This window comes from Leptodactylus fuscus, chromosome 2, assembly GCF_031893055.1.
Source record: "Leptodactylus fuscus isolate aLepFus1 chromosome 2, aLepFus1.hap2, whole genome shotgun sequence".
NCBI lineage: Eukaryota > Metazoa > Chordata > Amphibia > Anura > Leptodactylidae > Leptodactylus > Leptodactylus fuscus.
The window spans coordinates 127,506,159-127,626,352 of NC_134266.1; the positions used below are offsets into that span (position 1 = coordinate 127,506,159).

The 120,194-nt window shown below is 41.0% G+C and overlaps 2 protein-coding genes across 6 annotated transcripts; both read left to right on the forward strand.

Moving 5' to 3' along the window:
* The first annotated feature begins 4,548 nt into the window (after positions 1-4,548).
* INPP5B (inositol polyphosphate-5-phosphatase B) lies at positions 4,549-78,027 on the forward strand. 4 transcript variants are annotated; one of them, XM_075264519.1, is made up of 24 exons: positions 4,549-4,662; positions 6,153-6,216; positions 8,938-9,018; positions 10,841-10,938; positions 15,990-16,019; positions 22,870-22,980; positions 31,622-31,780; positions 47,555-47,645; positions 51,079-51,246; positions 51,600-51,701; positions 53,565-53,679; positions 54,361-54,477; positions 56,009-56,196; positions 57,441-57,552; positions 58,125-58,234; positions 62,142-62,277; positions 62,725-62,835; positions 63,974-64,139; positions 64,712-64,947; positions 65,042-65,155; positions 66,786-66,870; positions 69,824-69,951; positions 73,199-73,310; positions 75,788-78,027. In XM_075264519.1, exons 2-24 carry the CDS (start codon positions 6,161-6,163, stop codon positions 75,907-75,909), a joined length of 2,748 nt encoding a protein of 915 aa, XP_075120620.1. In that variant the 5' UTR covers positions 4,549-4,662; positions 6,153-6,160; the 3' UTR covers positions 75,910-78,027. The 4 variants fall into 4 exon arrangements, with proteins under 4 accessions (XP_075120620.1, XP_075120617.1, XP_075120619.1 ...); XM_075264516.1 differs by lacking the exons at positions 6,153-6,216; positions 8,938-9,018; positions 10,841-10,938; positions 15,990-16,019 and having other exon boundaries at positions 4,573-4,662; positions 75,788-78,026; XM_075264518.1 differs by lacking the exons at positions 4,549-4,662; positions 6,153-6,216; positions 8,938-9,018; ... (2 more) ...; positions 22,870-22,980; positions 31,622-31,780 and adding an exon at positions 35,858-36,046 and having other exon boundaries at positions 75,788-78,026.
* A 12,949-nt stretch (positions 78,028-90,976) lies between these two features.
* On the forward strand, positions 90,977-114,008 carry MTF1 (metal regulatory transcription factor 1). Of its 2 annotated transcripts, none has more exons than XM_075264459.1 (10): positions 90,977-92,041; positions 98,732-98,970; positions 101,021-101,152; positions 101,834-101,907; positions 101,996-102,123; positions 102,633-102,710; positions 103,568-103,670; positions 108,480-109,039; positions 110,732-110,795; positions 111,796-114,008. In XM_075264459.1, the coding sequence occupies exons 1-10, from the start codon at positions 91,610-91,612 to the stop codon at positions 112,173-112,175; spliced, it is 2,190 nt and encodes a 729-aa protein (XP_075120560.1). In that variant the 5' UTR covers positions 90,977-91,609; the 3' UTR covers positions 112,176-114,008. The 2 variants fall into 2 exon arrangements, with proteins under 2 accessions (XP_075120560.1, XP_075120561.1); XM_075264460.1 differs by having other exon boundaries at positions 110,735-110,795.
* The last annotated feature ends 6,186 nt before the right edge of the window (positions 114,009-120,194 follow it).

Consider the following 120,194-nt stretch of genomic DNA (forward strand, 5'->3'; position numbering starts at 1 on the left):
CTTTGAAATAACCCTCTGCAGACAATAGTTATCTGCTGAGAAATGTTCTTTCTGCAGTTTTCTCATCTCACCCACCTGACCAGCCATCGGCTTACAAAAGATTGTCACCATTCACATCAGTCCCTATCCTTGTCTGTCTCACAGCCTCATGCACAATTTGTAAGGTACATTTAAGGAGTTATCCACTTTCTAATATTAATGGCCCAGAGTTCAGTGGAGCAGATCTACAGTACATACAGCTGTCACTACAGTTTGTATGACAAGTGAGCAGCGGGGCTTCTTGCATGTAAACCTTAGTGTAAGCCACACTGTCCCCAAACAATTCACATTGTCTCTCAGTTCTTAAATATTAATATTTTATGCATTACCAACATTACAAACTTTAAGCAGATTTACATTACAGATTTTTTTAAGTAAAAATTTTAGGCTAAGGCCATATGCTGTGGATTCGTTTTAGCAGAATTGCAGTGCTTAACCTTCTGCAAAGTACATTTCAAGTGTAGTGGAAGGAATTTAAACAAATCCCATCTATAGACTGTAGAAAAAAAAGTAATTGAGAGTTCAACCTTTGTAATGCAGAGGCTGAAATTCAGGCTAACTGCACGGGAAACTGCTTGTGAATCCCACAGCACAAATCAGATAGTTTCAGCTGGTTCTTACTATGAGCAGGTCCGCTACAGGTGCGGTTTGGGCATCTCACTGCAAATTCACAATGTGTGACCTTAGCCTAAGATGGGCGTAAGATGAGTGTGTAATATCTCCTGCCAATGAGCCAAGTATTGTTTAATAGGGCCATTAGCACCTTCTAGCTTAGCTGATTTAGTAAAGTGGTCTAAGGAAAACAGGGTTCAACTGCCATTTCCTTAAAAGCGTGGTCTGTGAAAATATGTAAAACCAGGAAACTTTTCTGTGAAACAGTGGTCCATAGTGTGCTGCACCTCTGTATAGTGATCAGATTGTGAGGTGCCCTCACGTACAATGTACAGGATTTTATGAATGCTATTATAATGTTTGTCCTGTATATGCTCATAGTAAAAATTGCAATAAATATTCTGACAATAAACAAAAGAAATGAGTTAGACTGATGTATGTTATCGTTGTCCTGGTGCCCTCATATTCACACATGTATGATTTCTGTGCTTTTAACTACACAAACTGTAAATGTCTCTAATGTGCCCAGTGCCAGTTTCACAAATGTGCCATAGCTCAGTCAGACAGCCCTGATCCTCTGGTACACAGGCAATGAAGCCTGACAGAGTGCCCACCACATATGCAAGACACAAGCCCTGCCATAGCTGTCCATTATATTGCCTTAGCCACAGATATGCCTACATTCCAGGCACCAATGTCTTTTTTTTTTTTTTTTTTTTTTTTTTTACTAAAGGCTTCGCTGCTGAGATAATGTGAGGCCTGACTGCAGATTTGCAGATTATTATATTACAAACTTTCTAAAGTTATAATTCCAGGCCTTAGTTTTACATATAATTGCAGTCTGCATTGGGTAAGGAATAGAGATGAGCGAACACTATTCGGAATGGCTGTTCCGAATAGTGTTCGCTCATCTCTAGTAAGGAAGATGACTGCAGATTTGCAGGTTCTACATCCTGACCAGCCTTCTAGAGTACTACTAACTGGCCAAGGCGCTGCCACATTACTGAGCAAAAGACAGCACCATTTTTACGCTAGCGGTGGTCTCTCGGCTGTTCAGGTCCACATAGGGTTACATGACTGCATCTTTAAAGACAAAAGTGAAGGTGACACCAGTTAAAGAAAGGTTGAAGAGATGAGCTAGGGTTAGGTTGGAGGTCAGGTATTTTGGAACGGGAGGAAACTGTTAATGTAAAAGCAGCCTTATTGGAGACTGCCAGAATACAGTGTCCAATGATCTCTGATGGTCCCTACTGAAATAAATCGAGTGGTGTTACGAATTTCTAAATCAGTTGCTCCATTCAAACTGGGATGTGCCAGCAGTGGGACACTCATGATCAGCAAGTTACCCTTAGCCACAGGATATGGGGAACTTGTTTTTAAATTCTACTGATGGACAACCCCTTTAACTACGAAACAACCTTGGGCCTGTAGCAAAGACATGGCCCCCTAGAAAACTTTTGACTTGGGGCCCCCTCACAATATAGCACCCCCTTTTCTGTCCCCACAAAGTATAACATTCCATTTACTCACACTTTAACACAATTGTCCTCCAGACAGTATAATGTCCCGTGGCAGCCTCTCCTCACAGTATAATGTCCCATATCGGCCTCTGCACACAGCATAATGTTCCATAGTGTCCCCTCCACACAATACTATGTCCCATACATTGGCAGAACTAGGAATGCCCCCCCTTGTCCCTGAGCAACTTCAAAAAAGACTCAAACCGACAACCCCACCGCATACCCCATAGTGGTCCCTACACACACTATTATGCCCCATAGTGGCCCCTGCACAAAGTATTATGTCCCATAGTGGCCCCTGCACAAAGTATTATACCCCATAGTGGCCCCTGCAGACAATATGATTTCCCATAGTGGCCCCTGCACACAGTATTATACCCCATAGTGGCCCCTGCACAATGTATTATGCCCCATACTGGCCCCTTCACACAGCATTATGTCCCATTGTAGACCACCCATGAACAATTACTCTAGGGTCTTTTCAGACCCCAAAGTATAATAATCGGAGATCCAAAGGAGGATACAAACATAAAACCATCAGAGATCATTGGACACTGTATTTTGGCTGTCTCTGGTGGTCTCCAATAAGGTTGCTTTTACATTATCAGTTTCTTCCCATCTCAAAATACCTGATCGTCAACCTAGCCCTAGCTCATTTCTTCAACCTATCTTTAACTGGTCCTGAGTCGCGGCGCATAAGGACACAAGCCCAGCCCACGTGACGTCTGGGACGTCACCAAAAGGCCTGATGCCTTCTAGAGCCCAAGAGGTGTAAGTAACAGTGTTTTTTATGTTCCCTCACCTCTCCTAGGCCTCCGATCATTATACTCAGACCCCCGAGTATAATGATAGTGGTGTTTGTGGGGTTCGTGGACCTGTGACCTTACTTACCGATCCCTTCTCCTGATCACAGCCGCCTCCACAGAAAGGGAAGCCATGAGCAGGAGCAAGGATCAGTATGTAAATAGGGCCTGTTACCTGCTGGAGTCACCTGTCGTAAATAGGGCCCGTTACCTGTCAACTCTGAGTACTCCATTTTTCCACAGCAAAGCAAGGAGTTTTATTACTTCCCGCCAATCCCTTCCAGCCAAAGAGATATGAAAAGACAAAGAATTGCACCAGTTGACTCAAGTTGATTTGGATGATTGACAGCATCCAAAAACAATGTCTAAAAGTTCAAGAAGAAGTCAGAGGATTGTAGGACTGCGCTGATGCTAATGAAGCATTTTGCGGCCGCAAAATCACGGGCGCAAAATAACGCGGCGTGTACGCTCCTAACTCCCATTGAAATGAATGGGAGCATTTTCAGTGCGTCATCTGCCGGCACGTGTATACGTGACAGATCACGTTCAACGTTACATCATGTGAACTTACCCTTATAATCTGGTCATAAGTCAAGTGATGTATCTGCTGCTCTGAGGGGGGAGGGAGGAGGAGCTAAGTGCACAGGAGCGAGCCTGGAGGGGGGTAGTTTACCCTTTGGGGGGAAGGGGCCGCCAATACAGACCCGGCATCCGCTGTAATAGAGAGGCGGATGCCGGGGACGGTTAGACGCCAGCACAGATGCCTGCAACATCGCTATGCTCCTGCCCTGCATGAAGCCAGCAGGAGCATAGCGATGTTGCAGGCACCTGTGCCGGCGTCTACACTCCCCGGCATCCGCCTCTCTATTACAGCGGATGCCGGGTCTGTATTCGCATTGTGAAGCCTAGACTGGTCTCACCATCTATGAGCGTGCACACAGGGCCAGCGGCATCTCGCCGCTGGCTTTGCATATGTAACCCCACCCACCAATGACTCAACAAAGCAGGAAGATAGAAGATTTTACGGCAACGAAGACTGGTGAGTATGCGACGTGGGAATACCCCTTTAAGGACAAGCACGGACAGCAAAGGACACTGCATGCTGTCCCATTTAAAATCATGCAAAATGTCACGGACACAGCTAGTGTCCGATGCTAATGTCCTTGCAAGATTTTGCACAGACATTAGCATCGGACACTAGCTGTCGGACACCGACGGTAGTGTGAACGCTCCCTGAGTTATTACAAAAGACACATATCATCATACCACAAAGGGATGCATGTATGTGCTGTTATTGTGTGATGTATTGTGTGAAATGTGAACATGTACAAAGAACTCCATCTACCATAAGGAAATCCATTATGAATCTGTCTTTCAGAAACTTTCTGGGTTATTAGTAGATTGTCAGTGGAGATCCATCCACCTGTCATCCACATCAGCACAACAGCCTGTAGCTAAATTAATCCTGCCTGTACTTTATCTCCATCTAGTGGCAGAGACGGGAAGCACAGGCGATTACAAAAGAAACCACTGGTGACAGGAGGGGAAAGGAAATGCTGACGTAGCCCAGCAGATTGTAGGCCAGTGAGGGAGTAACTGTCTTGTATTCTTGTATTCTCCCAGCCTCCTCTGTGAAGAGGAAAACATCATCCAGTGGCTTCCATTTCACAGCCTAGCAGAGCTGATCGGTAAATGACTTGTTCCTGATAAATGTATTTGCTGTACATGGGTGTTGTCACATACCCACTTGCATGCAGATAATATGCTTGGGGTTGAGCTACTGTCAAAGGCTTTTGTGGCTTTGCAGCAAGACAAACTTGCTGACAGCTTTGGAGTTTGTTTTTGTATCCTTTCAGCTATAAACTTTGAGGGCGGCATGCATTTCCATGTATAGGGGCTGTATACCAAATGCTAATAGTGCCCCAGAAACATCTGTCAGGTCATGGCGTAACAGCAGGCTTCTGTGCAGAGATCACAGCGAGATCAAATGTGCTCCATTATACCCTCTGCGGGTATTATTACCAAAGATGGCGCATAGCATACAGCACTTAGGGTAACATCACATGGAGCAGATTTTCAGAATTTCTGTGACTGCAAATCTGTTCCATTATCTTCAACAGGACTGCCATTAAGATAACTCCTTTCAGTGATTTTTGGCAGTGTTTTCTCTCTTTAAAATCCCTTCAGCAAAATCCATCCAAACTGGATGCATCTTGTGTATAACCTGCATAGTTCAATATTTTTCTACAGTCACCCCCTCACACACAGCTTTTAACTTTGACATTGCACTACAGCTTTTTTATGTCACATATGGATAAGATTTGTTTGAAGAGGTTGTCTTGGATTTTTTTTATTTATGGCCTATCCTTAGGATATATATATAGCTGATCGGATTGGGTGCCAACAACTGGCCCCTGTTATTATTTTTTATTATTATTATTGTTTACTTATATAGCACCATTAATTCCATGGTGCTTTACATTTGGGGTCTATGTCTTCTTCAGTGCACAGAGCCTAAAGTGACAGGATCTGTGTCCTTTACAATGCAAAAGCATTGGTACTGCAGGTCAGCCTCCCACTGATCACATATTTATGGCCTACTATATGAATAATCATGAACAACACCTTTAACTCCTAAACACTATCCTGCAACTGTAAATGGCTACAAATTTGCAGTAACTTACACAGTTCTCCATTTCCTTTCTCCCAGAGACAGAATTGAGACTGAAGCATAGTAGAAAGCTTATTCTTAGCTTTTTTTCTTGTAAAAAGACCGTGCGTTTTCAAAAACATTGTTGCATATTTTAACTATAATATTTCTACCTGTATTTTTTGTGCAACTGCCCAGAAACCTAACTGTCTGACTTGGGATCCATAATGCATTATATGTTTGACTGTAATGATCCTTTTACAGGCACTGAACGACAATACATAACAGGGTCGTCACATGGCTCCTTTTACATTTACTTTACATTTTATTGCCAGCGCATTACCTGTTTACAGGGAAGATGACAAACAATGCATAAAAGATCCAAAAAGAAGAGTTTGCAGACTTCTTCCTTTCAGTATAGGACTCCCATCACTTGATACATTCAAATTAGTATTGAGTCAGTGCTAGGAATGCCGGAAAACAAATAAGATCTTTAGTTTTTAAGATTATTCAATTTTGTGTTTGCAGATGCAGTTATGGACCAGTCTATAGCAATCCAGGATACCCTGGACAAAGGAGAGAATTGCACCATAGTATCCTTTATACTACTATATCCACAATGTTTCCAAGTAGGTTGGTTTACCTTAATCACCTCAAGCCAACATCAGTATCGCAGGCACACGGTGGACATATTCGTATTACAGGGGCTGCCATGGGCCCATACTGTACCTCTGTGTGCCTCCAGTTTAATATGACATAACATTTCCTTAAAAGGAGGCTTTAAAGAGAAGTTGTCAGGGACTGTGGCGCTTTTGCAAGTGCCCTCACCCCTTTGCTATTTACTGTACATAACACAGATTTGTTTTATAGTGACTGTGCAATGTAATTACAGCCTGTCATAATATCACATGTCTGCTATAAAATAAATGTTGTGTAGTGTAAATAATAAAGTGGCCACACGCAGTGTTAAATGCGGCACAATCCCCCCCCCACAGTACAATATGCTCCACAGTGTCCCCACACAGTAAAATGTACTTCACACTGGCCCCCACACATCATAATGTGCTTCACAGTGGCCTCCACACATAATAATGTGCTCCACAGTGGCTCCCACATAGTATAATGTGCTCCACAGAGGCCCCCACACAGTATAATGTGCTACTCTGTGGCCCCCACACAGAATATGCTCCAAAGTGGTTCCCAAACAGTATGATAAGCTTCATGACAACCCCCACATAGTATACTATGATCCTCAGTGGCCCCACACAGTAAAATATGCTCCACACTAGCTAAACACATCATAATATGGTCCCCACAGTGGCCCCAAACAGTATAAAATGCTCTTAAGAGTTCCCCTTAAGCTGCTTCAGGCGAATGAATGTTCATACGGTTCGACACACCGATTAGTTTTAGTGCTACTAATATAAACTGGGGTCTATGATTGGCCCCAACATTGATGTCTGGGGTGTGTGACCTCAGTCACAGACTAGAAGAACCCTGAAGAAGATTCTGGGAGCCGTCAGAGTCCCAGGAGAGGTGAGTATAAGTATTTGTGATATTTAATCTCCTTTCCTGGGCTGGCTACTATTGGAAAGGAGCCCAGCATGTACAGACATCACATAATGCCAAGCCCTTTCCATTACTAATACGTATAGCGGTCAAGGAACCAGGCTTTCCCCGATCAATATCATAGCTCTGCAGTGCTTCCTCGGCCATCTCCAGCGGGCCCCATACCACTCCACTGTAACTGCAATCGTTACGCCACCCGTTACCAGTCTTCCACTGCCACAGCAGCTGCCACAGGGCCCAGGACATTAGGGGGCTCCAATGGGCCCCTGATGGAGGTATTTTGTGTTTGTGTGTGAAGGGGGCCACTTTAGAGCATAATACTGTGTGCAGGGGGCACTATGGGGCATTATAGTGTGTGCAGGGGCCACTATGGGACATAATAGTGTGTGCAGGAATGTGGTTTGTGCCGAGTAAAAAGGGGGGTGGGTTGGGCCATGTCAAATGTTCGCCTTGGGGCCCCACCATTCCTAGTTACGCCACTGATTGGAAAACTTCTGCACATCTGGAACTTATTCCATTAAAAGGGCTCTATCAGCAAAATTATGCTGATAGAGCCCCACATATACGTGAATAGCCTTTAAACGGCTATTCAGGCACCAGTAAAGTTATATTAAACTACCCCCCCGTTTTAAAATAAAACCCTAAAAAAGAATATGTTGTACTTACCTATCGTGCACGGTGGGCGGGCATTCAGGGTTCGACGACATCTTCAGCCACGCCTCCTCTTCCAACGATCTCCTACTACTACAGCTACTGCGCATGCACCCGCGATATTATTTATCAATGGCAGTTTGCAAGCGCCGGAGGAAGACGGGACTCGAGGACATTGCTGGAAGAGGAGGCGTGGATAAAGATGCCGTCGGACCCTGAATGCCCGCCCACCGTGCACGATAGGTAAGTACAACATATTCTTTTTTAGGGTTTTATTTTAAAATGGGGGGGGGGGGTAGTTTAATATAACTTTACCGGTGCCTGAATGGCCTTTTTAAAGGCTGTTCACGCATATGTGGGGCTCTATCAGCATAATTTTGCTGATAGAGCCCCTTTAAGGCTACATTTTACATCATGATTACCTCTACACTTGAAGAGACTATAATCACACTAGAATATAAATAAATAATTAGTGTATAATAAATGAAAAGAGATAATACTTAGCTGTAGTTTCAGATATTTCAGATATACAAATTGTATACATTGACTTTATGAAATAAGGAACCATGTTGTATATTATGCACTAATGAACACCCATTCCGTTCATTGACACCCAAAGGTTGCTGGGCATCCTAATGATCCCAACTGTAGCTGACTAGCACAATGGGCTATTAGGCTGTGGCATAAACGTTCTAATAAATCCCACCCAACAAATTGCAGAAAAATATGCACATCAGAAACGCTGCGATTTCCAAAACTATCAGCTCAAAGTCAAGTATACCCTAAAATAGTAGCAAAGAAAATGTTAGCTTATTCCACACAAAAATGGAAAAGCAGGCTTTCATACACCCAAAAGAAAAAAAAAAGTTACGAGTCTCAGCATAAAGCAACAAAAAATACAGGTTTTCTAAACAAATGCTTTTATTATTGCAAAAGCAGCCTAAACAAATTACACATTGGGTATTACCATAACTGTACTGAACAAGAAAATAGATGCCTACATTACATATGACATTCCTAATACAAGACTAACAACTCTATGTAAAATTCTAACTGAACATCAAAATATATTGAGCCTTGATCTATTTTATCATGCGGTACAAGGAGTCTTAATTAACCCTGATGGCAATGAAAGCAGACTCATTGGACTGGTAGAAAGCAAGGAGAGTACAGCGTAAGTATTGGAGAACATAAACACTTAGTCTATATAAATTACTAGTAAAATCCCCGCGGCTTCGCTCGCTGAAAATATATTAGATTGTTGGTTATGCTGGCTAAAGTAAAATTTTCAGTGTCACACTGTAATTGACATTTTCAGAGTGCAACAGTAGATCTTTTTTTCCACTTAAACATACCTCCCAACTTTTGAAGTACAATAAGAGGAACAAAATGTGTGGCACACTATGCACGACGTGGCAAATTTAGTTCCTCCCACTTTTATGTTGACTCCGCCCATTCTTCCATTCATTTTTCATGTGCCCTCACACAGTATAATCCTCCTACAGTCACCCATAAATTATATGCCCCCTTCATCTCCATCACCCAGTTTCAAGTCCCCCCTTCATCTGCCCCCTAGTTTCATGACCCCCCCTCCATCTGCCCCCAGTTTCATGTCCCCTACTCCATCTGCCCCAGTTTCATATCCCCCTCCATCTCTGTCGCCAGTTCCATGTTCCCCCTCCATCTTTGCCTCCAGTTTCATGTCCCCCATATCTGCCCCCAGTTTCATGCCCCCCTTTCATCTCTTCCCACAGTTTCATGTCTCCCTCCATCTTTGCCCCAGTTTCATGTACCCCCTTCCATCCCTGCCCCCAGTTTCATGCCCCGCCATCTCTGCCCCAGTTTCATGTCCCCCCTGCATCTCTGCCCCAGTTTCATGTCCCCCTCCATCTCTGCCCCAGTTTCATGTCCCCCCTCCATCTCTGCCGCAGTTTCATTCCTCCTCCGTCTCTGCCCCAGTTTCATGTCCCCTCTATCTCTGCCCCAGTTTCATGCCCCCCTCCATCTCTGCCCCAGTTTCATGTCCCCCCTCCATCTCTGCCCCCAGTTTCATGTCCCCCCCCTCCATCTCTGCCCCATTTTCATGTCGTTCTTCCCACTCCTTCATCTGTCCCTAGTTTCATGGGCCCCTTTCATTATGTTCCCCCACAATGTTTAACACAAAACAACACTGATACTCACCTTTCCCTCGCTACCCGCAGCTCTCTCCACAGTCCCACTTACAGAGTTGTAGGCATGATGTGAGTGACGTCATCACATCGCGCCTACACATCCAGGAGCCAGATCGCAGCTTTAAAGCAGGAGCTGAGTTGTGACAGCTCCTGCTTTACTCGCCTATCTATTCAACTCCGGACGCAGATGAGTTAAAACCGGGACATACCTCCCGCTGAACGGGACTGCTGGACAGGACCCTGAATCCGGGAATATCCCGCAGAATCTGGGACTGTTGGGAGGCATGCTTAAAACTTTTACTTATTTTGGCATTTTACTAATTTTAACAACTTTTTTTTCATTTCAACATTTTTATTGATGTTACATATTCAATACATATTATGTAGTATAAACTATTACAACTATATTTTAAACTATTTTTTTTATCAAAAATTTTAATTTATGCCCCTTACACAAACATCTAAAATATTTACACCCAATTAACAATATAATGCAACCCTCTCCCCTCCCTCCAGTGTAATCAAGTAATCAAGTAATTCACGGATAAAAAGAGTAAAACTGGTTTACAGTTACACGACTATCTATTGTTAATGCACCACTTTGGGTCCATTTGATATCTACGTCCATTGGACACATACAGTAGACAGCTCATGGACCAAAATTCTGGTGGTATTGAGAAGGGCTAAATTACAGATTCCTAATACAGCTATTCAGCAATAAGTTTCATGTCTCTGAGCAATGTGGAGTGATAATGATGTTCTAAATCCATTTGGTTGGGGTCAATAGACATCTGTAAATTGTTAGTTCTTTACTCGTCTTTATAGTGTATTTATGTACAAGCACAGAAGAATGGCTATCAGTGCCGAGGATGTGTCGTTGGATTTTATCATTCCATTGGATAAAGGAATTACCATTGAAGAAGGTAAATAAAGTACATCAAATTGGAATAATTCATGAAAGCTTCCTGTATATTTTCTTACTTCAAACAGACTGTCTTAAAGTGTAACTCCCGTTTCATTGACGTTATTTTCACTATTGTATTGGGGGTGTGGTGAACAGTTTTATTTTATACTTTATTAATCTATCAAACTTCCTTTTAATAGAAAACAGACTGTAAAGTTCCCATTAGTAATGCTCTAAATAAGCATTGCCAGGAGACATGTACACGGTATACATGTACTCAATGTAGCATATAGAGCTGAAGAATTTACCAAAGGAAAATGGCCACTTCAATTGGCTGTATGGGAGCCTGCACATGGAGTTTCCGCTCGCTCATTCTGAATGTAAAACTTGTTCTGAGTGAGCGGCGTAAAAAACAGATCCCATTCACTTGAATTGGTGCTGGCATACGCGCTTATCACATAGAAAGCAATAGGTAAAAAAGCCTCCCATTGATTTCAATGGGGAGTGCGCATATGCCGACACCCATTCAAGTCAATGGGATCTGTTTTTTACGCCTCTCACTCTGATCGAGTTTTACGTTCAGAATGAGCGAGTCTAAACTCCGTGTGCAGGCTCCCTATCTTTGGTTTAATATCAACTGGAAATATAGTTCTGGTATCCCAAGAAAGTTGAGATTTAAGAACAAGCTATAACAGAATCTGAGATAGTTAAAACACATTCAGGAATTACAACTTAAAGGGGTCGTCCATGCAAAAATGGACAAACCTTTTAACTTTAAAATCAGGTAGGGGCATTGAAAAAAAAATGCATAGTCACCTGTCCCCGATGCTTCGGTGTCCTCCCGCGCGTCCCGGTTCTTCTGGTCCGGCATCTTTTCCCGGGGTCTCTTCTGGAGCTCCGCTTAAGCCACTGATTGGCCTCAGCAGTCACGTGACCACTGAGGCCAATCAGTGAACGGCCTGCAATCCTATTAATATTATAAATGTGAAAGTTTGTGAGTTTGTGGGTTTGTGTGTTTGGATGTTTGCATGTTCGGATGTTTGTTCCTCAATCACGGAAAAACCGCTCCACCGATTTGGCTGAAATTTTCCACAAACATAGTCATTACATTTGATTAAACAATAGGCTACTTTTTGTCACAATAGCGCACATACGTTTGTGCCAGGACCCCCACAAAACCCAAACTCACACCACCATCTCTGCAATCTCACACACTTTGGACCATAGCAAGCCACAAAATTCATATTGCCCTCTACAGCCTAGCCCCTAACCCCACACAATCACATATACATATACTTTACCACTTTGCCCCTCACCTTAACGATTCTCCAGGAGGCGCTCTTTAACGCTCCGGAGCAGCCATGTTTGCCGACCCCCACCACTCTGACAATCCGCGACACCGCCCACCTATGTCAATACCCCTAGGCGGTCTAATAAATGCAAAAAAAAAAAGTTTAAAAAAAGTAAAAAAAATATAAAAAAATAAATAAAAAGGATAAAAAATTCAAATCACCCCCCTTTCCCTAGAACACATATAAAAGTAGTTAAAAACTGTGAAACACATACATGTTAGGTATCCGCGCGTCCTAAATCGTCCGCTCTACAAAGTTATACAAATATTTTTCCTGTTCGTTAAACGCCGTAGCGGGAAAAATGGTCAAAAGTGCCAAACCGCCATTTTTTCACTGTTTTGATTCTGCTAAAAATTTGAATAAAAAGTGATCAAAGCAATAACATTTCCCGAAAATGGTAGAACTACAAAGTACACCCATTCCCGCAAAAAAAGACGCCCTATACATCCCCGTACACGCATGTATAAAAAAGTTACGGCTGTCGGAATATGGCGACTTTTCAAAAAATAATTTTTTAACACAGTTTTGGATTTTTTTTAAGGGGTCAAAATGTAAATAAAACCATATAAATTTGGTATCCCCGGAATCGTAACGAAGCACAGAATACAGGGGACATGTCATTTTGGTTGCACAGTGAACGCCGTAAAACCAAAGCCCGTAAGAAAGTCGCAGAAATGCATTTTTTTCTTCAAATCCACCCCATTCTCAATTTTTTCCCTGCTTCCCAGTACATTATATAGAATAAATAATGGTGGCATCATGAAGAAAAATTTGTCCCAGGAAAAATTAAGACGTCATATGGCTCTGGGAGCGGAGAAATAAAAAAGTTATGGGGTTTAGAAGGAGGGGAGTCAAAAACGAAAATCAAAAAATGCCATCGGCGGGAAAGGGTTAACTTCAAATACTTCTGTCCCAAAGTCACTATGTAAAGTTTCTCACAACACCGTATAGCAGCTCAAATACAACTGAACTTCAACACAAAAGTCTCACGTATTCTTTGAATTACAGAAAAAACAAGATACAAAGTTACATTTCATATCCCATACCATATACACACTACGAAAACCTTACCCACGCCTGTATATACCCACTTCTACAATCACCGCAGACGAAGTCGCGGGTACCAGCTAGTGTCACTATATATAAAACCAAAGATACAGCCATTTGAAGTGCTTCATCTCTGTATATTTATAATATAGGCTAAGTTCACATCAGTTTTTTCACTGTTTTACCTCTGATAAAAATTTCAATTATAAGTGACCAAAGAAATAGATATTCCCCAAAATGGTATAAATAAAAAGTACACCTGGCCTGACAAAAAAGATGAGCTATGCACGGAAATATAAAAAAACTGACTTTTAGGCTGGTCTTAAACGACCGTAATGCTTTTACGGTCCGCAAGTTGCTGATCATCAACATAGACTCCGCAGATGCCCGTAAACTGCCGCACTCGCCCATAGAGTTCTATGGGCGAGTCCATGCAGTGCCGTGAATTACGGCCATGTTCTATAAAGTGCTGACCTCGGTTGCGGCCCGGCACACCACGGATAAAATATCCGGTGGTGTAAGAGGCCGTATTGAATATAATGTATCCGCAAATGGTCCGCAATTGAAAACCCTCAATTGCGGACCATTTGCGGTCTTAAACTACGGTCGTGTAAGACCAGCCTTAGAATGAAAATTTGCTAAGTTTTAGAATTTTGTTAAGGGGTTAAAATGTAAATAAAACTATAAATTTGGCACTTCCTGAATTATACTGAAACATATAGGTGACTTGTCATTTTGGCTGTAGAGAGAATGCCAATAAGACTGAAATGCACTTTGTCTCCAATTCCACTCTCTTCTGAATTATTTTTTGCCAGCTTCCCAGTACATTGTACAGAATAATAAATGGTCATGAAGAACAATTTGTCCCGCAAACATTAAGCCCTCATATGGCTCTTTGGCTTTGTGAACGGAAAATTAAAAAAATTATGGTGTTTGGAAAGTGGGGAGTCAAAAACGAAAATAGAAAAATATCCCAGAAGGGAAGGGGTTAACTGCTTGCTTATGGCAACTGCATATTTCACATTAGTTTAACAGAAACAGATGATTATATATCAACTGACCACAGAGAGCCAAGCACAAATCGTACAAGAAATTGGCAGTGTATAAGGCACTTAAATCATGGCTGGGTAAAATGTAAAGGGGTTGCCCAGGATAAACAAAAAATTTAACCCCTTAGCGACCCTTGACGTAACTGTACGTCATGGGTCGCATGGGGATGTATGGAGCGAGCTCACACGCTGAGCTCGCTCCATACACGGCAGATGCCGGCTGTATCATACAGCCAGGACCTGCCACTAACAGCAGCGGTCGGTGCCCGAGCCGATCGCTGCTGTTAACCCTTTACACACTGCGGTCAAACGTGACCGCAGTGTGTAAACGGCGCCGGCGGCATGGGCGCCGCCATGCTTCGCCGATCGCCGCCCTCCTGAACGTCACATGAGGGCGGTGATCGGTTGCTATGACAGCCGGAAGCCTATTGAAGGCTTCCAGGCTTGTCTCTGCACTAGATCTATTAGACGATGCCAGAGGCATCGTCTAATAGAAGTGCTGGGATTCTGCTATTCACTGCAGTACTGTAGTATTGCAGTGAATAGTATGAGCGATCAGACTCCCTAGGTTTCAAGGTACCTAAGGGGTCTGATCATAAATGTATAACAAGAAAAAAAAAAGTTTTTAAAAGTATTAAAAAAATAAAAAAAATATAAAAGTTCAAATCACCCCCCTTTCCCTAGATTAGCTATAAAAGTAATTAAAGAACATTAAACATAAACATATTAGGTATCCCTGCGCTCCAAAATGCCCGAACTATTAGAATATTAAAACATTTATCCCGTACTGCGAACGGCGTAGCGGCAAAAAAAATAAAAACCGCCAAAAAAGCGTTTTTTTCAACACTTTGCCTCCTATAAAAAATTGAATAAAAAGTGATCAAACCATCAGATCTTTCCCCAAATGGTATCAATAGAAACGTCATCTTGTCCCGCATAAAAAGACACCACAACCAGCTCCATACATGGAAATATGAAAAAGTTACAGGTGTTAGAACATGATGACACAAAATTTTTTTTCTATTTTGCAAAGTTTATCATTTTTTTAAAAGTATCAAAACATTTCAAATACTATATAAATTTGGTATCACCGCGTTCGTACTGACACGTAGAACACAGGTAACATGTCATTTGTACCAAACAGTGAACGCTGTAAAAATTAAACCCATAAGAAAATGGCGCAAATGCATTTTTTCTCCAATTGCGCCTCATTCTGAATTTTTTTCCAGCTTCCCAGTACATTGCACAGCATATTGAATGATGCCATTACAAAGTACAATTTGTCCCACAAACAATAAGCCATCATGTGACTCTGTGAACTGAAAAATGAAAAAGTTATGGCTCTTGAAATGTGAGGAGGGAAAAACGAAAATGCGAAACCAAAAAATGGCCGGGTCCTTAAGGGGTTAACACTAAGCTAAACCTTCTCTCCTGCCTAACTTCTAATTTTACTCCATTTAAAAATATGTATATATTTATATTTTGTCTGGGTTTAGTGTATAATTCAAATATTATGTAGCAGTTGTCTACTCTGGTCAGTAGGTGGCAGATATGAGATGCACATGGTAGTAATATTAAAGCTAACACATTTTCTAACTTTGAGTCTTTGGTTTAATTTGTAGTGACATCCTATGAGAGATTCCATATCATTGGTAAGTTATTCTTTATACAATTGACATTTTATTTCATTTTTTTTTAAATGTAGATTGTGAGCCCCATATAGGGATCAAAATGTACATATATAAATATATATATATATATATATATATATATATATATATATATATATATATACAGTCCTATGAAAAAGTTTGGGCACCCCTATTAATCTTAATCATTTTTAGTTCTAAATATTTTGGTGTTTATAACAGTCATTTCAGTTTGATATATCTAATAACTGATGGACACAGTAATATTTCAGGATTGAAATGAGATTTATTGTACTAACAGAAAATGTGCAATATGCATTAAACCAAAATTTGACCAGTGCAAAAGTATGGGCACTTCAACAGAAAAGTGACATTAATATTTAGTAGATCCTCCTTTTGCAAAGATAACAGCCTCTAGTCGCTTCCAGTAGCTTTTAATCAGTTCCTGGATCCTGGATGAAGGTATTTTGGACCATTCCTCTTTACAAAACAATTCAAGTTCAGTTAGGTTTGATGGTCGCCGAGCATAGACAGCCCGCTTCAAATCATCCAGATGTTCAATGATATTCAGGTCTGGGGACTGGGATGGCCATTCCAGAACATTGTAATTGTTCCTCTGAATGAATGCCTGAGTCGATTTGGAGCGGTGTTTTGGATCATTGTCTTGCTGAAATATCCATCCCCGGCGTAACTTCAACTTCATCACTGATTCTTGAACATTATTCTCAAGAATCTGCTGATACTGAGTGGAATCCATGCGACCCTCAACTTTAACAAGATTCCCGGTGCCGGCATTGGCCACACAGCCACAAAGCATGATGGAACCTCCACCAAATTCTACAGTGGGTAGCAAGTGTTTTTCTTGGAATGCTGTTTTTTTTGGACGCCATGCATAATGCCTTTTTGTATGACCAAACAACTCAATCTTAGTTTCATCAGTCCACAGGACCTTCTTCCAAAATGAAGCTGGCTTGTCCAAATGTGCTTTTGCATACCTCAGGCGACTCTGTTTGTGGTGTGCTTGCAGAAACGGCTTCTTTCTTATCACTCTCCCATACAGCTTCTCCTTGTGCAAAGTGCGCTGTATTGTTGACTGATGCACAGTGACACCATCTGCAGCAAGATGATGCTGCAGCTCTTTGGAGGTGGTCTGTGGATTGTCATTGACTGTTCTCACCATTCCTCTTTTCTGCCTTTCTGATATTTTTCTTGGCCTGCCTCTTCTGGGCTTAACAAGAACTGTCCCTGTGGTCTTCCATTTCCTTACTGTGTTCCTCACAGTGGAAACTGACAGGTTAAATCTCTGAGACAACTTTTTGTATCCTTCCCCTGAACAACTATGTTGAACAATCTTTGTTTTTAGATCATTCGAGAGCGGGCTGTCCATGCTCGGCGACCATCAAACTTAACTGAACTTGAATTGTTTTGTAAAGAGGAATGGTCCAAAATACCTTCATCCAGGATCCAGGAACTGATTAAAAGCTACAGGAAGCGACTAGAGGCTGTTATCTTTGCAAAAGGAGGATCTACTAAATATTAATGTCACTTTTCTAGTGAGGTGCCCATACTTTTGCACCGGTCAAATTTTGGTTTAATGCATATTGCACATTTTCTGTTAGTACAATAAACCTCAATTCAATCCTCAAATATTACTGTGTCCATCAGTTATTAGATATATCAAACTGAAATGGCTGTTGCAAACACCAAAATATTTAGAACTAAAAATGATTAAGATTAATAGGGGTGCCCAAACTTTTTCATAGGACTGTATATACATATATGACATTTTATGAATAGAATATAAGGGGGCTTTGAACTGCTTACAGTAGTAATTGTATAGAAAGATTAAACGTTTTGTCCTGTGATTTCATTTCTTTTCATTTATGGGCCTCACCTATCTAACCACATTACATTTATCACTTCTATTCCTTTTGGGGCCTCTCAATAAATTGATATGTAACTGGGGCAGCCATACAAGTCATATGCATTTCTTTTTGGTACTAATTTCCATGCAAATCCAACCCATTGCATAGCACAGAAAGAGCATGTAGTGGAGTTCAAAAACCCATAGCATGTCTAGAATCTGCTACAGTCTGTTTTGGTAGTCTGGGCATTAGCAGATTATTTTATTCCCATAAAGAAGTAGTCTACCCAGAAGCAGAACAATACTATTTACCTTTCCTGGGTTTTAGCTAAACCTCTATATCTAAACCTCAAACTGAATGCTGTAGTGATTCAAGTCTTGTCAATTTCCTATGACCACTTGTGACAGGCAGTTGTTAACTGGTGTTGTGTCCTCCTAGATTTTTGCCTCATAGTCTTCTTGAGTCTTCATAGATCTCTGAAAACAGACAAAAATAGCTACATTAAAATCAAAGAGGAAGATCATGTCTTAAAACCTCTGCTGTGTGGTTTGTCCTTGCCCTGCTTAACTTGATTGATTGGTCTCTCCCTATTATATTATAAGAATAAAAAACAAAAGAGACACCGAGCACACTATATAGTGTAGAATGTCTGATAAATTTTGGTGGAAATAACCAGAAGATTTAAAAGGACCAAACGGCCTCTCACCTGATGAGGTTGTGACAATCGCTCACAACTACGTTTGGGGTTTACCGTCAGGTGGAGGAGGCAGCACGTCTGATGGACACCGGCCAAGGCCAGGGAAGATAGAGTTTTCAATGAAATGGAAAGACGGCGCTCTCAGGTCACAACAGGATTTTATTCAAAAAGACAATGATGCATCATTGTCTTTTTGAATAAAATCCTGTTGTGACCTGAGAGCGCCGTCTTTCCATTTCATTGAAAACTCTATTATATTATAAGGAGAGACATGGTCTGACTCTATTCTCTGGGATGTAATTAGGAGAACAGTGCCTCTGTATGCTGCCCTCTAGGGGCAGCCCCCTTAACATCATGCATGACTCAGTTAATAAGCCTACTGATACGATGCGGGGTTTATTGCCAAACCAGTATTTCTATTCCGAAAGGAACAGATTCCCAGCTATGGACAGCGCTGTTTCAGTCTTTTGGACCTCCTCAGCATATTATTATTATTGTTTATTTATATAGCACCATTAATTCCATGGTGCTTTACATTTGGGGGTTACATACAATACACAAAATATACAGGTAGATATAATACTAACAGTGACCGACTGGCACGGTGGGGTAGAGGGCCCTGCCCGTAAGGGCTTACAATCTATGGTGGAAGGACGTAGAGACAGAAGGAGAGGGGGAGACTGTGCAGATGGTGATGAGGTGATAGTGTTATTGGGGGTTGTAGGCCTTCCTGAATAGGTGATTCTTCAGGGCCTTCTTGAATCCTGTGATTGTCGGGGTCAGTCTTATGTGTTTTGGTAGGGAGTTCCAGAGTATGGGGGATGCACGGGAGAAATCTTGGAGACGCAAAAAATCATAATTTCTTTTGCAGGCTGCATAGACCAGCCTGCAAAAGTAAAAGCTTGCAGACAAGCCTGGGTGCCTTGTAAAGGCTCCCGGCTGTCATGCCAACGTGACGTCGGCCCTGGACCGTGGCGCCGGAGGGGTTAGACAACCATAGTTACACACCCGACATGCGCCGTACTATTACGGCGCATGTCGGGAAGGGGTTAAGGTGGACTGGAGGGGGCATAGCGCAGGGATACTGGTTTGGCAGAATGAGAGACTATAGACCAGGGTCAGGGGATAATCATACACATTAGGGAGAATGCATGCCTACATAGGTGTACGGAGACTTACAAGTCATTCCTGCTCCGCCAGAATACCTAGTGGAGCAGGAATGACTTGTAAGTCTCCGTACGCCTATGTAGGCACACACTCTCCCTAATGTGTATGATTATCCCCTGATCAAGGAGAGACATGTAAGTCATGCTGAGCTGAGATGGGAGATATCGCAAAGTGGATATTTCTCCCCTTCTGTGGCTTGTCGTCTCTCAAATGCTGCTTTTAATATGGAAGCCTGTTGGGCAGGATGAAAGTGATTACTGCTTCTCTGACCTCGGACTAGGTTACAGACCATGCACAAGATTTTATTCAGAACCCAGGCCAGACCCCAAAATTAATGCAGATTTTAGGAGAGCAGCACACAACCGTGTTTTACCTGTTTTTTGTGGGGACGATTGCCGGGTCCCCGATTGATCAGGAGCATTGGGGACCAAAAGTCCCCCTAAAGCCTCCTTGTGAATGGAGCGCCAATGCACTTGAAAGACCGGTGCGCTATTAGGGCCTGTGTACAAGGAGTTAACGCAAGCGCATTTTAGCATAATACACGTGTATAGAATACATGTGTGAAACTAACACTCCGGCTCCGTTCCCACGGAGTAACGCGCCACTCATTTAGACACATAAACACATGTCAGAGCGAGGCGCTTCAAAACAGATCCCATTGACTTCAATGGGTGCTGGCTTCCGCACGCTACACATTGAAATCAATGCGTTATAAAGCCTGCCATTGATTTCAATGTGTAGCACGCGTAAGCCGGCACCCATTGAAGTCAATGGGATCTGTTTTGAAGCGCCTCGCTCTGACACGTGTTTACGTGTCTAAATGAGCGGCGCGTTACTCCGTGGGAACGGGACCTCCCATTTACTTCAATGAAATTTTTTATACGTGTAACAAAAATGTCAAAATATGCGTCGCTTTTTTTTGGCGCGTATTTTTCTGCTCTTTTACATGTGTAAAAATTTTCAGTGAAGTCAATGGGAGTGTTATTTTTACACATGAATTTTATACATGTGTATTATGCTAAAATGCGCTTGTGTTAACTCCGTGTGCACAGGCTCTTAGAAGTAATGCAACTCAGGAAAAGTCTTGTATATGAGCGAGGAATATAATATGTTAGTCTTAGGTCATTGAGTGAGTGGAGAGCACGGGTTGGGCGGTAGACAGAGATGAGGGAGGAAATGTAGGGAGGTGCAGCATTGTGGCGAGCCTTGTGAATGAGGGTGATAAGTTTATATTGTTTACTATAAACTACTGCATTTACTATATTACAGAGTTTGTCAAACTTGCTAATAACAAATTAACAAATTTTTTGACAGTGTTGTTGATTTGGTGTTTGGATTTTACTCATACGACTATGTCATTATTATGGTATATATGAATGCATGGAGCATTGAGTCTAAGGGTCCATTCACACAGAGTAAACGCGCGCTCATTTTGGCAAAATACACGTGTAAAAAATACACGTGTAAAATAAGACTCCCATTGACTTCAATGACATTTTTTTACATTTGTAAACAACACGTCAAAATACACATCAAAAAAACACCTAAAAAAACACGTGTAAAATGTCATTGAAGTAAATGGGAGTCTTATTTTTACACATGTATTCTTTACACGTATATTTTGCCAAAATGAGCGCGCGTTTACTCCATGTGAATGACCCTAAGAGTTATTAGTGGAGCCACGGACAAAAATAGAACGTCCTGTTTTTTGATGAGTCATTCACATGGTTCATTAAAAAATGTGAATAGGTCTTTTCCTATTTGTGTAAATAATGCCTTAATTTTTAGAAACACTGGTTATGGCTCTTTTGTGACAATGCCAGATCTTCATATTCTTGTGGAGGTGAAGCATGAATAAATATCATATTAAATAGAAGACCACTTCAAGTCCTGGTTGACAGACACAATACTAGCTTGTATCATACATCTTACATACATGCAGGGCCGGCTCCAGGTTTTTATGGGCCCTTGGGCGACAGAGCCTCAGTGGGCCCCCTTGTAAAGGAGGCGGGGGAGTCGAGACACTGTGCGTCGCAGATGAAGCGAGTGACGTCATGCAGGAGTGTGGCGTCACCAACGCCATACCTCCCAATTTTTAAAGAGAAGAAAGAGGAGCAAAATTTGGCTCCACCCACTTTTGTTGATTCCACCCATTCTCATTCATTTATCATGTGCTCCCACACAGTACAATCCTCCTACAGTCACCCGTAAATTATATGCCCCCCCTCCATCTCTCCCCCAGTTTCATATACACCCTTCCTTTGCCCCCAGTTTTATGTCCCCCCTCCATCTCTGTCCCCAGTTTCATGACGTTCTCCCCCTTCATCTGCCCACAGTTTCATGTCCCCGTCTCTGCCCCAGTTTCATGCTGTTCTCTCCCCACCCCCTTCATCTGCCCCAGTGTCATGCCATTCCCCCCTCCGCTTCATTTGCCCCCCAGTTTCATTGGGCCCCCTCCATCTTTGTCCCCAGTTTCATGCCGTTCTCTCCCCACCACCTTCATCTTCCCCAGTGTCATACCGTTCCCCCCCTCCCCTTCATTTGCCCCCCAGTTTCATGGGCCCCCTTCATTATGTTCCACCTTTATATTTAATACAAAACAAACACTTACACTCACCTTCCATCACTCACCTTCCATCGATCCCCTGACGCTCCTCTCTCCAGTCACATACGCGATTAAAGCAGGAGCTGTGAGTTCAGCTCCTGCTTAGCTGCGGCCCGGCTTGCGTGTGTAGGCGTGATGACGTCATCGCGCCTACACACGCAAGCCGGGCCGGAGCTTTAAAGTAGGAGCTGAGCTCACAGCTCCTGCTTTAATCGCGTATGTATTCCAGCTCATCAGCGGACGGACGCCGATGAGCTGAAATCGTGACAGGCAAGTGCCGGGGGGCCCCCCAGAGGCTCTGTGGGCCCCGGCATTTGCCCGACTATGCCGTGCGCTGACGCCGGCCCTGATACATGTATCTTACATATCTTACATTGACCCTCATATTAAGTAGAAGACCACGTCAAGTTCTGACTTTGCGTTTTCATTTATTTGTTCTTTTTCTTTCTTTTACTTGTGTCAGTAATATGTGTAATAGAAAATGAAAGAATCTGCTATATTTTCACTTTCATCCTTCAGGCTCTGACATCATGGTGAGGATAAAGACTCCAGATACCGAGCTTGAGATTCAGCTTCCGTTTGGTTCCCACACCCAGGAATTTCTATATAAAGTCAGTCAGTCACTTCAGGGTAAGAATGATGCATTGTTACGATTTTTAGACTATAGCCCCACATAGAGAAACACAGCAAAAACCGCTACGTTTTTTTATGCAGCGTTTTTACAGAGTTTTCCTCTGCGAACATTCTTCGTTTATTATACCTATAAGGAAAACGCCAGTGTTTCCGCAGGTATAATTGACATGTTTCAATTTTCAAACATGCACACGTTTTTTGAAAACGCAGCTTTTCCTCTGCAGATTTTTTTCTGCAATGTGTGGATGGCGTTAGTTTTTTATTTTGCTGCATTTCTGCAACTCATACAAATCACAGAGTGCATCAGAGTCACACAGGGTTGTTTTCTGACTGGTTCTGACCTGCTGCTGTTTCAAGCCTGAGCCATGTTCTGCAATAGGGCATAGTCCTGTGAAAGTACTGATAGACTGGTGCATAGCTTGTTCAGTAAATCTTCCTCAAGGTTTATAGAAATAACTTGTACAAATATCTGCAGTGTGTTAGAGTCTAGCCTTGTGTTAAAAAAATACTTTTACCCATGTTATCTTAACATCTGCTTCTATTATTGGAGCAGGCAGTCAAAAGGTCAGAAATTTCCTTATTAGTTAAGATGGGTGGCCCATGCTTTATTCCCAAGCTCCAAGGAGGGAGGATCTCCGAAATCTCATGTGGCATATTTTGTTGTAGCTTGTGGAATTTAAAAGTGTAACTCTTTCATTGCACACTAATAATTGTACAATGTACATAAATTATTGTGTACAGGTGGAACCAGAAACTTTTCTAGTCAGGTTAGGGCTCTATTTCTTTTATATGTTACATGGTTAGTTATTGTGTAACTTAAATTAATTGTGCAACTGTGAAAAATGGAATGGCATATAAAAATATGTTTCTAATATACAAGTAGTCTTTAAAGAGGACCTTTCACAGCCTCTGCCATGTCCAGCTCTTTGTAACATTTAATAGTTGCTGCTCCACTAATTCCCGCACAGTTGGAATTTATTCTCTAGCCACCACCATTCCTGAGCAATAAGTGCTGTTAAGCAAAGTTCATTCTAGTGTTTGTCTCTCCGTTATTCGGGTCCACATTGGGATCTGAAACACAGAGAACAGTGAGAACAGTCCTCTATAAAATCGGACGCCTATGGACCCCTTTGACTATAATGGGGCCACCCGGTGTCCGTCAGGTTTCCACTGGTTCTATACTGAAACCAGTGGAGAGAAAAGTCCTCTGTGCATGGAGTAAGGTATGCTAACGAAAAACAACTTAGCCCTTGTTCACATTTGCCTTTGTATTCCGTCCGTGGAGAGTCCGCATGGAGACCCCCCCCGAACGGAATACAAACGCAATTGCAAGCGCTGTGCTGTTAAAGTGCACGGACTCCATAGACTATATTGGGGTCCGTGTGCTTGCCGCGCACTGCCCGCACGAGTCATGCGGACATTATAGATTATGGGGTCCGTATGCTTTTACAGCACAGCGCTTGCAATTGCGTTTGTATTCTGTTCGGGGGGTTTCCATGCGGACTCTCCCCGGACGGAATACAAAATCAGATGTGAAGAGGGCATAAGGCTGAAGCCCCATGCGGTGGAAACACTGCACTGTGGTGTTTTACAGACCCTGCAAAGTGGATGAGAATCTAGTAAATCCCATTAAGGGTAAGTTCAGATGGAGTTTTTTTGCCCTGGAACCTGAGGCAGAGGCCACCTCAAGTTCTGGTCCAAAAAATGGGCAGCCACGACTGAATGCCGGTGCACCGCATCGGTATCCAGTCGCACGCTCCGCTCCGGATTAGTCAGGAGGAGGGAGCGTCTTCAGGCCGAATCGCGAGGCGAAACGACCTGAAGAATGAGCACCTTGCTTCTTTTTCCAGGGAGCTGGAACAAGCCTGCTCCCGGAAAAAAACACCTGAACGGCTCCCATTGATTTCAATAGGTGAATATGGCCTCAAAATCCTGACCAAAAAACACTGTGTGAACTTACCCTTACACATTGGAGAGAAATACTCTCTAAACTGTAAATTATACCTATGGATACTGTTTCTGTATATAGTTCTAATAGAAGCCGAAAGTCTGTAGAGTAAAACTCTGCAGACTCTCTGTGAAAAGAGCTGTGGGAAAAAACGCAATGCACTTGTGTTGCGATTTTTCCTTCAGCACTTTTTGCTGCGGTCTGCTATTTAGGGCCTTAGCCTTAGGCTGAGGCCCCATGTTGCAGAGTCCCAGCTTTTTTGTTGCAAATGTTGCTGTGTTTTTTTGTAGCCAAATCCAGTAGTGGAGTGAGCAGAAGGGAGAAGTATAAGAACTTCCTATATATATTGCATCCGTTGTGTAGCCATTCTTGGCTCAAAATGCTGCAGCAAAATCTGCAAAAAAAAAAATCTGAGGCCTTTGTTACTGCAACTGGTGACCTCAACCTAAAACTGATCATACTGGAGGAGAAAAGTAGATGTGGGCATCTAAAACACGTGGCTTGGCTCTTGTAGCCAGGGGGTTTGCCAACAAGAAACTTGGGCCAGGTTATTACTGTATATTTGGGGAGAAGGAGCTGAATTGAATTATGGACTTTGGTGAAGGACAGCCTAGCTACGGCTGTGTTCAGGAATAAGGTGTTTCAGCACTGTCATCCATCTTCTGCTAGCCAACAGGCATACACTTCTAGTGCTGAGGGCAAATATAGAAAGTACCTTGTGATTAATAAATGCAATGACAAGATCCATTAGAAAAAAAAACAAACTTAAATTACAGTAGAAATCTTTATATAGTTTTGCTAGGCACTTTAACTTGAGTATTGTTGACATAGTGTTATAGAAAAGGGTATAGATACTTTAAGCAGTTGTGGAGTTCTTGAGTAGTTGAGAGGTTAATAGTGGGATGACTATCTGCAGCACTGTTTCCTTTTATTTATCTTAGCAGAGACAGGAGGATACTGAACAGTCTCTAGAAACGCTGGCTCTGTATTGTCATGTACATGCTATCTTTGCTTTTACGCTGGCCTCTAAACACTGGGGCCTGTTGGATCTTTGACTTTTTTTTACAAAGCCAGGAAAGGTGTGAATTTACCTCAGTCGTTATTTTATACATCAGCGTTGCATATTTGGGTACAGCATGGGTACAAGTTGGAAATCCTCTCAAAGTGTTAAACCCCTGCCCGGTAAGTGTGGAATGCTGTTTATAGTCAGACATTTGGTTATACAATTCTGAATATGGATTCCTGCTCAGGGTTTAGAATAAAGGGGCACATGACTGCTAATGTAATATAGTTAAGACTTTCTTGTGTTATACTATCTGAGGGATGCTGCACTAAACATTGTTTTACGTTTTCTTATAAACCAAATGAAGGAAGGAGATGTTAAAAAAAACCATAGGAATACATGCAAAGGTAGAAATGACTGTACCCTTATTGGGACCAACTTTACATTATCGGATCAGAAAGCTGCCCTTTCCTTGAATGCGCATATGATGCTTTGTTTCCCTAGTGTACAAGTGCGTTGACTGCCAGGGTTCTGACACCAGTGTCCCTATGATCTTCTCATCTTGAGGCTGGAGATACACGCAATGGATAAGCTTCTATATTTCTTATTTTAAGCTATCCTTCATCCTCTATTCCTCAAAACCTGACCCCTCCATCTAGAAGTTATCCTGCACTCCCTGCACTTAGTATCTGTATACTCACAGATACTGGCTGGTGACGGCTCATACAGCTTCAGTTATATCACCTTATTTATTAAAAGATGGCTGGACCATTGTACCAAACAAGCCCTTGTACCTCTTGTGTCTCCCTATTTCCTCATAGATTGTAAGCCCTCACTCCTATTGTTTGATATGTTAATTTATTTGTCACATTGTAATGTAAACTACTGATTGTTCATGTGGAATATGTTGGTGCCATATAAATAAAGTAATTATATTAGGACGTGAAACACCAGAAAGCAGGAGTTTCTTTGTTGAGGAATCCCCACAGCTGGTAGAACTTGCAGCAATCATGACTGACTTCAGGTTTAAGGGTAAGGGTAAGTTCACACGGAGTTTTTTGGTTTGAACGCCATTTTGTTGTAGTTCGCTTTAGAACAGCATACTGAGCAGCCACTGGCAGCCATGCATGCCCAAGCCATCACATTGCCTCCACCGTGTTTGACAGATGATGTGGCATGTTTTGGATCATGAGCTACACCACACCTTCTCCATACTTTTCTATATTTTTTTCTGTCCATCACTCTGGTAGATGTTGATCTTAGTTTCATCTGTCCAAAGTGTTATGTCAGTCCAGGTAGCTGCAACGGGGCTAAGGAATAGCAGTAGGGAATCTCGCCCTGCACTACTCCCACTAGCTATCCCGGTCCCTGCCTCACGGGTGTAGGTCGGCTGTACTCAGGCTAAGCCTGACCCCGACAGCTCCTCTCTCACTGATACCGTAGGCCTAGAGGGAAGTGGGAGAAGGAATGCCCTATAAGACCTCTAGGGACTGGAGACTAAAGGGGGTCACCCCTAACGAACAAGTGAAGCTGCTACTGACAGGGACTGACAAGGGTGTGCGCTGACTAACAACACAAGCAGCACACAGGAAAAATGTGGGAAAGGATTCCCCCAAACCAATATGGGAAGGAACCATACACTAGGAAACAAACACAGGGAAACTGAGTAGAAATCAAAGGATTAGGCAATTCACTCACACAGTCAATTATACACAGAGGGAGGATTGGTGAACACAGAAGGGAAAACACACAAACCAACTCGTTCACCCAAACCTCCCAAAAATCAACCACGGAACTTCCTCTATCCCAGAACACCACCTACTCCTCCTGCTAAGGCTTAGCTCTGTAAAAGCGACACTCAGCACAGAACCATGGGAGGCATGGGTTTAAATACAGAGTAGAGACCACTCCTCCCAAGTGCAAATGGGAGGACAGACTAATCAACCAGGAGATAAAGCTGCCTACCAACAGTGTGCGCGTGCAAGTCAGAAGGTGTGCACCAATACTCACGACAGGACAACCCCGCAGCGCCAGGATGCCACCCCAGACACTGCGCAGCCAAAAACTCCCCAGGTAAGAAAAATAGAAAGTAAAGAACCTAAATACTCCTAACACAAAGAATGTTCTTCTTTAAATGTTTTTTAGCAAAGTCCAATCTAGCCTTTTGTATTCTTGAGGCTTATGAGTAGCTTGCACCGTGCACTGATCCCTCTGTATTTACTGTACTTTCGTGTAGTCTGTAGTTTGTACAGCGCAATTTTGGCTTTCTAGCAGTAAAAAACTGCACGTTGCATTTTACAGTACCAGCAAAGAGAATTATTTTCTAGCTAGTCCGTTCTATATATTACAGAAAAAAACACTGCAGAAAACTGCATTTTCAAAATTGCATGCAAGAACGCAATGAGAAACGATTAAGATATATATACTATGTATTACTGCTGTGATTTTTTCCAGTTGTATTTTGCTATGTCGGGCCTTAGCCTAAATCTGCAGCATGTTGATTCTATCTTGGGATTTTCACTGTGGATTTTAATTTTTGCAAGGCATAGATACAAGTCTGCAACAAAATGCACACTAAGTAAAATGGCAAAATCTGCAACTGATTTTTTTCTGCCATGTTATATCTATATTTAGTTGATTTATACAAATTGTGAAAACACTTATATAGAACAAAAACCTACTGTACACATAAATTCTGTGCCTGAGGCTATATCTGACATCTGACACTAAGGCAGGGTTCACACTGTGAATTCTGTTATGAAGGTGTCCGTTAAAAAAACAAAACAAAAAAAAACAAAACTGACATTATCATAACAGACATTAACGGACACTAACTGATGTTAATGCATCCAATTTTTTAACTGATCCATTTAATAGATCAATTTAAAAAATTGACACATTAGCATCAGTTAGTGTCAGTTAGGGTGGGTTCACACCTGCGCCCGGTCTCCGCTTTGTGGGTTTCCGTCTTCTGGGCGAGAAACTGGACAGAAAACGGAAACCCGGCAGTCAGTGTCCGCCCATTCGTCTTCTGGTCTCCGCAGTGAAACCATTTTTTTTAACCGGACACAAAGTCCTGCATGTCAGACTTTGTGTCCGGTTGAAAAAACAGTTTTGCTGCGGAGAGGCAGAAGACTCTCACGGGCGGACACTTTGCAAACCCATTCAAGTGAATGGGTTTGAAAACTGACTGCTGGTGTTCGTCTCCTGTCTATTTTCTTGGGCAGAAGACGGAAACCTGCAAAGCAGAGACCAGGCGCATGTGTGAACCCGCCCTTAGTGTCCATTTTTTTTGACTGTCCTTTTTTTTTTTTTGGGTTTGTTTCTCCTTTCTCAGCATGTGCAGAAAAAACGGACACAAAATAACGGACAATAATTGATGGCTATCAGTTACTGTCCGTTATAAATCCGTTGCCCATAGACTTCAATGTTAAAAAAATAACGGACACTTGACGTTCATTTTTTCTAACGGACAGAAAAGTCCTGCATGTAGGATTTTTTGTCCACTGGAAAAAAACAGACTTCTGACAGATTGGGTGTAAACGGACACAAGATAAAATTCCATTAAATGGAATGGAGATTTTAATGGATTTCTGATGATTCAACTAGTGTCTGTTGCTAAAATCTTGTAAAGGACAATAGCTAGGGACACTGCTGACGGTCACCAATGGGAGGGTGAACGCCCCCTAAACCACTAGCATCCTTCGCTATTGCGGTTGGAGGTCTGATGCAGAGCCCCACACAATGGGGTAGATTTATTAAGATTGGTGTTTCATGTGTCGGTCTTAATAGAGGACCTGACAGATGGAAGGCAGTCCCATGACTCCAGTCTTGCCCAAGAATGGATATCTATACCAGTGTGAGTTCTAATAAATATGCTGGGTCAAGGCATTTGTAACCCCCTCTCTGTTCTGTTCTGCTCTGCCAAGTTTTGCAAAGAGATCAAGGTGTAGAACAGAGGATGTGTTGAATCATTGGCACAAGAGAGGGCCTTTAATCACAAGTGCGAACTGGCATAGTGATGTCAATGAATTTCCCCAATGAACAGTTGCCACAAACAATTGCTAATGCTGCTTGCATCTCCTGCTCTTTGACAAGGCTTGGGCTAATGTGTAAGAAGTTCATACAGTTATAAGAATAACCAACCATTTAAGGTGTCTTCATGTGTACCAGAGTCATATGCCACAGAATCTGCCAGTAAACCTGCCTGCCTTGCATGCATATTTCAATGTGGATTTGTCATGCAATAGAGTAGGGTGAACTTCACATTTCACATCAATATATACATGTAAGGCTATATTACATCTGTGTTGGAGTTTCCATTTGGAGTCTGACTTTTTCATCCTGCAGTTTCAGTTTAAAAGAACAGAGACCCAACAGATCCTGTTATAGTTAAAGCGGTTGTACAGGATAAAGAGAAACTTCTATACTATTCTAAACACCCTCCCCCCGCCTACTTTCTAAATTACATAATTTATCAAAAATGAATAGTTACCCACATTTTCTGACTATCCAGTGATGATCCATTTATTCATTTCTGGAAACGGAAGGTCACTACTACTCCCCACTCTAAACCATCATACTTACCTCTTTTCCTTTCAGATTTCCTCCTGTGGGGAATGAATTCTCCTCCTTCTGTGATGTCTGCCCGCTTGTGCGCAAAGAGCCAGAGTCCCGACTTTGCGCTGTAGCCAACACTCCATCTCTATTGTGCAACCGTGGGAGCCTGAAGTAGCTGTCCACACCTGTGCAGTAGAGATGGAGTGAAGGTGAAGGCTACAGCACAGTGCCAGGACTGCTGCACAGGTGCTGGCAGAATCAAAGAGTAGGAGCTGTTCCCTGTAGAAGGAGGTTTGGAAAGGAAGAAGACAGGTAAGTATACTTGGGTAGGGCTGGTAGTGGATGGGATAACTAGGGAGAGAGAGGGAGGGGGAGGAATGAGAGGGAGATAGTGTGAGAGCCTACAACTACCATAGTGCATTGAATTAGCTAAGGCAGCAGGAAGCTCCACTATGTAAACAAATGCAGGAGATGCCAGGCGCTCCCAAAGAAACACAGAAATCAGTAAAGACACTGCTAACGGTATTTGGGTTCACTTATTAACCCATTAATAGCACTAACAGACCTTTATTCATTTATTTATTTTATAAAAAAAGAATTTTTTCCCATAAAACCCCTTTAATGGGGTCTGTATGTGACTGCTATTGCAGCAGTCCGCCTATCTGTTGTTGTGGTCCTCCAATAAACTATAACAACGAATGAGCCAACGCTGGTGTGAACCTTGTGTAAGACTTGCAGATTTTGTGGCAGATTTTCTACAGTGTAAAATTTTTATATATGTAAAGATACCCAGTTAGTGCAATCACTTATTCATAGATGGAGTATGGGTCCACCTTTGTCATTCCACTAGTGCTGTAAAACTTATTATGGGTATATTCACATTATACATTTTGTGATAATTCTCTCACAGCTATAGCAAATATGTAATATGCAAAAAGAGACATTAATATGGATTAAATATGTCTTTTTCCACATTTTTTCTGCAGTTTTTGTAACTGACAGGACTATAAATAAATATTGTAGCGCTATCAGTGGAAGATTTGGAAAACAGTACATTTTGCTTACTATGAAACTGGCAGTATGTTTGGTCGCTGACTAATGAATGGCACATTTGTTATCTTGGCTAGGAAGACTTCCTGGACTCCCATCCCCACAATTCTTGTGGCTGCGCAAGTATTGGCAGAGAAGCCTTCCAAACCTTCACAGCTTCTTCGTAAACAGTGTGACACAGACCGACGATCCTGAACAAAACAATGGATCCATAGATGTAGGAACATCTGAGAAAGGTATATTATAGCACACACATCAAATGGTAATTCCTTTACATGAAGATAAAAATGTTAGCAGTTGTCTGTATTAAGGTATGTCTTAAGGGATATTGTCTTGCCCAGTGTGAATCTAGAACTGAACTGTACTCCATGCATTGAGTTGGTATCATGCATGCCACTCTAATGAACAGGACCCGTGTGGCTTACTTGCTTGAAGTGTTACTGTTGCCTCGGCAACTGTTCTCCCCAGCTTGCAATTGCGTTTGTGCACTAAACTCATTGAACAATTACCTTACCAATATGGTTGACCAATGTGCAGTTGCATTTCTCCATGCCCTATATCATATTTGGCAGGGTAATATGCTTACATAAGTCCTTTATTGGATCATGCATAAGGCCATAATTCAGTGTGAACACTTAGGGCCCGTTCACACGGGCACAGAGGGGGCAGATTATGGCGCTGAATCCACGTCATAATCCGCCTCCTCACAATGGTGGTCTATGGAGACCGCAAGCTGCCCTTTCTTCAGGCGGCAGCAACCTCCGGAGTCGGCCCATTCATTTGAGCCTACTCCGGAGGGAGAATCCGCAACTGCCAGAAGCCGTGACATTCGTGGCAGGCCCTTCCGCCCCCCGTGTGAACAAGGCCTAAATGTAAATCTATATATTTCTGAAAGAAAATAAGTTGTAACATGGGCACCATTGTATATGCAATGCTTTATATCTACAAGCTCCTATATGCTTTGCCATACTGACTCTGTGCACACTGGCTGTCAGGTACATGAGGCCCTAATATCATAACATTTCCTTAATTATGAATCATTCAGCTCTTCTACATGGACACCATATAATGAATGCTTCCATATGATAATGTATATCAAGATATTATCTATGTGATGGAGCATGGCACACATTTTCTGTCAAAGAAATACTATTTTGTGTGTTTTATTGTGGTTCTTCTCATACTATAAAACTAACACAATAGTTAGCTTCCATAGTGACTGATTTGCATATTTTTGATTACATTGTCTCCAAGACTTAAAATAAAAAGCAAGCAAAAAGTTGTATGTAACCTTAAATTCTACCAATAAGAACTACAGTTCACCCTGCAAAAGCAAGCCTGAAACACCTTCGTAAGTCGGTAGGCCAAACCACCAAGTCCAACTCCTCAATTTGCTATAGCCTGACTTTTGACTCCTGCTCTGACTTATTCATAAATGGCTGACAGCCATGGTCAGTCTGGAGTGGTAATAGTCCTCTAACTCATTCACTTACCCTTTAACTCATAACCCCTTGCCATCACAGACATTTTTTGATTTTTGTTTTGTTCTGTTGACTCCCTGCCTTCCAAAACCCATAACTTCTTATTTCTCCATTCACATAGTCATATGAAGGCTTCATGTTTGCGGGACAAATTGTACTTGGTAATAGTACCATTTAATATTCCGTAAAATGTACAGGGAAACTGGAAAACAAATTCAGTTTTTATCCAACGGAATTGGAGAAAAACTTCAGCTAAAATGACATATCACCTGTATTCTATGAATTGGTGCTGGAATCAACTGTGCTTTAATCATTGTAGCAGCACTTATTTGTATTCCGTTCGGTTAGCGGTTTGCCAAGAAACCTCATGGACCCCATAGACTATAATGGGGTCTGTGTGGTTTCCGCATGAGACATCCAGAGAGAAAAGTGCTGCTTGCAGCCATACATTGTATAGCTCTGGTGCCAGAGGCTACAGATAATAGTTTGGAGTGCCGGGTGTAAGACCTAAAGACAGCTTAAAAAAAAAAGCCACAGATATCTGCCATGAGCTTTTTGCTGACCAAAAATAGGCTAAAATGTGTGGTTTTGGATATCTACAGCTTCTTGTATAAAACCAACTGAAAGTTAATTTTTGGGTACAGATGTGAAAGGGCTATGATTTTTATGTAAGCACAAAGATGAAGTATTTGGTGTGTCATAAAATAGTTGTAAGGCTGTTGACCTTTATGTGAAAGTCATATAACACAGCCATTCCAACGGTGGCGAGAGGCGGGCATGCAGAGGGCCATGCATTTCCATATTGAGGGCTCTTGGCGTTCCCACCGAGATCTCCTCTCGGATCCAGACCTTCCTTCCCTAGGTCCGTGGAGAGTCGTGCAGCTCTCCCACTTCCTCTCTTCACTTCCCAGCTCCGCAGATTTTGACAGAAGTCTCACGAGCTTCGAGAAGGCCTGCTCTGGCTCCGGTTTACTCTGGCATTCTCTCTCAGAGTTTTACTTGCTTTTGGTCTCCTCTCCTCCAGGTCACAGGCCCCCTTTCTTGTCTAAGTGGGAAACGGACTTGAATCTGTCCTTCACTGACTCACAGTGTACTAGAATTCTCGAGTTTGCTCACAAGAGTTCAGTGGCCTGCAAGTTCCAGGAAGCAGGTTATAAGATCTTGACCAGGTGGTACCTTGTTCCGTCTCAGTTGCATAGATTATTCCCATCTTCTTCTCCCCTTTATTGGCGCTGTGGCTCGGAGGAGGCAACACTCCTGCACGTTTTCTGGAGCTGTCCTGTCTTGAGGGGATTTTGGGACGGTGTCCATAATCTACTCGGTCAGATTTTTCAGGCCCCTATCCCTTGCATGCCAGCCTTCTTCCTGCTCCACCTCTCGGATTCCTCCTCTCAGGCCTATCATAGATCCTCCATGCGGCATATGGTCAATGCTGCCAGGGCCTGTATCCCGGCGCTCTAGAAATCGGTCCAGCCCCCTCCCTATGCCACTGGATTCGTAAAGTGGAGGATATTCAGACCATGGAGGACCTCATGGCATCCCTGTCTCTGGTGATCGGAGCTTACCTTCTCCTAACCCCCGCCCCCCCTCCCTTTTTTTTCCTTTCTCCTCTCTCTCTCCCTTCCCTGCCCTCCCCATTCCCCTCTTCCCGGTTCTTTTCTTCTTTCAAGGCCCAGGATCTCCCGGCTTCTTCCTTTCTCAATAGATACATGGTTTACCCTGCAGTGTCTTTACCTGTTTTGGTTTGTTCTATTTTTGGGCCCCCTTTGTGTGGGCTCTGTTTTGTTATCTGTTTTGTGTGTATTTATCTGTTTTCTCTGTTTTTTGTTATAAATAAAGAATTTATGAAAAAAATAAAAAGTCATAAAACACAGCGGCGTAGCTACCGGGGTACCAGCTGCCACAGGGCATGGGACATTAGGGTCCTGGCGACAGCTGCTACCTCTGCGGGTTTTTTTTAATAGGCCGTTACCGGCTGGAGTTACTGCAGCTGGTAATGGGCCCTATTTACTTACCGATCCCCCGAGGAGGCCCAGGAGATGTAAGGGAACATAAAAAACAGTGTTACTTATCTCTCCCGGCTTCGGGCAGGCTTTGGACTTACTTGTATGACATCCCTGACGTCACATGACCAGGGCCCGCGTCCCGAGTCATGTGACATCCTGGACGTCATTGAAGATGGCCGACACCACCGAGGAGTGCAGCGGAGCCAGGGATAGGTAAGTAACAGTGTTTTTTATGTTGATATCCCCCCTCGGTCTCCGATTATTATACTCTGGGGTCTGACTGAGTTTTAGTTAGTTAGGTAAGGCTAGTAGTCCGCGAACTAGCTAGGAAAACAGGGAGGGAGTGTGAGGGAGGAACTGAGTGAACAGCAATTCATCATGGCGGTTGTAGGATAGGAGAGCAGGAAGCTACCCATGTAAAAAAAATTCAGAGGATACCGGGAACTCTCAGAGAAACCCAGAAATCACTCAAAACACTGCTGAAGGTGTCTGGGTGCACTTATTAACCCATTAATAGCACTACCAGATTTTTTTTTTAATAATGATTTTTGGGCCAGAAGTGCTAGAGGTTGCTGACCCCTACTCTACATTGTTTAGGTAGAGGTCGAGCTGAGAGGGGGGTTATGATAAGGGGGGGGCACATACTGTATAGTTTACACCACCCTCTGTGTCTGTACACGTAGTACAAGCACAGGTAGAAGGTGGTGTATTCGCCAGGACTTGTGGAATGTTCCATGGGCAGCAGGGGGAGGCTGTGTCTAGTCAGTACCTACTATGTGATCAGTACGCGGCCGTCCTGCCCATTATCTAGCGGGCCGAGCTCTGCCTTAAAGGGTCAGGTGTAATTGGCTGGGACAGGGGTGGGAGGAGTCAGGCTGTGTGTTGGCGCGGATTGGGCGGTGGTGGGGTTGCTGTGGTAGCGATGGGTGACAGGCAGGGCTCACTGACAGAAAGGCAGGAAGAGTCGGGGAAATGTACGCACCCCGGGGGGAGCTCCGCGGCAGAGGAGAGGGGGGTAAGAATGTGTCTTGTGGCGCACGGCGTATAGGCTTAGTGCTGAGACGAGTTGTCCTGGTGGGCTGTGACGTGCTGCCACACTGGTATTCCGGCTATTCTTCGGTATATTCTGGAGACTGTGGCCAGAGGCGCATATCTTGTGGCGCGTATTTCTATATGAATGGTACTTGCTAGGTTTCCTGTCAGCAATGTGGATCACACTCCACCTGCATCACTTATATGGTGGACATGTGAGCTGTGACTACACGTGAGCTTACTTGGCTCTCCTCACATCCCACTATTACCTTCTTATGGCTGGCATTGTGTACTTAGAAGGCTGCCTGCTTGGCTAGTGACATGGTAAAGAGCCTAATCCTGTGGAAATGATGAAGACAAGTACAATTCTCACTTCAGCCTGGAGTCTGTTCAGTAGATTGTTTTCCTATAATATATGGCTGTTTACCTGTCTTACTTAATACTCCCCTTTACTTTGGGGTTTGATGATGTCATAGTTAAATTGCAATTTTCATGTAGCATCTATTTAACCCCTTCCTGTCGGAGGAATTTTTTATTTTCCGCTTTTGAAGTGTGCTTTTTAGTTATACCATATTGTGGAATGTCTATTGATTTGTGAAAAACAATGGTTCAGGACTTTTTGTTGTGTGTGTGTGTGTGTGTGGTTTTTTTTTTTTTGTTTTTTTTTCTGCCTACCTTTAGAAGTCTTCTCCATGCCGCCGTTTCGGTGATATTCCTGTTTTTCTGCAGTATGTAAATTGATTTTTCTCGCAGCACTGGGGGCGTCACTAATACTGATTGAAAAATCTCCAGCAAAAAGCCTCTGACTTTTCTGGACCACCTCTCATCTTCTTCCGCCGCTGGTCTTTAAAATCCTAAGGGAGCCTGCACACGGAGTTTACGCTCGCTCATTCTGAATGTAAAACTCGCTTTCAATTTGATACGCGCGTATCACATTGAAAGCAATAGGTAAAAAAGCCTCCCATTGATTTCAATGAGGAGCGCACATATGCCGGCACCCATTCAAGTCAATGGGATCTGTTTTTTTACGCTACTCACTCTGAGGCTCCATTCCCACGGAGTAACGTGCCGCACATTCAGACACGTATACACGTGTCAGAGTGTGAGCACTCAAAGCAGATCCCATTCACTTCAATGTGTGCTGGCTTACGGGCGCTACACACTGAAATCAATGGGAGGCTTTTTAACCCATTGATTTCAATGTATAGTGCGCATAAGCTGGCACACATTGAAGTGAATGGGATCTGTTTTGAGCACTCACACTCTGACACATGTATACATGTCTGAATGTGCGGCACGTTACTCCGTGGGAACGGAGCCTCAGAGTGAGCAGCGTTACTCCACGGGAACGGAGCCCGTACGAGTTTTACATTCAGAATGGGCGAGCATAAACACCGTGTGCAAGCTCCCTTAGATTACACTCATGTAAGCAGTCACAAGAAAATGGCTGCAGACATGCGCGTTCTAGCCCTCCACTGATGGCTCATGGCTATGGATGCAAAATGGCCATAATAAACCTGACAGTTTCCTCCATATTTTATTTTTTTTTTACAGTTTTATCCACGGTTGTGTGAATATAACCTTAGCCTATGGCCATTTTCACATGGTTAGTATTTGTATGCCAAACACTGAAGTGGACCCTACACAGAGAAGAAGTATAATGAAAAGATTTGCACCTATTTTGGTTCACAAATACTGGCCAAGTATTGACTGATTGACTGTGTAAAAGTGTTGTCAATGGTTTGCTTTAGGATTTTACCAAAGGATATAACGTGAAGAGATGCAAAATAAAGGCACAATGCTGAGTGATGTATGGTATAAAACTGTTAACAAGTCCGAAGTGTAGACAAAGGGAGATACTCTCATCTTAGATGGTTGTGCTCTGAAACAACAATATAGAAGCACAATTGGATGGGCCATCCTGTGGATGTGGAAGACCCTTGGACTCATAGAATGTCACTGAAAGAACCTGGATGTCAAGTTCTCATCAAATGTTTAAAGAAAAAAAAAGAGGACTATCCCCCAAAACAAAGTACACATCCACTTTATGCAAAATACTTACGGTATTCTAATCCAAGAATACAGCGATTTTTTTGGGGTGAACCCCTTCTTCAAGTCGATAATACTCAAATGACACATGTTTATAGAAACAAATGGTATTAAAGTTGTCCCACATGGTAGGAGGGATCACATAAACCAAAGGAGGCTAGTAGTCATTCTTAAAGGGATATTCCCATAACTCTTGTTCTGCAGTCTAAAGGCTCTGTACTTTCTTCTAGAGATGAGCGAGTACTGTTCGGATCAGCCGATCCGAACAGCACACTCCATAGAAATGAATGGATGCACCTGGTACTTCCGCTTTGATGGCGGCCGGCCACTTAACCCCCCGCGTGCCGGCTACATCCATTCATTTCTATGCGTGTGTGCTCTTTGGATCGGCTGATCCGAACAGTACTCTCTCATCTCTACTCTCTTTACTTCCTGGATTTCTCGCACATTGGTGGGCGGGGTTTCACTTGTTCTGCTATCTGCTATGATCCACAGTATGAGGTTGATGTGGAAACTGATGTAGCAGAGCTGGATTTGAGTCAGCTTGCATTACATACAGAGGTAACTCCTTATCTCATCCCTTATCAGCCAAGTTCAATTAAACCGGCTGATAAGTGGAAAAACTGAAGATAGACAGCACAGTAATCCGGAGCTCTCACCTCCTCCCTCCCCCCTGAGAGCAGGCAGCTAGTCACTTGACAAATGAGCAGATAATCCCAAGGGCCAGTGTCAACAATGAAGTGAATAAATTAAGATAGCGGCCAAACAAAGCAGTTTTGCTAAAGCAATGTATTTAGGATGTATTTATGTATATCCACATAAACTAGCAGTATAGATAGGATGATTGTTATGGGACAACCTCTTTAAATTCAAATTGCAGTTTATTGCTGGTAAGAAAAAACAAACAGTAAATAAATGCCTACTGTGGTAAAGCAGTGTTGCAAATCATATGGGATTTCCATGACCAGCGTAAACAAGGTGCTGAACTAGAAGACCCTTCATCTCAGGTGGATTGCACATGCACAGCCTGACTCAATAGAGACACAGAGTGGAGCTGGATGGTGCGTGCACAAGATGAGCAGATTTGCAAGTGTAATAAAAGGGGTTGTCCAGGCAGAAATGGACAACCCTTTTAAAGTTTGAATACGCTGGAGGCAGTGAAGCAGAAAAAAAAAAAAGCATACCTGTCCCTGTTGCTACGGTGTCCTCTCGGTTCACCTGTTCACGTGACCCCTGAGACCAATAAGCGGCTTCAGCACAACGCCAGAAGAAACCCGCTGGAGAAAATGAAGCATAGTATAGGCCATAATGCCTGTAAAATCATCATTATACCTTTAAAAAAAATCTTGTGTATTAATACGAGTGAGACTTCTCTGGCCATTTCAACACCTAGCACTTTTGGTGCTGCTCAGATCCATAACAGGTGCCATAAAGGCTGGTTCACCATTATTTAACAACGAGGATACCTGGCGATAATGCAAATGATCAGTCTTCTCTGATTATGTGCATCTAATACATAAATAAACCCCCTCACCCCTTCCTTCAGACAACATTGACAGAGCCATCTGGTACTTATGAGAACAACCAACATGTAGTAATGGTAGTGTGAACAGAGCCTTACAAAGATCGAAATTGAAAACAAGAAATCAGGACACGAGACATTTCCCAAAAATGTTATAAATAAAAACTACATCTTATGCCACAGATCTGTATATGGGAACATAAAAAGAGGTTATGGATGTCATAAAAAATAAGCTAACTGGACATTTTTCAAAGTTTTAGATTTTTGTAAAAGTGCTAAAGCATGACAAAAACTAATTAATTTGCTATCCCTGAAATGGTGCCAACTCAAAGAATATAAGAAATATGTCATTTTTATTGCACAGTGATGGCTGTAAAATCTGGGCAACACGGTGGCTCAGTGGTTAGCACTGCAGCCTTCAGCGCTGGAGTCTTGGGTTTGAATCCAACCAGGAACAACATCTGCAAGGAGTTTGTATGTTCTCCCTGTATTTGCATGGATTTCCTCCCATACTACAAAGACATACTGATAGGGAAAAAATGTACACTGTGATCCCTATATGGGGTTCACAATCTACATGTAAAAACAAAACTTCTAAGGGCCCCTTCACACAGAGTTTACGCTCCTTTCATTCAGATACGTATACACGAGCGCTTCAAAACATATCCCATTCACTGGCTTTACACGCGCTCCCATTGAAGTGAATGGGATGTGTTTTGAAGCGCTTGTGTATACGTGTCTGAATGAGCGGGGCGTAAGCTCCGTGTGAAGGGGCCCTAAATTTGCTATTTTTGCATCGTAGACAGTCCTAGTAATACTTTAATAATGACCTCTTATCATTATTATACTTGCATATTCATTTCTATTACTATGAACTTTGTACTCTATTGTAGGTAAAGATACTCCTCAAAAGTAAGAGAAAAAAAATGTACAAAGGGAACTTAGATTGTGGGACAGTAACTGACAATGTCTGCCAAGCGCTGCAGAGTATCATAACAAGAATGATATTCTCAGATGCCAAGATTTAAAAACTAGCTATAATAGAACCCTAGATATCATATGTTAAAAACACAGTCGGGAATTTCAACTGACACTGGGTTCATACCCGCGCCTAGGTTTTCGTTCTTCAGGTCTGCTTGGGGACCTGAAAAATGGAAACCCAATCCGCTTAAAATTAGTTACCTGCACAAACTCCGTAGACTATAATAGAATTCGCCAGGTTTCTGCTTGAAAAATGCAGAGAAAAGTCTTGCAGTTCGTACTACATATAAAATCACATTCCTGCTTGTGATTTTAAATAATGATATCTCAGATTGTGTTATAGCTAGTTCTTCAATCTCATATTTCTTATGATACCAAAACCATTTTTCTCGGTGGTATAAAACCAGAGATAGAGCCATTTGAAGTTACCATCTCCTTTTGGTTGGTGCTTCAGTTCTGCATATTTACAATATAAGGGCTCGTTCACACAGGGGAAGAGGGGGCGGATTATGGCGCTGCATCCACATCATAATCTGCCCCCTCACAATGGAGGTTTATGTAGACCACTAGCGCTAATTTTTCCATGAGCGGTATGTTGCCGCTCACAGAAAAAAGAATAGACATGCCCTTTCTTCAGGCAGATTCCGCTGCTAATTCAGCTGCAGCGTCTATCTCATAACACCACCCCCCAGACTAGGCCCATTCATTTGGGCCTAATCTGGAGCGGAAAGCCACGATGGGATGTCGTGCACTACACCCTGTGAACTCAGCCTAACTGTGTACGGATGGACAACTCAGTATGCTTAATAATAAAAAGATAGAGTAAAAAAGTAGATTACAAAAATAGTTACACTTTAACATTTAAATCTGCAACAAAAATGTTAGTTTAAATTTTAAAGGAAATCTGTCATTATGGAAACTCCACCTCCCTTCCATATCCCTCTAAATTTAAGGCCACAAATGGCGACAATGCTGCTAAATGCTCACAAAGCCATTCAGCAGCTTTTTCCTCTGCCAAGCGATTTCTGGGCAGTTTACCTGCGACTTTTCAACCTTGTATATGTAGAAGGGACCAGCAGCAAGTCCTAGCCTGCCTGCGGCGACATGGATGTCTTTGCGGTGCTGGGACCTTGTACAATATTTCAACCTTGTCATCTTTAACAATTGACATTAAAACTTGTTGATGGGATTTCTTTAAGTTATATCATTTGTAGCAACTGGATTCTAATTACGGTACAGAAGGTTTACATTAGGAATTGATAGGCCTCTCTGAAAAGATGTCTTTAGTTTGCGCTTGAAGCTGTAGAAATTGGGAGTTAATCTGATTGTCCGGGATAGAGCATTCCAGAGAAGTGGTGCAGCTCGGGAGAAGTCTTGTATACGAGCGTGGGAGGTTCTGATAATAGAAGATGTAAGTCTTAGGTCATTGAGTGAACGGAGAACACGGGTTGGGTGATAGACAGAGATGAGGGAGGAAATGTATGGAGGTGCAGCATTATGGAGAGACTTGTGGATGAGGGTGATAACTTTATATTGTATTCTATAATGAATAGGCAGCCAATGTAGTGACTGGCACAGACCAGAGGCATCGCTATAGCGTCTAGACTGATAACTGAGCCTGAAACTAGAACATGGAAAGATTTACTGCAATTGAGATATAAAGATTTAGGCTCCGTTCACACGGAGTTAACACATGAGCATTCTGACACGTATACACGTTTCAAAGTGTGAGCGCTCAAAACAGATCACATTCATTTCAATGTGTCGGCTTACAGGCGCTACACATTGAAAGCAATAGGGAAAAAAGCCTCCCATTGATTCCAATGTGTAGCGCGCGTAAGCTGGCACACATTGAAGTCAATGGGATCTGATGATTGGTTGTGATGCGTCTTTTTTTTTTTTTTTCTCTAACTGAGGAAATGGCTAAAGGAAAAAAATCTACCTACTCCTTTTTTTATCACGGTGGATTCCGCCACAAATTCCAAGTGCAAATAACTTTGAACATTCCCTTACACTAATGAGAAGAGGAATCTGCCGGGTATGTCGGATTTCAGAGAAAAAAAAAAAGTCCTCCGACTATTATGCAGATGTGAAGCTAGCCTTGCTATAAGCATATTGCTTTTGTTGTACTGTGTTCTTTATAAATATTGTTTCTTTCATAGTACTATGCAGTCATTGTTATGCAATTTGGAAGCACAACAACTTCTGGCTCGACTGGCTGAGGTTGTGTTGCTGGCCAGGGAATTTTACACTTTATACTGTTTGTATTTAGATATCCTCCATATAACAATACCTTGCTTGATGAAGAACTTTTTTTAATACAGAAAGGGTAATATACTAAAGTGGTTATCCCAGAGTAATGAGTGCATTCCCTAAACTGCTTACGTTTTCTTACTAAGGTACACCGCGGTCTCCTGGAGCCCTGTTCATTACAGAGAGGCTTCAGGGGAGACCGAGGAACGAGAGTTCTGCCCTACCTGTACAGGATTAGAAAAAATGGCTGATCTTTCTTCTCATGATGTGACATTATGTCTGCTCATTTGCCATTCATTGTTATGTCATTGAATTGTTACATGGCCATGTAACTGACAGATATTGAGTCATTTCCTGAGAAGAAGAAGAAAGCAGACATCTTTTTTTTTTTTTCTATCCTGGAAAACCCTTAGAATTAGAGACCTCTTAGCGTTATTATGCTTACATATCGTTTATTTCCGTTACTGCAAATTTCATTCTCCTATTTGAATAAAAATACTCCACTAACATTCACAGGTCTATTTTTTTACTGTTCCAGAAGAATGTAGTCCAACCCCTGCTAGAGGCGCAGCGAAAGCCAATGAGGTCTGCTATCTATCATTTTGTCGCCACTTCTGATGTCTGTTTTAGTCAATACTTGTATGTCTAATAATATAGCCACTCAGGAGCATGTTATCTTTTAATTCTACATTGTGCTGTTTCTCTGTTATTGCTATTAGAAATGTATGACTAAATTGACAACTGGGTGTTACCAGTTCAAGAGTATGTTCCTACACAGTCGTAATACTACCAGTATGACTCATACCTCTTTGTAATGGTAACATCCAGTTGTCAGTTTATTTATACATTTGTAGGAGGAATAACTGAGGAACGGAACATTTGTGAAAGAGATAAAACAAGTCAGGAGTAGTGACTGGTGCTTTCTAAACTGTGTTTATTAGAAAATCATGCTATACCCTCCTCTATGAGCCAGAGCTAATATGCAGTAGTCTTTGGCAGACATGGCTTTCATACTGAAAGGGTATCTGTAGCAAGAACCCCTTTAAGCATTGTATTCCCCTAGAGCCTAAAGTAAGGTTCATAGGATACAGGAAACTGTTGCTGTCTGCAAGTTGTTAACGTTGCACTCCCAGACCTCCCTGTGTTGTGAACAGCGATTTGCTTTATTTAGGTTATCTGTATGTTTTGTTTTGCTTTTGGTTTTTCCTATAGTTTGTTAATAGTAATGTTTGTGTTTCCCAAGTGCTGTAGGACCTTGTACATACAGTTGTCATTGCAGTGTTGTAATTTCCATAGTGGTTGTAGTTATCTTTCCATTTCTACCGTGTACTGTACATTGCTGATTTTCCACCATTTTCCAAACATCTGCTAATATTCCATTGTACACGTGCAGCTTACATACTTTACTTGCTGCATAATATGTGATATGAGTTTACACTCCAGCAGTAGGGATTGATCTGAAGGTAAAATGCTTTATGACGTGTACTGTACCCTCTGTTCCAGCCCTGCCAGGCACAAAAGCACAAGGGCTTTCCAGATCCCAGGCCAGAGTTCTGCTACTTACAGCCACATTAGTACCAATATACAGGGCCCACCTTTTAGAAACACACCTTGCTTAGGATTTTTTAATTTTTTTTTGTCACAAAATGACTCCATTCACTTCTATTGGTGAAGTTGCAGCGACTCAATTTTTCTCTTTACATACCCCAACAAAACCCTCATGGCTTACTCTTCTTTCAATTACATATATCTCACATGTCTGTGTTCCTCCATTTCTATACCCCACCAACACTCACATGGCTTGCTGTGTGGCCATTTACATATCACCCATGTCTCACTGTTCCTCTGCTTACATACCCACACCACCCACATAACTCATTGTTTTCCATTTACATATACTCTACCATCCATGCGAGTCACTGTTCTAACATTTACAATTTCATTTCCTCCTAGGGGTCAAACGACATTATTTCTGGTAGAGAAAAAAAATCTGCCTCTTCTTATTTTTAGGCTGAGGCTCCATGTTGCGGAAACGCAGCTTTTGTTGTTACAGATTTTGTTGCGGTTTGTTGAGCCAAAGCCAGGAGTGGATTGAGAAGAAGGGAGAAGTATAAGAACTTCCTATAAATTTCCCAATTCCTTTTGTAGCCATTCTTGGCTTTGGCTCAAACAAAAAAAAAAAAATGTAGCAAAATCTGCACCAAAAAAGCTACATTTCCGCAATGTGGGGCCTCAGCCTTGAGAAGTATTTTTAGCCATGGAGGAGTATAAAGGTCATAATAATGGTAAGAAATGACAAGTAGGCGTGATAATGCTAAGAGGTCGCTACTTCAGCATTGAAACCATTGCTAGAACTGTCAAATTTGGGAATTCATTTTTACAGCGATCACCTTGCAGTAAAAATAAGATATTCTTTGGGTTGGCTCGATCACAGCGATACCACATTTATATAGTTTATATCATGTTTTAATACCTTTTATATTAATCCAAATCTTCAAAAACTGCTAAGAATTATTTTAGTTGCAATATTCCAGCAACTTTATGTTTCTGTGTATAGAGATATCTAAGGCTGTGTTCACACTACTGTTATTTAATGTCCATTGCTGTCAACCATCACAGGACATTTTTCTTTTGTTGCATAAGACAACGAACATGATGGAAGAAAGTGTCCATTGTGTTTTTTAAATTATACTAAATGCTTACTCTACTACTTATTAGGGCAGGTTTATTAATCCCTCTGCACCAGAAAACTGGCGTAAAGGATGATATTGTTGTGTACATTTGGAGCAAGGCCTTTTCCAGTTCCATTCTGCCTCTTAGGGCCAGTTCACACGGAGTGAACGCGCTCGCATTCTGGCACGTATACATGTGTCAGAATGTGAGTGCTCAAAATAGATCACATTGATTTCAATAGGTCGTTAAAACTGCCCTTATACAAAGCAGTACTTTTAGAACAGGTGAGTGCCACAATTTCTTCCACATTGAGAATACTTTTAAGAAACCATTTTAGGAAATAATAATAATAAAACCATAGCCAGTGAAATAGAAGTAATTGACTTTTATTTTAACAGTTCCTTTTTCCGGGTTCATGAGTTATTATTGGTGTTACAAGAATAGGGCCGCTGCCTGGTAAATACAGTAACTCTTTCTGGTTATGCATATGAGCGCCCTTCACATGTGCTAGTTTCTTCCCAGTATCTTCGTACTCATGAGACATTTCGCTCTCCAGTGGGACCTTATTCTTACTCTGTGATGCATAAAAATAAGCAGCGTTGTGAGGTGCTAAATGTCAGTGTGGTTCTATAGACAGTCAGGAAGTGCTATGTCTGCCGCTAGTATTATGTCTTACTAAAAATGCACTTGAGTGTGGTGTTTCCTGACAGATCCACTGGTTGTGCTTCATGCTGTAGACTAGCTGCCTCTCTATGTTATGGTATTTGTGCTATCCCTGATCACAGTAGTATTTTGGTATTAGGGTCACTCCTGCAGCTTATAAGACTACATCTGGATGGCTGAAGATACTTACTGTTACTAGAGCAATGCTACAAGATTAGATATTCACACGTCCACATCCTCAGATGTGTGGGGTCTGTTGTATTCACAGACAGCACTCCACCCTGCTTATTTGTGGATGGTGTTCTGTCCCGGGTTCATTTACTTTTCACGTCTGTTTTATTTATTGTTTTTAGTATTTTTATTATTATTATTATTATTATTATTTTATTATATTGTAGGCCCATAGACTTTCATTGATGTGAGATCTCTGAATAAACACATTAAAATGAATGGTTACATATGAAAAATGTGGACACCACACATCCATGATATGCAGGCGTGTGAATAAGGCCTACGTTGTATTCAAGCACTGGAAACCTTCAGCATTACTCCTTTCTTACACTTTGAATTTAGACAATTGCTTCAATATCTATATTTCATGCCACACTGCTCATATTTGCCAAGTATGTTCGAGAAAAACTGCAATTTTTTGTTTTTTTTTGCTATGAAGGTATCAGCTGATCAGTAAAGGTTGCCAGCAATATGCTAAGCAGAACTTCTCTTTAGGATACACTTTTTTTGTGGACCTGTATGTAGAAATATACTTTTGTGAACTTGGCTTCTTGTTATGGACTTTAGTATCTGCTTTGGGGAGAAAACTAAACTTACTTTACAGTGGATAAGCTGTATTACTAATATATTTATCAGTTCTCTTGGACCCCTAAAAAAATTACATTTGCCGAAATTAAATCACATTTACTTACCTCTATTTATATGTTTCACTCTTTGTCTTAAAACACACATTGGAAAATACTGGTCTGATATTGACCTGTAAATGAGGTCTTAGAAATGTATATATGTCACAGTACAGAGAGGGTATGTTCTATGTAGATTTTGTATTTGTATTTGTCCAGCTATTTGATATGCAGTTATGTTGTGCAGCTATTGTCCTCTTCACAATCCCATTAAGGAAACTGGATTTGCAGTACAAAATCAACATATGAAGTTACCAACTGGGGTCTTTCTGGAAATTCCCAAGCTGGAATTTACATAACATTTGTCTTTAATTGTTGGCTCCTGTAAATAAGAAGGGGGCTAGAGGCTGCACCTTTACCTCAAACCTTCAGTGCCAGTCTAGCTAGCAAGGAATCATGTTCGTCGCACATTCACATATTTTCTGGTTAACCGCAGAGGAAAGTAGTGAGCAGCTCCAACAGAATGGACCATGGCTGAAGACTTCCCCAAGACCTGACTCTTCACGTTCCCCACAGTCTATGCACAGGTAAAGAAACATTTTGGATTTTCATTTTAATCTCAAGGCTAGGGCAGCTTGTGATGCTGGACATAAGGTTGCACAGCTAAAGTTCAGATTGTAATAGAGAATGTGTATTGCAAGTTTCCATGGCCTTTAGAAATTCCGACCTGCTGAATTTGTGTGACATTTGTGTCTTAATATCATGCAGTCCTGATCTATGGCCTCATGTACATGACTTCTTTTAACAGATAACAAACTGACCCCATGCACACAACCATGATTTTCCCAGACCCATGTGAAGCATTAAGCCAGGGCTACAAAAATCACAACAGCTTACTGTTTTGTGGCTCGGGCTCATTCAGTCCTGTATATGAATCAGGGAAAAACAAAGGTGGTAAAGTGAGACCATTTGTTTGCTGCCAATTCACAGACCCATTCAAGACAATGGTTGTGTGTGCAAACATTTTTTTTTTTCTATGAAGTGTAATTGTAGACTATTCAACAGGTGACTTCATGAATCCTCTCATATACTGTAGTGACAAAACTTGCAGAGAATTCACAAACCAGTGCATTTGCCAGTGTAATAATGAGTGCCATGTTCAGTTTTAATTAAACACCATTTTGGAGTTTACAAAGAGTTGAATAAATACATGACATGTTTTATACAAATCCTGATTTACGTTCTGTATTGTTGTGCAGAGCTGTATTAATAATATTGCCCCAATATTCTTTGCTGGCTGCATGTGGTAGTGCAAACTGGGAAGTTTAGTCTTTGTATTTTTTTTTTTTATGTTTTATTCTTTTTACTTAATGCAAACTAGTTGTATACAAATGAGTGCTGCTCAGTCTTAACCCTCTTTTTGAGATGTACATATAGATATAGTGTGTGTGTGTGTGTATATATATATATATATATATATATATATATATATATATATCTATACACACTCACACAGATTTTACTCCAGTGAGGCATACAACCAGAGATTGTCCTCATAAAACCAGCTGTTGAATTTAAAATATACAGCTATTATGGAATCAGCAATATTGTAGGTTGCCACATTCCCTTCTCTAATACTTAAATAGTTATGACCTGTATTAAAGGTTAACCACATCAAAAACTTCTGCTTTAAGACTTAGTTATAAGGAACTAGAGTAGAGGATGTGGATAAAACCATGCTGGGAGGGCAGGTACGGAGTTTCAGATCAATATTCCTTACAGGAAAATCAGTTGTTTAACATTCCTGGAAAGCAAACAGTAGAGGTATGGTTGTATTCACAGGCTACTTGTGTTACAGTTTGCTGGTTTTTTGGGTAAACTCAGGTCAAACAAATGTTAAATTGGGTAAACATGCTGAGTATTTATGTAAATCCTTTCAGATCTTGTTTTATTGACATTTAAGTGACCAACAGCTCAACTACATTGTTATCTAGTCAAGCTGTGATTTGCACATGATAACAGAGAGATACTGAACATGAACAAAATTTACAAATGTAAACCGTTCATCAACAGTTAAGTAAAAGAAGGAAGAGAAAGGAGATAAAATCTTAATAGTAAAAACACAAAAAGGATTATAGATTAAAGTTTAGTCTTTGTTTTTTTTTACTTGATGCAAACTAGTCATATACAAAAGGAGTGCTGCTCAGTCTTAACCTTCTTTTTGAGATGTACATATAGATATAGTGTGTGTATGTGTGTGTGTGTGTGTGTGTATATATATATATATATATATATATATATATATATATATATATATATATATAATACACACACAGACTTCTTATGGCCACATTGACTTCTGTGAGCAGGTGACAATAACATGTGTGGTCTTTTGTGCTGAACATCCATAGCATGGGCTGCTGTATTAACTTTTAAGTATTTTGTGCAAATGTATTTGTATGTGTAGATATATATTGTATATAAAACAAACAGCTGCCTTCTTGATGTGTTCATGAGTGGCCATCTGGCCGCATTCAGTTCCCGACCACAGGTGGTTTCTCTTTTTTTAATTAAGTGAAGTGTCAATGCATTTAATATGGATATCGCTACTGACTGTGTTTTTGCTCTTACATATTACCTACATTTTAAGTGGCAGTCTTTAAACTGTGGAGTGCTGTCTTTTGTTTTGCCTTGTAGATTTACACCTTTAGGCTAAGGCCCCACTTGGCAGAAAAGCAGCATTTTTTTGTTGCAGATTTTGCTGCGGTTTATTGAGCCAAAGCAGGAAGTGGATCGAGCAGAAAGAAGAATAAGAGCTTACTATATATTTCCCCTTCCTTTGGTAGACACTCCTAGGTTTGGCTCAAAAGAACGTAGTGAAATCTGTAACAATAAAAGCAGCTTTTCTGCAGCATGGGCCCTCAGTCTTAAATAGGTTGTGAGTAGTAAGACTATCCAGCTGACACACCATCTTATGTGTGAATGGATAGGTAGTTTCTCTGTTGATTCCTAAGACGCATACAGGTTCTAATAGGGCTAAAGAATTGTTTCTTTTTTGGTGGTAGTGCTATTTTAGTGCAGCTGACACAAGTGCTCGGCTCACTGTTTCTATGTTTCATCTGAAAAGTGATTTGACCTGTGGCTTTACTCCATAAACTAGCATAGTCATAATGATTGCCTTTAATACCTTGCAACAGTAAAACCATGGGTTACATTGAAGCTCATGGCAATGGGTGCTTCAAATTAATATTCCTTCCATAGGCTAGAAACCTACTTCTGCCCTGTACTTCTGCTGGTTAACATGATTGATGATGTTGTTTTTAGACTAATCATAGCATAGTTTGGATTGTATATGAGAGAGTCTTAGACATCACATTTATTTAAAAAGGACCTTTTACCACCTTCATCAACTCCAGCTCTTGGCATTCTTTAATAGGCGTTGCTTCATTGATTCTGCTGCCTTTTGCTATAGCCTCTACTGTTCTTGTGTGTTCTTGCAGTTAATTTTGGTGCCCTATATGCCATTTAGGCTTTGTACTGTGTTGAAAGGTTCTGTTCAAGTGGATCATATAAATCTGATTACTCTCTAATAGTCTTAGTCATGAAGACATTGTAATCCCCATGTCTTTCAGAGCTAGATTTAAACACCCCTCCCATCTTTTCTCCATGAAAGAAATGGGCACAAAAAATAGCAAGTAGGTCTGATGGATGCGCTGCTGATTTTTTTTCTTTTGTTTGTTTGTTTGTTTGTTTTGCAGTCAAAGGGATAAAACAATATTTTTACCCTGAGATTAAACAAAAATGTATATTTACCACGATCGACTGGCGTCACGTCTTTTAGGGGGCCAGCTACTCTTCTTCTTTGACGTCTGCCAGCCTCCCACGCTTGCGCAATAGAGTCGGAGTGGAAAACCCTTTTAAGAGAACACTATTCTTTATTATACTATTTGGACTAGCTACAAATTGTCTTGAGTTTTATCAATTACAGTATTCTCCAATTTTTCTTCTTTCTATTTTCAGACTCCACAAAATGAAATCTGACATTACTGACATGGTCCGAGCAGCAGATGTGATCTCTACTAACAAAGAGGAAATGCTACCCTTCCCCAAATTTGGTCTGCGGGATAATTTAATAAAGTCTGAACTCTTAAAGAAAGAGCCAACCTATACATCTGTTCAAGACTTTAGGTACTGTTCTAGAAGTCAATCAAAATAACAGTTAACGTAAATAATAAAGATTGTAGCAGAAAGTGTATATGTATGTAGAGTATACTTTAAATACAAACATTATAATAATGGCAGAATATCAGAATAATTGAGTGTTCATAGCCAGGACAATGGAGCTTCAACACTAAAAACAGAAATCCGCCTGTGCAATGGGAGTGAATGAGCCACATGTGCACCATAATCTATTCAAATAGGGCACTTGCAGGCTGCCGTTCTTATGATTTCTGTGAATAGGGTATAAATATCATCAGAATATTGCAGTACTGGACAGTGTGTATAACATTAAACAATATTTCAAATTTGTTTATCTTCAGATTCTTTGTTGGAACGTACAACGTCAATGGACAATCCCCAAAAGAAAACTTGCAACCTTGGCTCAGTGCAGATATTGAGGCACCGGATGTATATTGTATTGGGTATGTAATAAAAATCTATTGAGGTTACATTACAATTTTATTTAAAACATATCTAACTTTGCTTATGGACTTGATTAAAGGAGTTATCCGCTTTCTAATATTGATTTTTCTGTAAAGCTATGGGCAATGCTGCAATACCTAAATCTACTGTTTCACATTGTACAGCGAGTGAATAGTATGGCTCCCAGCATGTAAGCCACTCTGTTCTGTTCCGAACAGCTGATATGCTGGAGTCCCAGGTTTTGGAACCTCAAAGATCTAATATTGATAAGCTATCCTATTCAAATTTAGCTCACACATCTTAATTTTATCATCGCAGTGGTCTATCTCTGAAAAAAAAAATAGCACGGCCCAGATTTTGACCCAAATCAAAATGAAAATTAATTGAAAGCATTACCTCAATTACAATTAAAGAACAATTATTTTAGGGCACTTCCTATGTATATGCCACAGAATTTTGTTTTTGATTATCCACATTTTTGCATTCTCAGTTGCATAGCGTACAGTTAGCGACATATCCTTTAGCTATTGACAGTCTGAGACAAGATGATATGGATGAAAAAAAAATTTAATATGATTTGTGAGCGAGTTCACCTGGGTTAATTAAAGTGACTTGCAGTTTCTGTTGTTTTTCAATTAATTGCCCAACCTTAGTATAGTCCATTCTTAGTCCTGTGAAATGCATCTGTAGGAGAACAGGATCCACAGAATGAAATCTGACATTACCGACATAGTAATCCGTAAATTATTTATTATAAAAAGTGCAAAAAAGTAGAAAAAGGTGGCACTGCTAATTCTCTAACCAAAGGTTCACCATTGTCTGTAATATATCAAATGACAAACCTTAATGTGGGACTTGAACATTGTGTTTGCCACTAGTATGGTGGTGCTCAGCAGCCCAAAGTATAAGTAAACATAGTAAGAAAAAAAGAACAAAAACAGGAGGGCACTCAACACATGACAGAATATCTTCTTAAAAACACTGTCCTTTATTTAAAGTGCATTAAAAACATCTCCTGGGAGGGAGCGATAGCATTGTAGGCAAAGAGGCAACAGCCGTTTCGCACTCTCCAAAGCACTTTCTCAAGCCTTGTGTGCAATACCTTTAATGTATTGCACACAAGGCTTGAGAAAGTGCTTTGGAGAGTGCGAAACGGCTGTTGCCTCTTTGCCTACAATGCTATCGCTCCCTCCCAGGAGATGTTTTTAATGCACTTTAAATAAAGGACAGTGTTTTTAAGAAGATATTCTGTCATGTGGTGAGTGCCCTCCCGTTTTTGTTCTTTTTTTCCTGCTAAATTATTTATTATTCATAGTTCCTATTGGAACTATGCAAAGGCAGTCAGGAAACTATGGCCCAGCCTCCTGTCTGTCATGGAAACCCCTCAGAATCTGCTATGGGAGGGGCCATCTTGCCCCCAGATACCCTGGATACCATGATTGCTCTGTACTCTAGCGGCTGATCCCACAGCTTCTGTGCCCGCGGCGTTACAGTGTTGTACTAATACGGCACTGAGCGTTGACAACGTGTTCAGTGCAATGTAATGATCCGGCGCAGAGTATTAAGGGGTTAATCAGGACTGGTCCATGGGCTACACTATTACAGAGTGCAAAAAGGGGTCTGCACTGAAGCAAAAAAAATAAAAAATGTAAGCGAGCAGAATTTTAAATGCATGTATTATCCATTAAAAAATAGTTTGATATTCCGTTCTATAGATAAAAAAGAAAAAAACGAAGTAGAATTCTCCTTCACCTTTAAAAATTTGATTTTAACAAGTACTTTCCCCTTAATAGTTTACATAGTGTCTGCATGCTAGTCTTTGTTATAGTAATATGAACGTTAGAACTTCCTTACTCTTGCAGATTTCAAGAGCTTGACTTGAGCAAAGAAGCATTTTTCTTCAATGATACACCCAAGGAAGAAGAATGGTTTAAAGCCGTTTCTGAAGGACTACACCCTGGGGCCAAATATGCAAAGGTATAAGAAATATTACAGAGTCCAAAACAAAATATTTCTATGCTAAGTATTAATTTATAATTTATGTATATACATGTATATGTGTATTTAAATATCATAAAAAGAACCACCACCAAAAATCAGAATGTGTGTGTGTGTGTGTATATATATATATATATATATATATATATATATATATATATATATATATATATATATATATATAATATTACACACACACACGTGTATAGAGGCAGTACATTGGGGCTCTGATGCTGTTATTTTTTGATGTCAGATAAGTGGGGTTCTGACCTTGGCACCACCACCAATAAAATGCCTGGTTAGGCCACAGTGTTAAGACACACACTCTATACATTATAAAGTTGCTGGGCTTGATATTGCAGTATGGCCATGTGACTGACAGATATGACATCACTAGCCTGAGAAGAGGACATGGTGCCCGTCTGTGTGATCTATTGGAAAAGCTGAAGGTTTGCAAGGAGTTGACCTTCCACCAATCTGATTTTGATGACCTATCCTAAGGATAAGTCATAATGATCAAACTCCCAGAAAACCATTATAACTTTCAGAATAAATTCTTATTGTTCATTGTTACCTGAATCTAAATGACTCTGAGAAATTGCTTTCCTAGAAATGTCTCTCACCAATATGTGTAACCCCTACTCTTCACTGTTTATATAGATTAAGTTGATCCGACTTGTTGGGATAATGCTACTTCTGTATGTTAAGAAGGATCTTGCAAGTTATGTCTCAGAAGTGGAAGCCGAGACTGTTGGCACAGGAATCATGGGAAGGATGGTGAGTTTATGGTGTATGAAAATATGTTTTTATTATTGGGACGGCATCAATAATCCTGTCATCAGATCTTAATTTTTGTTGTGTAATATTAGGTGGCTGTTTATGCATTTTTTTAATGCATGATCCAGTATTTTTAATGTTTTTAATCTTAAATTTCAAAATGTCATAGAAATAGTTCTCAGGATTAACATGTACGTTTATTGCTTTTTCTTTTCTGATAATTGCATTTTTATAAGAGATGTCTGTTGATAGCCAGTGACTGAGGAGGTGAGACCCTTTTGGTGGTGGGATCATTGGGGTGTTAGGGGGCCTGTTACTTTGATAGGGGACTCCAGAGATATCACTGGAAAGGGAAAGAATGAAGAAATACAGGATTTCACAGAAAGGAGCCAAAATACTGCCAGGTGTTTGAAAGATTAGTTGGACTCAAAATATAAAATTGCTAAATTAACCCTTTCCCACTCTACACCGTCCTGTTACATTTGTACTGAGCATGTAGTTAATGCTAAGCACCGACATAATACAGTGCAATAATGCCACGACACAGGAGCTGTGCCTGCAGAATTGCTTCTGGCACTAGGCTGTATTGCAGGACTAGCCGCCAAAGTAGAAGATACTCTGACTCTGGCAGATTAACTCCCACTCCCATTAATACCCACTGCAATCCCTTGGATCCCCCACAATAAGATTGGTAACCTCACTTCCCCAAAAAATAGCAATAAAAGTGATCAATGAGTCATACATTGGTACTGATAAAAAGATCCACATGCCCCACAGATAAAAAAAAAAAAAAAAAGACCCTATATATCTCCATCTACAAAACAGTAAAAAATCATTTATTTTCCAACAGTGAAGTTTTATTCCTAAAAATGGTAAAATGTACGGTAATTAAACCAATATAAATCTGGTATCCCCGTAATTGTAATGAGCTGCTGGATAAGTTACTTTGTCATTTTCAAAGCAAAGTCAACACCCTAAAAACAGAATTCAAAAAAATTGCGATAGACTTGTGTATTTTTTTTCACATAGAACCCCCAAAAATGTTAATAAAAGCTAATTGAAACATTATGTTGGCAAATGAAAGTACAACTAGTCACAAAAAGAAAAAGTCCTCACTTAGCTATGTTGACAGAAAAATGAAAACTTAGAAACTTTGAATGACGAGGAAGGAATTATGAATATAGTGGCTGAGCATTAAAGGGATCATTCAGGCAAAAATGGACACTCCTTTTAACGTTTAAATCAGCCGGGGCATTGAATAAAAAAATAAAAACAAATGCGTACTGACTGCTGTACATCATAGGGAGAAGCAGGGTGCAGCTCTCAATAGAGAAGCAAGGGGAAGAATACAAAGATGCAGGATTTTACAGAAAAGAGGAAAAATGCGGTAACACAAAGTATATTACAAAATGTATTAATGAGTAAAATTCTGCCAGAAAATCAAAAATTTTGTTGCACTTTAATATCAGAATTTATATTTTATCATTTGCCTTCCTTGAAATTTTCTCAGTGAGTTATGCACTCTTTGCAGGGTAACAAGGGCGGTGTGGCAATCCGTTTCCGATTCCATAACACTCACATTTGTGTGGTTAACTCTCATCTGGCTGCTCATGTTGATGAATATGAGAGACGGAACCAGGACTTCAGAGACATCTGCTCCAGGATGCAGCTTCCACAGGTGGACCCAACACTCCCCCCTCTGAGTATACACAAGCATGAGTAAGTATCCTAGTTACGACTTTACGTTTGGTGGTGTTTAGTTATTTTAGCTCATGTAAAACATGAATTTTCTGACTGGTTGAGTAGCCAGAACCGGCCATGTTAGATCATTAGATCATATGTTGACTTTTAGTGCAATTCTTCTTATTAATAAAATCTATTGGACCTGTGAGCGCCGTCCTGCCCTATTCCTCATATGTTGACTTTTGTCATGCAGTAGCAAGTCTGAGACAAGGTGTGCTGCCAAATATATTTGTGCAGCTTTCTAAAAATTGTGATTTGGTTGCAAAAAAAGAACAGCCAAATTGCAGGTATATTGCATGTGAGTCGTAGGTTACACACAACTTGCATAGCAGACTGATTGCAAAGTCACATGCAGTCTGAGACCAAAAAAGGGGATATGGGATATTTAGCAGTCATGACATTTTAGGTTGTAAAACAATCATGTTAGAAATCGTTAGTTGCAATGTGACACTGTGATCTTCATGCAGCTCAATTTTAAAGGGTTTCATTATTTATCTACTTTAGTACCTTAGGGCTTACTCAGGCAAGTAAGAATACAAGTTATTCCAGCAAGTAGCTTGTTGTGCATTAGTGTAACCTCAACATAATTGCCTGACCCTGTCTGTTGAGGACTCGACTTGGGGGGGTCACAATGTTATTGGGTTATAGTGCAGTTTAGGAGATTTGGTACACTTGCTGTCCCCTCTAAAGTTTATAACCAATGTCAGGAGACACTACAAGCTATCTTTCCTATTCTGCAGCTTTTGCTGCTGTTAGCCTTTAATCTTCAGTCATGATAGATGTTATTCTGTGTTAAAGGAGTTAGACCAGACAGGAAAGCCTCATCTTTGTCTTTACTTAAAGGGAGTCTTTTATCACTAAACACGCCCATCCTGCATTTAGCTTGTCCCCCTGGGTAGTGTGAGTTGATCCTCCTACTGCCCAGGGGGATGAGCTGAATGCAGGATGGGCATTTTTAGTGAGGATGAGTACTCAGTAATAGAAGAAAACTCCCACTATGCTCCAAGATCCTCATTTAAATAAAGAATAAAAGTGCAACCCTGGGGCTCTGAAATATAAGAAAGGTATAGTTTTTATTCTGCTAAGTGCTTCTATATCACTATGGGAACAGTTTAAAGTAGCTGGGGGGCAATGATCGATTCCCTTTTAAGAAATTGTTTGTTGCCTCTCATTATTGAAATTGCTTTGCACAACTGACACTTTGCATATGTTTTTTACAGTGTTGTGTTATGGCTTGGAGATCTAAACTACAGATTAAAGGACATTGACATGGAGAAAGCTAAGAAACTTATTGAATCCAAAGACTACAAAACACTTTACGAATTTGATCAGGTATGTGTAACAAAAGGACTTCCCTAGTTGTACGCAGTCTTATTCCATCAGGTTTAGGGTGTATTCATATATGGGTTGTTGAATCTGTTCTTCTTGTCCTATGCATAACTCTTGTTAAATGGTTTAGTAAATTATATTGTCATTTTGAAACTTCTTGCATATCTATCAAATCACCTTGGTAATTAAACAAGACTTCTTGCACTAAATTCTATTCTCATGGCTATTTGCTTGACAATAATCATTAATGATCAAACTGTTATATCTTTATTTTAGATGTATCATTACTTATAGATTTTCTATGGCTATGGTCACACTACCATTGTGTGACCGTTAGGGGCTCCATTTCCCCATTCTGCTTGTAATGGGGTCCGCCATTTTCAGTGGGAAACCTATAGTCTATGAGGTTCCACGGGATTTTGTTGGTAACTGCTTTTTAAGTGGATGGGGTTTTCAATTTTTCAGGTCCCCAAGGGGACCTAAAATATAGAAACCCAAACACTAGTGTGAACCTATAATGTAAGAAATACTGTATTACTCTGAAATCTTAATATTTTATATTTTCTGTCATTTAGTTGAAACAGCAGATGCATGAAAAGACAGTCTTTGATGGTTTCACAGAGGGAGAAATAAAGTTTCAACCTACTTACAAGTATGACACTGGTTCTGATGAATGGGATACAAGGTAGGCTATTGAAACAAAATGGACAAAAAATAAATGACAGTGATGTCAAGAACTTTGTGTTTAGTTTACGGGATATTGATTTGGAACATTTGCTTAAGATTAAACTAGTCCTAAAGCATTTATGGTATATACACAGGGTATGAATTTAGCTCCTGATAGATTCTCACTATTGAAGTCTGTGGGATTATTGGGGAAAAAAGAATCAAGGGGCTCCAATCTTAATATTGATACCCCCACCTGTATCCTGCAAATATGCTAGAAATGCTTCATGAGGACGTTGCCTAGCTCAGGCACAGTTTTGTCTTATGTGTTGCTTTGTTTCATCATGTGGCTGTGTCTCTTCAGACCCTACAGTATAGTGATCGGAGGCACAGAGGAGTTATCAAACATTAAAAAAAATAAATAAAACACGGTTACCTACCTCTCCTGGGCTCTGGCACAACTCCCAGCTGTCTTCTGTGCTTCTGACTGATGTCAGAGACCAGTTGATGTTGCATGGTGTCGTGACACTTGTATTTATGTCTCACGACACATGGAGCTGATGCCTATTTAGTGGCCTTAACATCAACCAAAAGTGCCAGAGACAGCAGGGAGTTGTGCCAGAGCCCAGGAGAGGTGAGTAACAGTTTTTTTTTTTTTTGTTTTTTTTATGTTTCCTCACCTTCCCTGGCCCTCTGCTTATTATACTCTGGGATCTGAAGAGACCCACAGCATTGATTCGTCTGTTTTCGGTCCAAATGAATACACCAGGTATACTTGAAGAGACAAATCTTGCGTGGGTTAAAAAGGCCTGACATAATTAACTATTAATAGTCATAAAGGTAAAATTATAATTTATTGATTATGTTATGTCAGTCCAGGTAGCTGCAACGGGGCTAAGGGATAGCAGTGGGAAATCTCGCCCTGCACTACTCCCACTAGCTATCCCGGTCCCTGCCTCACGGGTGTGGGTCGGCTGTACTCAGGCTAAGCCTGACCCCGACAGCTCCTCTCTCACTGATACCGTAGGCCTAGAGGGAAGTGGGAGAAGGAATGCCCTATAAGACCTCTAGGGACTGGAGACTAAAGGGGGTCACCCCTAACGAACAAGTGAAGCTGCTACTGACAGGGACTGACAAGGGTGTACGCTGACTAACAACACAAGCAGCACACAGGAAAAATGTGGGAAAGGATTCCCCCAAACCAATATGGGAAGGAACCTTACACTAGGAAACAAACACAGGGAAACTGAGTAGAAATCAAAGGATTAGGCAATTCACTCACACAGTCAGTTATACACAGAGGGAGGATTGGTGAACACAGAAGGGAAAACACACAAACCAACTCGTTCACCCAAAACCTCCCAAAAATCAACCACGGAACTTCCTCTATCCCAGAACACCACCTACTCCTCCTGCTAAGGCCTAGCTCTGTAAAAGTGACACTCAGCACAGAACCATGGGAGGCATGGGTTTAAATACAGAGTAGAGACCACTCCTCCCAGGTGCAAATGGGAGGACAGACTAATCAACCAGGAGATAAAGCTGCCTACCAACAGTGTGCGCGTGCAAGTCAGAAGGTGTGCACCAATACTCACGACAGGACAACCCCGCAGCGCCAGGATGCCACCCCAAACACTGCGCAGCCAAAAACTCCCCAGGTAAGAAAAATAGAAATTAAAGAACCTAAATACTCCTAACAGATTAATCGCTATTTTTGCCCTACTTTGGGTAAACAGAAATGTGATGTGCAGAAATTGCAGATGTCACAGGAACTGAAGGTGTGCTTTCCACACAAACATGTTTGTTTTGCCCTGCTGGGTGTGTGTCATTTTAATAGACAATTATTAATGGTAACCCAACCCTGCTTGTCTTCTGAGGAAACAGAAGATCAGACATGCTAAAATGTAACCCATACAATCTAGTTATACAGTTGTATTGTCTCTGTTTATGCTATACCGTATTTTTCGGACTGCATTGCGGGCATTAGCTTTGGGCCTCCGTGTATAGCGGAGACCCGGTTGCTATGGCGACCACTCTGCAGCAGAGCGGCCGCCATTATTCTTACAGACCTGGCAATAGAACGGCGGATGCCGGGAAGGGGGTTTTAGATGCCGGCACAGGTGCTGGGGCCTGCAGCATTGCCACGCTTCTGTTGCTGCAGGCCCCGGCATCTGTGCCGGCGTCTAAAACCCCCTTCCCGGCATCCGCCGTTCCATTGCCGGGTCTGTAAGAATAAAGGCGGCCGCTCTGTTGCAGAGCGGTCGCCATAGCAACCGGGTCTCCGCTAACATTCGGACTATAAGATGCACCCTCATTTTCCCCCCAGATTTGGGCGGAAAAAAGTGTCTTATAGTCCGGAAAATACGGGTATATTGTGGGGAATGTAGCTTGGTAGAAGCAGTGGTGTGGACCCAAACAGTCAAAGATAGGGACACAAAATATGCTGCACACAGGTTTATTTAGAAAAAACAACAGGAAAATAAATGAACCTTCACTTTCGGCACAAATGAGCAAAAACACCTCCTCCCTTCCTGGATCTTCCCTGAAGTGCAGCCTTTTATGGGCCAGTAACAAGCCTCAGGACCTAGACCTGCACTGGACCACACATAAGTCAGGAATCTGGGGCTCCATCACTTTGCCTTTCACCTTCTCACAATATCTAATATATGTGAACATATGACTTTAAACATGCAGTCTTACATTATTATCAGCAGTTACTGGAAGTATTCTGTGGAATGTACCATAAATTAAAATTCAGTAAATATACATATTATGATTATGTAATCCTGAATTAATTATGTTTTTTGGAAATAATTCCTCATTATTTTCTATCGGTGTAATATGTAATCTCACATAGGAATCTTTTCTCTTAAATGTGTAGATGAAGGAAGTATGTTCAGCGAGTAGACAAGTGGTTTTACTTCCCCCGTGAAACTTCTTTTTTTTATTTGCTTAGCACTAGTTTCAGCAAATCATCAACTTTAAAAAAAAAAAAAAAAAAAAAAAAACTTTTTTATCTTAGTACATGAATCAAAGGCAGAATTGCAAATGAATGATACATTGTAAGAATAAAACCAAAACTTTAATGGCCTTGTGCATAGAAAAGTGTCTTTGTTACTCAACATAACCAATGAAATAGTTGCTTTTGTTTTCAAATCTGCTCTAGAACTTTGTAATCCTTTGAGGTTAAGTGTCTTCAGAGAATAAATAGTTTCTAAATGTATAACCTTTCATGTGGTCTTTTAAGAATGTGACATGTACATTTTAGATTGTTACATTCATTATATCATTGTCATCTTCAGTGGGTAAAACTGCTTTGTAGCTAAACTGAGCTGATTGTAAATCTGTAAAAGGATTAACTTAGTAGACTGCTTTAATGATGTAGTCATACTAATATATATATATATATATATATATATATATATATATATATATATATAGGATCATGTGGTCAGATAGTTATGGTATATGTTATCTAATATGCCATCACTTCTGCTTCATGAATCCCTTTAGATCTGTTATCTTATAGAGCCTTTCCAACCAGTAAGATTTGTCCCCTACCACAGGGAGAGAAGAGTCTTAATTGCTAGGAAAGACCTTTTAAAATGTAAACTAGTATGTATAGTTGAAACCCCTGTTGATTAAGGGCTAAAATGAAATGAAGTAGTCTCAAAGACAAATGACCAACAAGCTACATGTGCTGGTGCTTATAACTGCCTACAGTGGATAATCTAGGGGCCAGTCTCATGATGCCTTTATAAAGTCAGAGGCATTTCACAGATGCTATTATGTGTCCTTTCAGATGATTACTTGTATCACTCCTTGAATTTATTGTGCCTTATTTTGAGATCGTCTTCTGGGTTGCTGTCTGATCTTACCCATGTTTTTAAAAAATAGTAATATCTTTTTCTATTTTGGTTTTGTAGTGAAAAATGTCGTGCCCCTGCCTGGTGTGATCGCATTCTCTGGAAAGGCAAAGACGTAACACAGCTAGATTACCGAAGTGTAATGAGTCTAAAAACAAGTGACCATAAACCTGTCAGCTCTGTTCTTAACATTGGTGTAAGTAGTTCATTTGTGTACGTTGTGCCAGATACCATTCTTGTCTGTGGGATTTAAACAGTTGTTAAAATACTCTGAAAGAAAAATAGGGTTAACTTATCTTATCACAACCTTTAAACCGGTTATATTCTGTTGGAGGGGCTCTTAATCACCTATTGAATATACTTTACTGGTGTCAAAGTTCAGTCTTGCTATTGAGAAATTTAAACGTTTAAAAGTTTTTAGGTTTTTTTTTCTAGCGTACAGTGGAAGTTGTAACTGAAAGACTCCCACTGATATGGCATGACTTTCTGGAAAATGGGAGTCCTAAAATGTTTCATGTTATAAACCCACCAGTAGCCTTGTATAGAAAAACTTTTTTTTTTTTTTTTTTTTTTTTTTAAAGCAGAGATCATGCATAGATATTAAAGGATTATGACACATATTCATTATTTGTGATCTGTGCAGGTAAAAGTGGTTAAAGAAGAGCTATACAGAAAAACATTTGAAGAAATTGTCCGTTCTTTGGACAAGATGGAAAATGACTGCATTCCTTCAGCAACTCTGTCTCAGCGAGAGGTAACAGCCATAACATCATACTTTTGTTTGTTAAAATGTGATCACTTCTAAACCACCTCATTTTGTGATGGTATATTGTGGTTTGTTCATTGAAATTGAAATGGTAATGGTCAAATCCCGTGCAGAATCCACAGTAAATTCTTGGAACTGATGGCTGATCTGAAATACTAGTGTAGAGTAGGTATCCACCATTATGTACAAGATAGACTGATCCTGTGAAAACGGTTAGTTCTAAAATTCAGCATTTGTAATTCGTTAAATTCATTTTAAGGATCTTTTTCTGTGAGAAATTATCAGAGGGTACTGGTTCTCATTACCAAGATCACACTAGCATGAGGAGTCTTAGAGTAAATTCAGACGGGGTTTTTTGGACCGGAACCTAAGGCGGAGGCCACCTAAGGTTCCGATCCAAAAGATGGGTAGCCGCGACTGAATGCTGGTGCACTGCACTCCGATCCGAATTAGGCCCAATGAATGGGCCTAGTCGGGTGGAGGGAGTGTCTTCAGGCTGAATCGCAAGGCGAAACGGCCTGAAAAATGTCTTTTGGTCAGGATTTTGAGGTGAGTGGATATAACTTTTGGTTGCACATAGGACTCACAGTGGTCTGCAGTAAGCCTGCTTTGTGGGGGTACAGGATGTCCCTCACACAACCCTGTCTTTTTTTTTTTTTGAATAGCCCCATACAAATTTGTTCAGCCTTTTTTAAATAAAGAAACACTTTACGTGCTCAGTGGTCATATTATACTTTGTACTTCAAGGTAACAAATTGTTCAGGCAATTGCTGCCCTGTGCCTAGGCTAGCTTGCAGCCTGGACACTAGGATGCCATGCCTTCTGGAGCAGCAATTTTTTAAAAAAACAAAACATATATATGAGAAACCATTGTGCCAGTTAAACGTGTTGAAGGTGTCGATCCTGGCACAAATTGCTAACCTCTGTTATAAAGTATAGGTTTTCCATGCCATGAAGTGCTTACAGTATTTAGAATAAAATCCAGTCTGTGAATGAGTTAACTGGATGATCCTTTTAGATTTGTGTTATTTAAGTTTTGTTTGTGCTGTATAGCATGCATGCGATATACAGTGAAGCATTTGTGTTACTGAAGCTTAAAATGCTGATGTGTTTGTCTATTCCACAGTTTCACTTCAAGGATGTGAAGTACATGCAGCTGCAAGTCCAGACATTTACTATTCACAATGATGGGCAGGTTGCTTGTCAATTTGAATTCATAAGTAAGCTGGATGAACCATCGTATAGTAAACAGTGGCTCCGAGCTAATCCCAGTAAAGGATTTCTTACGCCAGGTATGTGCACGTTCTATTACCTTCTGACACTCCCTGTGTTCCCACATGAAAGTGACACTTTTCTAGATACTGCATAATACATTTTACGTTCCACTTAAAATATGTGGAGGAAAAAGTCCTGAAACCCGGCAGACTGCAATTTAGTCTATGGGGTCTATGGAATTTATAAAAGGAAGAAGGATGGTTTGCTCTGCTTACATCATTGTAAGGCTCCTATTGTAATCCTTAGAAGTGCTGCAGTTCAGCCATAGATTGCACAGCTCTTACTTTGGCCAGGACCAGGCTAACTATCTAACAGTATCTCTACCCATTTAAAACTGGTAGTACTGGAAATTCAATATTCCAATGACGTCTTATGATTTTATTTTATTTTTTATCTGGATATAGGCCATATATAGTGTGTACCACAGTTGGACACTGTAGACTACTGTATGAGGTGTGTAGCGTTTAACTTGGAGTCTGCAAGGAAATGGAATTTCCCCTAAGTTTTCTGCCTTGCCATTGCTGCTACAAGTTACTGACTGTTCAGTGCTAATATTTTACACAATGGTTCTTTACTCTTACGTTTTTAGGATCAGAAGCACAAATAGAACTGGAGTTATTTGTCAATAATGAAACAGCTGCTCGCCTTAACACCGGGGAGGAGAAATTGGAAGACATTTTAATTCTGCACTTGGACAGAGGAAAGGACTTCTTCTTGTCTGTGACTGGAGACTATCTACACAGCTGCTTTGGATCCTCCATCCAAATGTTATGTTATATGAGAGAGCCCATCAGAGACATGTCTCCCGACACTATCACAGAACTGGTATGATCATCCTATCATTATGTTCTAAATGTTGCAATGCCAGACAAATGTAATATATGAACCTAATATGATTTTTTTAATTTTTTTCCACAAGGCTTGTATGCCTCTACAAATGAAGGATGATTTTGTTGGCTCAGAGAAACCTTTAGATGTACCAAAAGAGTTGTGGATGATGGTTGATCACTTACACCGAAATGCATCCCAGCAGGTTGGATCTTACACTTTTTTTTTTTTTTGACTGAACTATAACCAGAAGTGGAAAAAATGCGTACTATAAAGTAATCTCAGCTTTCAAGCAAAGGCCTTCAATATATTAAGCAATAAAATGCTACAGAATTGCCTCCCCTGATAGTCAACTGCAGAGCACATTACGGTGATAAACATTACACTTTTGTTATGTATGTTACCTTCATAGATTTGAAGAAACCATCTCTTGGTAGCCTTCAGAGCTCCCAGGGCTGAATGCCGCTTCTAGTGCACCAATTCTCTTTTCGCTTTAAGGCTTAAAACTTGTTTTTTCCAAATCTATAGAAGGAACATGCATAACAGAGTTTTGTTGTTTATCACTGTAATGTGCTCTGTAACACAGTGGTGAGAGTTGGACATGCATGAAGGAAGTGGTAGACTCTCTTGAACCACTTCAGGACCAGGACATTTTCTCTGGTCCAGGACCGGACCCATTTTTGAAGTTTTTCTTTTTTGGTACTTATATTATTGAGGTCTATAATTTTTTTTGCCCCCAGATTAGTCAAATCATTTTAGCATGTGTGTTTTTTTTTCGGTGATACATAGTGATTTATTTTTATGTTTTTATTTTTGCATGTTTTTTTCTATAATCCGTGTAAACAAAACAGGAGGGGAAACCTTTTCTATTTTTATGCTTTTGATGGTTTTCTTAAATTACACTTTATTTCTTGTCTTTTTAATTATTTGTGTTTTATACATTGGGCCCCTATAAGATCCTTGATCCCAGTGGATCGTATGACCACTGGGTTGGAAAGGTAACCGTATTATGGCAGCTCTCATAGCTGTATACACAGCACACATTAAGCTCTCTGTATACAGCGATTGGGATGTTAAAAATATGTCTCTGATTTCTCCCTGGGATCTCCGCTTCCTCTGCAGCTGTGTGATCTCATTCTCATCTCTGCAGGACGTACATGTACATACTTGCAGAGAAAGATGCCGACCTTCTAGACGTATATAGTCAGTGGGCAGTCAGGCAAGGGTGTAACTGAAGGGCATGCACTTTTACCTGTGCTTAACAGAGTTTTTTTTTTTTTTTTTTTTTTTTTTTAAGAACACTCCAATTTCATACCTATTTCAAAGGATGTGGTAGAATATTTTCACCCCCAAATCTGCAGGAATTCCACCCTATCCTCTTGCCCATGGTATAAGTTGGAGGGAGAAAGAGCTTGTTTACCTCTACATTTGGATGCAGTCTAAACACCCCACACATCCACAAAAATTTTGCAGATTAGCAGTGCAGAAGATACAATGAAATCCATGTTTAGACACAGCCATAGAGTATACTGATGAATTTACAGGCATGTGTGAGCCTCATATGGAACTTTGAGCCCTGTACATTTTTTGCAAAGTAGTTTTCACAGCATTACATTATTCATGATGACATTGATTCATTTTGGAACTGTGCTTAGGCTACTCTTTTTATATGTAGAGCAATTATACCAGATTTCTTAATGCAGAGCAGTGTTAGTAGTTTTACTTTTAAAACAATCACAGTTGTGGTATTTATAATTGTGTTATCATATTATTGTGTTATTGTTGGTGCTTGGAATAAACCTTTTTTTTTCTTCTTTTCTTTTGTTTGATTGCAGGAAGATTTGTTTCAGCAACCTGGGTTAAGATCTGAGTTTGAAGCAATTAGAGATTGTTTAGATACCGGAGTACCAGAATCTATCCGTATCCTTTAAGAGATCAAAATAAATAAAGGGAAGATCTTTCTGTTGCTGTAGAAAATCCATGTGTATTGAACCAACTATACAGCTGTCAATTATCCGCCAATCTGATCAGGATTCACTTATTTTTCACAGTGACTACATATACTGCTAGGTATCGCGAAGGACCTTAATGATTTTCCTGTGGAAAATCTCTCCTATTATACCAAATATAATTACTGTGTACTGTAGCATGTGCATTTTCTTATGAGAACTGTTTCAATTCTTTAATATTTGATACATTAAATTTTGTTTGGTTAAAAACAGTTGTTTCCAATTCAATTTTATCACTCTAAATTTGAGAAATTCCATGACCATTTTAAAGCAAAGGCCCATAGGTTTTCCTTCCATAGTGATGCAGGAACTAGATATATACACAACTATTAATTAATTGAGATCTATTAACCCCTTCCCGGCATCCGCCGTAATAGTACGGTGCTGCCGGGAAGGACTTCCCACAAACCGCCTACGGCGGCTGCATGGTGCGCACACAGAAACTGTGTGCGCACCATGCCCTGCGGGTGTCAGCCATATGTTACGGCTGACAATGCCCTGTAACACCTGCGGTCGGAACCGGGTCTGATTGCGGGTGTTAACCCCTGAGACGCTGGCGGTCAAACATGACCGCCGGCATCTCCGGGGATCGCAATATAACGGTGCCGATCGGCACCCCCGATAATAACCTGAACAATAAAATGAAAACATTATTTAACCCGAACGGTGAGCGTCCTTAAAAAAAAAAAAAAAAAAAAAAAAAAAAAAAGTAGAAAACCGCACAAAATAATGATTATTCACCAGATGAAAACCAAAATGGTACCAATAAAAAGCAGAGGTCATCCCGCAAAAAATAAGCCCTCAACCAGCTCTGTCTAGCAAAAATAAAAATGTTATGTCTTTCAGAAGATGGCGATGCAAAAATAATTGATTTTTTTCCCTAAATTGAATTTTATTCTGCACAAATAGCAACGCATTAAAAAATAATATAAATGAGGTATCGCTGTAACCGTACCGACCCCCAGAATAAAGGTAACATGTTACTTATGCTGTAAGCTGCACGGGAAAAAAAAATGCTAAAAAGCAATGCCAGCATTGATGTTTCCTTTTACATCCCACCCAGAAAGAGTTAATAAAATGTAGTCAATAAGTTACAGGCACCCTAAAATGGTGGCATTGAAAAGTACATCTAATACCGCAAACACCAATCCCTCATATGGCCACATTTCCAGAAAATAAAAATCTAGCTTGTACAATGTGAAGAAAAAAAAAAAACAAAAGTCGCCAAATCATTAGGACATAAGTGGCTGCGACTAGAAGGAAATGTATAAGCTGTGCGAGCGTTTTCAGGGCCCCCCCCCCCATATTTAGAGCTTATGAGAGAGAATACACCAGCGCTGATCCCCCAGAATGCCCCTCTTCTACGTCTGTGTCATAGGAGCTAGTGGGAAAATAGAATGGGATTTGGTGTACCCAATTTACTCCGCACAGCTTACATATTCACTTCTGGGTTACTAATGCTCACTACATCACTTGATAAATTCTTTGAGGGGTGCGGTTTTCAAAATGGGGTCACTTTCTAGAGGTTTCCACTGTTTTGACTCCTCAAGGGCTTTGTAAATGTGACATGGTGCCTGAAACTGATCACAGCCAGATCTGCCCTCTAAAAGCTCCTTGGCGCGCCTTCCCTCCTGTGTCTCGCTGTGCGTCCATATATTAGTTTATACCCACAAGTGGGGTACTATGGTAGTCGGGAGAACTTGCATAACAAATTGTGGGATGCGTTTTCTCCTTTAACCCCTTGTGAATGTGCAAATTCTAGGGCTAAACAAAAATATTAGTAAAATCAAATTTGAAAATGTCACCTCCATTTTGTATTAATTCCTGTTAAGCACTTATAGGGTTAAATTACTAGGTATATGTTACTTTGGCTTATTTAAGGGGTGCAGTTTTGAAAATCGGGTGATTTATGGGGGGGTTTAATACAAGGGTCTTTCAAAACCCCTTCATAACTGGATTAGTCCCTTTAAAAAATGGGTTTTGGAAATTTCTTGAAAATTTTGAATATTGTTGTTTCACTTGTAAACCTTATAATGTCCGTAAAAAATAAAAGGGCGCCTAAAGTTTGATGCCGACATAAAGCAGAGATCTGGGACATGAGATTTATGATATAATTTTGGCGGTCTGACTATCTGTATGTAATGCACATCATTTCAAACTTTATAAAATGCATATTTTTCAAAATTTGCACCAAATTTCCTATTTTTTCATAATTGAACACAAAACATATCAACCAAAATTTATTACTAACATGAAGTACAATGTGTTACGAAAAAAAAATCTCAATCACTTTGGTAAGTTAAAGCGTTCCAAAGTTATTGCCACATAAAGTGACACATGTCAGTTTTGAAAAATCGAGCTTGGTCAGGAAGTCAAAAAGTGCCATTGGCGGGAAGGGGTTAATAAGATCTAAATATGCACAATAGTAAAATTAAAAAAAAAATTCTGTGTGTTTGTATTTTCTATGATTCATAGTTTGGCACATGTTACTAGCTAACTTTTTTGTTGTTGTTGTTATGAATTCTTTTTTTTTTTAACAATTATTGTACGCTTGGCAGCTCAATCCGCTCTAAGTATCACCGTATAGAAGTCCAAATTGTTAAAGATATGGTAGCATATGCTAGAGACATGCACAAAATACACTCAGCTGTGGTGTATATGGTGGATCTGTCTTCAGTGGTGACAATGAAGCAGTATATAATACATTGCATAGGCAGAAACAGGATTTACTAGTATAAAGAGGTGAAATCTCTCTACACATCACTGTATCGCACAAATAGCTAAATGATATGGCAACATGAACCTGGCAAACAAGCATTTTCAGTCCTTTGAGACATTGATTTTTTTCCTTAACATTCTACAAGCTGGAAGCAACCATTCTGTTGTTGAAGCATTACTGCTCTTTCTAGAAGGCCTCCCTGAGCCTGTGATCTGCTACAGCTATTATACCAGATGTTTAGAGTGTTCTGGAGATTATAACAGCAGTAAAGAGGTAATAACAGAGACTTATATCATTTCTATTGTATTGTCACTAAAGTGTTAAGGTGTGAAAACGATTTGGGCAGCATGCAGCAATAGTAGTTACAGTGGACAACACGCAATGATGTAATTATTATGAAACCCCACAAGCCTCAAAGATTAGTGGTCTTCTAGCCCAGAGCGACCATGTAAAAGGTAGTGGTCTGAACCTCACTTCAAAATTGAAAGCTTATTATATGTAACAGACCATAAGGCAACTTTTGTAAAGACTGTTTCAGTAGATGAATATCCGATCCATATACATTGTGGTAGGTCGAACTTGCCTGTAGCCTTTTTTTGTTGTTTTAAATGGTGCCTTTAACCATAGTATCTAGATAAAATGTTCTAGAGCTGACTTGGAATATTTTCACAGAGATACAGTGTATTTGGAAAATTTTCAGACCCTTTCACTTTTTTGACATTGTTATGTTTTGGCCTACCACTAAAAAAAAAAAGGTTCCTTCCGTCTGTACTATTGGTCCCATGATGAATTTTAACTGGTCAGTGTTGAGGGGAAGCTGAATGGAGCAAAGCACAGAGATCTTCTTAATGATAACCTGATCTCCAGTGCTGTGGACCTCCTGCTAAGCCAAAGGTTCACCTTCTAACAATGCAATGACCTTGCATGACCTTCTAACAGCCAAGACAATACATAGACAATACATAGAGAAACAGTGTACATGAATGGTCCAGCCCTGACTTGAAACCAATTAAACACCTCCAGAGAGCCTTGAAAATGGCTGTTTACTGACGTTCCCCATTCAACCTGACAGAGCTTGAGAGGATCTGAATGACATAAATGGCAGAAAATCTCTAAATCTGGGTGTGCAACTTTGTGGTATCATATCTAAGAAGACAGCAGGCTGTAAGCACTGGAAAGTGTTTCAGCTAAGTGCTAGTAAAGGGACTGAACACTAATGTATAACAAAACGTGAAAAAAATAGTGTAATGTATATGCACTTATCCTATCCTAAGGCAATGTGGGTCTAAGGCTCCATATTGTGGACCCACAGCATTTTTCGATGAAGATTCTGCTGTATTTTGGGTTTTTTTTTTTTCTGTTTTTTTTTTTGCTTTTTGAGCCAAAGTCAATATAAATAAAGCACTTGCATATTTCCCTTCTGTTTTAATACATTCCTGGCTTTGGCTCAAAAAGAAAACAACAAAAAACAGAGCTAAATCTGCAACAGAAAACGCTGCATATCCGCAACCTAAAAGAGCCTTTGGCCCAGACATGAATACAGCCTTACATGTGTGTTAAAATAGAAACAGAGCAAGCCTCTGATTATAAACGTTCAACTACAAGAATATATGATCTTACATATGAAGGCACTGTCCGCTTTCTAGGGGTATATAACACTGCTAATGTCAAGGACATAAAAGGTCCTCTTTAAATTAGAATTACCGAGCTTGCAAGTGTACTCAAATAAATATATCCCTGCAGGCTGTGAAGAGCAATTTGCATAGAAGTAAAACACCTAGTGGGCATGAGGTTAGAATGATTTCTTCAGGAAAAAAAACTTTTTCTAAATGAAATAACAAAGTATTTTTTTAATGAACGGGAATGTATAAGGCAAAACAAAACCACAATCTCACTGATCCCTGCTGGTTTCTACGATCTGGTCTCTGCACACAGAAAATGGCAGGAAAACCCCACTCTGCCAATCCCTGGAGGATTCATGAATTGAATGTGTATTTCAAGGCATTTCCTGTGTGTGTAGATGAGACTGGGAAGCAAAAACCTGCCAAGTATGTGAATGACCGTGTTGGGGAATGGAGAAGTGAGTAATGCTTATTTAAAGGGGCTCTATCAGCAAAATTATGCTGTATGAGCCCCACATATGCGTGAATAGCCTTTAAAAAGGCTATTCAGGCACCACTAAAGTTATATTAAACTACAACCCCACCCTAAAAAAGAATGTTAAACTTATCTATTGTGCACGGTGGGCGGGCATTCAGGGTCCGATGTCATCTTCAGCCACGCCTCCTCTTCTAGCGATGTCTTACTCCGGCGCTTGCGAACTGCCATTGATAAAAAAAAAAAAATGGCATGGGTGCGTGCGCAGTAGCATGCTGCTGCTACTACTACTACTGCTGCTACTGCATGTTAAATATAGCTAGCTCTGCACAAAGGCAAGTATAGAAAATACTGTGGATGCTGGAATGAAGTGAAATAAAGTAAATAAAGTCAAATCATGAAGGATAGTACATACCACAATAGAACGCACCCCGACGCCCTGCGCGTTTTTCCCCTGACGAAGCCTTTACGGCGAAACGCGCGTTCTATTGTGGTATGTACTATCTTTCATGATTTGACTTTATTTACTTTACTTCCCTTCATTTCAGCATCCACAGTACTTTCTATACTTGTCCTTGTGCAGAGCTAGCTATATTAACCCCTGTATGAAAGTTGTCACTATGACTTCACTACATATAAACGCTCCCTTATGTTGATCTCTCTGCTAAAGGCTATTTTTTATCACCATACTCCATTGCTGGATTGGTTTATTGTTACATACTTACATATTCTCAACTACCACATATGTTCTTTGACAGGTGGCATTGGTCCCCTTATATGTATATGTTGATGTCTCTGTACTTTGTTGTATTAATGGTTTTTTTAATATTTTCAAAGAGATGAGGGAGGACAAGAGATACTGCAAGTAACAAAAAGAGAAAAGCTCCCAGTCAGTCACAGGCATCTCTTGTCATGTTCAGTAAGACCCTAGGGGCATGCTATGTCTCAAAAAGCTCCATTAAGTAGATTTTTCTTTTTTAAATCTCCTCAGTTTTCAGAATTTTGTGTACATGTTGACATAAGCGTAAGGTGCCATATATAAACTCTGCATATTATGAGCTTTTAGCCATAAACGCAAACTTTTATGCATTATTGCAGAATAAAACTGATAATGTGTTACACTGTGGCCAGGACCCTAGGGGGCAGTGCATGACACAAGTATTCTCCTTATTGCTTGTTAAATCTCTGGGTCATGCTGACCCCTCCGCTCCTCCTCAAGTAATAACACTGTGTATGGTGACAGAGCTGACTGCATGTTGTATTCCATTCCTGTTCATTCCTGCAGTTCTGTGTATTGATATACATCTTACAGTACCTAGTCAACAACTGTTACACTTTCTGTGTATTATCTCTCAATTTGAATGGCTAAAGAAAAATAATTTGTGGATGAAAATCTATCATTGCTCATTGTTATGTCTTTCAGATTATTTCACTGTTGCCATTGCATCATAAAAATGTCTTCAAGTATCTGATGTCATTTTTACGGGAGCTGCTAAGTAACTCATTAAAGAATCATTTGGATGTCAACATTTTAGGTAAAAGTTTTCTTTTTCACACTAGATTAACTTTTATATTTATAGAGGACTTGTCACCTCTTCTTACTTGTCTGTAAATATTTGTATTCCCCATAAAGTGGGAAGTTTAAAGGGAATCTGTTAGGTCGATATGGGATATTAAACCAAGTACAGTTCATTATGGACTGGTGGTTTAGTGCCCCAAATAGCCCTGTTGTAACACTGTCTGTCGCGCTGTCAGCCGTGGTGCTCTAATGAAGTCCTCAGCTTCTGCTCTTCTTCTGGGACTAGGCCAGGGCTAGGCCCGAATCCTCCCCTTGGCTTCCTAGCCCCACCATCCTCAGCCCCCTCATTGGCCTCTACTTATCCTGTGAACATGGGAATCTTTGTGGAAGGTCTCTTTACTTGTCTTCTCAGGAAGCCTCACTTCTGTTCTGACTGCTCCCAATAACCTCTCTATGCAGCTTTTCTCTGCAGCAGTTGGATACTCTTTGGTGGTCCGGTAGGCTAGCTCTTTGGTTACTCCTCACTTATCCATAGGGCTCCTGTTCATTGTGCAGCCAAAATTACATGTCTACTAGTCCTATGATTTCCATCATTCCAGGACTATTCTTCTTGTTGCGGTTTCATTGTTGTGGGCTCAGAGTATATGTAGGAAAAGGTTTAGCATAAAATAGAGTTGACTGTATTGATGTACATATAACTATGTTAACATGCTTTATGATACTATTCTGCTTAGTACTTGGCATCAGTATTTTTATGTCCAAATTGGGAAATTTAGACCCACGTGTTGTTTTGGCTTACAAATACTGATGCAAAACACTAAGCAGTTTACTTCCTTGTGAACATCCTAAAAGTTTCCTTGACATGCAATGACCTACTGTATTTTCCGGACAATAAGACACACCTAGGTTTTATACGAGGAAAAAAGGGGGGAAAAAATTTGGAGCAAAAAATGTGGTAAAATATTTAATAACATATGGTAGTTGTAGTTTTGCCACATTGACAGATGTCCGTGCAGCTGTACAGGGATGCAGATGGCGTGTTGTGTGTTTTTTTTTTTTTTTTTTTTTTTGGGGGGGGGGATGTACTTTTTAGTTATATCACTTTGGGGAATGTCTATTACGTTGATCACTTTTTATTCAAATCATAGGCGAAACGGCAAAAAAAAAAAACAGCAGTTCGGCAGTTTTGATTTATTTTTTTTTCCTGCTACGATGTTCACTCTACGGGAGAAATATTTTTATAAGTTTGTAAACTGGGCATTTTCAGACACTGGGATAACTAATGTGTTTGTGTTTCACAGTAATATTCTACTTTTATATATAAAAGGGAAAGGGGGCTTGAACCTGCAGTAATTTAATTGCAAGTCCCATAAACTGCAATACAAATGTATTGTAGTCTATGGGAGATTCTATACATTACTATTGAGACTGGTCATAGACCAGCCTCAGTTAGTAATATTACTATGACAAGTCTGGGAGCCTTCATTAGGCTCCCGGCTGTCACAGGAACAGGACAGCCCCTGCAATTTCGCCGCATGGGAGCCTGCAACAAGAAAGGTATGGGGTCGGTGGGGACCGGCCCCGAAGGGCAGTTGTGGTACTCTGATCGCGGGCATTACTTCCTGTAAGCTCCAGCAGAGTGGACTCTGATCACAATCATTTGCTCCGGGTCTCCGCTGTACATTACAGGGGAGACCCGGTTGCTATGGTGACCGTTCTGCAGCAGAGCGGCTGCTATTATCTTTACAGACTCGACATGCGCTGTAATAGCATGACAGATGACGGGATGAATTCACACCACCGTGACAGTCTCCTCCAAGCCCAGAGCCCGAACATTATCCTACTCCTGCCGCTGCAGGAGTGGGCCGATGCTGCGACCCGGCTCCTCCGCCCCCTCTACATTTGGACTTTAAGGCTCATAAGCCATATTCCTCAAATTTTTTGGGAAAAAAAGTGCATCTTATAGTCCAAAAAAGAACTGTAGTTAGCTATTTATTTATTTGTTTACTTGTATAGCGCCATCATATTCCACAGCTCTTTACAGAGATGTTGTCAACACTGTCCCAAATAGGGCACAAAATGTAAATATACTGTCAGTATGTGTTTGGAGTATGGGAGGAAACTGCTGTACCCAAATAAAACCCAAGCAGATACTGGGAGAGCATACAAACCAGCAGAAGTTGCTCCACGCTGTTTCCATAACTACAGAAATGAATGGGAGCTACAGAAACCTTATAGCATGCTTAGCTGTTCTGTTTTTATAACTGTGGAGCTATGGAAACAGTGTTGCTCATTTACTTCTATCGGAGTTATGGTGATAGCGTCCCATTAGTAAGGACTTGTGGCTAGTAAATAACTGTCTTAATCATATTGAGATGAATTTAAAGGGGTTTCCTGGCTCTATATGCATTTTTGCTATTGATTACCTATCCAGAGTATAGGTCATTAGTTTGTTTTTTCTGCTTTTAACACATTTGTTTTTTTTTTTCTCAGCAAGTATATTTGGAAACCTAATACTACGACCTCCGCCAGATCAGTCATCACCAAGCAACTTGGACAAGAGAAAGTGTCAGGAGTTTGTTCAGCATTTCCTCAGTGCTGCAAAAAGTCCTTAGTATCTGAAAACTGTCTGATTAACCATCTGGTTAGTGTGAACAACTCAGTATTTATGGAGCCCCATTCTAAAGACTGATATTCTTATATTGTGCATCTCCATGTTTCCTGAATAAGTAAAGATGAACTTGTATTTCTTTACTAACAAACGCCGCTGTGCCTTAAATGTAGTCTGTCAGACACAAAATTGTCATGGAGCCTACTCCAGTACCTAATAGTGTGTAGTGACAAATGAGTCCAAAGTGCCTCGGTTGTGGCTGAGCGCCATTTTGAATCGCTAGCAAAATGTATAATATGATGCCTCCTCTACCCTGACCAGTAACAGTGATGTAATTGCAGATGTTCGGCTTTCCCCTGAGCTTAGTTGTTCTATGCATGTATGGCAATCTACTTCAGAAAGAAGAGAAGAACGGCTTGTTCTTCTGGGTGTAGGATGACTTCAGCCACCCATGTGCAGTATAGCATGCCGCAATACAGATAGCTCAGAGGGAGGCTGAATTGCTGCCATTACATTGCTGTTGCTGGACATTGATAAGGCTGGTAGCAGAGGCAGACCTGCTTGTGATGGTCAGTGGTTCGCCACACTTACATGCACTTTGGACTATGTAAAGCCACCATTGAAAATAATGCCACTATTCTCAAAAAATGATTATAGGACTTTGATCATGTCTCTGGGCACTGGTGGAGTTGCATGATGATAATTTTTGCTGACAGACTCCCTTTAAGTAAGAGGGATATTAATGAGTACCAGACATTCCATTTTATTTTGCCTAGCTTACCTCAATGTTCACTTTTGTTTCACACCTAAGGGGGCAGTCACAATAATGTTGGTAGTGTCCGTTGCTAGCATCCTTAACACAATGTTAACAACGAACACTGACATCCATCATGAATCCGTTGAACATCCCACTAGCTAGTAGCAGAAAAAGAAGCGACATGCCCTGATCTGGAGCGGAATGCCGCAATTGGATGCCAGTACATTGCATCGGCATTCCGTCGCAGGTAGGCGTGCGGTATGTTCACACGCGGAATCCATTTTCCGCTTTGTGAACGTACCCTAACATTACATTGTGTTTTGTTAAATGTCAGTGTTATTAAAGATTTGTAATGGTTTCCTAATGGACTTGTTAAGGCTGAGGTGTTCTGATCTGGTCTGTACATGATTCGTCTAATGATGAGGCCATTAGTCGTGGCTGCTGAGACCAATGTGTGGCCATGTAGTGACTGTAAACCATGTTGGCTGATTAGTTTAATGTACATTAGCATAGTTTTCAAGTACGTTGGAGTAAGTACACAGCTGCAGCGAAATATCTGTGTATTAAAGGGGCTCTATCATTGGAAAAAGTCATTTTTAACTAATCACATCCTTGCATAGACTTTAGAAAGGCTTTTCCACACCTACCTTTTGTATGTAAATCACCTCAGTAGATTTTGAATAAGCCCAATTTTATTCATACGCTAATTAACCTTCTCTGGGCACCCTGGCTATCTCTTTGTGCACTGTCTTCTGTATATACAGCACAGGCTGCTGCTGACTCCTCCTCCCTGCTCTCATACACAGCAGGGAGAGGAGAGCTCGCTGACAACTTCCTGTGCACCCTAACTTCCTGAGACCCTAATTAGCATATGAATAAAGATGGACTTATTCAAATACTACTGAGGCAATTTACATACAAAAGATATGTGTAGAATCGACTTTCTAAAGGCTATGCAAGGATGTGATTAGTTAAAAATGACTTTTACCAATGATAGAGCCCCTTTAAAGGATGAGTTTTCTTTTACCCGCAGAGCAAGGGTCTAACGGATTGAGAACTAATAAATAAATGATACTACATTGCTTATTCTAACCTTTTGTTCTTAGTCAGGAATTCTATGTATTCGTGACCAGTAACTTGGTAGATGTATACTACAATATTACCGGTGCCATAAGTCAGCCAGCTTATTAGAACCAGAAGGTATTACCAGCCACATAATATACTGTATATCCTTTATTGACATGCTAGATAACTGACCTGTGTGTGGCATATATCATATGTATTTTTAGACTGTAATGTCATTTGTAAAAAAAAAAAAAAAGTTTTATTTTACTTTTTTAAGCTACATTGATTGTATATTGATTGTTGAATAAGTTTGTACAGACATTTTCTATCTCCTACAGACAGTATATATTTGCAAGACACTTAAGATGTTTTAATTTTTTATTTAATTTTTTTGTTATCAATACAAAGAAGAAACTATTTTGAAACGTGATGTAAACTACAAAACCTCTAGTAAGTTACTAATGGAGAATAAAAATTTCATTATGACTTTGTTTCTGTCTTATTTATTTATATTCCATGTAGTGAGAGATGTTATGAACATTGCTCTCAGTCCCCATTGTATTGGTGTCACTAGAGCTCCATAGTTGTCAGAAATACAATAGCTCTCCGTTCACTCAGTTTGCTATACTTTTCATGACCGCTAGAGTACCCCATGAATAAAGACTGTCATAAAGGTCTTCAAAGCGATAACACAGATTAATGCTAAAGCCCCACGGGACAATTCACAGCGCTAAAGCACTGTGAGAACAACCACGGCGGGAACACATCATGGTTCTTCCTGCAGCACTTTGAACAGAAAGTTCGTTTAGTTTTCCTCCACCGACTTTACCATTATATCTACAGGGAAGCTGCTGGCGTTTCCGTAGATATAATTGACATGATGCGATTTCCAAAACCACAACAGTTTCTGAAATTGCGTGTCCGCACTGCATTTTTTCCGCAAAGTGGGCATGGGATTCGCATGAATCCCATCCACTTTTCTATTATTGCAAAACACCGCAATTTTTCCCACAGCGTTTCCACTGTGGGCAAATCAAGGTGTTTGCGGCCCATGGGGTCCCGGCCTAAAGTAGTTTTCTGCTGGGACTTCTTTATTCATGTTCTGTTCCTAGGATAGGCCATCAATTGAAGATCATTTGGGGGTCTAAAATCCGGGACCCACATGGATCAGATGGTTGAAGCAAAAGGGAGCGTCACTTAAGCTTCTAATGCCATGTGATGTCACTTTCATTGGTCACATAGCTTGATCGCAGCTCAGTCTCATTCTAGAGAAAGGGCTAACCTGTGAGGCTAAGTTCACACAGAGTTTTTCGGTCAGGGTTTTGGCAGAAATCTGCCTCCAAACCCTGAACCAAAAAACGCCTTATCATTCAAAGTATACAAAATGCTTCTGAGTCTTTTCCGCTAGTGTTTTTTTCCGTTAGCGGCAAAAAAGAAGCAAGATGTCCATTCTTTTTGAAGCCAGGAGCGTTTTCCTGCTTGCGGTTTCAATGCAAGTCAATGGGAGCCGGTTTTTCCTGCTCGCAGTTTTTTGGTCAGAAACCTGAATCGAAAATGGAAACCTAATCAGGAAATGCCAGGCTTTTTTTTTTTTTTTTTAAATATAATTCATTACCACATCCCAAAAGGAAACAGATCAGGAAACTGCTCGAAAAACACCTCAAAAAAAGCTTCAGGAAATGCTTCAAATGGCAAAAAACGCCTCAGGAGACTCCTCCACGTGTTTTCCAGTCCGGTTTTGACAATGACAAAACCCTGACCAAAAAACTCTGTGTGAACTTAGCCTGATACCAAGAACAGCCACTGTACAAATGTACGGCAGTGAGCTTGGTAAGTACTAGAGGAGCTGCAGCACTCACCCAGATACTTTAGCTTCTTCAAACAGCTGATTGACCCCAAGATCCCCATTGTCTGACCTCTGCTGATCTTTGTCTGGACAACCCCATGCACTGGCATGAAGTCATACTGGAATAGAAAAGGGCCATGGGTCAACACGGTGGCTCAGTGGTTAGCACTCCTGCAGCGCTGGAGTCCTGGGTTCGAATAACGCCAGGAACAACATCTGCAAGGAGTTTGTATTTTCTCCTTGTGTTTGTGTGGATTTTGTCCCATTCTACAAAGACATACTGATAGGAAAAAAGGGGAGGTGAAAAAACCTACTCTCCTGTCCCGGGTGCTCCGATGTCCTCCCAGTGCGGTCTAGTCCTATAGTCCAGTAGAAGACAACAATGGAGCTGCATGACCGGACCATGCAGGGAGCCACTGGAGCTTCAAGGAAAGGCAAGAATGATTTTTTATTTTTTTTTCTCCACCATCCCCAGCCTATTTAAATAATCATTTGATTGTCCGACAAACACTTTAATAATTTTCCAGATGGAAAATAGATGGATTTTTGTACACCTGACAGGTGTGACAGGAAGCTCCAGGACCCTAATGTAAAATATTTTCCAGGCCCTCCCCAACTGTAATGCATCATCATATTGAGAAGAAACAACGTATTGGTCTCCTAAGGCTCCTGGGCATAGGTGCCAATGTACACCCTGCATCCTCTCAATTTATGCCTCTGACATTTGAAGCAATGGGAGTGAAACACGTGAATATAATAAGGTGTGGCCCGATACTTTCTTTGTATAGGGTATCTTTCCAGCAATATATTTTGGTCATCTAAGAAGCCTGGCAGGAAGAGGGGGTCCAAGAAGGCATTCATGTCTGGCATCTCTGTTGGGGAGTCTCTTCACAGGTCTTCATAGTAATCCTGTATGATGAAGTTACTACTTTAGTCATTCCAGGTGAGAATACCAGGAGAGGGCTGTAATTAAGTTATTGAATAGTCTGGCTAGGTAGTAGCCCATCCTGTTAGCCCATTAAGTAGTACAGGGTTTGGAAGCATCACTGTTTTTTGGTTTTTTTCTGCATGACTGCAAAATGATATTACCCCTTAGAACTGACTCGGATGCGGGTGATAGAAGAGTAATGTCCTTGATATGTTCAATGTTTATAGTAATATAGTGGCTTTAAGATATATTATAAGCCCAAATTGGTGGGAAATGAACCTGCTTATAGAAGTGGATATCTAGCTTCTGCTTAGAGAAGACATTACTATGGGATTAGTTTTGACTCTTGACGTGTCTACATAGTGTGAAGTAAATGTTAGGAATTAATCAATATGGGAATATGAGGAACAGCAGAGTAGAAAATGTATTTTATGGCTACTGGGGTATATCATTCACTATGAATCACACAAATTCAGTTTTGTAAGTGTATGTGTTGAAGGGAGGGATGTGAGGACAAGGGCCAGATCTCTAACTATATGAGTTTTAACCATCAGCTATTATGAATGTGTCGTGAGAGTAGGAGAATTTGGGGCCATACAGGTTTAGCGGGGTATATGGTTTACCCATTAGAAATCTGTTGCATGGATCTGGTTATCTGTAACTGATGAAATATGGCGGGTCCTTTTAAAAAAGTATTGCTAGTCTATCTACAGAACCATATACCGTGTTTCCCCGAAAATAAGACCGTCTCTTATATTAAATTCTCATCCTAAATATAGGACATGTCTTATTTTCGGGGGTGGGGGTTTTATGGAGCAGGGGATTGAAAAAAAAAATTTGGGCATTGTATTTTAGATTTTTGCCATGCAGCGTACAACATGACTAAGGGGGCGTTCACACTACCATCGGTGTCCGACAGGTAGTGTCCGCTGCTAATGTCCGTTCAAAATCTTGCACGGACATTAGCAGCGGACACTACCGATGGTAGTGTGAACGCTCCCTAAGACATTACCTTTATTCTGTGGGTCGATATTTAAACAATATGTAATTTTTTTTTTTTTTTTAATGCGTTTCTACTTTTGCAGAACAAAACACATTTGGGCACATAAATCAATTATTTTTGCATTACCAGCTTCTATGATGTGTACGATTTTTATTTTACGGTTGCCAGAGTTAGTTGAGGGATTATGTTTATGCAGGACAACCTATCGTTTTATTGGTACATTTTTGGGGTATTTCTTCCTGTTATGCCTGCAAGCAGATTCCAGTCCCATCTGGACTCAAGACTCATTCTACTCGTGCAGTAGCCTCCTCATGGGCTTAGGGGGCCTTCCATTGAGCAGATTAAATAGCTACTTGGGGTCACCTTTTACAAACGTTATAAATTGGATGTTATTTGGAATACAGATTTAGCCCTTGACCACAAAAGTGCTGTCTGCTGTGGCTTCCCCTTGATGCTTTCTCTGTCATTACTATCGGTGCTGTTGTGGAGGAAAGAGGGAAAGATGATTAAACCTACAGGTATTTGGATTTCCCTTTAACCTCCACAACGGCATGGGCTTAATTTTGTTAAGAGGGTGTTTTTTCACAGTGTTTTTTCACGTGTGTTTATAATTACATGATTCCAAGTCCTCTGATATTACTGGAGTGCAAATGAAGGAGAGTATCAGGATTCACTATCTGGCTGCTGCACCTTTAACATTACTATGCCAACCTGGGAAGCTTTCTCCTAACACAGGCATCGACTAATTAGTTTACTACTCTTGGTTTGGCTCTGTTACCTGTTGTATCTATTTGCTTGTTATTGTCTCTGTGGCTTGTTCTCAGATTTCCCTTTGTCTCCTTTCTGCTTTTCATGCTTGTTCGGCTATGTGTCCTTTGGCTTGAGTCCTGGACTTTACATTTGTCTCATGATTTGGTCTCTTACATCCTCTCTGTTATTGACGCGTGCCTGTACAACTTCTCTTGTCTCCACTACTGACTAAGTTATAGTGGATTTTATTTTGGTTTCTTCAGCAGTGCATTTACTATCGGTTCATCTATCTGTTTGATGACAATACAGATTCCCAGATTCAGCCTTTTATATATGATGGCTTCTTGTAGATTTTTGTCCCTGGGGCGTGGAATTCCTACTCCCATTGTGGATGTTAAAGAGAAATCTAATTACCGGTAAGAGTAGTTATCATATATCTATTAAGCGGCTTTCCATACCTGTGACACCATAACCATAACAAACGACTTGGAAAGATGGTTGGTTTTTCCAAGACTGGCCATAATGTGTGAATACCCAGATGGATAGATAATTCTGTGCTGTAGTAGAGGTGAGACCCTCAGCCCAGACATCAAGTAAGTAGAGTTGGCCAGCCAAAACTCTATACCTCACAGAGTTTTGGGTCTTTGTTAAGTACTGATATTCAGTTTATGTTTAAATGAGTTACTCCATATGAAAGAGATTATGACAGAATTTAATCTCTTGAAGGCTTTAGGAATCTGGTCTGCAGCAGGTCCTAGAAGGTATAATCCTTTGGGGAGGAAGATAATTTTGAACAAATTTATACAACCTGTGTGTAGACAAATGGAGAGTACCCCATATGTTACACTTGGACTCGATGTAACTCAGCAGGGAGTAGATCTTCATCCCATGTGACTTATTGTTTTGGTGAAATATATATAACCAGATACTTATAATTTACTAGTGGGCAAGATTTTTAACAGGCAGTGAGCCACCCAAGATTGCTCCAGATAAAAGGCAAATTCCTCCAAAAGCTGGAGGAGTCTAGAAAGAGAGAAAAATAGAAAAAAAAATCAGGGCACTCACCAGCCAGTAGTAAAATTCACCAAACTTTAATAATCTTCCATAAAAATAGGTACTTGAACAGCATTTACAGACGGGGGTAGGGTAGATAGGATGTAGAAGAAATGAAGCGACGACCGTTTCGTGCTAAATGCACTTCATCAGGCTTCCTCTGATGAAGTGCATTTAGCACGAAACGGTCGTCTCTTCATTTCTTCTACATCCCATCTACCCTACCCCCGTCTGTAAATGCTGTTCAAGTACCTATTTTTATGGAAGATTATTAAAGTTTGGTGAATTTTACTACTGGCTGGTGAGTGCCCTGATTTTTTTTCTATTTTTTTGCACTATATTGGACTATTTGTTTAACAGTGAGCACCACCTGAATGCCAGATCATCTAGTTTGAGATCCAGTGATTTGGTGTATGTTCAAACCCACAGAACGGTGCCGCTGCTTTTGAACTTTTTTGCATCTAGAAAGAGAGACCTATGGTTTGGTATGAGATAATAATATGAGATTGTCTACATATAAACCACTGTAGTCTCCCAAGGCTTCCCCTCACTAAACAGAGTCTCACAGGAAGTGCCAATAGTTCTATTGCCATGGCGGACAGAAGTAGCAATATAGGACACCCCTTATAGGTGCTCCTACCATGGTTAAAGAAGGAGGAACATTACCCATTGACAAACAGATTTGCAGTATGCTTTTTAGACAGATCAGACATCCATCCGTTGACCAAGGCCACATCTGCTTAGCACATCTAACAAATGCTGCCACTCCACAGAGTTGAAAAGCCTTGTCTGCATCTAGTGAGGCAAATGTCCCTCACTCACCCCTGCCCTTGCCTATCTGTGAGACACCCAATATTCTTTGAATATTATCTGTGTTGCTCTTGTCTGGCACGAAGCCTAAATGATCGAAATGTATTAAGCTAAGAATAAGTTGCGCAGTCAGACCATTTATAATCTACATTCAGCAGCAAAATGGGTCTAAAAGATGCACAAGCTAAAGGGTTTTTGAGCTATCCTACAGCTCCTGCTTCACGACTGTGTTCTCCGTATGCTTCGGCCCCGGCAGCTGTAGGCACAATGTGATGACGTCACTCGTGTTGCTCCTGCAGCTCCCAGAACACTCCATGACTAGGACTGCAGACAGGTGAGCGAGGAGAGGTGAGTATCAGTGTGTTTCATTTTAAACTTTGGGTGCAAATTGATGGGGAAGATGAAACTAGGGGCACATGAAGGGGGCACATTAAACTGGGGAAAGATGAAGAGTGGCATTAAACTGGAGGCAGATGAAGGAGGAACAGTAAACTGGGGGCAGATGAAGGGAGGACATGAAACTGGGGGTAGACGAAGGGGGGCATTAAACTGGAAGCAGATAAGATAATGTGAAGGTTATAATCATGTAATGTATGAAAAACATTGGCATTCTTAAAAGCTGAATGCTAGATATAGTTGCTTATGCTTGAAACTAGGATATAGTAAGATGGCACTTGCAGTTCAGAGTGCAAGAAAAACAAATGCTTGGATTGCTGCCAGAAGACAGCTCCCTTGGGACAAGCGCAGGACCAGGAGTAGCTGGCTATATATGGAACTGCTTAAACTTTCTGTTTGATTGAGATGTACGACACCAATCAGGAACAAATACAAATAACTTATGTTATTGTTATCTCCCTTCCTTTCTCTGCTGCTATTTAACCTAACTTGCCTTAAATAAACTGCATCAGTTCACTTTCTCCTCAGCTGAGAGAGGAACTAATACGAACATTGCAAGTGGTGTGACTTCTTTACTGCCTGGCACTCGGCCTAATTAATTAGGATGACGACAGGATTACCCAGGATTATTGGTCAATTGGTCATCAACACAGCCTTTGACCTTATTAATAATAGTGCCACCATGGGGAAATTCAAAGGATTAGTGTGTTATAGAATCATGGATAGTACAGTCGTATATAGCAAGAGAGAACACATACAAGCTCATAGCAGATAGAGAGATACTAGGAGTCATAGCAACTAAAAAGAAAGAAAAAAACTTCAGGATCATATAGTTCTCTGTGCAAAGTGATGTTGATAATACAGCCTGACCGCGGCTGGAGGACACGAGAGGGACACAGCATGTAGACATAATAGGCAGCATCAGCTTTTTGCAGAGGTGGGGGACATATGTAGCTATCAAGATAACGTGATAGTTCCTTTGGTAGGTAGTAGGATCTCATGCTCACAGCTCACAAAGCTTCTGGGGACTCCTTGGGCCCATTGATGCCATAACCAAATTTAGTTGACTACGTTGCTATGAAGAGAAACCCCTTTAAGAAAATACCACGAATCACCAGCTGTATGGAATTGTGGGTTAGGCCACAGCTTTATTTACAAATAAACATATAAACTAACAACTTAAGCATGTCCATGCCCAACTTACGGCACTTCCTCTTCCTCCCGAACGTCCAGTTGTGGGATAGTGGGCATGTAGGTCTAATACTTTACACGTATATCTTAGCATGGACTGCCGCCAAGCTGTGACAACGAATTCCTGAAAGACAAGGAGAGAAAGCCAAAACACCAACCAGACCATGGGCAGCAAAACCAAGAAGGCAGGGTGGGAGGGTGTTCCTCTTACCGCAATTTTGGCAGAAGGTAAGACACCCCCCTACGTGCCCCTTATTATATAGCCCAGATAACCCCTCCTTATGTAAACAAAATATGTTACCCATCTCCAGGCAGAGAGCACTACATCCCTTATCACTGGGCAGATTAACCCCTTAAGCCAAGGAGTCCACAGCCCTCTCCTTAGGCAGTACAGGGCTCTCTAAGAATGTCTTATGGACAGATGAGACAAAAAACAAACACATCAGCTCTATGTTTACAGGTGGAAAAATGAAGCATATCTTGTAAAGAACACTGTCCCTATTGTGAAACAAGGAGGCTCTGTTGTGTTCTTGGGCTGCCTTGCTGCATCTGGCACAGGGTGTCTTGAATCTGTATAGGATACAATGGAATCTCAAGACTCAGGGATTCTAGAGAGAAATGTCCTGCCCAGTGTCAGAAAGCTTGGTTTCAGTTGCAGGTCATGGGTCTTACAACAGGATAATGACCCAAAACACACAGCTAAAAACACCCAAGAATGACTAAGAGGAAAACATTGGACTATTCTGAAGTGGCCTTCTATGAGCCCTGACCTAAATCCTATTGAGCATCTGTGGAAAAAGCTGAAATATGCCGTCCGGAAAAGGCCCCCTTCAAACCTGAGACATCTGGAGCAGTTTGCTCATGAGGAGTGGGCCACAATACCTGGTGAGAGGTGCAGAATCTCATTGACAGTTACAGGAACCGTTTGATTGCAGTAATTGCCTCAAAAGGTTGTGCAACAAAATATTAAGATAAGGGAACCATCATTTCTGTCCAGGTCTGTTTCATGAGTTTTATTTTTTTAAAATTCTGTTGAAGCGAAAAGCAATGTCTGACTTTCTTTTGTTTATTCTTAATTTTTATTTATTATTACTTTTGTCGGATTCAAGTTATTTCTGTGACCATTGTGGTTTTTTCTTTCATTAAATGAGGGGTACCAACAATTTTGTCCATGTGTGTTTACGTACCTGTGAGCTTATCTTCACAATAAAGGGGAACTGATCAAGGACTGCATAACATCCTCGTGACTCAGAGACGTCACTTCTTCTGAATGGTTTCCTTTTCTTTTTCATTGAACCCAGACTACTGTGACAACTTTTCCAGATAACTGCAAGATTTGTTGCCCAAAAATAATTCCTCTCACCTCTCCACTCTATATAGCAGGGGTAGGCAACCTTCAGCACTCCAGCTGTTGTAATATTACAACTCCCAGCATGCACACTTGCTCTGCTGTAACTGGAGTGAATGGAGCATGTTGTGAATTGTAGTTTCACAACAGCTGGAGTGCCGAAGGTTGCTGACCGCTGCTTTATAGCAACATGAGGAGGATCAGAGCAGTATTCAAGAGCAGATCCAGGTGTGCTTGATACGGCATCTGTTTTGTCTGGGATATTTACTGTTCAGGGCGGCCATATGGAAGCTCTGAAATTAGGAAGAAAGAGACAGTAGAGAATAAATAGCGCTCCTCAGTCTTTGTCATTATTACTTGACTTTGTATACATTGGTAATGCAGGTTTTATAATCCACAGCTTTTATTTAGAAGCGCGGTATTAATGTGTAATAGGAGTCCACATCCGCAGCATCTAGATCAGGCGTAGGGAACCTTCGGCTCTCCAGATGCTGTAAATCTGTAACCCCCAACATGCTCCATTCACTTCCATGGGAATTCCAAGAACAGCAGAGCCAGTATGCATGCTGGGAGTTGTAGTTTTGCAACAGCTGGAGAGCCGTACGTTCCCTAACCCTGATCTAGATGACAATGAGCGGCCTGACACTCTGACAACGGTAATAACAATTATTACACCAATGACTCTGTAGGAGACTCAGAATGGCCTCTCACAGATGATCCCTGCATATAGCCACTTGCTGTAAAACAACAGATAGGACCAAAATTTAAACCAAGGTCTATAAGCAAAATCAGAAATGTGGATATTGTACGTAGCCTCTCAATTTCTAGGAAAAGAGAGAGTTAAGAAGCCTCTGCAATGTGAGTCGGGTATGATCACAGGATAACATAATTTATAAGGGGGAAGAAAAGAGCCAGGAATGATAAAAGTAATGGACTTTTTTACTGGGGTGTAGCTAAACTATATCTCTAGTTCTGGTTATATAAGGAGTTATTTGAGGACTTTATGGCGGTTTTATATGGGTGCTGTTAAGTGGGATTGTATGACACTGTCATTTGTGTCTTGTTTAGCAGTAGTTAAGTGTTGCATAGCCCTGCTTCAGTATATGGATCCTACTGTATATGATACTATTACAGTATATGGGCCCTGTATGAAACTGTACAGTATGTGGAACCCTGTATAGTACTGTACGATATGTGGGTCCTGTATGGCACTGTATGATATGTGGGCCCTGTATGACACTGTACAGTATGTGGTGTAGGGCATACCTCTCAACTGTCCCGGATTCTGTGGGACAGTCCCAGATTGTGAGTCGTGTTGTGCTGTCCCGGTTGGCGGGAGGTATGTCCCGGATTCAACTCATCTGAGTCTGGAGAGGATGCAGATGAGTTGAATACAGTGGTGAAGCAGGAGCAGACAGCTCCTGTCTCACCACTGTTCTCCTGCATGGTCCGGCTCCAGGAGCTGTGGGCGCAATGCGATGATGTCACTCACATCGTGCCTACAGCTCCCTGAACGGTTCAGGACAAGAGACTGCAGAATGCGCAGCAGGGGAGTAAGAAGTCGTGAGTATAAGTGATCTTATTATGTTGAACTTTGGGGGGGACATTAGGCTGGGGAGAGATAAAGGGGGACATAAAACTGGTGGCAGATTAGGGAGGCAATTAAACTTGGTGCACATGAAGTAGGGGACATTAAATTGAAAACAGAGGAGGATATTAAATCCGTGGCAGATGAAGGGGGCCATTAAGCTGGTAGCAATTGAAGGGGGGGGGGCAATTAAACTGGGAGCAGGTGAAGGGGGACATTAAACTGGAGTAAATTGGAGGAGGACATTAAACCATGGGGGTAGCTGGAGGGGGACATGTCTACCTCTACTTGCCTCCAGTTTAATATACCCTTCCAGTTGTCCCAGTTTAATGCCCTCCTCTATTTGCTCCCAGTTTAAAGTAGGACACGAGGCGAGGGACTTCATACTGTGGGGCCATTGGAGAGGAACATTATAATGTGGGGTCATATAATGTTAGGGTGACAGTAGGAGCATTACACTGTGTGTGGGCACAAAGAAAAATGGGTGAGAATTGTCAATGTAAAAGTGGGTGGAGCTAAATTTGCCACACATTTTGTCGCTCTTTCTGTCCTTTGAAAGTTGGGAGATTTTATATATATATATATATATATATATATATATATATATATATATATATATATATATATATATAATGTGTGTGTGTATATATATATATAGCTATATATATATAATGTGTGTGTATATATACAGTATATATATATATATAATGTGTGTATATATATATATATATATATATATATATATATATAATGTGTGTATATATATATGTGTATATATATATATAATGTGTGTATATATATATATATATATATATATATATACACTCACCGGCCACTTTATTAGGTACACCTGTCCAACTGCTCGTTAACACTTAATTTCTAATCAGCCAATCACATGGCGGCAACTCAGTGCATTTAGGCATGTAGACATGGTCAAGACAATCTCCTGCAGTTCAAACCGAGCATCAGTATGGGGAAGAAAGGTGATTTGAGTGCCTTTGAACGTGGCATGGTTGTTGGTGCCAGAAGGGCTGGTCTGAGTATTTCAGAAACTGCTGATCTACTGGGATTTTCACGCACAACCATCTCTAGGGTTTACAGAGAATGGTCCGAAAAAGAAAAAACATCCAGTGAGCGGCAGTTCTGTGGGGGGAAATGCGTTGTTGATGCCAGAGGTCAGAGGAGAATGGCCAGACTGGTTCGAGCTGATAGAAAGGCAACAGTGACTCAAATAGCCACCCGTTACAACCAAGGTAGCCAGAAGAGCATCTCTGAACGCACAGTACGTCGAACTTTGAGGCAGATGGGCTACAGCAGCAGAAGACCACACCGGGTGCCACTCCTTTCAGCTAAGAACAGGAAACTGAGGCTACAATTTGCACAAGCTCATCGAAATTGGACAATTGAAGACTGGAAAAACGTTGCCTGGTCTGATGAGTCTCGATTTCTGCTGCGACATTCAGATGGTAGGGTCAGAATTTGGCGTCAACAACATGAAAGCATGGATCCATCCTGCCTTGTATCAACGGTTCAGGCTGGTGGTGTCATGGTGTGGGGAATATTTTCTTGGCACTCTTTGGGCCCCTTGGTACCAATTGAGCATCGTTGCAACGCCAAAGCCTACCTGAGTATTGTTGCTGACCATGTCCATCCCTTTATGACCACAATGTACCCAACATCTGATGGCTACTTTCAGCAGGATAATGCGCCATGTCATAAAGCTGGAATCATCTCAGACTGGTTTCTTGAACATGACAATGAGTTCACTGTACTCCAATGGCCTCCACAGTCACCAGATCTCAATCCAATAGAGCATCTTTGGGATGTGGTGGAACGGGAGATTCGCATCATGGATGTGCAGCCGACAAATCTGCGGCAACTGTGTGATGCCATCATGTCAATATGGACCAAAATCTCTGAGGAATGCTTCCAGCACCTTGTTGAATCTATGCCACGAAGAATTGAGGCAGTTCTGAAGGCAAAAGGGGGTCCAACCCGTTACTAGCATGGTGTACCTAATAAAGTGGCCGGTGAGTGTATATATATATATATATATATATATATATATATAATGTGTGTGTATATATATATATATATATGTATAGTGTGTATATATATATATATTTTGTGTGTGTGTATATATATATATATATATAATTTTAGATTTCTATCTACATATAGATATATATCTACTGTATATATACGTTCTTCCGGTGTAAGAGCCATTACTTATGACGTACAGAGCACTTCCGTCGCCTCACATGATCATCACACGCGTCGAGCGCTTTCAGCGATGTTTGACCCTCTTTGTATTCCGTCTCTTCCTAGCAGCCAAGACAAGGAAGCGGATCAGGAAGTGGCGCTGTACGAGCGTGAATTGAGGACACCGGGGCACGGCCACCGAGCAGTTTGTCGGTCACTTTCCCTTCCTGGTTACTGAAGCCATTGCTGTGGGCTGAGAAGGTGAAGCTGCGCTCCTTTGTACGCTGAGGCTATGTAAAGAGCGAGCGCTGAGCTAGGTTGCAGCAGTGTCTATGGAGACCAGTGGCCGTCTGCTGGACGTGCGGCCCTAGGATCTTCTGTCAGCTGTTGTCTGTACTAGCAGCCGCCGCTCTAGATAGAAGTAGCTGCTCCCAGGTGGCTCCATACTGTGTCTCTTCTTCAGCACTATGGTCCCGGATAGCCTGCTCAGGAGTTGGTCATGTCGGAAGGTCCCTCCTTCTCTCCATGTGACTGCATTGAGTTTTGTGGCGGCGACAGAGAGAGCCTGAGATGGACTGAGCTGCACATTATCTCTATTGAGGACTGGCTTTCCTATATTATGCTGGGAAGTCACATGTGGACTGGAAGAGGATGTGAATGTGGAAGCTTGTGACACGTGATGCTCCTGTGAAACTTTCACAGCTTGTCTCTGTTCTCCAGAAAATAAGTTTCCTCTGTATGTAGAGAAGCTTTACCAGCTGCATAACATGGGAGAAAATAGCCCAGAACTGGCCCTTATGTCTATGGAAGAAGAGGAGGACGTATGCCCAGATGACAAGATGAGGAAGTGGTTCCTGGATAAAGGAGGGCGAGAAGTAGCCACAGTATATGATACCACCACTGTCCTCATAGAGCAGGATCAGCAGCCCTCGGAGGAAGAGGAGGAGGAGGATGATGATGAAGAGGAGGAGGATGAAAGTAACATCGGCACTAATTTACCATTCCTAGATGCTGCTAATGAAGAAGGCCTGTTGCTTATGTCTGATCAGGATGCTATGTCTCAAGGATATGTCCAGCACATCATTTCTCCAGATCAGATTCACCTTACTATTAACCCTGGTTCTACTCCTATGCCCAGGAACATTGAAGGAGCCACGCTGACCCTACACTCTGAGTGCCCAGAAACAAAGCAAAAGGAGGTAATGTAGATACACAACATCTTTACATATTGATATGTGAATTTCACCCCTTCAAGCAGACATTTCCACATCTCCAACAAGTCCAGCTTTGTTCATCAAGTAATAGTCACTGCTCCACTGATTGTGATATAGTTGGAATTTTTTCTCTAGCATCCATTGTTCCCAAGCAAACAGTGCTGTTGGTTTTGGTTTCTGTTATGATATTTAGACTCAGGCAGGAGAAGACGGGGGTTTACTTCTAAGCTTTGACACTGGCTGCCTCTGAGTGGAGATTAGAATCAAACCCCACCACCACTCCCGCCCCTGCCTGACACCGCCCTTGCCTGACACCGCCCTTATGACATTACGGAGCACAAATAGCATATTAGGCACCAAAACTATCTGTGGTTGTTGCTCAGAAGCAGTGGGGTAACTGTGCTGGAATCAGTGGAGGGGCAGCTATTAATGGATGATAAGAACTTGATTTGGTGGAGGTGGTGAAAGGTTGTATTTAAGGAGGACCTTTCATCACTTGGGGCACATGTGGTTTTATATATTGCTTGAAAGCACTGTTGGCTTTCACTATCTGTTCCCCTGCTGAAGAGATATTGGTGCCGGTACCGTAGCTCTTCACCGTCAGAAGGGCGTTCCTGATAGTAAGTCAGGTACGCCCTTCCTCACAGCAGCGCCTATTGTGCTGTACTGTGAGAGTGGGAAGGAACATCTATAGATATACTATCAGAAGAGGGAGGGGGTGTTCCTTCCCACTCACACAGTACAGCGCTATAGGTGCTGCTGTGAGGAAGGGCGTTCCTGACTTACTATCAGGAATGCCCTTCTGACGGTGAAGAGCTACGGTACCGACACCGATAGCTCTTAACCGGGGGGACAGATCGTGAAAGCCGACAGTGCACTGAATTCAGCGCACTGTTGGCTTTCTAGCGGTGTATAAAACAGCATGTGCCCCAAGTGATGAAAGGTCCTCTTTAATATAACCTGTCACTGCTCCTGACATGTCATAACAGGGCTGCTTCCCTGCACAATCTAATCCTGGCAGCACTGACTGGCAGTATCAGAATGTGCAGAATGTAACACCCCCCCAGAGGGTAACACCCTTTTGTCAACATAATTATAAATGTTTAGGAGAAATAACAGGAACATCACAGCAGAGTAACAAGAGAAGATGTTCCAGAACTGTTATTTTGTGGGTCATACAAGTATTTACTAAACAGACTTGTAAAGAGTTGACAGATCTTGTTTAAAGGGGTCGTCCAGAATTTTATTTATTTTTTAGTAATGGCCTATTCTTAGTAGTCGATAAATATCTAATGGATGGGGGGCCAGCAGCTGTACAGCTGTTTGGGGATGTTTTTGGTCACAATACTACACAGTGTACAGAGCTTGGAGCAGATAGCTCCATACAGTGGCCAGTTGCTTTTACTTCAGCTCAACTTCCATTGATATCATTGGGAGCTAAGGTACAGTAATGGCGCCAAGCCATCTGCTTCTGTGCACTTCATAGTATGGGCACTGGATGCAGCCCAGAAGCGGATCTGTACAGGGAATAACTGTCACACCCCCACTGACTTTATATTTATGGCGTATCCTAAGGATAAGTTATCAATTAAAAAAAATATTCCTGGACAACCTCTTTAATCCAGTAAGAAGATAGACTGCATGTAGTCACTGGTGGAGAGCCGCTTACAAGTCAGATAGCAATGTTATTTCAGGTGGCCTGTGAAGTTTCTGGGCATTTTCTGGATGCTCTTATTAAAGTGCCCCTGCCTGTAGATAATTTCGAGCAAGCTTTTCCTCTGATGTTTATGATGTAGTAGTTTCCTCAGATTATTGCATTTAGAGGCACAAGGTTCATCTTTATTGCTGTCTTATTATTTGCCTTGATTTATAAAGTGCCAACTCTTCTGACATGATAGTTCTGGTTGTTGTGATTTATGTAACACATGAATGGGAGTCATTATTTCTTAATCTATTTTAGTAAAACTTGTAAACTCCCGTTAAAGGCGTAATCCCATGAACATAATCATATCTATATTTGTAGAGAACTGAAAGTTTTAAATGGTTTGGCAAATATAAGTAGGTAAAAACTCTGCAGAGTTTTAAAATTTTTCTCTAACCATCTTGGTGGTGACAGTCTGTTGTCTTGATTGGTTGCGAATAAATACTACCATGAAAGTATCTATGGTCTGGGACTTGTCAGGAACCCAGCCATGATTTTCTTATTGTAGCTGGGATATTACATGTATCACAAGATATCTCATCCACAATAAGGGAATCATGGCTGATTTTCTGATCTTAGAAAGGTCCTGCAGTGATGGTCATATCCACTGGCAACCGATCAAGACAATAACCAGAAGATACTTAGAGAAAATGTTTAATTACTTAGATTTGCAAAAAAATATTTAACTTTTAATTATCTACAAATTTAAAAATTGCTTTGTTCATGGGAATACCTCTTTAAGTAGCTAAGGCTGGGCAAGTAATTGAAAAATAACCAAAATTGAAAGTCCCTCGCGAACCCCTGGTTCATATTAGCGTATGCATTCTGTACAGGGAGAGTCCGCATGGAGACCCCCCCGGATGGAATACAATTGCAAGCGCTGTGCTGTCAAAGCGCATGGACCCCATAGACTATAATGGGAACCGTGTGCTTGGCGCACACTGCGCGCACAAAACATTGACGCTCCCACCGATCAGCTGTTAGAAGTGGCTATGGCACTCGTATGAGCGGCATGACCCCTTACCTGTTGTAACACATCTAGAGATGAGCAAGTACTTTTCAAAACGTCCGTTTTGAATAGCACACACCGATAGGAATGAATGGAAGCGGCCGGCACGCAGACTTTGCTGGCGGCCGACCGCTTAACCCCATGTGTGCCGGCTACGTCCATTCATTCCTATGGGTCCGTGCTATTCGAAACTGGAGTTTCGAATAGTACTCGCTCATCTCTAATCACATCCCATCTTTTTCATCCTTGTCCCATTCAGTGATATAAGTTGAAGCTGTAATTGCATTGCACTGCTACCATAAGGCCTCATTCGCACGACAGTGAAAAATGGCTTTCACACTGCCATTTTTAAAACTATGAATGTCCAGGGGTCTATTCACATGTCAGTTTTTTTTTTTTTTTTGTTTGTTTTTTTTAATGTCCCATCATGTGCATTAGGCCTATAGAAGACAGTGTGTGATGTAAGTAGTGAAGGGGTCACGGCACTTGTATGCATACTGCAGCCTCTTCAAATGACTAAACAGCAAGGTTCCTGGGCATTGGATCCCCACTGATCTTAGTGATGACCTATTGTGAGAATAGGTTATCAATAAAAAGGAATTGGCAAACTCTTTTAACTTTTGTAATCTTTCACCATAACCTCTACTGGAAATAGAATTCGGTCTCATGCATGAGTACAACACTTTACACAGATTCCTTTACAGGTTCCTTAGACACTTATAGGGACATTATTGTCACCCCTGCAGAAAAAAAAAAAAAAAAAAAGGTTGGGCAGTTAATAAAACTGACCTGTTTGTTGTCAAAGTGATCTTTCAGTTACCCTACTCCATCTGCCCTCTCTATCTACAAACAGTTAATAACCTAGAAGTGGTAATAATCTAGGCAGCAATAGCGCTCCTTATCCAACCAGCTGCAAGAAATGTTCCTTAGATTCTATTCACCTACTTTTCACATGATTAGTTGCTTGTTGTTGGTTTGAGTATTTCCATGTAAATGCATCTCAGGCCATATGGTGGACCTAGTCTTACAATATGCCATTGCTGACCTGGTTACATTCTGTCCATACTACTATTGATGCATTTCATATGCAGCATGAATTTTATTAATTAACAAGGCTCATGTATAAAGTGGTTGTCCACGACTGGGTATTGATAGCCTATCAAATTCATGTGGTCTGCTGACCGTCACCCCAACTGGTTTGTACTCTGAATCAGCTGTGTGGAGTATGAACAGCTAATCGGTGGGGGTCCTGAATATTGGACTCCCTCCAATATTAGATAATATATTGTAGGCCTTTAAAGGCGGTTATTAAGATTTAGAAAAAAAACAAACCCCTGCGGATATCATGCTTTTACATGCATACATTATGTGATGGATGCAGCAGTCATGTGCACCATTACTGACGTTGTGGCAGTAACGTGCTGCTTGAATACAACATGAGACTGCAGATTCACAGAGCACAATAGTAAGTGTCAGCGTTGGATCTCTGCCGTGGATATACACACAGATTGGCTCAAAAATTCTTGGCCTTTTTGTTCTCCGTATGGTGTAGACCGAAGGCCCCACAACGGCTTTCCTGAACACATGAATGGGGTTGTGAAGTCCCTATTAGTTTATATAGGAGGTGGATTCAGGGTATATATAATGTGACTTTCTTGTGAAATTCTCGTCAAATCATTAACGTGTGAGCTTGAGGGCCGTATACTAGGGGTTTGGAGTTGAAAAAAAAAGTTATTTTTAAAATTAAGTGGAGCAACATGTCTGGAGGCTCAAGAAGTGTAACATAAATAAGCATACTCGCCTGTCCCCAGCACTCCATTGCCCACCATCTCTGTCTGATGTGGGTCCTGGCTGTGGAAAAATAAAGCACTTGGAGCTGGTGTTTTTTTTCGTTTACACAAGCCGATGATCAGCTGAAAGAACATTCACGTAAAGATGTACGCAGATTAGTGAGCAAATGCTCGCTTGTTGGCTGATCATAAAATCATTGATTCTTAGGATATGGGATATGCATGAGTGATAATGTAACTGCATGGAAGGAGCGATCACACAGTAGAGGTCAGGTTGGTATACAGTAGAAAGAACATTAAGTAAATGGAAATTGCTGCAGAATCTGTTCCTAAAATATCTGGAGAAGTCATTTTTCTTTGATTTGGTTATTGTCAGCTGTTTATGGCTTCTCACTTCATCTGCCCGCAGTAAACACACTGTTGTGTAATCTTATAGCAAGGCTTCTTTGCACACATCGCTGCGCCTCTTTTTCAGCCATGACAATGCAGTTTTTATAGTGTTACACAACAAGAAGGTGGGTCATTAATGATAATCCCAGCATTGATGGGTGGGGAACAGTAAAGCTTTTACACACGGCGTGGATTGTACTAATTGTAGTTATCAGTACATAGTACTATGAGTCCTGTACTTCTAGTCTAGTCTTTAATAAAAGGGTTATCCAGAATTTTAAAATTGATCATCTGTCTTTATGTGGTGGTGATCCAAATTCTACAACCAAACTGGATCAGCTGTGTCCCCATGCTAGCATGAGTTGTAGTGCTCACTGTGTTTTTCAGGTGTGAGTATAGGATATCTACACCAGTTCCTATCCGGGAGTGCACCTAATATAATAACTCAGACATGCTTTGCCCAATTTGGGCCTTTATTAAGACTGGTGTACAAACGGTCCACTTGGCAATGACTGTCATGCTGTCTTCTCTGAGCTTCATGATAACAAGTAATTTCCTGTTGGATTCTACCATATTCTGTGACCTGGATATGACAGAAAGTCACTGTAGTAATACCTCCAGATCGCTCTGCACTCTGGGATGACAAAATATATGACACCCAAATCCAATTATCACCAGGTACCTCGCATAACCTAGCAAGTCTGCATTCTGAGACGCAGAAGACATGGCGCTTCAGTCATCTTCTTGGCAATTGTCTGCACTCTCCACTAATTCTCATTTCCCGCCATCTCATTTTGTGAATATTTCCTCAAAATGCTGATGGCTCTAGACACTGAACCCTTCCCCCCCCAGATGGAGGGGACAGTCTGTCAGGTAACAAGTACCCAGCAGCTAAAATCTTGCGAGGTTTGTGCGGCCTCATACAGGTACTGATACAAGTACTTCTTACAAAACAAGCCAGGCTAGAGCAGGCCCTCATGCCAGTTAGGTCGAATACTACCCAACTAACCGACCGTCTCCACAGCTCTGGAAACGGCACTGTCTATTGCACAGGCCTGACTTTGATTCCTAACACGCCACTTGATGATGAAGGAAATAGAGGTCAGAGTAGGAATGATCTCTTGAGCTGGTCGCCCAAGATGATCTTTTTTTATAAAGTGCAAACTATATTCAGCGCTGTCACTCAGACCAGTGGGGGCAACTTTCCACAGACAGAGTCCAGTTCTCTGGACCCGTCGATCCACTTAACCCTTGTGTTGTACTTTGTCACCTCCATCACTACATGGAAAAAGAAAGTATTTTGAGAGATGCCTAGCCTGGTGGATTTTAAACATGTTTCACTATATTTACTGCTCTGCACCATACAACCCATCTTGCAACGGATTAAGAATACATATGGCACTTTATCAGTGGATTCAACCCTTCCACCTGGTTGAAACTCCGAGGCCTACTTATGAATGCAAGATGTCCTGCCTGGAATGTTACAGTCTCTAAATGCTGGCTCTGTTGCCATCCTTGACTTGCTCACCTTGGAAGACTCTACGCTCTTTCTCAAAGACGCATGGTAGTTCTCAATAGTATATACCCTCAACAGAGTCCCTTTTAAGCACTGGATTTTATTTATTTTTTTGAATTTCTTTGTACTTGATATAATATTCTCTCACCTCCCCTGCCTCAGGACACATTTGCGCACGTGGTAGTATGCATCTAAAATTGTACTTTTGATGTCCTTTAACAGAAAGTCTTCTGAAATAGTTCATATATATCATGATCTTCTATTGCAGGTGAAGCGCTATCAGTGTACATTTGAAGGCTGTCTTCGTACATACAGCACAGCAGGCAACCTGCGCACTCACCAGAAAACTCATCGAGGAGAATATACATTTGTATGTAACCAGGAGGGCTGCGGAAAGGCATTTCTTACCTCATACAGCCTCAAGATCCATGTTCGTGTACACACTAAGGAGAAGCCCTTTGAATGTGATGTGCAAGGTTGTGAAAAGGCTTTTAATACTCTTTACAGGTGAGATTTTCATGTAGAATCAGAGGAAGCCTCATCAAAGGAATGGGTGATTCTTTACAGAGAGTTTGTAATGGGTAACTTAGCACCGTGACTGCTTAGGTTCACTTAGGGTAATATATATATATATATATATATATATATATATATATATATATATATATAAATTTTTTATTTCTTTTTAATTTATAACTTCAGTCTCTGCAACAGAGGGATTACAGAAACCACCAATGGAAAGGGAGTTACTTCATCCTACATATGAAGTGTTTGTCTTGTGATTGAATATTAGATTAAAGTGCAAAACAGCACCTTTTCAGTTAGTCATTCTTATTGGCTGCCCTGTATAATAACAGGAATCTCCACAGGATCCAGACAGTGGGACTAAGTTCCTGGGCATGTTTGATCACCAGAATGTAGACACAGGAACTTTTTTTTTTTTTCATTGATTGCAATAAAACTTATATTTTGCTTGATTTAAAGAGGACCTTTCACCATTTTGCCCACAGGCAGTTCTATATACTGCCGGAAAGCTGACAGTGCGCTGAGTTCAGCGCACTGTCGGCTTTCCCCATCTGGGCCCAGTGTGAAGAGCTTACGGTCCGGTACCGTAGCTCTTCTATGGCCAGAAGGGCGTTTCTGACAGTTAGCCAGAGACGTCCTTCTTCACAGCACAGCCAATCGCGCTGTGCTGTGAGAGCCGGGAGCATGATTGGCTGTGCTGTGAAGAAGGACGTCTCTGGCTGTCAGAAAAGCCCTTCTGACCATAGAAGAGCTACGGTACCGGGACCGTAAGCTCTTCACACCGGGCACAGATCGGGAAAGCCGACAGTGCACTGAACTCAGCGCACTGTCAGCTTTCCGGCAGTATATAGAACCGCCTATGGGCAAAATGGTGAAAGGTCCTCTTTAATAATATTTATTCATGTGACAGTCCTCTCAAAGGGTCTTTCTTGTAATTACAAATGGATAGTGTCCAGCAAATAAGGCCCTATTAGCTTAGCTTGAATATTGGTTCAGGGCTATTATCAACGAGTACTGCAAGAAACACTACCTATAATAGCCCTGTTTAGTAGAGCTGAAGATGATCTGACAAATGGGCGAATGCTCTCTGGTTGGCCAGTCACATTTTTTATGAAAGATACAAGCTATCAGCAGCACATTACCCTGTGTGATCGGGGCAGTGCTGCTGATTACTCAAACAGTGGAAGGGGGAGATAAAGCTTCTTCCTAATTTACTTTGGCCTGTGTAACAAGTGCCTATCAATGTGTTTCTTGTTGATAGGCATTCCTGCGGGCTGACAGCAGGCATTCTAATATGGCCATTATACTGTAGATGCTTTTTATAAATGCACTTGGTAGTAGTGGTAGGCATTTGCGAAATTCATTAGGTTCACCAAGCAAGCAAGGGTAGAATTAGCTCCTTACAATGTTTGTAGCCCTTTCTAATAAGGTTTAATCCCAACAGGTATTGTTGAGGTAATAAATGTGTAGAGGAACAAAGAGAATGAGTTGGCCTATTCATCTGGTTAATGGAACTGGTCATTTGGTATAATATAATCTAGCTCTGGCCGCGTCCTGTTTATCCCTGCCCACAAATTTTCTTTCTTTTCTTTTTTTTTTTTTATAGTTTCCCTGTTCTAGACTAGCCATACTCCATTGTATTATTTAACCCTTTTTCTGCCAGAGGTTTATTAGCATTTAATCTTTGCTACCCATATTAAATATTAACCTCCTAAACACCTAGAACATTCATCTCACCTATGCCTATGTTTACCCACACATACATCTTCAAACAGGAATGCTTATATTAAGAATAACTTTGTATAACGATGTGCAAGAATGTAGTGAGTTTTTTTTTTTTGTCCTAAGATTTTCTATATGTAGCAGGGCTATGTTCACATCTGCATTGGATTCTCTATTAGAAGCCATCTCCTCAGATTGCATCGAAATTACTGCAAAAAAAAACCCCCCCAAAAAACAAACCACAGTGTGAACAGTGCCTTACTTTCAAAAATTGCTGAATAAGTATAATATAGTGATTTTCCTTCCATAGATTAAGAGCACACAAAAGACTCCACACAGGGGAAACATTCAATTGTGTGACAGAAGGCTGCAGCAAGTATTTCACTACCCACAGTGATTTACGGAAGCACATTCGCACGCACACACGGGAAAAACCATTCCGGTAAGTTTCTATCTATTCATTTTCTCTTTTTAACGTTATGATTTCTACCTCCGCTGAACAATATCTCATTTATTCTTTTCCCTCCCATTAAAAGTACTAAAACACTGGGAATGTTGCGTTTTTCTCCTGACTGCTGCCGTCTAGGGCATTTGTTGGGTACAGAGTCTTGTTCTGATTTTGGGTCAGTGTAGCTATTCCCTGGATCACCTCACTTCTTATAACGCTACAATATAAAATATTAAACCACTTTTTCTCACATAATAGTATTTCTGCACCTTTGTCTTAATAACTTTATTAGATTCCATACCTACTGTACCTAGTCAGTCATGTGTTCTATTACAGAACCTTCTTGCACTTAATGAGATTTCATTTCATCATTGAGAAGTTAAAAGGAAAGGTTGAGAGGTTTTTTGTTTGTTTTTTCACTCCGAAAGCTAAATTCACATTCTCAATTATTTATCTGTTATCCAAATGCAGTGTTTTTGGGAGTGCAGTTGATCTATAAAATCTATATGCGCACACGTATATGCGCATGAATATCAGATATATGCAGCTTGTATTGGTAGATATATGCATACATTGAGCAGCTGACTGCTATCCAACTCAATATAATTGTACACCATAACTGCATAAATTTGGGATATATCTATATTTTTATTTTCCCCTGCCTTTATGTTGCAGATGTGACCATGATGGATGTGGCAAAGCATATGCTGCAAGCCACCACTTGAAAATACATGCTCGGAAACATACAGGTGAGCGATATAGTGCTGTGCCATTGTGTGTACAAAGTCATGTATATTGAGGCTATTTTGTCTGATTTTTGTGATCATCTCTTTCTAGGAGAGAGACCATTTTTTTGCACCAGTGATGGATGTGAGAAAACATTCAGCACACAGTACAGCTTAAAAAGTCACATGAAGGGCCACGATCTTACCGGTGTGGATGATCAATTCCCCAACAATTCAGAGGTATTGAAGGAAACTAAGGTTTATGTATACCTGCCCAATGTAATAAGTGACTTCTGAACCACTAATCATTTAATGTGCATAGAGGTGTCTGGACTCTGACAGCAGATGTTAGGGAAATGTGCATGTGGGATTTCATGCTCAATCCTTTGTTCTGAATGTAGATAAGTTGCCCCAGAGGTGACTGTCTAAATACTACTCTCTCCTTAATGGGAAAACACGTGCATATTCTTGGGGTATTGGGGAATAGCTTCCTTCTAAACAAATATCTAGCAGACAGCCATTATATAGCTATAATGTGGGTCTATGCAGGAATCTCCATAAAAATAATTTCAAACTGTGAATAAAGATTTGGCATTTTATACACTGGTACTAATCCCCCCCGCTCCCACTTACATGAGCTTATAGAATGTTGAATTAAGCCCCTGTTTTAGGTGCTATACTGTCTATGCCAAAAAAATAAGAATAAAGCTGTTGTGTTGCTCACACTCATAACTCTTGTTATTTTTCAGGACACAAACCATTGGCTCTGCCTCAATTATTTAAGCACTTTATCCAGTGATTCAGAACTGCGGGAAAACACAGATGGAGTAAGTCTTTTAGGAAAGTAGATGTAAATGATATGTTATAGTGTAGAGCTTGATAGCATATTGTCTGACCACTCGAACAAAGGAGCAACTTCTTCAAACTTGACATACAAACATTAACTTATCTAGTGAATTCTAGTGCTGCCAATTCCGAAGCTTATCTTCTTGTCCATAAAATAAAAAAAGAAAATTTTTTTTTTTTTACATAACTCACTCCACTTCAGATAAGTGGCTGTGACTTACCAGCCTTATTACCTGTTTCTCAAGGCATAGATTGCAGGCATCTTTACTCCAGTAAAAAAAAATGGTCATAACCCTTTCAGGAAAATGTGGCTGGCAAAGAAAAACCACTTTACCAAAAATTGACAAAAGTTAAATTTAAAAAGTTCAACTTTATTACGCCACAAAAGTGGCATACAACAATAATAAATGTGCCTAACTGTTGGATTGCCTTAGACCAGAAAGAAGTGAATAACAAGCAAAAATAGTTACTGTAAGGTGCTGAGATTTTCATTAGTTTACATCATGAATTAAAAAAATAGTCGAAATGCTCTTTTATCTATTGGCCAACCATGTAGTCTCTAGAGTAGTGATTAGTCTGGGTTTACAGCACTGGGACCCCCACCCATTAGTATAATCATTGATGGTATATTGCTCAGATATTCTGTACTGCCAAAGTAAACCGCCTGTAGTATTCAAAATTTTCATTTGTTTTGAGTAAATATCAAAAAGATCCCTGGTACAAAGAAAACAATGTGTGTAGAGAGATTGGGGGGGAGTATTTTTTTAATCTGATGGACCAAACCTATAACAAAACATACATATATCATAACACTTTTTTTTTTCTTTTTCTGACCTAGAGTCCTGGACAAGCCCTGGGCTCATTATTATCACCAAACCTATTCCAGTCCATATTTCAGAGTCCGGAAAACACAGAAGATAATGATTCTGCTAATCAGACAGGTACAAGAATAACTGAAATGTGTATAGGAGTGTCTGGACTGTACCTTGAGAACAGATGTATATCATAAAAAACGTGAAATGAGCTTTTTGGGATTTTTTTATTTTTTTTTACCACATTTGACATCTTATTTATCTGTGTAGTGATTGGTGGGGTTAGCTGCTGAGTTATCTGTATGGTAACTGCCATTAAATTGAAGACCTCTGGTTCACTAGCATATACTCCTGGTGCTGTTTTATCCAGTGCTATAAAACAGTGATAGGCTGTAATTTATCATTATGTCACTTATTGAAGATACCAGTGGCTCCATAATTGACTGCAGTTATATCTACATCCTGAATATACAGCCAGAGTGCTGGTGACCCCACTTCCATGTGCAAGGTCACATGGCTTTGGCCAGGAATGGGCCCAAGTTTTTAACAAGCCTTCTGGCCTTCCTGGTCTTCTTTTGTCAAGGAGAGATGCCTTTTTATAATTCTTCCAACCCCCTTGCTTGGAAATTTTGGTGGGAGATCTCTCCCCTCTCCACAGCTGTAATAGAAAGCTGCCATGTATTCAGCATGTGCCCATCTGCTTCCCATGCCTGCCACCCAGCTTATTCGCACTATACTAACCTCAATAACTGGTGAGTTGCTATTACTTTATTTTTCCCGTTTCTCCTCTGAATCCGGTTTTCCTTTCACTATTTTTCTACGCATTCCTTTTACCCGTTCGTGGGATCACAGTACAGAAGGGGCATTTATGAGATGGTATATCTAATGGTACTGATCCAGAAGGTTCTGTATAAGTTGTTCATGTATATAGAGGGCACTAACCTTTACAGTACACTACATACGAGGAGTTCATTATATGGGCCTGGAATACTGTACTATACCCATGTGACATTGCTTTTTGTACATTATGTAAATAGTTTATTACTTTATTTCTCCACAAATGTAATTTACTTGTGTACACATTTGGTGTTTGTCTGCTCATTTTGTTCTATGCTATGTATTCAACTTATAGAGTCTGAGGAAGGCTTTATTTGAGCCGAAAACATTTACACATATACCATCTGTTGTAACGAATTCCTGTTATCTGAAATAAATCGGAATTGCAATCATAAAAAACAGTGGGATCCTTCTATATATACTGACTACGGATTGGGACCCTATCCCACAGTCTATAACTCCCAGTGACTTTACCACACCTAAATTATCTTCCCTTCTCCCAAGATGAACAGGGAAGACTATTTTGCATGGTCTCTGACACTGCCAAGGGCCTTGAAGCTAAGTTCAGTTGTTATAGGAGGAAAGTATACAAGTGTCAGAAAAATAAATCCATAGTATTACAATTTCTCCACCAGAACGGTTTAGATGTACAATGCAGTTAGGTAGATAACGTTCTCTTGGCATTTGCCAAACCCAGACTCACCCATCAGACTTCCAGATAAAGAAGATTTATCACTTCACACAACACGTTTCCACTGATCCATCTGTTAGGCTTAACATTTGAAGCACCGGTGCCCACCATCAAGGCATTTAGGAACTGTTGTTTTTTTTTTACCGCATCTTTTTTATTTTCGATCTTGTTCTCTCTAACTATTCACGAGACTCCCCTGATGAATTTAGTGTTAGAATTATCAACTGGGGAAATGTGTTCAGTGCGGCAGAGATATTGTAGGCTTGTAGCGGGAGGAAGGTGGACTGACTTTATTTAGAGGTCAGCTGGACATTGTTCCAGTGACTTATAATTTAAACTCTCATAAGTCCAGAAGCACTCCTACTTATAGCAGAGGTGAATATTATATCACTAACATCACTCCATCATTGCACTACCTTCTTTATCTATTAATGATGGTCTATGCCAGGGGTAGGCAACCTTTTCTGTTCGGCGTGCCGATTTAAATTAAAAAATCAAAGATGAGGTCCTCGGAGTGCCGGTCAATAATTGTAAAGCTGACGACACCTACACTAAAGTCATATAGAACAAACCGCAACATAGGGGTGCTGTCATACTGTGCTCCCAGCCACATGCGCTTACCACTATTTGCCTGGATACACATGTTCTTTTCCATTAGAAGCAATGTAAGTACATGCGTAACCCACAATTAGTGGTAATGTATGTGACTGGGAGCAGAGTAAGGTCATACCTGTAAACAGCTGACACACAATGTACCTGTATGCTCCATCCAGTCCTTGACCGTTAGTAACTTCAGTTTTCTGTAAGGGAGCGTTCACACTACCGTCTGTGTCCAACAGCTAGTGTCTGCTGCTAATGTCTGTTCAAAATCTTGTGCGGATATTAGCAGCGGACACTAGCTGTGTCTGTGACATTTTGCATTGATTTAAACGGACACCGGGTGCGTTCTTTTACACTCCGTGCCTGTCCTTAACTGTCCATTCACAAAGATGTCTAACTTTTCAAGCGGACAGCAAAACCCGATATGTAGGTTTTTCTGTCCGCTTGAAAAGTCGGACATCTTTGGGAACGGACACTTAAGGACACCCACGAACAGTAAACGAACGCACCCGATGTCCATTTAAATCAATGCAAAATGTCACAGACACAGCTAGTGTCCGATACTAATATCCGCACAAGATTTTGAACAGACATTAGCAGTGGACACTAGCTGTCGGACACCAACGGTAGTGTGAACGCTCCCTAAGTGAAACGCAGTTTAATTTCAGTCACTTTTAGTTCCTGGCGGTGCAGTAACAGCAAAACCCCAGCCAGAAATTAATCGGTGTCACACTTACAACAAAGTGGCCGCACTGGTGCCCAGGAACTGAATTTGGCTATAATTGCATCTAGTTACAGTGTCACCACCCAATAGAATCACACTAAGGCTGAGGCCCCACATTACATAAATGCAGCTTTTTTATTGCAGATTTAGCTGCGTTTTTCTTTCCGTCAAAGCCAAGAATGGCTAGAAAACGAATGGGAAATATATAGGAAGCTTCTTATAGGTCTCCCTCCTGCTCAATCTACTCCTGGCTTCGGCTCAAAAAAAACAGCAAAATCTGCAACGAAAAAAAGCTGTTTCTGCAACGTGGGGCTTTAGCCTAAGGCTGAGGCGCAGGGAACACAGCTTTTTTTGTTACATATTTTGCTGTGTTTTTCTGAGCCTAAGCCAGGAGTGGATTGAGCAGAAGGGAGACGTATAAGAAGCTTCCTATATATTTCCCATTCCTTCTGTAGCCATTTTTAGCTTTGGTTGAAATAAACCGCATCAAAATCTGCAACAAAAATGCCGCATTTCTGCAACGTGGGGCCTCAGCCTTAGGCCTCCTGTATACAAATGGCACGCATGTGGTTTTCACTGACCTATACATTAGAAATGAATTGACAAGGCTGCAAATGTAGACAGATATAGGGGATGTATAGGACAGATCTAGGGAATGCATAGGACAGATATAGAGGATGTATAGGACAGATATAGGGGATGTATAGGACAGATATAGGGAATGTATAGGACAGATATAGGGGATGTATAGGACAGATATAGAGGATGTATAGGACAGATATAGGGGATGTATAGGACAGATATAGGGGATGTATAGGACAGATATAGGACCTTCTCCATAGTTTTCAGTTCTTCAATTTGGCCCAGATACACAGCCACAAAAAGAATGGCTGTATATATGGGTCAATTGAAATATATAGGTCTGTACTTTTATCCACAGTTGTAGATAAAGAGTCTGGTCATGTGCATTGCAGGTTACAACTCAATGTGCCTCATATGAATAGCAATTAACCCCATCATGTCCCTCACATTAACCCCCTGTGTACTTTACATAAGGGACACGGATATGTGAGACATATGGAGGTAATAAGTGAATATCTTCATTATTTAGGTCCTTTATTAGTACCCCCATATGTCTCACACATCAGTAACCCTTATGTGAGCCACACAGGGTTAATGTGAGGGACATGATGGGGTTAACTGCTATTAATGTGAGGCACATGGAGTTACTAAAACTAAATTAATAAAACCAAATGCCTGACATTAATAAGAATAGTTAGTAACACACACGTACCTGGTGTTTTTACTTTCACTTTGCTTCCTCTCCTCAGGCTGCAGACGGCAGGAGCTTCTCCTCACATGTAGCAGCAGGTCCAGGGAGCCCTTATCCTGTACAGTGAGAGGCTCACCTCTGATTGGTGGGCAGGGAGAGAAGGGGGCGTGTCCTACACCGCAGCTCTACCAGAGCACTGAAAGGACGCTCTCTCTCTCAATTTAGTGTGAAGTCTCAGACTGGCTGCCGTGCCAGCAAAATATGCCTCGCGTGCCAGTCTTGGCACGCGTGCCAGGGGTTGCCGACCCCTGGTCTATGCGTTACTGCTATATCTGGATTTGCCACTAGTTCACATCTTTGTGCAGCATTTTTTCAACCACCAATCCTGAGTAGTAGTAGACAAGACTTATTGAAAACTTGTTTGGCTACAAGGAAGGGTGAATAAATTTTTAGGGTGTGTCCTGTTGACTAGTGACACGTGTATATGTCTAGGTTTTAAATTCCAGAGTAAAAGTTGAATTTTAACTATTATCCCTATCACGCTAGCTTTTTTTTTTTTATTTAAGAATATTTTTGTACTTTACCACAAAAAATAGAATTGGATTACTCAACAAGAAAGGGCATTTTTTTCTACTTCCCTTTTATTATGTCCAATTCCATGAAGGAAATATGGATCAAAAATATTGCCATGTGAATGTGCCCTTATTGTATGTAAACAGAACTCTTCATAAACCTGATGCTGTAGCTATAAGCTTTAATACAATAACCATAGTTGTAAAGTGGACTTACCATACTCTTTATATTGACCCACAGAAGCTCTCTTGAAAAGCTGGACTACAGAAACTCAGCCAGTAGGTCATGCAGAGACCAGCACAACGGATCCTTCATCTCTGGTAACCCCTACTATTAACCCAAACACAGTCTCTGAGGCTTCCCTGCAAGCTGCACCTAGCACGACATCTATGCCTTTACCAGCTGGCACCATAGGATGTGGGACTCATTCAGCACCAGCTGTATCCACCACTTCACCTCAACCGCTGGAAGTACCTGTTCACAATGAGGGTCATTTTACAATCAACCAGAGCAACTTCATAACTCCACAAACCCCACAGCCCTTAGTGGAGGGAATGACTGTGGTTGCAGGACCTACGCTGGTTGCAGGACCTACGCTGCCTGTAGCAGCCCCTTCAGACACTGTTTTACCAACTCTGGTGCAGGCTACAGTTTCCAATACGAATACAGTTCTGGGCAGCAACCCTTCCATAACATTAACACAGACTCCTAATGCTGCCATCTTGCAGCCTAGACTAGTAATGGATGAGCAAAATCTTCAGTGGATTTTAAATGGATCTTCACAAACGCATGAGCAGTCTGTAAGTATTTACTACAGAAGTACAGATTAAAGCTAAGGCACCATTTGTTGGGGCCGATACAGGATGTATGTTGCTGACATCCCTCAGTGGACCTGACTGCGGCAGAAAACAGCCGAAACAGCTGGTTTTTGCTGCAGCTTTTAGTCTCAATTTTGCGACGGCTGACCCCAATTTTTAACCTTTGCATTGTTGGCTAGCATGCAGCAATAATTGACATGCTGTGTTTTCAAAATGCTTGGGTTTGTTTCTAGTGTATGGATGGAATGTCTTTAAATACCGTTCATTACTCTGCTACTATATTTTGCAGCAGGTTAGCCAATGGCTTAACCTACTGTGGGTTCTTAATGTGTGTCATGTCCTAAAGGGGGTTTCCTACGAACATACCCATATTTAAATTTATAGACAAAATTTTAACATTTTTGCAATTATACATAATTTAAAAATTTGCGGAGTTTTAGGATTTTCTTTATCTTAATAATGACAGTCTTTTTTCTTGATCGATTGCCAATTGAGATTACCGTATATAAAGGAACTATGGCCTGGGACATGTTACACGCTCAGCTATGATTTCCTTATTGTGGACAGGTTATTGGGCAGGAACATTTATGAGGAGATAACTGTCCACAATGAGGGTCAGTTCACACATGAAAACCGCCTAGCTTATTTGTGCGAGGTAAAAAACCTCGAGGAGTTTTTTTGACGCTGTTTTTTGCATTCCACGCGGTTTTTGACGCGGTTTTCGCTAGCGGTTTTCGCTAGGGTTTTTTTTCCCTATATGTGCTATAGAAACTGCAGGCAAAAACCGCGCGGTTTTGTGTGCAAAAAACCGCGCGGTTTTTTACCGCGCGGTTTTCGCCTCCCATTCACTTCTATGCAATTCTTCAGGCGTTTTCCGCCTGAAGAAAGGTCATGTCGCTTCTTCAGGCGGAAAACGCTAGGAGGAAAAAAAAAGCTAGTGGTCTACATAGACCACCATGTTAAAGGAGAGGTTTTTGAAGCGAATTCCGCTGTCAAAAACCTCCCCTTTGCCCACGTGTGAACTAGCCCTTAAAAAAAAAAAAAAAATCATGGCAAATCAAAGAAGTTTCTTACATTCATCGCTGTCACCATTAAGAAAAGTCTGCAAAAAAATGGAGTTGCTTAAATTTGCAAACTGCCAGGAAAGTCCTCTTATTAAAAGCTGAGACTGCATGTTTTTGCTGCATGTTTTTGTTTGTTTTTTTTAGCCAAAGTCAGAGTGGATTTAGCAGGATGGAAAAATATAATTCACTCCTTGCATATTCTCCACTCTTTTTCAAGCCACTCTTGACTTGCCAATAACTTCCAAAGCATGTTAATGGGGTTGCAGATAATGCATTCACATGCATGGGATACAGTTGTAGTGTTACATTTTATTTATTTTTTTCAAACTCGCACAAAAATTGAAGATCTAATTTACACAGGGCAGATTTTTTGCAGAAATGTCACTGTGACAATCCATTCCATTTTGTCTAAATGAGCCTATTGTTTGTATTTACATAAGCATGTGGATTTCAAGTCTTATTGAAATCAATATAGTCACAGAATACTATTCAACAAATCTGTGGTGTGTGAGTATAAGCGAAAAGTGTATTTGCAGAAGATCTACTTGTCTTATGTTATATGTTAGACTTATGTCCTGCTTTAGATAATGATCTTTACTTCCTTACACAGCAGCAAGCTCCAAAAGTAGAGAAGGTCTTCTTCACCACTACAGTCCCGCTTTCTGGCACAGGAGGTATGTCCATCAAAAGTAGAAAGGATTGGGAGGCGGGGGTACCTGTATCCACTGTATTCAAGCCCAATGTCGGGTATATATGCCAAAAGAGGTTTGTGATGGACACAGTGACTTCCGTTATCAATAGGGTCTGTTATTGAGCGGAGAAATGGCATCCAAAAGATAGTTGAGACTGAACTGATAATCGCTTGAACAATTGTTCCAAATGAGTGCCCCTTGTAGATATGTGCAGCCGTGAAAAGACATAGGCGGTTTCTCCTTTAGCAACTGATGATGTCTGTGTCAGGGAGCTAAGACGAGCCTCGAGCAGGATCTGGGAGTATAACTTTTTTTTTTTTTTAATAAATTTATTTGTATGTAATATATCAACTGAATGCTCATTGAGGGAGTATAGTGCATTAGGTGGGGGCTCATGAAGGACCACTAGAGAGGATATTAAATAATTTAAGCAGGGGACTCACTTATGGAACTTTTGAATGGGGCTCGCTAATGCGTTAAAACAGCGATGGTAGGCTTAGCCTGTGTGATGGACAGTTCAGGCTTTCTCCCTGCTGAATTTCACCCTGCAGTCTGGGTTTACACGCAGCAGTGAAGACGCATGGTTCTACTCTGTTTGAGGGCTCAGCAGCTGCAGAAATGACAGACTGCTTCATTAGCCATCATTCACTGTGAAAAGAAATATTGGTCACCAGCCAAGCCAATGCTACAAGATGGCAGGGCTGGTCTGAATCCCTGGCAATGAGCTGTAAAGACTGAGAACAGGTATTTGGAGGTATCTGACAAATGGAACAAGATAGATAAAGCAGTGTATTGAGTAAAACAACTTTAAATCTGATCCTGGATATAGGAATATCCATTTAACGGTTACTATGTGCATGTTTTATTCTAAGCTGTTTTTGTTGCAATTTGTCATAATGACGCATTGGCCATCTAACCAAGCAGCCAATAGACGTTCCATGTTTATTTCAGTATGTCTCCTGACACGGTGTCTCTTGTTTAGGTAATGCCGTACAGCAGATTGGATTGAGCCTTCCTGTGATCATCATCAAACAAGAAGAGAGCTGCCAGTGTAACTGTGCCTGTAGAGACTCTGTTAAAGATAAGTCTGTGAACAACAAAGGCTGTTCCACGTCAGAATCTAACACCAACCCAAAACCAGCAGCTGAGCCACCCCCTGACGTTGTCCCCCTCCCACCATCACCCTGTGAAGGAAGCAGTGGACATTTACTCAACTCTACAGACTCTCAACCATGGACACCTTCTTCTATGGACATCTCAGACTTCCTTTCTCTTCAGAGTCCAGAGAATCCATCCTCCCTGGTCCCTGTGGAAGCCTTACTGCAAGGAGACGACATCAGCCTTAGCAGTTTTTCTAAGTAGACTAAAAAATTAAGTGAATGGACTGTTTTTGGATATTTTTGTAGTCTTCTTACTTGCAACATTCAGCATCCATCTCTGGCTAAATAACACATTGAATCCATTTTACTTTTTGGTAGAAGAGCAGAGTCTTTTATTGTATAGAATCCCCTGAGTTGAAGGAAAGTAGTACCTTTACCCTGCAGCACTGATAAGGGTGTACCGCTGGGATACACAGTAACCCATTGCTTTATTGCACTATAAGTCACTTTGTGGATTTTCATGGGGAAAAATATATATGTCACTGGAGTTAATGTTTTATGAGAGATTGTTACTAGACATTTTACAATAGGACAGATATATATAAGATTGTTTTAATATTGGCTTTATTTGCATTTTCTCGAGATGCTGGAAATCTACCAATGATCACGTAAGTTACACAAAGGCTTTTTGTAGCACTACAAATTGATTATAACTGTTGAACGACTTCTATAGTTCAAACAAATACATGGACTTCTATGCATTTTTCTGAACTGCAGCTGTCACTCAGTAGTTAAAATGAGTCACTAGTGCTACCAATTGTCTCAATATAGCCTTCGGCTGTCATCATCTTTGTCACTTCTAAGGTCCAGTTGCTTATACTATTGTATTTCAGTGGTTTTCTGTACTATGTGCTCTCATTCAGTCCCATAGAAATGAACAGAGCAGGCAGCATGGTGGCTCAGTGGTTAGCACTACAGCCTTGCAGTGCTGAAGTCCTGGGTTCAAATCCTGCCTAGGGCAACATCTGTAAGGAGTTTGTATGTTCTCCCCGTGTTTGCGTGGGTTTCCTCCCACACTCCAAAGACATACTGATAGGGGAAAAAAAGAAATAAACAGAGCAGTGGCCACGCATGTGCACCACCGATCCACTGTTGAGGAAAAGTGGTATTAGTGGGAAAACCACTTTAAATAACACTAAATCCCCCCCCCCCAAAAAAAAAAAAAAAGCTGCCACAATTAATAATAGTTGCATGCTAGAAAGGCCAAGGCTTCCCAATAACACATTATGATACTGAACCAATCCTAAATGAGACAAGCTGAGCTGCAAGCATCTGATGTATGACCTCTGGGATTAGCTTGAGATAACATGACTGCTAATACATCCATAAGGGACTCCCTTAACAAGAAAAGCAACAAACTGAAAAGCTATAATTAAAAGTTATCGACTACTGATTGTTAGAAGATGTGAGTTTTTTTTGTGTTTTTAAATTTATATATATTTTTTTTTTATGTAAAAGCATGACCTTATGGTTGAGTGACAATCTCCCAGGAGAATAACACTTGCTAGGGGTCTGCCACTGTTTGATATTGCTGTTAGGAAATATTCAGGGACTTGATGCATTGTTACATTGTGCCTTCCATTGCCAGTAAAATGTGAAAGTGGGAAGATCGTTCTTGCCATAGTAAATATGCCATATACTAAATCTATTTGTGCTACTTCATTGTTTTGCCATAGCCAGCCAAACCTTTTATCCTGCGGACTGCTGCCTGTCTAAATCTTGACAACCTGCTTGTTCTGCCTTCTTGTTAACACTTTTTAGTAATCCTAGTTTCTGCAAAAAATGTGATGGCAGACCCTCGTCGTCTTGTCGCTAGGATCCTGCATACCAAACAGGGAACCAGTAGGCAGAACAGGTACTTTCTGAAGGTTTATACAGAGTAGCCTGTGGCCCACTGGATCTGCTGCTTACAATAAAATGGAGCAGCACGGCTTCACTTATTATGGTCTGTATAATGTTAAACTTTATTTGAAATACTTATGCCATTCTAAAAATACATGATGGCTACGGGCCCTGGAAAATAACACTACCGGTACCCAACGAATTTACAATAGCTGTGTACTGCGATTGGCTGTCTCTGTCAGTCTCATAGACATAAATGCAGAGCATATCTCTATTCATTTTTCTCTGAATGGGGAACTTGTGATGCAAGTGGGTCACAGACATTATACATTTATCCCTTATCCTATGGTTAGTTGATAAATGTATTTCTTGGGACAACCCCTTTACGGAAATCTAATTTGTGCCCCTTTTATGGCATGTCCACAAATGTCTGATAGGTGCCGGACTGCAACCTCGCTGAGAAGAACTGCGTTGGTCACTGTTTCCTTACCCCCCCCCCCCCAATTCACTTCTCTGCACTGTTTTGTAAACCCAACCATTAAGGAAAGTCTTCTCAGCTTTATAGCGGGGCATGAAGGCTGGGGGGCTCATTTTAGATATAGGTTCAGGTATAGGTTCTCACACCTACATACATTTATGGAATACATATACTGTAGATATGCCATAAATGTCTCTTCTTGGAAAACCCCTTTAATGTGTATGGCCAGCTAAAGTAGTGGCCAAAGTCCAGGTCTTGTAATTGATTGTTTTACTTACAAAGAAATTTGGTATTTTTTAGTCTACAGTGATGGCCTTATTTGCAGCCATATCAATTGTCACTTTGGAATTAACGTCTTACGCTGCAGATTCATTATATTTGCTAGGATATCCAGACAATTCTACAGTTATTTAAGTGAGTTAAGTCAGACATGACAGCCGTCATGCAGTGCTGTTCATTTTACATAGCCACCACAAATCGAAAAAAGCTAATATCTAGGTAAGTAAAAGAATTTTGACATTGTGGCTACTGATCTGGCTTGGAGCTAATACATGGCCACAAGCCAGATCAGAAGCAAGAAATGTTAACCCAATATTTTGGGTTAAAATCTAGTGTAAATCAGGCAGAAAACCAGGAAAACTCTCATAACAGCATGTATGAAAGAAGCACACGACTGTCTGTGTCAGCATTTGTTTTCCTATTGTCCTGGCAAAGCAGATGTGTTACTATCTAAAGAAAGTTTTGGGTGTATGTCCGCTTGCATTTACAGACTACTGTGAGAATGCAGCTATGAACACTGCGTGTACTTATCTGTATGTATATACGGATGTAGCAAAGGGTAACATGACTCATAATGCGTTAACTCGATTCTTTCAATGGGTTTTCAAAGGCTTTTGGTGTCTATAATTTTTTTTAAAACAATTTAAGACCTGGATTTAATTCTGTTAATGTTAAACCCTGGGACTTTGTTGAAGGGTTTAGGTTTAACATCTAGAGTGTAATAGGGCACTGACAGTAGTGTATTAGCTTTTAACTTACCTTTATGCTTCCCATATTATGCAGTCTATAACTGTATAACTCTGTAATTTACACAGGCATTTTACTCTTAAAATTTGGTCCTGTATAGAGACTCTGTGTACCACTGTACAGGATCTGTGTTGGATGCTATGTGCATTACACTTAGGCTGAGGCCCAATGTTGTGGAAACGCAGCTTTTTTTGTTACGTTTTTTTTTTTTGAGCCAAAGGAATGGGAAATATATAGGAAGAACTTACACTTGTCCCTGCTACTCAATCCATTTCTGACTTTGGCTCATCTAACTGCAGCAAAATCTGCAACAATAAAAGCAGCTTTTAAGCAGCCTTAAGGCTAAGGCCCCATGTTGCGGAAACACAGCTTTTTTTGGTTGCAGATTTTGTTGCAATTTTTTGAGCCAAAGCCAAGAATGGCTACAAAAGGAATGGGAAATATATAGGAAACTCTTACACTTCTATCTTCTGCACAATCCACTCCTGGCTTTGGCTCAAAAAAATGCTACAAAATCTTCAACAAAAAAGAAAGCTGCGTTTCAGCAACGTGGGGCCTTAGGCCGGGGCCCCACGGGACGTAAGCGCCGCAATTTGCCCACAGTGGAGACGCTGCAGGAGAAATCGCAGCATTTTACAGTGCAAGCAAAGGGGATGGGATTCATGCGACTCCCATGCCCACTTTGCCGTTGCGGCTTTGCAAATCGCAGATTGTCAATTATATCTACGGAAACACCGGCGGCTTTCCCGTAGATATACTGTTAAGAGAAAGTCCTCAGAGGAAAACTCTTGTGAACTTTCTCTTAAAAGTGCTGCGGAAAGAACTGCAATGCGTTCACGCCTTAGCCTTAGAGAGGTTTTCCATGATTTAGAATTTAAACCTTAAGATAGGTCATTAGCCAAAAAAGGGGTTGGGTGTATAACTCCTAACCAAAAGGATGTATAAAAATGTTAATACTTTATTAGTTTCATTAAAAAATTATCATATGTAACAAGGCCGCACTCAAGTGACAGACAATATGGATCATGGGAGATGTAAATACATGAGTGACGTGGTCTATTTTATATGATCTTTTAATGAAACTAATAAGGTATTAACATTTTATACGTCCTTTTGTTAGGAGTTACTCACCCATCTCCTTTTTTGGCTACTTTTGATAGGCACGTAATACCCTCTAATACTAATTTTTGTGGGTTTATTTTAAGATAGATCATTAATATTAAACTGTAATGGTTTGACAACCTGTACTACCCACCTGTCAGTAGGAGCTGAACTACTCAGCCACTACACAATGTATAGAACTACTTGCTACCAGCTCTATACTCTGTGTAATTTCGGTGCCACTTTCTGATATCTACTGATCATTGGGAGTACCAGACCCCTACCAGTCTGATATTGATGACCTATGTCAAGGAAAGGCCAGTTATATCAAAGACTCTGATTACCCCTGTAATAATTCAGCAAGAGACCGTCTCTATATGGACATGGCATATGCTATATGGACACTAGTCTTAGATGGAACATAACTTGCCATATATCTTACCTGTTCTATCTCAGCAGACTAGTCCCATAATAACATGCTATGTGTAAAGGCCACTTAGACCAAACCTTATTCCCCATCTACATTTCAAATGTTTTGCTTTTAAAAAACCATTTCATAAAGACAAAAGTGGACTAGACAGTCTTTAAAGAAGTGGTCTGGGATTGTAAAATGAAATGCATCCTCCCCTCCATTCCTATACTGAGCTGGTGGTTGAGTACAGTAGTCCAATTGAACTAATGTTGGTTGCTGTGATAGCCAGCTCGGTGCAGAAATGGAGAGAACGATGCAGGTAAGTATGAATGCATTTTTATTTTCTAGTCCTCCCTGTCTGCATTTAATGTTATGATCCTGGTAACCCCTTCATACTGCTCTAGATTTATCAAAGTATCTAATGTTTTAATGACAAATCTGATGATCACTTATTAGTTGACTTCCAACAAAACACAGTATTGCATTGTAAGGGCTCGTTCACATCAGCGTTGTGGTGTCCGTACTGCAGGTTTCCGTTTCCTGCCTAAAACAGAGGCAGGAGACGGAAACCTGCAGGAGTCTCTCTCACCCATTCATTTGAATGGGTGAGAGAGATGTCCGGCCGTGAGCGGCGGTGAGAGTTTTGCGCTCTCCGCCGCGAAACCGGGTTTTATAATCCGGACACAGTCGGACATGCAGTACTCTGTGTCGGGATAAAAAAAATCCAGTTTCGCGGCGGAGAGCATAAAACGCTCACCGCCGCTCACGGCCGGACCCGGTCTGTGCTTTCCGTCTTCTGGCATGCAGAAGACGGAAAGAAGAATGCAGGTGTGAACCTAGCGTCAGGATAGCAGCTCGTGACAGTGTGTCACCCATGAAAATCAGGAAGTTATGCTAAGGCCCCACGGAACATCCCGCAACAAAAAAGCGCCGCTGGAAAAAATGTGGTGGCAATGCATTTCGGTTCATCCTGCAGTGATATAAACCGAAAGTTTGCAGCGTTTTCCTCTGCGTACTTTCTGATACAATTATACCTATGGGGAAACCGCTGCGTTTCTGTTGTTTTTAACTGACGTGCTGCGAATTCCAAAACTGCGCTGGTTTTGGAAATGGCAGCATGTCTGCACGGTGATTTGTACCGCCAAGTGGGCATGGAATTCCAGTACTGTAAAACGCTGTGATTTTTTCCTGTGGCATTTTCGTCACATGGGGCCCCGGCCTAAAACAGATTTACCAGCTTGAATTTCATGTGGGAAGCAGGACTCCTAACATCCTAGTTATCTTTGATGGTAGGTGTCCATGCCTCCCAGTGACATACTGTTACATACCAATTACAGTATGGGACAGCATGTCGCTGGGAGGCATCCCTAGCATCATAGATAACTAGTTCACGGGTAAAACATGGTCATGTGCTGCTACCCATAGTCCCTCTCCCTTGTCGGGCAAGGCGCTTAAAGTGTGTAATAAAATTAGTAACACTAAGCTGGATTTTGGCGCAAGCTGTGCCATGATTATGTCACTTTTACCAACAGTAAATCTACCCTAATGTGTGTTCAGCTTGGTTCATTTGGCTGTAATATGGTTTAATTTTATGTATGCAACACCCACATCCCTTCCCGTGTTTTACCCAAATTTAGATCTCCATATAACCTTATGGTAATCTAAATCTGTCTCAGTACAGTAGAAGGGGCAGCTTTTGAGTAATGCATTTATAATATGAACACGGAGTCCCTTCTGAGAAAAGCATTTGAGCAGAGACGGCAGTCAGGACCATATTCATACATCACATTTATAAAATGAGAAGAGACGGTAGAAACGATTCAGTATTGCTCTATTATCTGCGCTGCTATGATTTATGAACTGCATATGGTAAGTAATTGCCACATGTGGATTCCATATATAGTTTTCTTTGTAGTTCTCATCAGCCTAATGTTTTTTGAGAGAAAAGTATACTAAAGATAATGTTTATAAGAAAAACTCTAAAATACAGTCAGGCACAAATTGGACAGTCCATTCTACAAATAAAAACATATAGTTCCACTTCTTTAAAATGCGTATGTATATTTATTACTTTAAAGACATTGGGGGATATTTTACATGCTGGTCTTGATGACCCCCGCACTGGCAGAGGATGCACAGGCCTTGTTACAAAGAAAGCGCATACCCCTGCAGTCTAGATGCTAAAATCTACACCAGCTCTTAGCTAGTTAGATTTATGTCATTATTTACACCAGAAAACTGCTATAAATGATGATAAACCATCACAAAAGTGGCGTTTAAAAAGTTGCAAATCTGAGTTTTGCAATGTTTTACACCACAAAGGTGGCAGAGGCCAATGACGAATCTACCCCAACGTGTTAAAGGGGTTTTTTCTTCTAAGGATTTCAGCTACTCTCCTGTCTCCTCTCCCCTCCACCTCCTAGTTTGCAGTTCATGTAATCTCTGGATTTACATACACCAATAACAGACACATTGCTAAAGAATTTAGCTATCCCTTATGAGTGCTTTTGGAACTGAAAGCCATATGCAGTGGGGGATGTGAATATAGACTGCTAGGAGCAGGTACTGAGTCCATATACAGGACTTGCTGACCTATAACGGGTCTATAACCAAGGCAACCAGCTATATGATTTATTTAAAGAGCACCTTTCATGTCCTCAAGCATCCGGTTTTATATACCGCTAGAAAGCGGACAGTGCGCTGAATTCAGCACACTGTCGGCTTTACCGTTATGTGCCCCGAAGAAAGAGTTATCGATACCGTTACCGATAGCTCTTCACTGTCAGAAGGACGTTTTTGACAGTCTGTGAGGAACGCTACTCGTGACAGTGGTGTCCATAGCGCTGTACTGTCAGAGGGGGCGTTCCTAACCGCCCTCTCCTCATGACTGTACTCGTCCTGGAGTACTGGGGTGTGTTCCTCATCCCTGGGCAGTAAGGAACGACCCCTCTGACAGTATAGCGCTATGGACACTACTGTCAGAAGGGGCGTTCCTCACAGACAGAAACACCCTTCTGCACCAATAGCTCTTCCCCTGGGGCACATAACGGGAAATCCTACAGTGTATATAAAACCGCATGTACCCGAGGACATGAAAGGTCCTCTTTAAGTATCATCCACAAAGCTGCTACTGTAGATCACAGTGGGCTACCCTCCAGCAAGTATGTAACAGCTATTCTGCTTTGGTCACTTAAAGAATGCCTTTAGCCTAATGGGTTCTGTGTTTCTGGTATTTTGTGAATGGAAGAATGGTACGGCAAGTTATACCTGGACTTCCATTCACACATAACACAGCAAGAGTCACCTAACCTGAAACTGTACCTGGAGTAATCTGACATAGCAGTTCCGGTTCATACAGCAAA

Coding starts and splice junctions, on each gene's coding strand:
- INPP5B (XM_075264519.1), top strand. CDS start 6,161: ATGGACCAGTCTATAGCAATCCAGGATACCCTGGACAAAGGAGAGAAT. Junction 10,939..15,989: donor AGGAATTACCATTGAAGAAG/GTAAATAAAGTA, acceptor TTTAATTTGTAG/TGACATCCTATGAGAGATTC. Junction 47,646..51,078: donor TCCCCACAGTCTATGCACAG/GTAAAGAAACAT, acceptor TTCTATTTTCAG/ACTCCACAAAATGAAATCTG.
- MTF1 (XM_075264459.1), top strand. CDS start 91,610: ATGGGAGAAAATAGCCCAGAACTGGCCCTTATGTCTATGGAAGAAGAG. Junction 98,971..101,020: donor GCTTTTAATACTCTTTACAG/GTGAGATTTTCA, acceptor TTCCTTCCATAG/ATTAAGAGCACACAAAAGAC. Junction 103,671..108,479: donor TGATTCTGCTAATCAGACAG/GTACAAGAATAA, acceptor ATTGACCCACAG/AAGCTCTCTTGAAAAGCTGG.